General features: G+C 45.6%; 10 protein-coding genes across 12 annotated transcripts; 7 read left to right on the forward strand and 3 right to left on the reverse strand.

Annotated features, from left to right (window-relative positions):
• Nucleotides 1-3,100: 3,100 nt before the first annotated feature.
• ndr2 (nodal-related 2) lies at nucleotides 3,101-6,547 on the forward strand (the record flags this gene model as incomplete). The annotated part of the gene is made up of 4 exons (XM_080021249.1): nucleotides 3,101-3,377; nucleotides 4,806-4,933; nucleotides 5,093-5,716; nucleotides 6,395-6,547. 4 exons carry the CDS (start codon nucleotides 3,101-3,103, stop codon nucleotides 6,545-6,547), a joined length of 1,182 nt encoding a protein of 393 aa, XP_079877375.1.
• Nucleotides 6,548-9,345: 2,798 nt separating this feature from the next.
• lrrc20 (leucine rich repeat containing 20) lies at nucleotides 9,346-12,283 on the forward strand. 2 transcript variants are annotated; one of them, XM_080021537.1, is made up of 5 exons: nucleotides 9,346-9,573; nucleotides 10,206-10,296; nucleotides 10,506-10,655; nucleotides 10,789-10,956; nucleotides 11,517-12,283. In XM_080021537.1, the coding sequence occupies exons 2-5, from the start codon at nucleotides 10,227-10,229 to the stop codon at nucleotides 11,651-11,653; spliced, it is 525 nt and encodes a 174-aa protein (XP_079877663.1). In that variant the 5' UTR covers nucleotides 9,346-9,573; nucleotides 10,206-10,226; the 3' UTR covers nucleotides 11,654-12,283. The 2 variants fall into 2 exon arrangements, with proteins under 2 accessions (XP_079877663.1, XP_079877664.1); XM_080021538.1 differs by lacking the exon at nucleotides 9,346-9,573 and adding an exon at nucleotides 9,723-9,751.
• A 1,218-nt stretch (nucleotides 12,284-13,501) lies between these two features.
• Nucleotides 13,502-17,401, forward strand: ppa1a (inorganic pyrophosphatase 1a; the record flags this gene model as incomplete). Its single annotated transcript, XM_080021250.1, has 11 exons — nucleotides 13,502-13,562; nucleotides 13,788-13,852; nucleotides 14,231-14,284; nucleotides 14,780-14,899; nucleotides 15,607-15,693; nucleotides 15,812-15,938; nucleotides 16,055-16,182; nucleotides 16,313-16,398; nucleotides 16,854-16,923; nucleotides 17,229-17,268; nucleotides 17,373-17,401. The coding sequence occupies 11 exons, from the start codon at nucleotides 13,502-13,504 to the stop codon at nucleotides 17,399-17,401; spliced, it is 867 nt and encodes a 288-aa protein (XP_079877376.1).
• A 1,104-nt stretch (nucleotides 17,402-18,505) lies between these two features.
• Nucleotides 18,506-22,234, forward strand: sar1aa (secretion associated, Ras related GTPase 1Aa; the record flags this gene model as incomplete). Its single annotated transcript, XM_080020966.1, has 6 exons — nucleotides 18,506-18,563; nucleotides 18,674-18,793; nucleotides 18,928-18,993; nucleotides 19,467-19,570; nucleotides 19,666-19,797; nucleotides 19,901-22,234. 6 exons carry the CDS (start codon nucleotides 18,506-18,508, stop codon nucleotides 20,015-20,017), a joined length of 597 nt encoding a protein of 198 aa, XP_079877092.1. The 3' UTR covers nucleotides 20,018-22,234.
• Nucleotides 22,235-26,822: 4,588 nt separating this feature from the next.
• Nucleotides 26,823-57,128, reverse strand: LOC307245607 (testican-2; the record flags this gene model as incomplete). Its single annotated transcript, XM_080021251.1, has 10 exons — nucleotides 26,823-26,971; nucleotides 27,132-27,269; nucleotides 28,136-28,198; nucleotides 29,726-29,944; nucleotides 30,175-30,290; nucleotides 31,127-31,245; nucleotides 32,937-33,051; nucleotides 34,602-34,716; nucleotides 41,742-41,787; nucleotides 56,952-57,128. The coding sequence occupies 10 exons, from the start codon at nucleotides 57,126-57,128 to the stop codon at nucleotides 26,823-26,825; spliced, it is 1,257 nt and encodes a 418-aa protein (XP_079877377.1).
• A 2,400-nt stretch (nucleotides 57,129-59,528) lies between these two features.
• ascc1 (activating signal cointegrator 1 complex subunit 1) lies at nucleotides 59,529-70,789 on the reverse strand. Of its 2 annotated transcripts, XR_013844671.1 has the most exons (11): nucleotides 70,476-70,789; nucleotides 69,875-69,977; nucleotides 69,680-69,777; nucleotides 68,046-68,224; nucleotides 67,826-67,959; nucleotides 67,623-67,742; nucleotides 67,409-67,533; nucleotides 66,579-66,652; nucleotides 65,631-65,775; nucleotides 60,681-60,927; nucleotides 59,529-59,766 (listed from the first exon to the last, which is right to left on the reverse strand). XR_013844671.1 is itself a non-coding variant. In XM_080020976.1 (10 exons), exons 1-9 carry the CDS (start codon nucleotides 70,591-70,593, stop codon nucleotides 65,659-65,661), a joined length of 1,068 nt encoding a protein of 355 aa, XP_079877102.1. In that variant the 5' UTR covers nucleotides 70,594-70,789; the 3' UTR covers nucleotides 59,529-59,766; nucleotides 65,631-65,658. The 2 variants fall into 2 exon arrangements, 1 of the variants encoding a protein (XP_079877102.1); XM_080020976.1 differs by lacking the exon at nucleotides 60,681-60,927.
• A 296-nt stretch (nucleotides 70,790-71,085) lies between these two features.
• Nucleotides 71,086-73,888, forward strand: anapc16 (anaphase promoting complex subunit 16). Its single transcript, XM_080020991.1, has 4 exons — nucleotides 71,086-71,248; nucleotides 71,374-71,523; nucleotides 73,367-73,441; nucleotides 73,530-73,888. The coding sequence occupies exons 2-4, from the start codon at nucleotides 71,382-71,384 to the stop codon at nucleotides 73,637-73,639; spliced, it is 327 nt and encodes a 108-aa protein (XP_079877117.1). The 5' UTR covers nucleotides 71,086-71,248; nucleotides 71,374-71,381; the 3' UTR covers nucleotides 73,640-73,888.
• Nucleotides 73,889-76,036: 2,148 nt separating this feature from the next.
• On the forward strand, nucleotides 76,037-77,891 carry ddit4 (DNA-damage-inducible transcript 4). The gene is made up of 3 exons (XM_080021485.1): nucleotides 76,037-76,111; nucleotides 76,346-76,575; nucleotides 76,723-77,891. The coding sequence occupies exons 2-3, from the start codon at nucleotides 76,407-76,409 to the stop codon at nucleotides 77,220-77,222; spliced, it is 669 nt and encodes a 222-aa protein (XP_079877611.1). The 5' UTR covers nucleotides 76,037-76,111; nucleotides 76,346-76,406; the 3' UTR covers nucleotides 77,223-77,891.
• A 3,470-nt stretch (nucleotides 77,892-81,361) lies between these two features.
• Nucleotides 81,362-89,932, reverse strand: dnajb12b (DnaJ heat shock protein family (Hsp40) member B12b). Its single transcript, XM_080021645.1, has 9 exons — nucleotides 89,702-89,932; nucleotides 86,103-86,280; nucleotides 85,842-85,987; nucleotides 85,222-85,395; nucleotides 85,036-85,106; nucleotides 84,497-84,606; nucleotides 83,499-83,671; nucleotides 81,654-81,775; nucleotides 81,362-81,490 (listed from the first exon to the last, which is right to left on the reverse strand). The coding sequence occupies exons 1-8, from the start codon at nucleotides 89,832-89,834 to the stop codon at nucleotides 81,657-81,659; spliced, it is 1,104 nt and encodes a 367-aa protein (XP_079877771.1). The 5' UTR covers nucleotides 89,835-89,932; the 3' UTR covers nucleotides 81,362-81,490; nucleotides 81,654-81,656.
• A 2,296-nt stretch (nucleotides 89,933-92,228) lies between these two features.
• scd (stearoyl-CoA desaturase (delta-9-desaturase)) lies at nucleotides 92,229-96,799 on the forward strand. The gene is made up of 6 exons (XM_080021020.1): nucleotides 92,229-92,328; nucleotides 92,595-92,886; nucleotides 93,923-94,053; nucleotides 94,164-94,369; nucleotides 95,471-95,703; nucleotides 96,343-96,799. The coding sequence occupies exons 2-6, from the start codon at nucleotides 92,622-92,624 to the stop codon at nucleotides 96,540-96,542; spliced, it is 1,035 nt and encodes a 344-aa protein (XP_079877146.1). The 5' UTR covers nucleotides 92,229-92,328; nucleotides 92,595-92,621; the 3' UTR covers nucleotides 96,543-96,799.
• The last annotated feature ends 11,693 nt before the right edge of the window (nucleotides 96,800-108,492 follow it).

The following is a 108,492-nucleotide window of genomic DNA, read 5'->3' on the forward strand; positions in this document are numbered from 1 at the left end:
TATGAGCACAAGGGTAATATCATCTGTCCAGATCCCGAGCAAGAGCCTTTCCGCGCACGTACACACGCACGCACGCACGCAAACACACACGCAAACACACACACACACACACACACACACACACACACACACACACACACACACACACACACAAAAGACCATTCACAGAAGCTTTTGGAAGTGGACGGGAAAGCAAAACACTGGGGAGAGCCAGGGTTCACATTTGGGAGATTGCAGGTTAAACGACTTCCCTTTACGTGAGCCTTTATTGCCTTTATTTTCGTGGTAATACGGCTTTACACAGATTCCAATTGATACTCTGAGTTTGAGTTAGTTTTTAAGATTGTAAAAATATGCTAGAATTGAAGGGAATTTGTTCTCTAACAAAAGTGGGGGTTTTAATAGAAGCCACAATTTATCATTATGATTGTTGTTGTTATTAATAATATTATTATTATTATTATTATTATTATTAATAATAATAATAATAATAATAATAATAACAACCTTTATTTTTAGCACCTTTCATACCGAAGATGCAACTTAAAGTACTTTTAGAAGTACTACATTAGAAGAAGCCAATCAATATAGTAATAATAATAATAATAATAACAACAATAATAACGATGATAACAATAATAATAAAAATAATAAATAAATAAATAAAATACATAAAATAATAAATAAATAAGAAAATAAAGAAATAAAACGTAAACAAGCAAAATTTTATAAAAAATAAAAAAGCAAATATTATACTGAAATTCAGAACTGGTTAATTAATAAGTGGAGTATGCAATACTGCATGCGACACCTTGTGGTCAGAAATATCCACTGCACTTAGGACACCATGCATCCAGGGAGTTTAAAGACTAAACTTAACTCAACTTAACTCAACTAAACTCTCTAATGCATTTAATCCCACGGCATCTTCATCAGTTTATGATTGGTTTGGGGCGGGGGGTGAATACGTCTCGCTTACTTAATCTCTTCCATGGACCAGTCATTGAAAGGTGTCCATCCTCCCTCAGCCCTTAATCAATTGGGACGTCCAGGGGGAGGGGCGGTGGGGGGGGGGGGGGGTGGGGTTGATCTGCGCTCTTTTGACCCAAAACAACAAAACAAAAAAAAAAACAAGTTTCTATCTTTCCCAGGGATGTTAAAAAAAAAGTTTTTTTAAAAAAAGGTGCGCGTCACGTGAATGCGGGAAACGCGAAGCCAGGTCCCCGAACAAAAGAAAAAGAAACCCCACGTCGAAAAGAGCGACGCGGCGCCTCTCTGCACCATCTCTGCGCCGCCAACTCCCACTGGGCGCAGCGCTCCGCGCATTTAGGCGGAGACCCCGCGGCAACCTTACACGGCGTTGCCGACACGCTCCCGGCTCGCTGCGTGGACCCCAGATGACTTCGTGGGGCCCCGTGGAGCCTGGCACTGCATTGCATTGGGGGTGGGGTGGGGTGGGGTTGGGGGGGGGGGTCGAGCACATGCCTCGACCCTCATGCACGCTCGGAAAAGGAACAAAAAAAAAACCCCAAAAACAATACAAAGACATCGCAAACGCCCCGGTCCTGCAGGCACCGGCCGACACGGCGCACCCGGCGGAGCACCGCGCGGATCCCCACCCGGGACTTTTAGCGCGGGGCTCCATACTCACCATCGCAGCACTCGGGCGGGGGGAGGGAGGGAGGGAGCGCACTTCTCTACCGACTCGTGTCCTTTGGGAGGGATCGCTCCTCCGGGCGACGTGTTTTCGGACCAGTCCCTCCTCCTCGGGGGAAAACACCCATTGATGGTTTTTTCGGGGCCCGCAAAGAAGAGAGAGAGAGAGAGAGAGAGAGAGAGAGAGAGAGAGAGAGAGAGAGAGAGAGAGAGAGACTATCCCGAGAAAGGGCGCATGCGCACTTCACTTTCCGCTGTGCTCTATTATTATTATTATTATTATTATTATTATTATTATTATTATTGTCCACACTAAATGATCACAAACACTCAGGCAAGCCTTGAAAAAGATTTGAGTTGAATTTTTTTGCCCGTTTGTCAGTCATTCTGAAATTCGAAAAGTAAAACGGATAAAAAGACGGATAGAAATTGATCAAATTCATCAGATAAATTGAATTGTTTTGTAAAGGCGCGTTGCAGTGAGATTCAGAGTTAACCTTTTTCTAAAAAAAAAAAAAAAAAAAAAAAAGCTCGTTTCAAAATAATACGCAACAAGTAAGGTAAACCATGCAGATATGTTTTGCTATATAGACAGACAGACAGACAGACAGACAGACAGACTATCTATGTACTACTATCTACTATCAAGACTATCTAAAATATTTCATGCTGCACAGGAGGCTCGAAGAAAGTCATGTTTGCGTGAGATAGATAGATAGATAGATAGATAGATAGATAGACAGATAGATACTTAATTCATCCCCGCAGGTAAATTGCAATGTCCTAGCAGCTCACATCAAAACAACAGGCAATAATAATAAAGAGAATACAAATATTTGAATTAAAAGTGCCAATGTATGAGAAAAAACGTTTTTTTTCCCACTATTTTTTCAAAATAGTGTAAGGTTTACCATGCAGAGATACGTCTAGATGGATGTCTAGATATATGTCTAGAGAGATAGATAAATATATAAATATGAATCACAACAACAATACAAGTAATAAAAGTTAAAAAGAGAAATTTGACAATAAACCTAACAGATGAACAGAAATATTAAATATCCAATAATTAAAACATATATAATTTACAGAATCCTACCTAATAAAAAGTTTTATATATGTTTATATTTTTTTCATTTATTCTTTTTTTTATTTTATTTTATGTTACATTTTACAAATCGGGAAAAGCCTAACAGTTCGGGCCAGATAGGCAGATGAAACAGGGATGGAGAGACGGTGTTAAAAGGTAAAGAAAGACGATGTTCTCCAAACAACCCCCATTAGCAAGTGAATGGCTGATGAGCTGTCATGTCGCAGGTCCCGAAGACGCATGTCTTATTCCCTTTAATGCTCTCAGATACTTGTTACATATGCGTGGGGGGAGCCGCGGGTATATAAAGACCGCCTGGCCACGCAGAGGGGTGCTTGTCATGAGGGAAGAAGCATGCACTCACTGGGAGCGCTGGGTGTGATGCTGCACGCATCCTTCCTCATTCTGCACACTCAGGGGACCCACAGGGCCAGGGATGGAGTTCACACCAGGTCCCTGCAGCGTTTCACCGCCGCCGACGCGCCGGAGCGCCCCGCCGGACACCACCTGCCCACCTACATGGTGCACCTCTACAGGAACTTCAAGTCCAACTTGTCCTCCGGGCCCGCGGATGCCGCGGAGCGCGCCGCGGCCCAGCAGGCGGACACCGTGAAGAGCGTGGTGGCCCAAGGTAAGGCCGTGCGTGTGCGTGACTGATAATGATGATTCGTCACCTGGATGGCTTCCTCTGGTGGTATAGGATGCAATGCACGTTGGATAAAAATGTAAGAGTGTATATAAATCAGAATAACAACAACAACAACAATAACAATAACAATAACAATAATAAAAAGGGGAGGGGTGGGGTGGATCTTTTGCAAAAAAAAAAAACGACGAAAGCAACAACCGTTCTTCCCAACCCCCCCCCCCCCCCCCCCCCCCCCAATGTGCATGGTGACGTGAAGGTGCGCGGGTCCGCGTGGTGTCGGTTGCGGGGCTGTCAGTGCCAGACGGAGCCCGGTGCGCTCCCAATCCACAAGCCTCCCTCAGAGGGATCAACGTGTGAAAAGGCCGGTTCTCCTCTCCTAATTCTCAAAGCAAACCCGCTTCTTCTTCTTCTTCTTCTTCTTCTCCTTTAAACCCGGGGTCTGGGGGGGATGTTGATTAGCTCCCCCGCCAGACATCCCCTACTATACAAATCTCTTGTTAAGTCAAATCAACAACTTCCCTCCCTCAGTTCTTCTCACACTCCGCCTGATTAGATTAGAGCCTCCCTCCCTCCCCCGCTGCAGAATCCAATTGCACGTCGCTAGGTGTCGGACTTCTTACCTATTTTGTTTGAATGAGGATATGCAGAAGCCTGGAAAGCCAAGTATGTGTTAAATGATTGGTTTCGGCTGCTGTTTGCTTTGAGTGGATTAGCGGCCGCGGTCTCCCAGTGGAGATCCCTTAATTGCGGCTTTTAATCAACCCTCGTCCAAATCAATGGATCAGCCCGACGGGACAATGCGGCTGCGAAATATATAAGATGCCTTCATCTTTTTTTTTTTTCTTTTTTTTTTTGATTGAGTATTTTATGCCCCACCTGCTCTTTGAATCACAATTGCCCCTTGTTTACATCTGGGTGGTTAGTGCTTTATTTCTTTAATGGTCTTGACCATTGATGTGGTTAAACCTTTCAAATGAACGTGCTTTTGTATAATTAGAATTATTATGCCCCGTGCAGAGCACTCTGAATTGCCTTTGTGTATGAAATGTGCTGTACAAATAAAGCTTTATAGCAGATAGAGGGACAAATGGATAGATGGATGGATAGATAGATGGTTAGATACATAGATAGATAGATGCTTAGATAAATGGTAAGATAGATAGATGGTAAGATAAATGGATGGTTAGATAGATGGATAGATAGATAAATTGATAGACAGACAGATAGATAGATTGACAGACAGACAGGCAGATAGATAGACAGAAAGATGGATTTAATTGTTTTTCATGAGACTTGCAACTCTTCATTATTTTGTTTCACACAGATTTTATTTCACAACAATCCCAAAACACGACCTATCAATCAAATGAAACATCACCATATGACCCCCCCCCCCCACGCTCCCAACAGACCTGACGTACAGACAGCGGCGCTGGATCGTGACCTTTGACCTCAACACCATGGTGACGGAGACGCAGATCCAGTCGGCTGAGCTGAGGATCAGGCTCCCCCGAGCGACGAGCATCGCCAATGTGGCAGTGGAGATCTACCACCAGCACCAGCACCAGCACCAGCACCACCAGCAGCAGCAGCAGCACCAGCACCACCAGCAGCAGGAGCACCAGCAGCAGGAGGACCAGCAGCAGCAGCGGCAGCAGCAGGAGTGGCCGTGCCCCACCCCGCACACGCGCTGCCAGGAGCCCCAGCTGGTGGCCTCGCTCGCCGCATCGTCCGTGATCACCTCGTCGCAAAGCTGGAAAGTGTTCAACGTGACCGCTCCGCTCCTGAGGTGGCTGCAGGAGAAGCAGGCGTCAACAAGCCGCCACAAAAAAGGCTCCAAAGGGCGGAGGACGAAGAAGGCAAAGAGGGACCCGCCGCTCCCGCTCCAGGACCCGGCCCCGGCGCCCCACGCGGCCGGCTCCAAGAGGGACCAGGCCATCAAGGACCGGGCCCTGCTGGTCGTCTTCTCCAGCACGGACCTGGACCAGAGCTCCAAGGCCAAGGCGAGCCTCCTCCACACGGCGGAGCAGTCCAAGTTCTGGTCTCCGACGGAAACCAAGCAGGTCCAACGGGGGAAGAGGCACCGGAGCAAGCGCGGCCAGAGGGACCACGGCGCCCAAGCCCACAGAGGCCCGCAGGCGTCCGCGGGGGCCAGCGAGAAAACCCTCTGTCGCAGGGTGGACCTGCACGTGGACTTCAACCAGATTGGCTGGGGCTCCTGGATTATCTTCCCCAAAAAATATAACGCGTACCGCTGTGAAGGGGCGTGCCCCAGTCCGCTCGGGGAAGACCTGAATCCGACCAATCACGCTTATATGCAGGTGAGAGTCCCAAGTGTGTGAGCGTGAGAGTGTGTAAGTGTGTGTATGTGTATGTGCATGCGTGTGTCAATATGGTTTAAGGCCAATATCAACCCGAATACCCACCAGCCTTAATAGGACAATGACATCATCAAGACACAATCATTGTCCTCATAATCCAAAACGGCTTTTAAGGCTGTTTTAATCGATATATATATATATATATATTTATTTATTATGATACATTACGATAGATGATAATATTTGATATGCATCTCCTGATTCACTCTCATGATTCAAAACATTTGATTGTGCCATTTAACATCAGCATAATCCCAACTAATCTTGTTTTTAAAGAGTTTTTTTTGAGACGACCCTACAAGATCACCTACACTTGGTGTGGGTGGGCGTGTGCGTGTTAGACTTATTTGAAAAGTAAAACCTATTTCCTTGGATCAAATTCGATCAAATTAACGAATTGCGATTAATCGCGATTAATTATTTTAATCGTTTGACCGTGCTAATTATATAATACTGTTTCAATTTCAAGAGCAAAGAAAAAATAGTATATTGGGAGATCCAAATAGTGGAATTGACCTTCTGCTCGTGTTGTTGCCGGGAAATCTCGTGCGGTTGAATTTTAAACGTTTTTTTGTTGGGGTTTCCCCCCCCCCCCATTTCTTCTCGTGGTTCGTGCAGAGTCTCCTGAAACACTTCCACCCGGAGCGGGTGGCGTCGCCCTGCTGCGCCCCCACCAGGATGAGCCCGCTCAGCATGCTGTACTACGAGAACAGGGAGATGCTGCTCCGGCACCACGAGGACATGATCGTCAACGAGTGCGGCTGCCAGTGACGGTCCCGTCCCTCCGCCCATGGACACGACGCCATGACATTTTGAAAATCGTTTTCAAAACACAATGGCGTAGGAACTTGTCCTTTTTTGGGCGGGAAAGGACAGAAGAAAAAGAACACTTATAGCGCCGGCCCGAATCCAAGCCGGAAGGAAAAAGTTTAAAAAAGCTCTTGATGAACTGTCGCTCCACTGTGCACTCCCAACAAGTTGATCTATGTGCAGAGAAACGTGTTATTTAAAAAAAACAAACAAGAAAAGAGTTATTTGGAAAGTTTGTGAAAGTTATGGGGTTTGTGAGGAGACTACGGGTCGCGTCCAAATTTGAACCCGTCGCGGCCTTCGTTTCGTTTTCAAATCAGTCACTTTTCACATCCGATGTCTTTGTTGATTCCGCTCGGAAATGGATTCCTGCTTCGTTATTCCAGCACTGTTTCTACTGCACAGGATGCATCCATGTGTGTTACTGTACATTTTGTATATTTATTGTAAATATTAAAAAGTGTGTGTATTTATGGACATTTTACAGTTTCCACTAATCACAGTCCTCTTGTTTTGATTGCCAATTATAATTTGTATTTTTTTGTATATACTTCCTATTCGCTCACCTGAATCAGTTGAGCTGCTTGCCGCACACTAGAAAAAAGCACAACATACTCATTTTCCACTGATCAACACTATGGACAATATTGGCATATTTACCTGGAACGACTAGGGTGCTGGGAACAAAACAATTGGCGCCGTCACAAAAGTGCTGGACTATTCGAGTTTTAGAACAACAGATCTCCCTTTTTCTCTATAGTGAGCTGGAGCAAATTCCGCTGATGCAGTCAGACCCAAAATAGAGCTGGAGAAAAGTAATATCCAGCCATTACAATATAATAATATTAATTCATTCTCATCAGAAGCTACCAGAGGGTAAAGTACTCAAAAACTAGCACAAAAACAAAGTACATGTACTTTAAAATATAAAATGGTAATATATCAAGTAATATTTTAATATATATATTTATAATATATTAGTACATTAATATATATCATATTTGAATATATGTAATATAAGTATATTAATAATAGTACATTAATATATTATTATATTTGAATATATGTAATGTTAGTATATTTATAATATATAATAGTATGCTAATATATTATATCATATATATATTTGAATATATGTAATATTAGTATATTTATAATATATAATAGTATGTAAATATATTATATTATATTTGAATAAATATGTAATATTAGTGTATTTATAATATATAATATAATAGTCTCTGTTCACAGTACAAGGTTTCAAAGCATGCTGCTTTAATAAAATGAAAGGGTTCAGTAGTTTCATAGATAACTTTTTAATTAACTTTAACTAACTTAACTCATATCAACGGCCGATGTTGATTTGATCGTTATTGGTTAAAGTTCTGACCCGATGAGGGAAGGGGAAAAAAGATCTGACCAAAATACAGCCAAGAGCATTTCAATATTAAATAAAAGGCAGCATGTCAGACCTGCAGAACACTTCTGAGTAAGGCCATAATAGTACCATGCTAGTAGAGTAATATCTACTCAGAAAAGTAATGTAGTACATGAAACTGGTTAGTACCGGTATAGGATAACCCACTTAGTCTCTGAGACTGCATTCTAGAAAATAGAAACTCAGATAAAAGGCTGCTCGGTGAATATCCCTGGAGTGCAACGCTGCAAATCCCTGGCATCCAAGTTGAACTAGAACGCTCGGCGTGCCCCGGGGCTTGCACACGGCGGGGAGTGGGGAGCGGGGTCGTGGTGTTTCCAGAGGCAGGACCACCCCAGGGGATCGGAGGGGGCAGCATAACAACACACCGGGACTCCAAGGTAAGACTGACACCTGTCGTTTGTCACCTTTTTTTGTTGTAGCAGCTGTATTACTACTGCTTTTACACCCCACATGTGGATTGTTGATAGAGGTTTAATGGTTTATTGATTATTTTTATTATATATTGTAATTAGCATGAATAAAGTATCTATCACCTCTCGTTAACTTACACTATTTGGGTAAATTACCTTTTAATGAGATAGCTTTCCGACCAAGTAAACTTCTACCCCATTTGCGACTGGCCTGTGGCAATAACAAAAAATAAATGCATTACTTTGCGTAATATATTATAGTCTATAAAATTTACACACACACACACACACACACACACACACATACATATATATATAAAATCACAATGTGTTAATGCTATTTGTTAAAGAAAAGTTTCTACAGATGATGCCCTGAAAGGCAAGCAAAAAAATTGGGGCAAACTTGGCATTTTTTATCCATCTATCGATCTGACTATCTGTCTGTCTGTCTATCTCAGACAGACAGACAGTCAGAGACAGATGGATAGATAAATGGATAGATGGAAAGGTAGATGAATAGATATAGATACATTGACAGATCGACAGTCAATCTGTCCGTCCGTCTGTCCGTCGATAGAAGGGATATTCACCACAATCATCATATTAATATACAACATTTAAACGTTACAGACTATGTTCTCTAACATCAAGTCTATAGTGAGTACCTCTGCGTAAAAGCAAAAAACCCCCCCGATGACCACAGGGCGTCGCCACTCCCCGTGTCCGCTCTCTCAGGTCGAGGAGCGAACGCTGCGCTTTCCGCGGCGCAGGAGCGAGCTGCACGAACACGGCCGCTTCGAGCACAGCGTTTACGCAGGAGAACGCCGGAACAAACAACAACAACAACAACAACAACAACAACAACAACAACAAAAAACAAAACCCCAACAAAAACAAACGAACAAACGGGACGCTCGCCGACGCAATGTGACCGAATGTTTCGGTTAAACCCAAAACTCGCTGCAAGACGCTCCACGCGGCGAGCGGCGCCACCGTGGAGCGTCCCGTCCTAAAAATACACCCGAGACCAAATTTGACCCGCGCGCGCGCTCCGTGATTGGGCGGCGGCGCCGGTGGGTTGTTTGGTTTTTTTTTTGGTTTTTTTTTTTTTGTCTTTCCACGGCTGGCACTCGCGGGTGAGTGAGCGTCTCTGTCGCGAAACGGATTTTAATCGGTTCAACTGAATCGGCGCGATTAATCGCCCTCTCGCGGGCTGAGTCGGCGCGCAGCTGCAGTAGTACATCCGGCTTCGGGGCCGCCCGGGCTCGTCGTTTTTGTCGTTGTAACACCGCGATACCGTCAAACGTCCCAGAGGTGCGGTTGCAATAAAGTCAATCTGCATGCTGTACACACATATATTTGTTTGCATGTTTTATTTTGTTTCTGGATTTTGGTCATTCTTTTATGAATAACTATACATTGCATTATAATTGTTTATTACTCTAACTTTCTAATCAATGCATCTACCTGCGCGATCGCAATATCTACATTAATAGTGATTGGTTCTCCAATATTTAATGTGCGTGAACATATTTTGAAAGCACCGATGGCACCAAATGCCCTCATAATTAAATAATCAAGGTATTTGTGGAAAAAAAAAATATATATATATACTGTGGATTTTTGATTTTGTCACCATCGCCCACCCCTACCTCCGGGATGGGAACCCAAATGGGCCCCCTGTTGAATGCGATCGCAACCGCTGACTTGTGTACCAAACCCTGTCGTGACGGAGTGTGTGCCTGTGCCCGTTGCATTGGTCCCGCAGGAGCATCTGCAGGGGGGAAACATGGCCGAGGCGGTTGCACATGTGGCCCGGAGAATCAATGCCACAGTGGAGGAGGGGAAAGACACTTTGGGTAAGACGGCCACTCCTCTCCTTCCCCGCGAAGAGTGGGTACGCAGGGATAAAATGCGACATCTGCCGTAATAATGCGTTTTACATTTTCGCCAATAGATGGTGCCAAGCGCTTTGAATGGCCGTCTGACTTCACGGTTTTAAGTGTTTCACCCCTGCAAACACCATACGATGACTATATTCCCCGGATGCCATTGTACTCTTTTCCAGATCTGTCAAATTGCAAGCTGATTAGTTTCCCAGACGGCGCGTTCAAGGTCCTGAGGAGCGTTTCCGAAAACATTCACGTCGTCACGGTGGCTGACAACGAGATGAAGGCCATTTCCGGCAAATTATTTTCAACCTTTACTCAGCTGAGAGGTAGTATATGTTGAACCTATATGTTCTCAAACCGACGTAGTGTCTCCCACTAAACATTGCGTGACGCTGGAAACCGACGGTGGTACAATTTCCGTTTTTTTGTTTTGTTTTTTTCTTCGTGAAAACGTGGCAGAGTTGGACTTGCAGGGCAACGTCCTCACCAAGCTGCCGGACGCTGTGGGAGATATGGAGCATCTGAAAAGTGTCAATCTGGCCAATAACAAGTTCTCCACGTTCCCCGAGAAGCTCGCCGAAATTCCCACCCTGGAGAGGATCAATCTGGAGGGCAACAGCCTCACGGGTGGTTATAAATATTCAGTTCTACAATGGTTTCTTCCTTCTGTGGCTGAAAGTATGAGACTTTTGAACCGATGCCGAAAAAGAAGGGGCTGACTGGATGTAGAATCGTATTTTATCATTATGTTTTCTGTCCGTCTGTCTGTCTGTCATGTGTAGGGATGATCACAGTCATCATATCAATAACCTATAAAAGGCTAGAAACCCTATATATTTTTTTTATAACCAAATATATTTTGTCAATTTCTATGTTTAAAAAAAAAAAAGCTTGATAACCTGAAGGTGTCGCCCCTTGATGACCACTGTTTCAGTTGAGGAAGTGAATTATGGGGGGGGATAATGTCAATATTTGTTCTGTAAATTATGTTAAGTGGTCATTTTCAATGGTGGGGGGGGGGGGGGGGAATAAAATACGCTAATTGAAATCCACCGAAACCCACATTAAATACATAAAGGGGAAGCCGTTAAGCCGAGTTCATTCTCGGTTAATAATGTTCTCGGAGCTGCTTAGAAGGGCGCAGCCGGATCGTCGGCTCTTGTTCTGATTTCTCCTCTTCCCCACAGAGATCCCGATGGAGAAGCTGTTTGCCATGCCGGCTCTGAAGTGGATAAACATCAAGTCAAATCCTTTGGACAAAGATACGCTCGCCTCCGCACGGAGCCAGCACCAATTTGACGTTCTTTTCACCGCGGACGCTTGACAACGTTCTGTACGGTGTTGCAGGGTTTTGTTTTGTTTTGTTTGTTTTTTTTCCTCGCAGAGACTTTGCGTCGCGTGACGGAGGCCTCCGCTCCGTTTCTGAGGGATTGTTCTCAAATTGTGCCTGAGACACACACATGTGATATCTATAAATATCACACTGCTGCACAGGAGGCTCAAAGAAAGTGATGTTTGCATGATATAGATAGACAGATTGACAGATAAATAGATGGATAGATACTAAATTCATCCCCGCGTGGAAATTGCAATGTCCCAGCAGCGCACATCAAAACAGGCAACAACAAACAAAGGGAATACAAATATGAAAAACTAAAAGTGACAAAATATAAGGAAAAAAGTGAAACATACAACAAACCCTCACAGTTAACTACACACAATAGTAATAGTAACAATAATCATTTCGAGCAGCATAAACATGAACATTTTAAGCAGTACCAATGTTGACAATAAACCTTAAAATCTGAAAATGAACAGTGAACATACACCTGTAGTCTTGGTAAACAATCACTTTCTTTTAAGCAACCCCTTTTCCACACGATTGAAGTCGTTGAAATGACTATGACTTTTGATAGTATTATGGGAGTGTTTTTAGATTAAAACGGGTTTTCGATGGCAATTGCGCTTGTTTTCCTTGCCTAATGGATTTATTGCGTGCTGTGTGTTTTGTCAAAGCGTCTTTCTCACACATTAACACTGAGGTGAATAATACAATTTTGACCCCACTGCACAGAGATGAACTGTGGAGCGTGTTTGCATCAGATGGCTCCGGTCCACGCTTCTCTATTTCCTACTAACCTATTATGGCTACTGCTCAGTCATTTACCAACAGGTAAATTAAGGGTGGAATTTATTATTACTTAAAGAAATGTGTGAGACAGGGTCTCACGTTTTATGCTGGACATACACATGATTTTGAAATCAGCTGATGCAACATACATTTCTGGTGCAGCAGGGGGATAACTGGGGGTTGATTTCATTTTTTTCCCATTAAAATTCTTCCAGGCAACCAAAATGTCCCACAGCTAAATGTACAGTTTGGGGAATTGTGTGGCTATCGGCGCTCTTGTGTTTTCCCACAAATCAAAGCCGTTTCAGTGTACGTACACTTGAGTTTTGGCTTTGGGGCTCAGTATATTGAAGCGCAACATTGCAAGTTTGCCAAGTGTGCCAAATAATACGTTTGGGACAAATTAAAAGCGAAATAATGAGAATATGCGCTTCCTAAAGTGCACTATGAAAGGTTGGCGGTGAAAGCCGCGGGGAGTCAGGAGGCCGTGACTTGGCACACCGCCTCTAATCCGACCTCTTAACTGGCTTACGGCTCGCGCGGGTCAGCCCCATCTGTTGACCGTCTCTGGGTTTGACGCCCAAGGACTCTCCAGACGGACGGCTTACGTGGGCGAAACGGAAAAACACAGTAGTAACCTTCACAACCCCGACCCCCGCACGCTGGGGCAGGAATGCGTGCGGCGGCGACGGAGAGGAAATTGCGGATGAAATGGGACCGGGTCGGTGACCGCGACCACGACGCCCTGTGGGGCACCCGAAAGGCCGTCCCTCACTCTGGGTCGTTCATTCGGCGCCGCCCCCCCTCACCCCCCGTGCACATATTTGATGTGGTCACACGTTGTGTTTTACCCCCCACCGTCAGAGCTTAGAGGTTAAGCTCTGGACTTAAGAGAGAGAGAGAGACACACACACACACACACACACACACACACACCTCCTCTTCCTCGCTGTCAACAGCCCGACTTGGAGGCGGCGGCTGCGGCGGCGGCCGGGCGCTCATCCCCGAGGACCCTGTGCGGCGCGGACGTCGGCGGCAGCCATGAGCTTCACCGTCGAGGAGCGCGGCCGGGCAAACACGCAGGATTACAGGGTGTTTTTCAGTAAGTGGAGCTCCTCGTCAAACTTTGACGGTTGCGTATTTGAGGGTACGGCTCCCTGCTTCCACGGTGCACGCTGCGGCTTGTTGCTTTGACCCGTGGCCGCTTGTCATGTGGCGTCCTCCGATCCTTCAAACAAAAGGCGCCCGTTGGACACGGCGGTGGCTCATGATGTCATCACCCTGGTCCTCGTCTAATAACTCACTTATTCACCCCCTTTTTTCACAGAAAACTCAGAGGGGAAGTACATCTCTCCGTTCCACGATATACCGATCTACGCGGACGAGGCCCAGGCGAGCGTCACACGTCAAGTCGACCTTTACGTTCACATGTGTGCTATGAAGGGTGTTGGGGATGTTTGAACATTGATCCTCTTTCTGCATTCTAGTTCTATCGGGCACTGGATTCCTCTGCTTAGAGATGTCCAGAATACCATTTTTACTGTGTATGTGTGTGTGCGCACGCACACACACACACACACACACACAGTATAGGTCACCAATCCCTGATCCTCAGTAACGTTTAGTTACAGGGCCAGGGTGGTGCTAAAGGCATCGTATTAAAGACCATAATTGCTGAAATTGTATGCAACAGCGAGGTTTCCGAAAACATTATTCAGGTAAGAAAAGAGGATAAAGTCGATGAATAATAAAAGATTTATCATCCTCTAGAACATCTTTCACGCCGTTGTGGAGGTTCCGAGGTGGACCAATGCAAAAATGGAGGTAGGCTTTTTAATGTGAATTACATACATACATCAATTAGAGTTCAGTGGGTCGATCTAATACAATAAACGTTGCTATGTTTCTAATCTCAATCCTACATAAATGAAGGTCAATTAAAACAGCCCTGCCGATGATAGACAGGCAGGGGTTTGTTTCCTGAATTTTGATTTAATGATTAGGAATTCTATGTATTTAAAAAAAAACTAATTAAGAATTAAGCCGACATTTCAACAGTGGTCACTTTTGAACTTTTTAAAGACTATTGCCAATGATTCATTGATAAAATATGATAATGTAGAAATATAACTTGTTTAGCTCTACAAAACCTATAGTATTGTCTTTTGTGTATTTCAATATATTTTGTGACGAACCACAAATCATTTGAAATGGTCCTCAACAATTGGGAAATATACTTAATAAAGACGTAAATACGTGAAGTTCATGCCCTTGCTGAGAGTCTGTTTTTTGTTTTCCTTGTATATTTCTGTTTCTCAGATCGCCACCAAAGACGCTCTGAATCCACTGAAGCAGGATGTGAAGAAAGGAAATCTCCGTTACGTGGCCAACGTGTTTCCACACAAGGGGTACATCTGGAACTACGGAGCCATTCCACAGGTGAGTCCACGTTTGGCCTGTCAGGCCGAAAGGCTTTGTTTGCAATTTGACCGCGGGTTTTGGGGAGTGTTTCCATCGACCGTCTGAAGGCCTCGGGTCGGGACTCTTCCTGAGCCAGATTCCCAACTTGGTTACGGCTCGAGGTTCAGGATCTTCCTGTTTGTTGAAACAGGGCGGTTACACCAAATAACGAATAAGAAAATATTCCAACACCCAAAAATGTAAACCTCATAACTGTATTTTGGTGATATTGCTTCATACCGCCTCTCCAAAGACATGTCTTTTTTAATGACTTTGAGCCACGAGGTATTTCTGATCTAACTGACTTTGCCAATTTTGTTAGAACACGTGTTCACACTTGTCCCTGTGTTTTACATTAATATGCCTATTAATGTATAAGGCATATTAGGCTATTTAAAAATTAGTTGTTTTTTTTGACAGAAAGTGAGCGAGCAAATAGCAGTTGGTTGAGACACCAATGGGTGGGAGTACAGGGAAAACTGCCGACATTTAGTCAGATTTGTGGTTTCTGCTTATTCCTAATTTATATTATTCAGAGGGCCAGTCTTCATCGATGAGCGGTCCACCGGTTGAATAGCTCGAGTTTAGCGTTTAGACGGTCTTACAAAACCATGAATATGAGACCACATATAAATACATCTGGTGGAAGTGGCATTCCCACGTTGTAATCACGCGTTTCACGACAGACGTGGGAGGACCCCGGGCACAAAGACGGCGACACGGGCTGCTGCGGCGACAACGACCCCATCGACATCTGCGACATCGGAAACAAGGTGCTGGTTTACGGCCTCGCAAAGCACGAAAAGCCCGAGGGGGGGGGGGCCCTCTCTTTTTTTTCCCGGCTGCACTTTACACCACGTCCCCTGCGTTTTCCCCCTCCTTTCCCCTCAGGTGTGCTCTCGGGGAGAAGTGATCAGGGTCAAGGTGCTGGGCGCCCTGGCCCTGATCGACGAAGGGGAAACAGACTGGAAGGTGATCGTGATCAATACGGACGACCCAGAAGCCAACGATTTTAACAGTAGGGAGGAAGGGGAAACCTGTGCAAAAATAAGGTTGTGCGTCGCCGTGAAAAGAAAAGAAAAGAAAAGAAAGTTATGGATCCAATTGGCCGTTATTTTTGTTTGTTTTGCGCAGGTATTGATGACGTCAGGAGGCTGAAGCCGGGCTACCTGGAGGCCACGTTCGACTGGTTCCAAAGATACAAAGTCCCGGACGGAAAACCTGAAAACCAGTTTGCATTCGACGGAGAGTTTAAAGACAGGGTAGCGTTTCTTTAAGCTCTACACTATGGGGTGTGGGTTGAAACTCCTATTCATGCAACAGAACCTGCAACCAAAATGTTATTCGTATGCATTCGCACATACAAATAAATATATAAATTTTGCTTTTCAGGACTTTGCCATTGAAACAATCAAAAGTACCCATGAATTCTGGAAGGCCCTGATCGCCAAGAAAACAGATGGCGGAGAATTAAATTGGTGAGGGCCCGTTCCTTCTATTTATTGTGCAACGGCAAATTTTAACACCGAGATGTGCTCTGAGCAGTGGCGGTGTGCCGCTGTTATTCCATTTGGAAAAAAGGAGACAATCATTTGAGAATAGCAAAAAATAATAATAATCCGCCGACTCTCGGCCTGCTGCCGAGATTGTGGAGCGTCCGTGTTCCATTAACGGCTCAATCCTTTTACGTCCAAAAAAAAAAAAAAAAGTGTTAAACAAGTTACCGGGCAAACGGCGCACGTCGTTTGGGATTATCAAATATTTACATCGACCCAAATAGACGAAGGTTGCGGTGGTCATTACTCTTCTCCCCAAACGCTCTCAAAAATAGTTTTCCCAGGCAGGCTTTTGACAGCGCGAACATATAGACGGTATAAATATTGACTTGAATGCTTTTGTTTTTCTTGTTCCGTGCGGTTTTCGGCTGAGTCAGCCTGAGCACCTGCGTCTCAGACAGTCCTTTCCACTGCTCCGACGCGGATGCAGAGGCTGTGGTGGATGCTGTGAGTTATTCCATAATAAAAGTGGAGAAGTGCAAGTGGGGTGCTTTTCTAGTTCACACACAACTTCAGCCGACTGATTGGAAGTTACGTGTAAGGAGGAAACAAACAAACACACACACACACACACACACACACACACTGATGCTGATACCGCAGGCTGCTTACTAATACAACATTAAAATGATTCCATCAAGTTGCAAAAGTCAAATCACATCAGTTAAAGTGATTTTTAATCATGCCTGAGTTGTTGTTGTTTTTTTGTCTCGTAGATGATTGACTCTGAACACGTGCTTTGTCTTGTACAGGCTTGTGCTTTTGGAGCCGAGGATCCCATTCCAAGTTCAGGTGTGTTGGTGCTGCATACGAAGCATCATATGTACTTGAACTAAATCATTTCATTTCATTTGAAATTCTTTCACATTTATTGGTGCCTTACTTCCTTTTTGCAGCTGATAAATGGTTTTACTACGAGAACTAGGCAGATCCGAGGTGAAGACTTGAAGATTCCATCTTAATCCAGTAAATTTGAGTGTTTCCCGAATAAATACATATGTTGTGCCACCCCCCCCCCCCATAGCCTACAAATTGGTGAAATTGCTCTTTATGCAACTATGGCAATGTTGACATATTTGGTGCATTTTGATGTTTATTGTTGTTGAATGATTCTCTCTAAAACTACAATAAACCACTCAATCCCAATGGTTCCATGTCAGTGTGCCTTCACTATTAATATGTTTATTTATAGATGAAAGGACAGTTTCCTATAGAATGATTAAAAAAAAAAAGTAACAGCACACTCGCATCAGTGGCATTGTTATAATTATAATAATAATCATCATCATTTTATTATGGCAGCACTGTACTTACTATTGACGGGCCCGGACGAGCGGGGGCGCTGCTGCGCCTGCGCCGACGTGGGGTCGCCAAGGAAGGAGCGCTCGTTGTCCGTTTCCAAGGATACCGCAGTTAGCTTGTTAGCGGCGCTGCTAGCTGCCGTCGGGTAAGTCGAGGCCGGACAGCTGTAACGACCCGCCGACGAGGCATGCGCTTCACACGTTCCGTTCTAAAGCGAGGCAACGGGGCTACGCGGTTAGTGGTCCCGGGGTCCAAATGGCGTTCCGGTCTAGAAAGCGCCGGGGCTGTAGCTAGCATGCTAACGCTAAGTTCGCCCGATAGCTTACTCACGCCATCGTGCGTTAAGTAAGCCACCGATAAACGTATTTTAATCTCACGCAACACGACGAGCGGATCATCTCTTGGGTTGTCATTAATGATCCCACCCGGCGGAATAACTGGGTGAGGTAAATGTAATTTTTTTGCTGCAGCATACGGGTGGTTTACTTTCCAGGGGAAGGTCGAGCACTCGGCGTTTATTGGCAGAACCATTTTGGAAGCGACGGATGGATTAGGGTCCAACCCTTCGTGGACTTTTGATTAGGACTCAGTTCGTCGCTCAGCTGTGTGGCCCACTGCCCTGGCTTTTAAAGCGGAGTTTTGTGTGACAGCTTGACACGTCAGGTCCCTCACTGACACTAATCAAACCTCCTGGATCCCTTCCGCATTCCAGGCAAAAAACAGCAAAATGTCATTCCTGTTTGACTGGATCTACAAGGGCTTTAGTGGGGTTTTACAGTTTTTAGGTAAGAATGGTTATTATTATTTTTTTTCCCTCCCAACCCTCACCGTTTAACATCCATTCAACTTCCCACCTGTTGAATGGGGAGGTAACTGCAGGTTGTTTTGCCCCCAGGACTGTACCGGAAGAGCGGGAAGCTCGTCTTCCTGGGCCTGGACAACGCTGGGAAAACCACCCTCCTACACATGCTGAAGGACGACCGGCTGGGGCAGCACGTCCCCACCCTGCATCCCAGTGAGGAGCGCTAAGATTCGCGTCACACTTGAGCAAAGTCACCGTGCTAGTTTGAATTACGCTCACAAGTATGTATTGCTGTATTGGTCCCTGAAATCCAGAGGTCGATGGCTTCTCTTTCTTTTCACCCTAAGCTTCTGAAGAGTTAACTATAGCCGGAATGACATTCACCACATTTGATTTGGGAGGACACGTCCAAGGTGAGAGCATTCTGTATATCTGTGTTTATCATTATTGATCTTTAAATATATAGATGTAGTACTTCCTCTAAGTGCTGGACTTGGTGCCTCGCTGTAACCCAATCAATAAAGTTAAATCATTTTTGCCGCATTTTGCGTTACTGAAACAGCAAAACAATCCAGATAAATTGGTTGTCAGAAAATAGTACGAGTTGTTGATTTTCCATTTTATATCAATGTTTCATCACAAACTTAAGTGAAATTATACTAGTGTTGTTGTACTTGTACTTTGTTGTTGGTGAAATTACAGTTTGTTCAGCCTTATCCAAAGTTGGAAGTTTCATTGGCACACTATGTACTTACCTCGTCCTCCATATCGGTGAAAACACCCTAAACTCACACGCCTATTTTTGCAGGCAGCATCATAATTGACTTGCTGTCGCAGTTTTAGCCGTAAATATGGGTGAGCGACAGCTTTCCTTCATGTTTCGCAGCCAGAAGAGTTTGGAAGAACTACCTGCCTGCTGTCAACGGCGTCGTCTTCCTCGTAGACTGTGCGGATCGCGAAAGACTGGCAGAATCCAAGACGGAGCTCGACGTGAGGAATAATAAGCTCGCCGCATTTAAACCGCGAAGAAGGGACGGTTGATTTATTTTTCTTTAAATGAGCGTCCCGTCCCCCCACCCCTCCAGGCTCTGCTCGCAGACGAAACCATCGCCGACGTCCCGGTGCTGGTGCTGGGGAACAAAATCGACCGCCCAGAGGCCGTCAGCGAGGAAGGACTGAGAGTGGCGTTCGCGCTGGACGGCCAGGTCACAGGGAAGGTGAGCACGCCGCGTCGGCCGCGGCCGTTTCACCTCCTCCTCCTTTCTGCCGAATTGCAAAGCAAGCGGAAACCGCCACCCTGGTTGTCTGCCTCCCCCGCAGGGCAGCGTCTCTCTGAAGGAGCTGAACGTCCGGCCGCTGGAGGTCTTCATGTGCAGCGTGTTGAAAAAACAAGGCTACGGGGAAGGCTTCCGGTGGCTGTCGCAGTACATCGACTGACCGCGGGGACGGGAGCAAAGGAGGAGCCAGAGGTTTCCACAGGGTTTGAGCTGTTTTTACCTCCCCCAAAAAACATGCACTTCAGAAAGCATATCCCTTTTTTTGGTATATCACCTTCGGTATTAAGTCAGGTTTTCAAAGGTTTCTATGCAAACTTTTAAGAGGGTTCACGGTGTGACCTCTTCTTGGTGTGTAATTCATATAATACTAGTCAGTGGGGTTGTATAATTTTGTCGAATATTATACAGTATATTCCAACCTCTGGTCAAATTCACTTTCAGTTCATTGGCATCCAGAACTTGATTACAAATTCTCCCCGTCCTTTAGCAAGGACTTATTGCTAAGACAGACAGACAGACAGACAGACAGACAGACAGACAGACAGACAGATAGATAGATAGATAGATAGATAGATAGATAGGTACGTAGATAGATTGGTACGTAGATAGACGTGTGAATGTACGAAGAGCTTCTTGGTTTTGATACGGCCATCCATTTTACTAACTAAAAGATAATAGCGTGAACTCAATATTTGAACTGATGGTTAAAGAATGGTTATTGCCACTTTAGTTGATGCTAAATATATAAGAATAAAATAAAAGTTACAAGGTTGAAAAAATAACAAACCCACCCTATAATGCATCATACGGAATAATACTTGGACAGGACCAAATAGTAACGCTGGAATATCAAGTCAGCGCATAATGACATGTTAAGGACCAATATTGATTTTGATAGACGCCGAAAGTCAAAATCTTGTATCATATTATGGGACAGACTAATTTTCACGTTGATTAATCTGTCCACAGGAATATATAAATTGATACGATGGACAGCCATTGCCTTCAAAGCACTCTGCCAAAGATGTATGCAGCTCCAACAAAAGATATTCTCCATGAGGCCAAAATAATGTGAAACCCCCCAGTAAGTCTGCAAAAAGAGTAAAAAAAAAACAAACAAAAAACCCCCCCCCCAAAATGGAAGGAATCACCCAAACGCAGTTGTGTGAGCAGCTGGTTATCTTTGACTTTGGGGTGTTCCGCATAGATCTCTGTCACCCGTTTAATATTACAATTAATGTCCGCTCGGAGGTAATTATATTCTGAAGGTTGTTATATCGTGCGGCCATTAAAATGCCAGGGAGCAATAAAGTACGAGAGATATTGTACTGGAGATGACCTTACTCATCAAGTGTCGCCGCCATATGCTTTGATCCCTGTTAATTAAAACCTTTAACCTATTTATTCACTTTCAAATTAAGGCTCCCCTGCGAAGCTTTGGGTGGCGGGACGGAGGCCATTTTATCTCCTCGTTTATCATCGACTTTTTGTCATTCTTAACAGGCCAGCGGCTAACTGCAAAGGAGTTTTGCATATGAAATTACTTTTTATTTGGTGTAATAATATATTAATTAAACAACGCCTTTGCTCCAACCTGTTTGCTGCAGTATACAGGTGGTTTAGATTCTAGGGGAAGGTCGAGCACTCTGCATTTAATGCAATAACCATTTAAGAAACCGCAGATGGATTAAGTTTCAACTCTTTTGTGAACTTTTTATTAGAACGCGGCTGGTTGGTCAGCTGTGTGGCCCACTGCCATTTTTATTTTATTTTTTGTGGATTTTGATGAAGTGTTTCATACGTGTGCTATTAATGTGATTTATAATCAACCAGTGCAAAACAAAGCGTCCCGTGTCGGGCTCCCAACGGCTCGATATTCTGCAAGACACGTACTTTTTGATTATCTGGAAAGATATGAGAGTGCACTTGCAACCATGAGTGTGTTGACATGCAAATAAGGTCTTTAGCCATTCCACTTTTGACATTTGTGAATGCCAACAGCATGTATCCTTCATCTGATGAAGTCAGTGTGACAATAATAACAAAATACTGGCACCTGAGCCCCGTGTCGCGTTAATATCTCGTCCTGCGCCATTTCCTCAGTCGTGTGTTTTCAGGGAAGTATTTAGAATCCTCTGTTTTGAGAATCCGTTGTTTACAGTTTTTGTCCTGAATGTGAACCGCAGTGGGAGCGTTGCCTAACAGCCGGGAGACCTGTATGCACGAAACAAACCTGGCTTCTCATTGGTTTCAGTGTTCTGCACTAGCGTTGCCCATCAACTGTAAATAATGTAAAATTGCTGTAAAGTTCATGCTGATGCAGTTGAGCTGGCAGAAAATAGAACTGGAGTAATTTATAAAGAAATATTGTATTGATGTGAGCTAATAAATATTTTGAACAACCACCTGTGGAGCAGTTTTAATACGTCGGATAACGGTCGTCCTGACTTGACTTCTCTGAAATGTTTAAAAAAAAGTGTCTCAGATCTTTTTATCTTCACGCTGGAAAATCGATTTATTTTCTAACGCCGGACTTCTCTCCCTTTGTTATTTTTTTGGTGCTGTTGTTCTCTTCTGAAAGGCAACAAGGGGGTCTTTTCACTCCACCTCACATATTGCAGACACTCAGGATGGCAAGCGGCGTTTTGTGCCTGTTCATTATTTAGGTCCTGGAGGAGTATGCTGTTCTGCTTGTCACGGAGAAGCGACAACCTTTTTGCTCTGCATCTACTGTGTGTTTTGGGCCTGACAGGTGAAATTGAGTGTGAATGACTGCAGATGGAAGTGTCACCCCGAGGCGCTTGCTGCCAGAAGTGCTGTGCTACAGAAACCAATTTCATCTTTCCCTCAGTAAAGTTGCAGATGGAGTTGGTTGCTCAATTCTGAGCTATAATGGCATGGTTTTACCACCTTGTTGTCAAAGTACTGAGTACCAAGGAGAAAATTTTTTATATATATATATATATATATATATATATATATATATATATTAGTATACACACACACTCTAAGTATTTATTGTTACCTCTTATTTTATCATCATACCACTCCTTTTAAGTGTAATTTGATCTTCTGGCATGAGGTGGCAGCTAAGGACCAAAAGAAAAGGAAAAAAATACACATACAAATACACTAAATTGAGATTCTATGACTTATCACATTGCAATAACATAAAACCCATGACCTAATGTGAAAGCAGTAATCAATCAAATTACTACACTGATCAGCCAAAATATTAATTATAAACATATCTCATCAGCTATAAGCTTAGCCTGTCTGGTCTGATACACACGCGCACACACACACGTTCAGGTTTACATCAAAATGGGAATCAGCTTACCTTTATGTACTCTGCAGTGGCTTGCGACCATGATTCTGAAAGCCTGATAGACCTAAGGATCAACCACCACATTAAAACCACTGACAGGTGAAGTGAATAACATCGTTCATCTCGTTCCAATGGCACCTGTCAAGGGGTGGGATATATGAGGCAGCAAGGGAACAGTCAGTTCTTGAAGTTGATGTGTTGGAAGCAGGAAAAATGGTCAAGCGTAAGGATCTGAGCCACTTTGACAAGGACCAAATTGTGATGCTAGACGACTGGGTCAGAGCATCTCCGAAACGACAGGTCTTGTGGGGGGTTCCTGGTATGCAGTGGTTACTACCTACCAAAAGTGGTCCAAGGAAGGATCAGGACAGGGTCATGGGCGCCCAAGTGCCGGAACAACAAGCCCGATCCATGGGGGCCCCACCTCACAACTTCCAGGACTTAAAAGATCTCCTGCTAACGACTTGGTGCCAGATACCACAGGACACCTTCAGAGGTCTTGAGTCCATCCCTCCACGGGTCAGAGCTGGCACAAGGGGGAGCTACACTATATTAGTGGTTATTAGAGGTGGTTTTAATGTTGTGGCTGATTGGTGTAGGTTTGCCATTATGGACGATGCAGAGTGACATTAATAAGCAATCCAAAATACTTCACTAAATGTGTCACATTATGAAATCAAATGTAAAATAAATGATTCAATAAATCATTGATGTATTTATTGTACTTATTGATTTATTTATTGATGAAAATATTTATATAATGATTGAGGGTTTAATAACCACGCAACCTTGGTGTAGTTCTTCTATCGCCTAACGTCAGCTTTTTACTTCTAGCGATTGCATTTACGCTTCAAAAATCAATAAAAGTGGTGTTCATTTGTGAAGATTATCTTGCGAAACAAAACGTGTTAGTATCAAATTTATTTTCTGCGGTAATCCAAAATCCAATGGAAAAAATCCCATTGGTTTATGGTTGAGGGCAGTGTTGCCAGGTCTGTGGTTTTCCCGCGGAATTGGGCTACTTTTGAAGTGTTGCTGCGGGTTGAGTTTTTTTGGTCCGCTGGTTGGGTAGACCTATTTTGCATGCAAATTACATGAATAACATCTATTAATAAAAAAAAATGCATATTTTGAATGAAATCATTTATTTATACCCGAATCCTACCAAACTGACTCCAGATCAGCACGTACACACAGGGACATGGGACACGCGTACGTACACACATATTGGGGGAAAGAGGAACAAACAGAAATCAGTGTGTGTGTGCAGATGAGTCAGACTAGAATATGTCGAAATACAAGCTTCTGTTGGTCAAAAGTACATGCAATAAGTCCCACCTTACATGATTATGATTTTGTGTGGTGGATGTTATTAAGCTTCAGTCTAAGGGGATCGTTGTACAGCAAATGGCCCAGATATTTGCATTTAGACACTTTATCTACCGTTGTCTAACATACTATCAGCTATCTGGGAGTGAAGGCACTCTTTAGTTTTGCTGTAATTAAAAGTGTTGGATATGATTTGCCATGAGGCTGGTTTTGTCATACAGACTTCCGGGGTGGCCTGCCAAAAAAATACCTCATCCCTGCAGCGCTCTAGACCTCAAGGTCTGGCAAGCCACCCACAACCTTCACCTGCGTGAGCGCGGATCCTATCTTACCTGGCGCGTCCCTGACGTCACCGGTTGGTTTCTGAAGAGTGACGTTTTGAAGCCTTGGGCTTGGCTTTATGCTCACCGCCGCCTTGGAAAGATGGAGCCAGGCCTCGCCGTGCTGGGGCGGGCGACTGAAACCACACGCCAGTCGAACTAAGAGGACAATCGCTTCTCCTGGACCAAATTGATTGGAAGCGGTGGCTTTCTTTTTCCATTGACTTCCACTGGATTTCCAGAGCCATCTCGTGGCCGTTAGCCGAACTGCAGTTTAAAGCGCTCGCGTAACGGTCGCTGCTTGGCTTGACTGGACCAGCCCCGTCTCCCGGTTGGGTGCCTCAGGTAGTAATGGTGTGTGGATGATGATATGTAGTAAAAAAAAAAATAAAAATAAAAAGTTGGTTGTCGTTTCTACCAGAAGGTAATTCACCACGAGGGCAGCAGAAACACTCTGTTAGTGCAGGGTGTTCCCAATCCGGAGTCCGGATCGAGGACTCCGGACTTGTTTTACTTTTTTTCCTTTTCGATATTTCACAAGATATTTATACGCCACCTCACAAATGATGGCGATGTTTCCGTTTTTTTAGTTTTTTTTGTTACTGCCGCCTGCCACCACAGCAACCTCCCCCGACGTAACGCTCGGGAAGGTGTTGATGTGTCCCTAATGGCACCCCGGCTCCGGACGCCTCCCTGCCCTTTAAGCAAACGCCGTGCGAAATAACGACAAGAGCGCTTGAGTGCATGGATTTCAAGAGGCAATTATGTGATCCGCCCGCCTCTTTGCGGCGACCAAGAACACTGTGAAGTGCAGCGGTTTCCCCTGCGTCTTCACGCCTGTTCCCATAGCTGCAAAAGCACTTAAAAAAAAAAAAAAAAAGCTTGTCGTAAAATATTTAAAGTTAAAAGTGTGTTAATGTGCGACACTGTGTGTAATGTGTAACACCCCCTCTCCATTCGTTTCTGTTGTTTTCCTTTTTTTTTTTTTGTTTTTGTTTTTTCGTTTTGTCTTTGGTCTTAGTTGGAAGAGATCTGGGAATGATTTCGGTGGTGATGTCATCGTAAGATATAAATCTCATAAAAATACAACAGGGTTTGGCTCCAGTGCCTTTAATAGTAAAGTGCTCAGCCTATAAGTACATTCTTGTTACCTAACATGCAATACTAAAAACAATGTCTGGCCTATCTATAGCATGGAGGAAGGAACGGCAACATTTTTATTTTTTTTTCGATTTGAAAAAAAATAAATAAACAAAAGTAAACAACCTACATTTAAAATTCAAGTATCCACAAAGAACCTCAAGTAACGTTTACACTTTTTCGAACACAAAATTACAGCTTCAAGTAGCGTCCTCCGGAAATAAACATCGGTGTGTCACAATTTTTTTTTTCGAGAGCAAGAATTTGGAAGAGCAAGCGACGTTCTGCAGGTATTCGTTTGGAACAGCAAAGTACATTCTAGAGGTTTCAATAAAAGTATTTTCCTATCTTGCGCCCGTCGTCCACGCGACGCATCGGGGGGGCGTGGGGCTCGGCCGATCGCCGCGCGTCGAAGTCTTCCCGGGGACGGTATTTACATAATCTGTCACGGAAAAAAAAATTACACGCCCGCGTTGCACTCGGAAAGGGTTCTGAGGCGTCGGGTCTGGAGTCGCTCCGGTGGAACGGCGGCTTCTAGGACTCAAGCTCTTGTTACACGATGGAAAATAAATCTGTAAATGCATAGATGGCGGCCGGGACGGTTACCTCCTGCCGAAAACATGAAAGCTCCGTTTGCTCATAAGACATGGAAAGTAATGAAGCACTACACATATTTAAGACAAAAAAAAAAAAATGTATAATAATAAAATAAAAAAAACAGTAATGTCGTCATCACTGGACCCTGCGAGGGGTCGGGGTGGTGTGTGTGGGGGAGGGGTGGGGCCCCAAAACCCAAGCCCGAATCCCAGAATCCTTGTCCCGCGTGTGGTCGGCGGAGCGGAGACCTCCTACCAGATGTATCCCCCGTCGTCCGCCTCGCCCTCCTCCTCCTCCTCCTCCTCCTCCGTCTCCTCCTCGTTCTCCTCCGCCTCCTTCTCCTCCTCGTCCTCCCACCCCACCCCGCTGCCAAAGTCCCCGGAATACCCCACCATCTCATCTGTGGGGGAGGGGAAAAAAGAAACAAAACAAAAAAAAACAAAACAAGACATGACGGGGACTTATCATTTTCTGTTATCCGGGATGTTTTCCTTATGGATTGGTTTTCCTGATACAAGGTGATTTATTGAACTCCTACGGCAACCCCCCAGCGCTCTTACCACAGTCGGGGTTGCCATGGATCCGGGAGCCCATCATCTCCCCGCCATGCTGGTCCACGCACCAACACTCGTCCCGGCTCTGGTCGCACTGCAGCTTTCTGTAGTAGCCGTCCTCGTCGCAGCTGGGGATGTACATGCCTGGGAGGGACGTGCGAGTTCACACACAAATGCGCACGCACGGACGCACGCGGAGCACGCGCACGTTAAATATTTATACCCTCCGCCTCACACTAATGCCGGAGATAAGTGCAGCACGGATGGAAATGCCACGAACGTGCCTCGTGAACCCAGGACGAGCCCGGGGAGTGAGCGGCCGCTGTTCTCCCCCCCCAATATATTAGGATCTGCGGGTGTTGTTGGATCTGTGTTTCCTTGTTCCCGCCGAAAGCAGCGATGGTGGGATGACGGCACCAGCGACAAAGCCGCCTCAAAGAGTCCCCCCCGGGACTTCCACTGTCACCCCAGGCCCCTGGCGAACCCGCGACCCCGCGATTCCCCCTCCCAGCCTCCGCCGAGGAAAACACGCTGAGTAGTTCGAGTGGGTTTCGGCAGACGGGGGTTTTTTGGCGGTCCTATCTCGGGGTGTGTTCGGAAAAAAAAACAAACGCCTTAAAGTTAATATTAGTCGTTGCATAATGTGAATCCGGCACTTCGCCGCTAAAGCCAAGTGGGTGTTTGGAGCCCGGCTCTTTCCAGACGCCAGCGTCTTGGGCCTAATCCCCGCCCTGCGCCTATGATCCGTCTTAATGAGCCTCCTGCAGCCACCCGCCCCGGCTCGCCGAGTCACCCCGCTACGGTCAAAGTTGGCCCCCCCACGGCGACCGAACGCGGGACCCGCCTCGTTAACCCCCTCGGGCGCCGCCAGGCGACACTTCCGTTTCAAAGTGCGCGGACGCCCGAGCCCGACCCCAGCGGCGGGCGGGGACGCCGGTGCGCGCGCGCGCGGGATTGACTGTGATGGTCAACTTCGCCGTGATGTTGTCGGAAACCCGCCCAATATTTACCGGGCTTCTTTTTGGCAACCTCCTGCACTTGGATCCTCTCCAGCTCCGCGAGGCACGGTGGCTCTGTGGGAATGAAGACAGGGGGGGTGATGAAAGGGGATCGTCAAATCTTCTCCCCCTAAACTCGCCTCGATCAATGCTTCCCATAATTACCGCGTATGCCGGGATCGATCGGTTTGAGGAATTAAATATATATATTGTGTTTCCCTCAGATCCTTCATCGATTCTCAAAGAGCTTAGCCGGAGAGTGCACATGCAGTTCAAGAGGGGCGGAGAATCTGCTGCTTTTCGGAGAGGAGTTTCATCAATGATACATCATCGCCTCTTTTAGGCTTAGCGGTGAAGTATGGACATTTATTTTAAGTAAATATCCCCCCGTGCTGAATAATTGAACATTTAGTCAATGTGATCTCGGCCATGGCCCTGGTTGGTTCAAGGCCTGTGCGGTGGACTAGTTGGGAGAGCAAAACAAGGTACAAACCAGGACCTCGGGCGTCCTAAGGAGCTTCAATGGCAGAAACGTCTACATCGCAACGCTGACATTGACTAGTTCTGATGCGTTATCTTAACCTGTTTCTTTTCAGATCCAGAGCAAAGCCCATAACTGCCACCTCTCCCTGTCCCCGTGGAACAGGGGAACCTCCGCTTCTGCGCTTCCAATGAAGGGAACAAGTTTTTTTTTTCGTTTTTTTTAGTGACCGAATAAGAGAAGTTGACGTCTATATGGAAATTAAATCAAACATCCGTTTAAATCAAATCATCTTAACTAGCACCTCTGGAATATTTCATACGCTCCGTTAAAGAGTACAAGAAGAGATTGACATAGTGACCTTAAATACCCTTAAGACCAGTGCCTGAAGTGGGGGGAGTTTGGGTGCATTTAAGGTGGAAGTTCAGAGCTGATCCCTCACGCCCAAGATGACCAAGATAACAGACGTGACGTCACGGCAACATGGCGGCGCACGCTGTAAATGGTAAACAGCGTTCCCTTTGTATAGATTATTATTCATTTAAACACGTTTAACGTTGTTTTGCACTACTCTGTCGATTTTGATGTTATGTTGGGGGCTGGGGGCTGGGGGCATGGACGTGGGGACTGCCGACACAAACCACAGTTTTTTCGAGGTTCCCTTGAACGCAGCGTCACTTCCCGCTGCCCCTCGACCCGGTACAAACTCGGAGAGAGTTTTCTAATCCAGCTGAACCAGAGGGCGCGGGCAGCGGCCTCTAGCAGCGACGGCACCGGACAGATAATGAGTGAAACCAGCTGCTTCGACCAAAACGGTGCGAGATAGAAAGCGCCAACGCGGATGCCCGCAATCGAAGGGAATCCCCCCCGTCCATGTCCCGATATGGTCAATGATGTCATGGCAACCCCAGGCGCACTCCGACAATATAAATTTTACAATATGTTTACTTGATTTGCCCCCTTGAGCGGGGGCAGAACAGAGCGCCATCACCTTGCGAGAAGTGCCGGCGCGCGAGAAAAAGTCACCGCACGCCAACGACTAAAACGCAGAAGTGCCGACAGCGCGTAACGGCGGGTACCGGCCCACTTCCAGCACCGCTTAAGACCCCCTGTGGACTCACTTTCCCTCCAGAAGCAGAAGCACCACTCGGCCGTGGAGACCTTTCCGTCCTTGTAGCTGTCGCAGGAGTTGAAGAAGGGTCGGATGCACACCTCGTACTTGTCCAGGTTGATGGCGGCCAGCTCGGCGTGGTCCAGGTAGAGGTCGCCGTTGGTGTCCAGCTTGGAGAACATCCAGCCGATGGAGTCCTTGCAGCTGGCGACCAGGCTCTTGTCCAGCACTGTGGCGCACACATTGGCAGCGGCATTCAGTGTGAGCGCAGTGGACCCTGACCCCCTGCTGTGTGCCCGAGATGTCCTGCAGGTGTGTGCATTTCAACGTGAAATGGTCGATGTTATCTGTTCTAGACATTCCCCGGCGTTATATTTCGGAGGCGGCAGCGGCGGCGGCGCGTGAAGCGGCTTTGCGATAGGGCGCGCCGCCGTCGTCGTCGCCCCCCCTGGTTCTCACCTGAAGCGGTGCCAGCGCCGGGCTTGCCGGAGTTGTTCTGCTTGGCGTTGCCGTGGAGGAGCTGGAACCAGTCCCTCAGGCGGTCGCCCAAATCCGCCAGGTCCTGGCCGGTGCAGCTCTCTGGAGGAACAAGGAATCCCTGGATTCACACCTTGGCAAACGCTCCGCAGGGTTTTCTGACTTAAGAGGTGCGAGGCGGCCGCGGGGCTCAGCGCTGCTTTGTGTCGGGCCCACCGACGCACAGAGAACAGAAGGAGCATCGCGGCAGGATGAGGCTTTAGCTTTCTGCAGAACTCCGATTCTTAGAGAAAGTGTGTGGTGGATTTTAGTACGATGACTCACATTTCTTAGTTTGGAACAGCATGGAACACTGCTATTACACTATACATACTGCAATAAGCTAGTTAGTAAGTAGTAATAATTCCTATTTCTAATTTATACCCAATTTAATCCTAATTGCATAGGAGTCTGAAAAATCAATTTTATAATTATCAGTTTTCCAATAGACATTGACGTCCAGTTCAAGGCTCGTTTTTATCATATTTTTCAGGTTCCTGAGGAAAAACCGGAGCAGCATTTCATCCGTTCAATCCATTGGCATTTCCACAAGCCCACGAGCCGAAGGAATCAATGGAGTTTGCTCGCAATGATGGTGTTCACTCTAAATAATTAATCACCGTGTGATTCAAAGAGCATTTCAAACCACATGGGAGATATTTAGCTAAACCCAATCTGCGAAACTGGCGACTATTGATCCCCCCCCCCCGCCGTAAACATCCTTTGGCGAGAAAATTGGGAGTTCTTTCCAGCGAGCGGGGAAAAAAACCCCAAAAAAAACATGTGTACTTGTATACGCGTTCTCCACCATTTGCTGCTTTATTCCGTCATATCCCACTTTGTCTGCCATGTGCAAACTGTGCCGGGGACCCCGAGGGGGGAAGAGAGGAAGCACTTGCCGCGTTTGGTCTCAGCGTTAGCGAGGGGCACGGAGGCCGTGGGGCACGGGCAGAGGCCGGAGCACTTCACGCTCAGCTCCTTCCCCGTCAGACACGCCTGCTGCTCCAGCTTACACTGCGAGGGAGAGAGAGCGAGAGAGAGAAGAGAGAGTGTGTGTGTGTGTGTGTGCGTGTGTGTGTGCGTGTGTGTGTGCGTGTGTGTGTGTGTGTGTGAGGGTGATGACTGGATGTAGTGACTTTCAGTAAAAATTGCCGGGGGTGACTGCGGAGAAAGACATTGCTCATTCAGAGGAGACGCCGTAGGGGAGAGGGAGGGCGGGGGGAGGCGGTGAGTTGTCATTCTCCACCTTCGCCGTCTTCTGTCCCAAGGTTAAAATTAAAAACTGAACGCAAATCGATTAAAAAAAAAAAAATAAATAAAAAAAAATTTATAAATAAAAAGGACCAACCTGCAAATGGTCAGTGTGCGACGAGGAGGTTCATTAATCATGTGACTGCGTAATCTTTCTCCCACCACCAGTGATGACAGATTGTCTGTGCGTGTGTGTGTGTGTGTGTGTGTGTGTGTGTGTGTGTGTGTGTGTGTGTGTGAGATGGACCTATTAAAAGGGACCTACGATGCAAAACTCCCTCTTTCAGTGCTTGTGCACATACATTTGGGTCTCTCATGGGTCCACTAACACACAAACTGTGGAGAAAAAAATAAAAATAAAAAAAGACAACGCCCGCCGGTTTTTCGCAAGCCGCCTGTTTCAGAAAAACGTGTCTGAAAACGAGGCGTTCGGCTTTGCAGCCCTCCTACACGTCACCGCGGTAATATACGTCCTCTTCGGTAGAATTAGAACCACCCCCATCTGAGTAACTCCACCCACGCCCGGAGCACGACTGGACCCGCTGGCGTCGAAGCGAAGGGAAGTGCTCCGTTGGCGGCGCAGACCAGCACAAATCTTTTAAATAGAAAGAGGAATTAGGACCAACTGCAGGCGAGGGAAAAAGTATTTGATAAATAATTTTGGCGTGTGTTTCTTTCTGTGTGTGTGTGTGTGTGTGTGTGTGTGTGTGTGTCTGCGGTAGGTTGACTGAACTGAAGGCTGTGGGGCGCGATCCGCTCCGTGTTGCTCCAAGCAAAACCGAAAACAAATAAGCCCCGAGCCCAGCCGTCTCCCGCGGTGCTCCGAACACCGCGGTGAAAGTCGGGATGAACATTTAAATGAGCCCTTGTAGATCTAATATGAGTGAAGACTCGGCAACCGGATTGCTTATTTTTCGCCTCAAATTGGTTCAGAAACACATTTTTGGTGGACTGATAAGGCGCCCTCAGCGAAAGCTGCGCGGTAAATACAACGGAACCCGGAAGCCGCGCTCAAACCCCATTAGTTCAAGTTCAAGTTTAAGTTCACATTAGCTCACAGAAGGGGCCCCGGGAGGGCCGGCCCCCTCCCATTGAAACAGAGCGTCAGGAACAAAATGGATTTTCCAGGCATCTTAGAATGGCTCGAATGCAACATCTGAGTGGTATTTTCAGCAAAACACTTTAAAAGTGTGATTTGGGGACCTCAGAGACCTGAATTGACTCGGTGAAAAGGAGCATAATAGGTCCCCTTTAAGCGCTTACCATTTGCTACCTGGGTTTTTCACGGTGAATGAACAGCGTAATAACACAAAGGAAAGGGAATCAGAGAGGAGATGGTTGAATAAAAAAAAAAAATTTTTTTTTTTAAACCGCAGAGAAGCGGAATTGAGGAGAGACGATGAAAAGGGAGACGCCGGCGCCGACAGAGGTTGGGGCTTTGATTCCCTCGTTACCTCGGAGGCGTAGTTGTGCCCGTCGGTTCCGCACACGGGCACGGCGGCGGCGGCCACGACGGGGCAGGACTTGCAGCTGCTCTCCTGGGCCTCCAGCGGCGCGGGCTGTCGCACTCTGTGGGCGGAGGGAAATCACAATGAACAGTTCTTTTTTTTTTAAATAGATTTCTATTTTTGTCATTGGAGGAGGTAAGGCGCTAATGACAACGGACGGGTTGGCAAGTGATGAATTAGACGATAACAATAACACACTTACGCATTGTAAACAAGTGCGACGGAGTGGTACATTATTATCAGCGACAATGATGATGTGCACAATGTCCTATTTCTTTTGACAGAATGTGAATTATTGATACAGGTTTATTGTCATTTTATTTAGGTTGATTGTGTGTTGCCAGATTGGTCTGTTGTCGCCAAATCTTTAACTTTATGGCACATTGCACAACTTTGAGGTTGATAGTACCTTGAAATTATTTTCTATTTTTATTTGTATTGCCTATTGTTAGAAGCCTATGAATAAAGTATCCATCTATCCATCTATCCATCTATCTATCTATCTATCTATCTATCTATCTATCTATCTATCTATCAATCTATCTATCTATCTATCTATCCATCTATCCAATGTTTATTTCATTGACTTTTTGACTGTTATTGTTTATTGTTGTTTATTGCCCGTCTGTTCATTTTATCATTAATAAATGACAGTGGACAGCGGTTTACTTTGTGGTCGGGTGCTATTCAGACATATGTATAATATAACAAATCAGTAACAGTTATGTAAGCGTATCTCATCATTACACAGTGGCTTACGACACGCCAGGCCGACCTTCCTAACGCACAGTACTAACCACGGGAGAACGCTTGCGACTGGGTGTGAGCTGCCTTCCTCCGCGGCGCTTCCGCACTCCACACTCATCAGCCGCTTAACGCCGCCACGCTGCGATCGTACTTAAACGCCCATTATTCCGCCGCGGCCTCATGTTTCATTCGTTTCTCCTCGATATCGCCCTCTCTCTCGCTCGCACATTCTCTCTCTCTCTCTCTCTCTCTCTCTCTCTCTCGCTCTCCCCTCCTGAGGTGACTCCATAACCGAAGCTCCTCGTTAGGGAAAAGATAAATGCCCATTGCTGAAGATAAACCTCATAGGTAGTAATGATCCACTCCACTAGTTATTTTCAGATTGCACGCCCAGCTCTGTTCTTTCTTCATGGCACGGAAAGACATTTCACTGAAGAAATGAAGACTTGCCGAGGCCCAATACGCTGTTGGCGATTTGCCCATGATTGCTTATTGATGGAAGTTCTTCTTTGTCTTCTTTTCAAAAGGACTAAAGAGTATTATGTATTTTTTTATTTTTTTGGTAATTTTGTATACTTGTAATCTCTCCGGGGGAAATTAGTTCTCTGCATTAACCCATGCTAGAATAACCATGCTAATTGTATATTTCTTTGAGAAAAATATGTCTCCCATCCTCCTACCTGATCATATCTTCTGCTTTTGTCCAAAGCCACACAGCATCAAACTCTGGACTTTCGGTCGGGGCCTGAACCAGCGGAATGGTCTCAAAATGAGGTGCCTGCCACTGGTGTCGGCCATATGTAAAAACTGTACATGCTAGAGGAGACTATGGGATGGGGGACGGCGTTTCATGGAGCTTTGTACCTGTTCTCCAGCTTCTTGCGGTTGACGCACATGGCCCTCTGGTAGCCCTGCGCCACGCACACCTTGTGGCGGCTACACTTCACCTTCTGACACGGGTCCTTGGTGGTGTCCAGGGCTGTGGGACCCACACAAGAAGCATAACAGGTTGTTATTGTCGTCGTCGTTGTTGTTGTTTTGTTGTCATGGCAATGACAATAAATAAAAGAAATATAGTTTTTTTTCCATCGCTTGACAGAGTTTGTTTACAATGGATAGATGATTTACAATAGAGCGATAAACACTAAAAACAATAATAAACATTAAAAATAAAATACAGAATTACCAATACACAATAAAATTTTACTTAACAAGTAACAATAAACAATAAAAATACGAATTACCGATAAACACTAAAAGTTTACCTCACAAATAACAAGAAAGAATACAAATACCTTAAAAACAAACAAACAACTATGAAAATGTATCTAACAATGAACTATAAGTAATACAAATGAACGTAACAGTTGACAATAAACAATAAAAAAAATAAAACCAAAATAAACAAAAATCTATAAAAATGTACCTCATAATTTACAATAAACAATAACAATAAATTTAAAAATAAACAAGAGACACAACAAATGTGGCCATATGCAATAAAGCTAAAGCCAAAAGAAAATGAACAATAGCCTCTGTATCAATAATTCAACATTTTGAAAAAATAGGAAATTGTTTGTATATAAAAATATAAAGTAAAAACTGTACGTATAGTAAAAAAAACAGTGATGTAACAGTATACAGTAGTTATGTGACATGCAACAGTGTGCTGTTAGATGTTGTAACAATGGAGCAGTAATGTAACAGTAATGCAACATGTAACACTAATGTAACAGTAATGTAACATGTAACAGTAATGTAACATGTAACAGTAATGTAACATGCAACAGTCATGTAAATATAACATATATATTATATATACAAATATATCATATAACATGTAACAGTAATGTTACAGCCATATAACAGATAACAGTCATGTAACATGTAACAGTAATGTAACATGCAACAGTCATGTGATGGAAATGTAACAGTCATGTCACAAGTCACAGTAATGTAACATGTAATGTTAATGTAACAGTAATGTAATATGTAAAATTAATGTAACAGCAATCAAACATGCAACAGTCATGTAACATGTAACAGTAATGTAATAGCAATGTACTATCTAACATTGAACTTGAACAGTAATGTAACAGTAATGTCATTTGTAACAGTAATGTAACATGTAACAGTTATGTAACAGTAATGCCACATGTAACAGTGATGTTACAGTAATATAATATGTAACAGTAATATAACATTAATGTAACATGTAACAGTAATGTAAAGGTAATGTAACATGTACCAGTAATGTAACAAGTAACAGTAATGTAATGTGTAACAGTAATATAAGATGTAATGTAACATGTATTATTAATATAACAGTAATGTAACATGTAACAGTAATGTAACATGTTATATTAATGTAACATGTATTATTAATATAACAGTAATGTAACATGTAACAGTAATGTAACATGTTATATTAATGTAACAGTAATGTCACATGTATCAGTAAGGTAACATATAATATTAATGTAACAGCAATGTAACGTGTAACAGTAATGCAACATGTATTATTAATGTAACAGTAATGTAACAGTAATGTAACATGTATTATTAATGTAACAGTAATGTAACATGTAACAGTAATGTAACATGTTATATTAATGTAACAGTAATGTAACATGTATCAGTAAGGTAACATGTAATATTAACGTAACAGTAATGTAACATGCAACAGTCATGTAACAGTTATGTAACAGAAATATAACATATATATTATATATACAAATATATCATATAACATGTAACAGTAATGTTACAGCCATGTAACAGATAACAGTCATGTAACATGTAACAGTTATGTAACATGTAACAGTCATGTAATGGAAATGTAACAGTTATGTAACAAGTAACAGTAATGTTACATGTAATGTTAATGTAACATGTATCAGTAAGGTAACATGTAATATTAATGTAACAGTAATGTAACATGTAACAGTAATGTAACATATATCAGTAAGGTAACATGTAATATAAATGTAACAGTAATGTAACATGTAACAGTAATGTAACATGTATCAGTAAGGTAACATGTAATATAAATGTAACAGTAATGTAACATGTAACAGTAATGTAACATATATCAGTAAGGTAACATGTAATATAAATGTAACAGTAATGTAACATGTAACAGTAATGTAACATATATCAGTAAGGTAACATGTAATATAAATGTAACAGTAATGTAACATATAACAGTAATGTAACATGTATCAGTAAGGTAACATGTAATATTAATGTAACAGTAATGTAACATGTAACAGTAATGTAACATATATCAGTAAGGTAACATGTAATATAAATGTAACAGTAATGTAACATGTTATATTAATGTAACAGTAATGTAACATCTAACAGTACTGTAACTTGTAGCAGTAAACCAAAGGAACTTTGATGTTTATCTCTTCTACATTCTTTCCTTTCCTTCCGCCATTTTGAAACGATTTCCCACTTTCCATAGTGTTGTGGAGATGTGGTTGATATCCCCAAATGAGCTTTGATCGATTTTCGCGGTTGTCATTACGATTGAAAAAAAAAAAATAGAAATCCCCCAAAACAGGAAACCCTGGCCGTCATTAGCGAGGCGGCGGCGGGTCGATGGCGCTGCAGGTGGTCTCCAGCGGCTCCTCGCTCCGACAACCAGAGAGCACGAAAAGATTGATTGAGCATCTCTCTCTCTCTCTCTGCTTGTCACACCTCACTTGGCCTATCGCTCCCTCCCTCCCTCCCTCCCCGCCTCCGCCCTTTTCTCTCCCTCCATCTCTCTCCTCTCTTCCTATCCCGGATACTAAACTCGTTTCCGCTGGATAAGACTTAAATGACGATATCGCCGTTTCCGCCGCTCCTCCGTCTCGGGCAGCCGTGTCAGACTGTCCCAATCCATTTACTGAGAGGCCGCCAAAGCCCCTCCAAAAAAATAAATAAAAACCCCCAGGCTCAGACGAATTTTCGGGGAGGCGATTGACAGGCTGGTGGTGAGCGGCGGTAGCAGAATTTAAGCCGCCGAAACACTGAGTCAGCGCCCGGGCGGCTGCTTGGTCATCCAGCGGCTCCATGGACGGGGTGGCCGGACGCCAGGGCCCCGTAAATCCTGCGGCGGGGCGATACGCTGGTGCTACAAAGGGAGACGGGGGCCTGTGGGAGGTGAGGGCCGCACAGCGCGCACACAGCATCGACCGCTCCTCGTAACTGACGGTGCCGGAAGTACAGTACATGCAAGATTAAATAGAAAGTGGAATAATTTCACGGTTTAAGAAAAAAAACATTATTATTATTTTTTAATCTTATTTCATGGTTTGTTCCGGCTGAAATCCACAGTATGGAACGGTTATTGCTTGTGTATTTTATCAATTTGTTGTTTATGGGGTTTTTTTTGTTTTTTTTTGGGTCATTTTCTGTAACACAGTGTGCACGGAAGGAATCCCATATCTGTAGGAAAGGAGATAAAGAAGAAAAAAAAGCGCCTCCAAAAATAACAATTTTACACGAAGCGGAAAAACCCGGGATCGATTTCGCCGGCGCACAATGGAAGAGGGACACGGACGTTTCTCGGCGAAACCGGAAAACGAGCCAAGCATGCCTCTCGCTCTCTCCCCGCGCCGCTCCTCCGGGCGGATGCGGCGGCTCCCACGACCGGCGCGCGTGGACGTGCCGCGCTCCTCGTCTACGGGGCTCTTATGTTCCCATAGAAACAAAGCCCGGCGGGGTGATGATAATTCTCGGCGGTGATTCGCAAGTCGCTCATTGCTCTGATGTCTTTACGATCTCTCCTTGAAGGAGCCTCTCCTCCGCACGCACGCACGCCCGCCACGCCCGCGCCCGTCTCTGCCGGAGCCGAGCGGATTTAATTTCGCGCAGGGGACGGAGCGGAGGGGGGGTTCGCCCATCTCCCTGTTTTACACCCCGTCGATTCGTCGGGCGGGGGTGGGGGCCCGGCAGCGGAGCCGTTACGGGTTTGAAGATCCCCGCGTCCGACCTCTCGGCGCCGACCGCAGAGCGCCGATATCGAAACGGCGTCCATCCCCCCGACCCCACAGGAGCGCGGTTAAACATGTGACACCGTCAGAACATTTGAAACAAAAAAAAAAAGAAGAAAAATAAGAGAAAGAAAGGGAAAAAAGAAAGGGATTCTGCGGCTGACGGGTGTACGGATCCGGAGACAAAAGAGGGGCCTGGCTTGACGGCTCCAAGTGAATGTGCTTCCCCCGTGGCTTCGGCGTGGGAGCCTTTCCACCTATTAGCGCTAATTGGTTGAGGCTGAGAGAACCTTTCTGTACCTGCGACTCTGCGGGAGCCGTCAATTTATTTGACTAATTAACACGGCGAAGTACCAAACGGTGATATAAATGGGGTACTGTCATAGTACAAAAAAATTAAAAGACATTTTTTCTTGTCCTAAATAAGAAGAACCCAACACGAGCTATTGTTTCTATGAGTGTTTTTTTTTTTTTTTTTTTTTTAAAGCACCAAACAACTGTCAAGGGGACTTGACCGAAAGCCATAACTTAAACCTCGGGCTCTTCTGACACCTTTCACGAAATCGCCGACAACGTACAAATATGCACTGTCACCCAGCTCACTTTACGATGTGAAAAGTAAAAATGGCGACTTGCCCTTACCCACAATGCATTGTGATATACGCTCGCCAGCGTAGTGTCCGGTGTTTGCATCGTACAATATTTCACCCAAGGTACTTTCTGCACACTATGACTACATGTCACCCTGGTACTTTTCGCGTACTATCTGATGCATACTACGCTTTTCTATGCCGTACTAAAAACGCTCGCCTGCTAAATAGTGTGCTCGTATTACTCGTAGTATTATTATTAGTCGTTTTCAAGATTCAAGATTCAAGAGGTTTATTCGTCACATACATATACACATACTTTCATACATATATGCAGTGAAATGTCAATGCAACGCACAATATGTTCTAGACTGAACACAATAGCTATCTAAACATTTCTACTTGACAAACTAACTGAGTCCTAAAACGTAATGCAGGAAGTAAGTCGAATAATATAGAATAAAATAAAATAAGAACTCAAAGGTAATGCAGAGTGGGGGTACAAAATAGAAATAAAGGGAATAGACTTATGTATATGGGATAGGCTATTATGTATGTACAGATATGTGCATTAAAGTGGCATGTGAATAAAATTAGGTAGTGTGTGTGGAGAAATACAGTACAGTGTACAACAGTACGGCACAGCAATACAGTAACACCAAACAGAACAGCAATACAACGCATGCACGTATGCAGTAACCCTCGATAGCAGTACTATCGAGGACAGCGGTCGCGCCTCGCCCGGATTTCCCGCCGCTCCGCATCGTCGAATCCCACAGCGTCGACGAGGAGCCGCCGTCGGGGCGGATCAACGGGATCGACGGAATTCGGAATGAATGTCGGGTCACATTTGGGGACATTGAATACATTGCATTAGCCCGTTCCTCACACTGGAAGAGCGGAGGATTGAGATAATATTGAGAGAGACGGGGACTTCCGTCTCATGTCGCTCCTTTGAGGCAACTCGCGGACGTCTTTTAAGTGGAGCGTGCAGTGGGAGGCGGTGGGAGGCGCGGACCTCCCACTCGCTCACATACATCTCAACACCAACACGCTTGTAATCCCCGGGGCCCGCTAGATTGCCTTCTCCTGTATCTATGAATACTAATTCATTCCGTAGCCTCGCCGCGTTTAGTGATTCACATTCCGTGTCTTTTCATCTCCGCTCTGAAGTTGGCTTCCTAAAAGTCGGAGGGTTTTCCTCCCCGTCGCCCCCTGCAGGAAAGACCCCCATTGAGGCAAATGGAGCCCCGTGGGAGTTTCGGACCCTCAGCCGCAGAAGCAATTATAGCCGGCTCTTAAAGCCCGGCACGGCCATTTACGGTTAGGACCGCAGGCTCAATACCCGTTCCCCCTACACCCCCGACCCCCGACCCCCAACCCCCAGTCCCCTACCCCCAACCCCCCGACAACACAGCGTTCTTCACCCCGTCGGCTCCGATAACCCCGGACCAGCGCACCTATGAATCCTGATGACCTCAGACATGGGCTGCAATTAAAGGGAGCGATCGCTGCAATAATAATGCGACACCCCGCAACCGCCCCGCCCCCTTCCACTCCCCGGTCCCCCCTCCTTCCCCTCCCTCCCCCCCCCCCCTCCTTACCCTCCCTCCCCCTCCACGACGGGAGGAATTTCATAAGCCGGCGCTGCTGATGTACCGAGGCAGTGAGCACTTAGCGCTGATTATTTCCGCCGCCGCCGCCACATGAACAGACAGAAGCCAGATTTTCTTCGGAAGGGCGTCAAAGCGTTTTAAATATTAAAAAGCTTTTGGTTCTATTGACATTGGAGTTAATATTATTTTCAGCGCATATAATACATATTAGATGCCTTTCATGACCACTTCACCTCACCTTAAATTCCATCGCTCATTCCATTTCATACATATTCATGCACACTGACCTAGAGAAGTTAACGCGTTCGTTTTCTGTGAACCATCATGATATCCAGCGCCTGGGAAACTCAAATTGTGCTGCGATTTTGATTTTTAATATTTTAATAATATCTAATATCTTTCGTGTGTTTGGATAAAATATACATTAGTTTTTTCCAATGTTATAACATTTGGAGGATTTGTGGATTTCCGTTTATTTCAGTACAAGCTTTTCGTACAATTTCCTACAGCTGAAGAAAAAAATTATCATCTAAGCCGTAAGGTCAATGAACCTTCATGTGAAATTTTGGGAAATTTTATATGAAATGTATTTAAAAATACATATTTAATTAAATAATCATTTCTTAATCTTCTACTCATTTTCTATATCGGACGTTTGTTCTCTAACTTTTTAGCACTCCCCACAAGGCATGCATTAATTAATAACTAGAATATTTGGAAACTTGTATTGTATATCTCTTGTGTCGTACATTCTTTTCCTTTATAATGGATCAGAGGTAGATTTATTAGGATTGAATAATCTTTTCGACTTACTTTCATCGGATCCAGCGGTGTCGTCCAGTTTTTTGATGTAGTCGTCCTGTAGAGAGACAGTATTTGCATGATTTGAACTGATTTGATATTTTTGAAAGCACAAACACCTTGCAAAACAAACGATAAGACGGAGCGAGGCGTCAGACCTCCCCGGCGAGGACTGACGCAGGCCTCTATTCCCTGAGCAGAATTCGGAATGACGTCGCTTTGAACTCAAACCCACTTTTATCACATTTTATCAATGGCTTGGAAAAGATGAGGAGACGCTCTTTAACTTAAATAATATCTGCTGTGAAACACTGGCGCCTTTTAACCGGAGCCCCTTCTCCGACAGAGAGCGAGAAGATATTTTCATTTGTGATGTTCAAAAGAGCCGCCTGCTTCCGAGGGAATATTTACAAATGTACTCTGCTATTCTCAAGATTCTGTTGAATTAAAATAAAAAATGTAATGTCCCTGACCCCCGCCACCCGCAGGTCTCTGGCTCTGTCTCTACACCAGGGACACATGAGAGGGAGTTGCCGAGCAGAGCAACTTCTCGCCAAAGGCACTTTTACTATTGAAAGCTGAGCCAGGATTTAAGTGGATAAAAGTCTGGCATTTCTTTTTAAGAATTTATCGTTGGGAGGCTTTTCGACGTTTACATTTACACGGACTAGCATACGGGATGAGACATTGGAGGAAAAAGAAAATGTCTGGAACATAGAGAAGATTACAATCATGAAAAAAATTCCCTTGAATATTGATTCCAATAATTATGCTGTACATTGTTGAGCCGTTTATTATTTGTATCATTACTTCATTACATACTATTTTTTACTGTTGCATTGCTTATTGTATATATGCACCGATCAGCCACCCCATTAAAACCACTGACAGGTGAAGTGAATGACATTGCTAATCTCGTTCCAATGGCACCTGTCAAGGGGTGGGATATATAGGCAGCAAGTGAACAGTCAGTTCTTCAAGTTGATGTGTTGGAAGCAGGAAAAATGGGCAAGCGTAAGGATCTGAGCCACTTTGACAAGGACCAAATTGTGATGGTTAGATGACTGGGTCAGAGCATCTCCAAAACGACAGGTCTTGTGGGGTGTTCCTGGTATCCAGTGGTTAGTACTTACCAAAAGTGGTCCAAGGAAGGACAACTGGTGAACCGGCGACAGGGTCATGGGCGCCCAAGGTTCATTGATGCCGTGATCATTGATGGGGAGTGAAGTCTGGCCCGTCTGGTCCTATCCCACAGAAGAGCTACTATAGAACTAAATGCTGAAAAGGTTCATGCTGCGATGATAAAAAGGTGTCAGAACACACAGTGCATCACAGCTTGCTGTGTATGGGGATGCGTAGCTGCAGACCGTTCAGAGTCCATTCTGACCCCTGTCCACCACTGAAAGCATCTACAATGGGCACGTGAGCGTCAGAACTGGAGCATGGGGCAATGGAAGAAACTGGCCTGGTCTGATGAATCATGTTTTCTTCTACATCATGTGGATGGGGTTAGGGTCCGATCCTATCGAGCATCTGTAGGATGTGCTGGAACAACAAGCCTGATCCATGGGGCCCCACCTCGCAACTTCCAGGACTTAAAGGATCTGCTGCTAACGTCTTGGTGCCAGATTCCACAGGACACCTTCAGAGGTCTTGTGGAGTCCATGCCTCCACGGGTCAGAGCTGTTTTGATGGCACAAGGGGGAGCTACACAATATTAGTGGTTATTAGTGGTGGTTTTAATGTTGTAGGTGATTGGTGTATATCGTGATTTGGATGTTCATTCTCCTGCTTTTGTACTCAATGCTTCCCTATTGAGCTGCTGCAATGCCGGAATTTCCACTTTAGCGGATCAATAAAGTACTGTCTTATCTTATATTTATTTTAAGTTATGTGGATAATATGATCAAGCAGGTAGAGGAATTGGGTTCAGAAAGTTTCATTACTTTACTGTAAAGACAACTATATCAAAATATTACGACAAAATCTAGTATCGGTATTACAACAAGTATTACAACTCACCTAGCCCCATTTCTTTTTTTATATCAAAGTTAGAGTGCCTCCTATGTTGGGGCGGTGACTACAGATGTCAAATAAACTATGAAAAGGGAAGGACGAATTCAGAAAACTGTCGCTTACCTCCACTTCCTGTCGCGTTGGAACGGCACCAGGGAGGGGGAGAGACAGAGACAGGAAAAAAAGAAGAAAAACAAAAAACAAAAAAATTAAACAAAACAATGTTTCAGCCTTTCTCCTGTCATCCAGAGCTCCGATGAGCCACCCTGGGATCCGGTTCACCGCAGTTAACGGCAGCAGTTAAACCCGCCGGCCCCCCCCGATGCACACCAGTCCTTCACAGTGGATTATTGGGGCCTATTTACCAGGGATGATCAGCTGGCAGTGCTGCCTGAACACAGCGGCCCGCCCTCGCTTTATGTCTGTTTACACGAGGCCGCTGGAGAGCGCTCGGCTGTCGATCGAAATGGCCGCCGGATACGCGGTGACATACGACTGGGGCCTCGGGAAAAGAGCGCCGCCGCGCAGGTCATGAACGTGATTTAGACGTCCTGAACGTCGCGGCCGACGCAAAGCGCACATCAGCTCGGCGGAGGATCGACAGCGCGTTCAGATTTATCTCCTGCAAAAAAAAAATAAAAAATAAAAATACAACCTTGAGCGGAAACGCGGCGTCGGCTGCTTTCCTTTCATTACGTTTTTGCCGTTTTGGCTTCTGTCCAAAGGCATTATACGTCAATACCCGCTATAGACTCCGCCAGCGCTTTTCATCATCCCAAGCCGCCGTTTGTTTAGGGAGAAATACGGCGCCCGGGGTTTATTCCCGGTAGCGGATCAGTTCAGTAAATGAAAACAAGCACTCACACACACCGCGGGTCCACCTGTCTAGTTAACAATGCCGTGGCGGGGTGTTAGATGTCAGTATCCCGGCACCAACAATTTAAAGTCCGGCCACGGTGAAAAGCCATAAACGGCGGAGAGAATTTTTTATCGCGGATGGCACCGCGGGACTCCGGGTTCCATCTCCGAGAGCGTTTGGCTGAAGTTTTCTGGGTTGCGGTGGAAAAGCCACAGTCCTAGAGAAAACAAATCACCGCTGGGTATCATACAAACAGCCTCCGGATTACACAAACACACAGTCCCCGCCTCGTGAAGGGAAAAAAAGCATAATTAATAACATTAAACTGTAATTGCTATCTTGTTCTCAACGTGCCACATTAAAGGCTTCGGCGCTCATGCTCAACACTTTGGAATTATGCGGTCAGGAAAAATAATAAATGAATAATAAATCTCCCGCAAAACCGAACGACGAATCGTAAGAAGTAGAATGCGGAAGTTCGTTAAAATGCCGCAAAACAACCAACGCTACACATCGACGGGTCATTTGGCCGAAAAGAATGACTTAATTACTTGACATGGCCGTGTTCGGACTGAAGTGTTCTCAAAAGCTTCCGTGTCTCCTCGGGGCTGCGGCCTCAGTCCTTATCTCCACCCAGCAGCAGCGGCGGCGCGGCAGCGAGGACACAAGGCTGAGGCGGTGCTTTAAGTCCTTCCACAAGGTTGAAAGCTAATGCCGTCCCCGCTGTATTGCAGCCAGAGCCTTCGCCACAGTTCAACAGCAAAGCCTCCGGACTGGAGGCAGCGAGGCCACGAGGGGACAGCGAGGGAGAGGAGAGAGTGTGGGGGGTCAGGTGGTGCTGGTAGTGGTGGTATGATATTCATTGTGCCGCTCCCCTGAGTTATGTGATTCATATCACGGAGCCCACCTCTTCTGCCATTTGTCAACATGGCCGTAATGCAGCTGGTGTAAAACAGAGCACGGGGACTAATGGAGCCTGACCATCCAGATGCCGCTGCCTCGCCTCCGGAGCCGCTGGGCGGCATTAGCCTGACAGTGTTTGGCTGCCGGCCTGACTGAGCTCCTCCGACTTAATGTCTATCTCACCTCGCCCAAGACCCACTTGGCGCTGACACACTCAACGCCGCGCATACCTTCGTTCCCCCCCCGGGGCTGGGTCTGCAGCTGCAGGCGCGCCAAAACCAACCTGAACCGGGGGAAGCAAAGCAAACCCAGCCGCATGGCGTATCCCAATCCTTTTATTTGCTGCCAATACCCAAATATTCACCCGCACTTTTATCTCAGTTGTTTCCAAGTCTTTTAACCGTGAAAGGACAGCTGCAGATAATTAACACCTATACAGGGTCTGGGCTAAAATATCTGGATCTTTGCTGTGCACCGCCATACCGTGTACTGTGTATATTTCGAGCCATGTAGGTTCCGTAAAAGCATGACCCTGGATCTCTGACACAAAACCGAAATACTGTGAATAAAGCCCGTCCAGCAGTAGCCTGTGCTCTGGGTGTTTGTGCTGCGAGGCACCGGAGTGTGGCCCCCTCCTCTTTCTACGCCAGAGAGACTCTCACGGAGTAGAAAGAAATGTCACAGCCAGGTTCTGCATCTCCTCGCCGGGCTGCAAAATTCCATCAAGTACATATGCAGCCGGGGTCACGGCGTCACCGCGGTCCATCCGTAACCATAATGTGACGGGGGTCGGTGCAGCCGGGACCACTTAGGACACGCGCACGCCTCACAAAACACAACCCCTGGACCAAACACACACACACACACACACACGAACACACGTACGCGCGCGCACAGACACACACACACACACACACACACACACACTTGTCGTATTCTGACAAATGTGTTGGCACCGGCGGGAATACCTATAAAAAGAAAACCACGTGTCGAGAGTCGTCCCAAGACTTAAATGTACCTACATACGAGGCTGTTTTGATTCCAGAGGCTTTGCATTCAGGGTAAAATAAGTCTCTCGCTGCACCGGCTTCATCCTCGGCGGCGCCGAGAGGTACACAATGCATTGATAGCGTCTTCTGCGGGGACGGGATCACTGTTACAGCCGGATGAGAGATGGAAATGATCATTTGATTTCTTTGCGCTCCGCTTTTATTTGTCATTTATCCGGCAGCTGCTTCCTCTGGCGGTAATTGCATCAACACCGGCTGATAGATGGACCGTGGATCCAGGCCACGTCCTGTGATACGAGGGAGTCTGAGAGAGGGAGAGCGAGTCACTCAGCGCGGCGGCTCGAAGCCAAGTCGTCCTATCTGATCGCTGAGCTCCGTCCCGCCCGCCAACGGACAGGGCACCAGGCGCTCGTCCCATTTGTACAGTAATAAAAGGCTTCGCTTTGACGACTCCGGAGCAAATAACTGGAAATTGAAGCATCTGGTGAAGACAGACGGCAAACAAAATTTATATTTATATAATCGATACAAATTTAATATAATATACATTTATATTATATACGGCATTTGTACTGGAACATATTTCTTCATATATTTTCACTGAATTATTTTGATTTATTTTAGTATATATATATTGGTTGTTTTTTTTAGAACATTTCATTGTATTCACCATTTAAGTATTCTATATATCTATATCTTGGAGGGGATCTCGAGATGTTTTATTTAATTGGAATGCTGCTGTTTGCCGCGGGCTAACATTTCAGTCTTTTGATTTGAATATTGGAATTACTGGAGTCAGGGATTACAGGTATCTTAAAGTAACTGATACTCTATTGATACTACAGGGCCCGATACTAACTTTTTAGAAATGGTTGCAAAGTTGGTAAGCATGTATCCGCTGTTGATTGCCAAGGCTGACAGAACGGTTGCCAAATGTTTATCCTTTTATAATTGAGTGTGACAGGAAGAGTGGTTGACAACGGTGCAACCAGACCGCATGGGATGGTTGACAATATAATAAAAAAAAAACAATACTAGCTTTATTTATGTAGCACCTTTAAAAACACATTTTACAAAGTGCTTTGAGAGATGAAATAAAAGCGGAGTGCTCGGATCATGAAAAGCAAAGGAACATAAATAAACAGGAATTAAATTATTTTATTCACTAAATTGAGAAAGCCGATAAAGAGACGATAAAATAAAATAAAAATAATAATAAATAAAATAAAATAATAAAAAAAATTGAAAATAAAAAAATTAAGAAAGGGGACGACACCACATAAAAGCAGATCTATAATAATGGCTTTTGAGAAGTGATTTAAAGGAAGTCACTGACTCTGCCAGCCGTATCTCCTCAGACAGGCCGTTCCAAAGCCGAGGGGCCCTGATATAAAATGCGCGGTCACCTTTAGTTTTGGGTCTAGACTTTGGAACAGCCAGGAGGGCCCCGCCCGCCTGAGGATCTAAGGCTGCGCACTGGCTCATATGAGGTCAACACATCTGTTATGTAGCTTGGAGTCAGACCCAGACGTGCTTTAAATGTGATCGGTAAAATCTTAAAATCGATTCTGAACCGAACAGGGAGCCAGTGGAGCGAAGCCAGGATTTGGGTGAAGTGATGTGATGTCTTTTCGAACCGGTAAGAAGCCTAGCTGCTACGTTCTGCAGTAGTTGGCCCGAATCTGGTTGCCCGGGGCAACTAGGCAACTGTTATTTTCGGGCCCTGGACTAGTCTGAGAGTACAGCACTTTTTTTTCTCGTACTTGGGTAAACAACTTAAACATTTCTACTTGTAATGAGGCACAAAACGTTCCAGGTAACTGTACTCTAACTAGAGTACAGTGTTTCTAGGAGCACCAGGGATCGCGGAATGTCTCACTCCGTTTCCCTGCGTTAGTCTCCCACCACTTTTGGAAGTGAGACGGACTAGACATAGATGGTGAGAGGGAAAGGGGGTGTGAGATTCAGTTTGAAGCACTTAGAAATGCATTAGAGTGTCTCAAAACAGAGCCCCGTGTCGGCCTGCTTATACCCGCCGACGCTGCAGGGACTTTGCAAAGGTATCCCAATTGAGTTAAACACGGAATAAATGTACAGGCGGTTACAACTCGGTACTGATTTTTCCTACACGGCCGCTACTAGGAGTTTGCTGCGGCCAAATGAGGAAATAATTCACTGGGTTCTCCTCGGTGGAGTGTGACAGCTCCATCAGTACCAGACCGCATTCGGCGAGATATAAGCTGCGATTGTAAAACAGATTGTTTAGGGCTATGGCCGCCTGTGCATACTCAATAAGCGTGAAACAAATGAGATCTCTGACGACGCTCCGCCGATGAAGACAGAAAGAGGCATGCATGGGGAGGGGTAAGCAAGAGGAAGCAGCGCACTACGGGATTAGGATGCAGCGAAGCATCGCGGGGCTGGATCAAATTGATCATCTGAGCTGGAGTGTGCCATGGCCCGCGGGTGGAGGATGCACGTTCTGCGCTAGGTAAGACGTCTGCCTGCAATGCAGCACATCTCTGCAGCCGTCTCCGACTCGCTGAGCTCTTTGTTTCCCCCCCAGGAACAGTGAAACCGGCCGAGATGCTCGCACGGTGTTTACGGCAATTAAGGAATCTGATTTAGGGAGTTCTGCTCCGGCGTTAAAGTGGATACGACTCTGCAAATGACAGGATCTGTCCGGTCCGTCGCTGTCTTTGTTTTGTAAGTGGTTGAAGAGAACAGAGACCACACCCCCCTCCGCGGAGCCCAGTTTGTAGTGGTTTATAAACACAAAAACATCAGAGAAGACATATGAAAGGCGTCGTTTTAACACCACGGGCTGTTTTTAGCCTCAAACACTGACGAGAAGGATAAAAACCATCAGACATAGAAAAAACAAGGAGTGAGTGAGTCCCTATTTCGAGAAATTGCATCATTTCAAAGAACATCTCTCTTGTGTCTTTAACACTCGTTCAGGGGTCCCGGTAGTTTGGCTGCGGCGTTCCCCAATCACCAATGGAGTGACACATCAAACAATAGGCAGGTTGCTCGGTGGCCCCCGGAAGGTGAGAGCTGCGCGGCGCTTTGGGAGCGCCGTGGTAATTGGCGAGGATGCAGGGGATGCAGAGGAATGGATTCGGTCGGGGGCCTCGGTTGCTGCTGAGCCAAGCAGAACCCCCGGGACGGCGCAATCTGCAGCAACTCAGCTCCCCCTCATCCCCCCCCCCCCCCCCTAGATGCAAAGATACTCACAGATAAGGGGGAGGGGGGGGGTCAGGTTGAGCTCCAGTGAACAAGGAGCTTATGAAGGAATGAGCAAAAACCACACGCCCCTATAGAAGAAAAGTTCCTCATGTGTATGTATTTTATTGTATTTATACCCACAACCATACAAGCACTCATACTGTCACTTAGTCCCAGCTGTTGCCTTTTAACTTAACTTATCCTCTTCATGAAATCACTTTTTTTTTTTGTATATTCTGTATATTTTGTATATTTGGCCATTTTTAATAAAGTTTATAATTTGGCTACCGGTATTTTCTTTGGAAATGTGTCCATTTTTGTGCGTGGCTATTATTATTGGCTTATTTTTATTGAATTAATTGTATTTATTTTTTCAGACTGCTCAGCTTTTTATGCCAATTGTCTGTTACAGCAACACACCCGTCCTCACTCCAACAAATTCCTTGTATGAGAAAACAAGATTTTCAGACTCACAGAGACAGATGAGTATTGAAAAAAAAAAAATCTGTTTATTCCACCGAGTACGTTACGTGCTCGGGCGGAATAAACAGATTCCGATTTTTTTTTTTTCCCCAATACTCATAAATAAATGAACCCAGAAAGCATATGTGAAAGTTGGCTGTTCCGCCTGAGATCCTCCTCAATGTTCCGTATAAATCTCGAGAAGTTATGAACAAACTGTGCTGGTTGAATGGAGCGATCAAACACTTCCGAAACAGGCGGTGACCTTGGATGTCGGCATCACCCATATTTCAGGAGAAATTGATCAATGTGTTCAGCGGCCCCACCACACCCACTATGGACACATGAAGGTGAATTCAGATTTATACTTAATTTTCACTCCACCTTCAAGATCTCCAGCCTGGTGACTAACCATATTAACTGAATTAAGGACGCACTACGCCATGTCTCCTCAAACACATTCATTCCCTCACGCGGTCGACCGTCATTCCAGCTCCAACGCCAGCGCGGCGCCGTGGCGAGGTGAATCAAATTTCAATAACCGTCTCCGTCGGAGGCTGCACGCCGTCACGAGAGCGCTCGCGGGGACGGATAAGTTAAATATGCTCGCTGTCTGATTACTGTTAATCCCCCTGTCATGAGAGCAAATTGCATTGTTGTGGCTCCTGATAAAGATAATCTCCCGTAGTGGCACTCGGATATTAGCGGGACGGCGAGCCCACGCCGGGATGTCACGTCGCGACTTTGGGGAGGACTGTATCGGACGTAAATGGGATTCCGCCGCCTTCTTTCAACTGGGAAAGAGGCTATTAGTACTTCAACCCTCTGCCTGATTCTTCCCGTACAGTTTGTTTGATTAAGGTCATTTCAATATGACTTTGTAGCGTGCATCCATTACCCTGCCAACTCGGCAAATTAATAGCCTCCTTCTCTCTCTCTCTCTCTCCCCGCTTTAAATCTTACACACACACACACACACACACACACACACACACACACACTGGAATGCAAAAACACTGTAGTGGCGTCACTGGATCAACTTAAGAAAACTGCTTTAGTTTGCCAAACCTGTATGTTGCACGGGTGTTCTCAAACACACTCACGCACGAAGACAAAGCTCCATGACGGCTTCATTCTCCACGTGTCACACACACACAAACACGCGCACACACACACACGCACGTGCGCACACACATACACACACAGACACACACAGACACACACACACACATACACACACGTGTGTCCTCAACACCTCCGCTTGCTCCGTCAGTTCGTCTGGAGAAAGGGTGTGAAAGCAGAACGCTCCCCCTTCCCGTCGCTCCCTTGCTCCACATATTCGCCCGTCGGGCACAACATCCACGCGAAGCTGCCTTACACAAAGGGAAAGGAAAGGACAATCTTCCCCGGGCAAGAACGTGTCCTATAAATTCCCCGCTGTTCCCCAACACATTAACTGTGAAGTGTTGCAAAAAAAAATCAAATAACAAAGGACATAAAAGGGGGGGGGGGGAGACATAGTATAGTGTTTGTGTTTCCACAGACCAGGTGCGCGCGTGAAACCCGGCCGCAGTCGATCCGATGCCACGGCGGTGACCTTGAAATCCAAGAATGCGGTGTCGTTACACAGATCATTAAAGTTCCACCTGTTCTGATCTGCCTAAAAGGCACCAAAGGCAACGCTTCAAACGAATTTAATGATAACGGGTACGTAGGCAGATTTCTCCGAAGCGTCAGCCGAACAGCCACCGGCCGTGGTTTGCCTCGAAAAACCTCTCTAACAGCCTTGGTAATCTCCGGCGAAATGAGAGATCTCACGATTCTTGCTGATTCCCGAGTGTTTACCCAACGGTGGGTGAAATGAGATTTCCGCCGGCGTGTTTGCATTCGATAACAAAGAAGGTCGTCCCGGATAAACGGGGGGGGGGGCGCCTCGGCGCAACGCCGCTGGAAGGACGGCCGGCACTTTTTCAACCGCTTCCCCGTTGCACAACACGTGTCTTCCCATTTGAATCCGTCGCTTCGGCCGTTAATCCTAAGCCACATTTTCTTTTCTTTAGGAATACATAGGAGCCATCTGAGGGAGGCTTCGGCTCCGGCTCCGAGTCCATCCGTTTCCATTAACAGGTAATGAGGAGCTGCTGATCTAGGTCAGTTTGTTCATTAAAGGGGCGGACTATCGATTGCCACCCGACGCAATGAAGACGGAGCCACAAGCGCACGGGCTGTGGCGGCATCTATCAGTCTGTCTGCAGGAAGTCATGAGGAAGCTTCATGAGCATGGAGACAACTTTCAGCCAGATGTCAATATAAATAATGCATGAACAATGGAGCCAGAAGAAGAACCTTGCGACGGCTAATTATTCAGCTCGACATTTCGAGCGAGTCGAGGCGAAGTGAAGTGACGGGGAAAAATGGGATTTGAAGTCTTGTGACATTCTCGGGGTTTGTCAGTCTAACCTTGTTTGTCCGGCTGGAGCAGGAGCCAGAAAACACCTCTTTTAATAAAGATTTATAACTTCCACCACGATAAAAAAAACCAAAAAACCACAAAGGTCAAATCAACCATGGGGGGTTGGGGGGTGGGAGGAATAAACAGACTATTTGAAAAACAAACAGTTTTCGGGCGGTCAAAGGTGGCTGTTTATAATAAGGTTTCTCTGCGTTCGGACTCAAAAACGCAGCCTTTGAGCTTCAGCCCGATGCTTTCTTAGCTCTCGGCGAAGCATAAATTGCTGTCTCGCAGGCTGAGGTTTTCCAGCAAAGCGGCGGCATGAAACAGCCTCTCCACTCCTGCTGGGGCGCAGGGAACGGCTATAGAGCTATTTACTTCCTTCTGTCGTTTCCCTCCTCCTGAATAATATCTGAGGGGTCAACACACGTAGAGCCAAACCCCCCCTGACATTTACCTCCCGGTACAGGTAGTGCTCTCTGCATAATTAAAAGAAGGCCGTGAACGGTAATGGCCACGGAAGCCGGGGAGCTTCCCCCGGTCCTCCACTTCTCAGAGTTTTGCCATTTTGATCTCATTAGCGCACAATGTGAAGCATTCCACAGATGGTCGGTTTAATAAGCTGTCTCTTGTAGAAAGTAGAGTAAATAGACCACTATCATTTTTTTTTTCTATACTCGCTCCTCCACACGGTCATTCTCTTGTCATCGGAATGGGAATTCCTGTCACATTACGCGCAGGAATAAATAAATAAATAAAATAACAACAACGTGCTCTTCCTTCTTAATTTCTCATGGCGCTAATTACGCCCGGCTGCGAGCGCCGAATCCTATGAGAGGCTAATAAATGGCCGATCCCGATGACAGGAGCAGAAAAACCCACAGCTGGCTGCTTGGCTCCGAGCTGTGTGAGAGAGCTCAGTGTCACTTGCTGTTCTGCAGCATCACGGTCTGGGGGGTGGTGGTGGTGGTTGGGCCTGGCCCTTAAAGTGATTAAGAACCCCTCGCATAATCCCACCGCTCATCCAGGATCAGCAGCCAGGCCACTTTCACGAGAGAACGACAAAAACATGCGCTCTGTGCCCCTGGGGGTCGTTGCTGTACTGACTCTGAGCCCCAGGACTGTAGCACTGGACTGTGGGGGTCTTTGAAGGACTCGCCACGGCCTTGTCTCGGCCTTGACATTATATCGACTTGGACTTGACCGTCCGCGACAGCGTGGACTCCTCCTTATTTCAAGGACCGCCGAGTCCCAAGTCTGCAATTTTATTGTTAATATTTCTGAAAGTAATGTCACGACTAACACGGAACGCGATCATCCAGTCTCCTTCCATAATCGAATCTGGAATCTAATCTAATTTGTTCATGTCCGAGGATAAAGAGTACACCCACCTCCCGAGAAAACCTTTCAGTTCATCTCCCCACAACTAGGGTTGAAGAAAAATAGTGACATCAAGTCCAATTTTGACCCTTGATCGACCGCACACGACGCATAGATGACGTCCGCTTTCGTGCACAGTCTTTGATGTTGAGGGTTATTTACGATGAAGGTTCGACCAGCTGCGCAGTGGGAAATAAGTGGGGCCTCGCTAAATAAGCCACCTCTGTGTTATACCGTTTTAATCTTAACAACCGCCGGAACTGAGGAGCCATTTGCCTGGGAAGGATGTAGCCAATTTTCTCTCATTAAAAATGTAGCCGGCGGTGGCAGGTGCAGAGCAGGGCAGCCCTGTGTGGTTGGCTGAGAGGCCGTGCTGCTCTTTAATGAGCTACCTCTCGCGCCGCTCAAGGGGAAGGGAGAATTTGGCCGTGAATGAACGGCGCAGTGTTTTTTGTCTCAGCGAGGGTCCGGGTCTCTCGCTGCGCGGACCCCACCGCGTCCATTGAAGAAGGCCCGAGAATGCGGCCGGGGAAAACCAGGCCGGGGAGCCACGGCGGAGGTGTTTCTTCGAGAAGGAAAATAAGGTCCGAAAAAGTCTTCTACTCACTCGACTAACGACTGGGGCCTGCTGGCGTTGGGGAAAGTCGCAACAGTCTAATCTCTGGCAGCAAAGGCAAGCTCACTTGGTGGCCTGTTGAGTCCTGTTGGCAAAATGTGTCTGGGAAATATTGGACGTGTGTATGTGTGTGTGTGTGTGTGTGCATGTAGTCCCAAAGTCAATTTCATCAACGTGATAGTTGCCATCTTGACATTTTCACTATGTGGCGCTAACTGCAACAGTAATGCCACTCATAACGAGGTGTGTATATAACAACGTGCAACCTTCTGTGGAAGACTCTGACACCTCCCGCTCCAGCAGCTGTTGCGCTCCTTGTTCCTCCTCGGAGCGTCGCCTCATTATTTTCCCGTGTTCGATAATTGTATCCACCCTCGTCCAATTTAGAAACCCGCTCCGATCAATCGTGCCGTCGAGGCCGCTGCCTATACGGAGCCCGGCGGGGGTGCCTCGTCCGCAAAACTTTCAATTTTCCGGATGCTGCGATTTCATCTCCCGCTCGCAGCTTTTTCGCGCAACCTGTTCGTCACGACCGCCAACGGGTAAACAAAAACAAACTCTAAATATTTCACACGCACCGACAGATTCGCCGCCCCGCGCCTCAGCGTCACCCAGCCAGCTGGTGAGACGGGGCTGCCGAATCTCTCCCTGGACCAGCACGCCATATTTCGTGCTGGTGTCAACAAGCCTCTTGATGCTTTGGTGGGTGCCGGTAGCAATTCAAGCATAGGCAAGGATATACCAGAAGACAAACTGGGATGGTGGGACTTTCCCCCCAGCTGAAAACAAATACAGTGAGCATGAACAAATCTGTGTGTGTCTTCCGCATTCGTTTGTCAAAGGCCACCTGAGTGTAGTTCAGGCAGCTATAATCCCCTGGTGGTTTTTGTTTATCCATCAAGGTATCTGCCGGAGCCTCAAGCACCTCTACCACAGACAGGGCTCCAGTCCACGGGCGTGACAAGTCTACAGTTTAGTTCATTACATCGCCATCGGGCCAAGCAAAACTAATTAGACCATCCGAGTGGTATTTCTTGGCAATGAGATGAAATGACTCCCTCGTCGTCAAGGTGGAGGCTGGGATTACAGCCGTTGCTAACCAACTCCCCCTCAGAGCCGCGCAGCACTTCCTTGCCATGTGGCGTGCTCCGTCCTTGGGAGTCATCTCCGCCGTTCCAGAGCGCCACACCCAACGTCACATCACCCCCCCTACCCCCACCTCCTCCACCACCACCACCACCACCAACCAATCTACACTACGCCTCTCCCCTCCACCTGCACTGTGCTTTGTTATGTTTTTTAGACCAGTGGTTCTCTGTGCGTTCCCGGGGACCCCCAGCGGTCCTTCGAGGGGTTCCAGGGGGTCCCCAGCAAAACAATTCAAAATTAAGTTCACCATTATTCAATTTCCATCCGTAGAATTTAAGACTACATCATATCTAACAACAAAAGTATTCTCAAATCAGGGATCCAGAGACAAAACTGAGGGTCCCTGTCATGCAAAAGGTTGAGGATCACTGGCCAAGAGCACGACAGTAGAGGGTGAACAGAGCTTTTTCACAAGGCGAAAAAGAAAGATGTTTCAAAACAGCCCCAGGCCTGTCTGGATCATAAATCCACATGGGGGGAGTGGAGTTTAGAGAATACAGAATTTGACTTACAGTGAAGGTATCCTGAACCAACACACATTTGTAAAAATAAATTCACGCAAGTGGAAGTGTTCCAGGATCAATTCATATTACGTACATATTGATCAGTGCGTGTGCTGCCTGTTCAGAACCAGGGTATCAAAGTTACCCATGAGGAGCCTAAAGAGCCTTTTGGGACATAAACAAATCCTTACAAATGTCACCACTCTTGGGTGCAATTAGAGTCTGTCTGCAGATCGAGTGGCTGGATTCAATGTATGGATACAATTAATCCAAATAAAATTAATTCATAAATTCATTAATCGATTCATCAAATATCGCTATTAAAATACGATTTTACCAGTTGTAGAGTTGGTATTTTGCACAGGAACAAATTCCATGGTAATCACCTTGTGGTATATACGAAGCAAATAGCGTCAAAAACATATTTTTTCAAAAACTAATATGTGATGCATATAAATCATTTCACAATTCACACCCATTCTTTGATAAAATAATATTATTTCAGGTGACGCAAACATGCATTATCTCATGATACGAAAAAACAACTATGCATGTGCACGGCCTTTCGGAGCGACAGCTTCCCAGAATAACATGACCTTATATGGACAAGAAGATTTGATATCATAATAATATAAGTGACTCACATCTCTGAAGCGGTTCCAGTGTTTGATCTTACGGCTGTACTGAGAGATTGTGGAAAGCCATTGCTCGTCCTCCATGAAATTCCCTGTTTTTTCTCCTTCTTTTCCACTTTTCACCTCCACCTGAGTGGACAAGCCGGCCAGCAAAAGGACGGGCAGGAGATTTGCGAGGAAAGCCATGTTGTGGTGTCGCCAGTACACACCGCGTCCTCTATCCAAGGTTCCAGAAATACAGTGTTACTGCTCAGCCAGCTGCACTGAGAGCAGGCAGGAGGATGAATGAGAATGAGAGAGGGGGGGAGGGAGAGAGAGAGAGAGAGAGAGAGAGAGAGAGAGCGGGTGGGGTTGGGGGGGGCTGGCAGAGAGAGGGGGAGGGTGGGTGGGTGAGAGACGAGAGGATGGAGAGATATAGAGGAGGGGGGTGAGATGGAAGAGCATCCTTATAATGTATTCTTTGCTGTATCATCTGAATATGAATTATATTTTCAGTCAGGCATTTTTTCCCTGTTTAATAAATGTTTTTCAACCTCTTATTTGAAGGAATTGTATCTTTATTTCATTGTTCCCTTTATTTATTACATTTATCATCTGTATTTTATACATTATTTAATTTCATTATTATTATTATTCTGACACTTCTGACACTGGAAATATTGTTCTAGTGACTTTCAGGCCAATAAAGCATTGCGAATTTGAATTTGAGAGAGGGTGAGAGGGTGTGTGTGTGTGTGTGTGTCATAAATGAGCAGGGACACTCCATCTATATGACTGGCCATGTTGAACTAATGTCGGTACATTCAACTCTTATCAGGGCGTACATTTCTCAGCCTTGCGTTGCCCGTCCAGATCAAATTAGATAAGATAGCAACGCTTTAAACATCATCTGCGGACGGATCTGCGTTTTCCGAATCTGCAGAACCAGAAGGATTGGACGGACAAGGGGGAGCGGCGTCCAGCCGCGGCACCCGGCTGTGCACGTCAACATGTGTTGAACGCAATGTGATGTGTTAACTAACACGGGGACGTTAGCGGTTGTCTCACGAATCACGACCGGGAGGACCAATAACGGCGCGGCCCGACAGTCGCGCAGCGGACACTCGGGAGTTGCCCGAATGAACCCGAGCGTATCCCGATCCTTATCCTCGGCAGGAACAAAATGCGGTTCTGTGAGAGTAGAACCTCTGTGTGATGAGCACGGCGATCGGGAAGTGTAAAACACAAGCGCTGATAAGGGGATCAGAGCGGCTCGCCCTCGCCGCCAGATAGCAGGTTTGACAGAGGTATGATGGGCTGAGCGGAATCGGCCTCCCGCCCCGATGGACTCTTGGAGATAACCTTTGCGACTGAAGAAGGCTCTCGTGAGCCGCCCGCCGCTGATCCATCTGTATGTGAAATAACAAGATGGGACAACACCGCATTTTCACCGGCACTCGGTTTTCATCCACGTATCGGCCTTGCTGAGGTCAGTGTCAATCACAAGTGACCTCGGCGATGACCTCAGAAATGACTCCAACGATTCAGTGGCTATTCCATATTTATAATGACAGAATCCCACTCCAGAACTTGATGTTACACTCGCTTCTTTTATTATTTTTTTTACATTGTGCGATGGTCATTTTATTGTTTGTACTGTATTATTGTACAGCATGCCTCGGTAGGACTCCAACCCAATACGATAATGACCAAATTCATCATGTTTTTGTAACGCTCATTAAAACAAGCCACAGAGGATGCATAGGAGGCAGCCAGAAAGAGCCTGTGTAAAGGAAACTAATTGGGGGTTGGTAAAATATAGAAACTCATCTCACACCAAAGATAAGACGGCGTTGCTGTATTAAGCACCGGGGGCAGTTATTATAAACACATTTAAATATACCAGTAGCTGAACTCTATATAATTAATGCAGAATTCTTTATTTCTACTTATCCTGCTTGTAAACATTTTCGCACACACATGGATATCCAACCATGTAGCACGCACACACACACACACACAGACACACACACACACACACACACAATTTCAACCAATCCAACCTTATTGGATGAGACATTTAAGGGGGCTGAATGGAGCTCCCCTAACGACACCCTTCTCATCTCCACCCTGTGAGCCGAGCTGTGGAAGAGGAAACCTTTAATTGTTTCGGGGGATTAACTGATGTCACCCGGCTCCCCTTGCTCCGCTTTGGGCAGAAGTTAAACTTACCTACCGCTGTTCCCTGCATACAGAAAAGGCGATAAGTGCAGGAAAACCTCATTGGAATAATGCAAGACTGACAAGCTGGCACACGGCAGCATTTTCTTTTTCTTTTTCTCCCTTTCATAAATGGGCTGCTTATCTACATTTTTTATATTTGACAAAAATGTAAATACAAAAAACCCCAGTCGTGTCTTATAATTGTTCCACGTTTCTCATAACACACCGAAGGAAAAGTGTGGTTTCTTATCGCTGTTGTGCATATTGTCACATCATGTAACTGTGAGAATTGCCTGAACAAAAAAAAATACGAATAAAAAATAATCAAGAAGCTGAGACAGACAAACATATCATGACATATCATTTTTTTTTTTTTTTATTTGATTTCAACAAAAGATTTCAAACTTTGTGTATCAACCCTTCTTGAAAACCAACAGTGAACCCAACTGCATGGAAACTTCTTCAATCCTTCGCCTCGATGGTGTTGGATGTGACACGGCGCACGGTGTCCCCCTTTCTCCCGCGCTGGTTTATTAAGCGCACCGGCGGGAGGAACAGGACGTTCCCTCAAACGCACGGCCGCACACCAAGTTTCCGTCCCGGCGATAGATTCCGCTTTGATCTGCGAGAGATTTCCCACAAATAGGTGCCGTTATTTGACAGGGTGCCACGACAAAGGCCCGCTGCAGGACCCAGAATATCAGAGTTGGAGTTTACACCGCCATGCTCAGACAAAATGACGTTTGATATTACAGAACGCAGGCAGGCAGGCGCGCTGTAATATCAAACATCATTTTCATTTTCACACAGGCGCGCACGCACGCACGCGCGCACGCACGCACGCACACACACACACACACACCAAAAAAGTTTTGTTCTTGTTATTTACTTCTTCTTTTGGACGTAATTAACAATTGCTTAAAAAAGGGTGAAAAACCTACCACACCAAGCAACAAACAATAAAAAATGCGGAGTACAATAAAATATGGATGGACAAAGAAAGGCCCTAAAATCAATTATGGATTCATCAGGATCCTACTCTCAGTGGTTTGTTTCAATTAAGGCAAATCGAGCTGTACGTGGTCATAAACTAGAGCTTGCTTCGGTTGCCACAGCAACATGGTAAATTAAACATTTGTGGCTCGGAAAGGAGCTTTGGATTGGACGAACCATCCAGATAAGGATGTTTTGATAGCGTGAGCCGGGTGGGAAAGCGTTTAACAAGTCATCTCACGTGACTTACAGCCATAAAGTGGACTTCCTATAAATGTGCGCAGGGTTTTAAATTCAATTGGATCCAAACTGGGTCACTCCGCTATTTCAAGTGAGAGCAGTCTGAGGAGCGTTTTGCTCTGGACTATCAAGTAGCTGCTCTTTCGCTCCGAGGCCCCGGGAAGAGGCTGCGGCGGTATTAAAGCATTTTTTTATTAGACCTGTAAAAAAGCGAAATAATGTCTCAAACTCTCACCCCACTCGGTCTTAATGGATCATTTATTCCAGTAGCTACTTTCAGTCAAATAGGAGAAGCGCTGTCACCTCAACACGAACACGGGGCGATGGGGTTTTTGACCACGCGGGCAAAGTAAACGCGTGCGCGTCCTCCATCTTTTCATCAGCTGTTCTTGAAAGGCGAAGCTGTTCAAACACACGGCGCACGCTCCACTCCTCCCCGCGCCGACGACACAGCGTGCCGCAGACTGACACCGACAGCTGCAGGTAGACGCCAGAACCGGCGCTCTGCATGATAAGGAGCCGCCGCCGCACGGATTACCTGCCGTCCCTGCTGGAAATGCAGATTAGACGTTTCAAGCACCCTCGCCGTGGCTGTCCATCACGGCCCTCCCCGCCGCTTATTAGTGACAGAGTAATTAGCGGGACAAGTCGAGCGAGCGGGCGTCAGAAACATGCGGAAAGAATGCAGATAAAGAAAGAAAGGAAAGGGAAAAAATAACAGGGAGCGGTGTGAAGGCATATGCCACCGGTAATGATATCCAATTTAGAAAGATTTGTTGGATCTGCCTCACGGAGGCGTTCCGTTACAGAACACTTTTAGAGTCTGACAGACAAGATACTGTTAAGCTGTCAAACACCCTTTGAATAAAAAAAACAAAACAAACAGACCCCCACCTTATTAAGGTGGGGGTTTGTTAGTGAGAGAGCTGCTTGTTAGTGAGAGAGCCCCAGCGGAGACGGGATTGGGCGTACAAACCTCAGCTGGGCGTCTGATGTTTCCGTCGTATCAGCCCCTCCTGCTCTAAAACGGCAGGGCACGCAGCCAGAAAAACCCCTTAAAAGTATCTCGGAGCGGAGTGGGATTCATGTGTTCTTTCATCCCTCCCAAGCACGGACATCAACATCCACCGCATCAACATGTCAGTCACACTCAGTCTGTTTCCCCCACTGCTGCCGTAATGGGTGGCTATTATACACAGCCCCGAAAAAATGAATGATATTGTGCGATTTTTCGACAGCAAAAATCCGAGTTGGACGTGGACGGGGGGCCGATTGCGAAGCGGCTTTGTACAAAAAAAGGCGACGATTGAATTAAATATGCAAATTGACCAAAAGGCTGAAGCAATCCATTCGACGAGGAACAAGTGGGAGACGAGCTTTAATTACCGAAGCTTCAGGCGATTGTTTTCAATTCAAGAGCTTCATCTCTTCTGCTTCCATTTTACTAAAACTCTGAATAAAAAAGTTTTTTTTTTTTTTTTTTTTTCCTCTTATCAGTTTATAGAGACATTGGGGCGACACATTTCTGCCTCTCAGCAAAGTTTCTCTATTCCGCTGCTCTGGTAAGCAGGACGTGGAGAATGTCGCCCCGGCCTTCTGTCTGGATCTGGGAACTCTCTCTTTCATTTTCCAGGACTTACGCAAAACAAATATAAATCAGCCTATGAATCATACTCATAGGTCTCCCTCTCCCTCCCTCCCACCCTCCTCAGGAAGACACACACACACACACACACACACACACACACACACACACACACACACACACACACACACACACACACACACACACACACACACACACACACACACACACACACACACACACACACACACTCGTGATTCGCTTTGGAATGCCTGCAGAGATAACTGAACTGTTTAACTTTTCAAATTAATATGCAGCCCCTGCCTCTGGCTGAGCATGAAACAACAACAAAAAAGGGGGTTAAAATGATGAATCCATACAGGAAATAAAAATAAAAATAAAAAAGCATAGATCTCATTTAAGGGGGCTCATCGATAGGGGACGCATGCGTGTTTGTGCAACCTCGAGCGGTCAGGCTGGAGCGTTTCCCCACACTGCAAGAGAAACCGATAATTAGGCTGCGAGATGCAGCGAGGACTGAGGAGGATCTACGTACTGCAGTAACTCAGTGTCTTTCCAAATCTACGACGCTTTGGAAATGTGGAATTAAAAAAAAGGCAAGATGAATTCCCATGAATACAATGCAACAAAATACACACAGGGCCCTGAAATCAAGCCAAAAATGTGACTTTTCCTGAAACTTGATGCCACGTGAAACCTGGCTTTGATATCCCTCTTTACTGTCCCTAGCGCTGACTTTTGCTTTGTCCCATGTTTGGCGTGCATTCATTATTGGGCACCTCCGCCCGACACATCCTCCATCACGTCCTCGCCAAAAGAAACGGCCTCATTGAATTTAATCAACTCGCAAATGACCCTCTCCCGCTCGCTATGTTTATGGGCGGACATATCGCCATTTACCCGAAAGCCCATTTAATATGTTACTTAAACGCGATGTTATACGTGTCGTGGTTTTCGGGGGAGCCAGCTTGCGGCTGATTGGGGCCTTCCGCCACAGCGTGTCTCGGGAGATGAATTCCACGCTCGGCTGCAAGGGCCGTGAGTGGGCGTTTGGCCATTTGTTATTATGATCAATTTAGCATATTCCTGTCCAACGTCCAGAAACGCAGAGAATTCACCTCGCCACAAATAAGTTGTTGGCAGCATCGGGGTTGACAGACAAAGAGCGCCCTGAGCAGGCGGTCCACACACGCCCCGCTGTCCTGCATGCTAAGCAGAGGGTGACACCCGCAGAGGCCGGGGTGGAACAGGGGGCGCAGAGAGGAGCCCAGCCGAGTGGAAGAGCTGTGACAGCAGGAGCAGGAAGGGGCAGGGAGGCCAGTCGGCGCGGACTGCATTCGCTGTCACGCTCGACAGACGGCTGTGGGAACAAGGTCGCAGACTGTGCGGGAAGGGCACGGGTAATAAAGTTACAGGAAATGTAATATATTCGGGACAGTGAAGTGGAGAACACTGACATATTAAAAGTCCCGCCCTCCCTGTTGAGGAGTCCAAGACTAAGGGGCGAATTCACAAAAGGAGTGGTGCAGCTTTTGCGGCCGCTAAACCTGCGCAAACAAGACAAAAAGCAACCGCATAATTCTCAAAGCACCTGCAAAGGGCGAAATGCAGCTCTAACTGCGCTGCCACGCAAATAAACGCCTCGGTGCTCCGGTGCTACTTGCACGTATTTAAATGACCTAATATGAATAGATTTGGCGCAAAATTGGCCCCTTTCTATGCAAATGAGCCTCAATGCAAAAGGGTTCTAATTCACAAATTAACAAGCCACGCCCAGTTAGAGTGAAATCACTAGCGTCTACAGAGAGTTAGTGGTACTGTGACTGAAGCACAAATAAGGGGTGTCCCATTTGTTTGTGTATGTGTATGCACTGTGCTCCCTATCCATTACACGTTTGGGTACGGGGGCACGAGATGTGCCATGGGGGGGACATCGGGGAAAGCCCACATGCGTACTGAAGAAGGAGCGATCGTATTTGGGCAAAAACACTTGGTTTTTATATTAGATTTATTTATTTTCCCCTTGCTTTCTAATTGAACTAAACAAAAAAGCCATGTGCGTCCCGTGCCACGTCCGCAGAGCCATTAACACCCATTTCCTCCGGGCATGTGCTTGGCACAAAGCCACCATTTACACTTTGCCGCATGGATACTTGCAACCTGACATAAATTGCACTCAGCTCCAAAACTTTATGGCCATGCTTGCGCTGCCATATCATTAGCGCAATATCTTCTACGAATCGGACATTGAGACGGGGAAGATAGCGGGTGCAATTGATGCACAATTCATGCTGCCTTTAGTGGCCGCAATCCATTCTTTGTGTATTGGCCCCACAGACTCGAAAATATGAACCTTACGCTGAATTAAACAGCGTGATAACACAATGAGCCCTTCAAAATAATTGTGACAAATTGTTTTCCCCAATAAGTTCTGAAAGTTACAGATATTTTCCAGTCCACAAGATGTCGACTGCATATTTTCCCTGATCAGATAAAGTTTATAAAGTTGAGTTTAATCACATAAGGGCATCCGGTCTTGCGTGGTTGCTTAAGAAGACAGAGGGCGGGGAAGGTCATATGCTCTACATCCATAATCACAACAAATAACAACAGAGTAACAAATCATTCGGGTACTTTGAGGCTGAGTGCTCTGTGCAAGTTAATCCTCTGTCCATTAAAGAACTGACGTTGAGACGGATTGACTTTTTCCCCCCCTCATCACATTTTGTGTTTTTACATTGACTGACCTCTTTATTACATTACTTATTTTTAAAGCTTATTTTCCTTAAACCAATTAAACTTCACGTGGAGCCCGGGAAATCGACCTGTCAAACTCTAACGCGTAAATAATAAATACTACACAATAAATATCAGAGCGAGTGCAGCGGATAGGCATAATGAGCAATAAACATCGGGAAGGGGAAGCACGCCATTCATCCTACATAATTGGTAGGATGTCCTTGTTTCACATGCCACAACAACTGCAGGGACATAATCTATATCTACACAGCAGCTTCCGTTGCCAGTTAATCACTGGTGATGGATTTTATTTTATATGCATCGGCAAAATAGTTTGAAGGATGTGATAGGAGAGAACAGCGACTACACACACACACACACACACACACACACACACACACACACACACACACACACACACACACACACACACACACACACACACACGTTTAATGGTTTGTCCCTCCGAGGAGCCTCTGACGAGCGGCGCAACTGAAAAGTTTTTGCAGAAGTCCTTCAACATAGGGTGGAAGAGTAATTACCTTTTTTTTTTTTTTTTTTTTAATAATATTTTTTTGACTGATAGTACTAATCGGTCCAAATTCCTATTTTCGGTTAAGGGTAAATTATTAACATCCCAGTAGTTATCCTTGTTCAGACGACAGAGCCGATGTGGCGTTCAATGTTTAACTCGCACTGTGTTTGACAGAACCCGGAAAACTGTAATCAAACCTAACACGACTGAACTGCCTGCAGCCGTACAGTATTTCTTGTCTTGTTTTTTGTTCTCCCTGTGGTCAACAAGATTGTGGTTCCGCTCCCACTCCAGTGAATGGCTTACACTGCCCCCTACAGGGCAAAAACAAGCAAAACCGACTGCAGCCGACCATCACTGGAATAGATACTACCTGATTAAATCCTGAGTCCCATGGATCATCATGAGAAGCTGGCGCTGGCGGCGCTCGAGTAGTAGCCGGTGCAATCGGTGGAATATCTCTGGCATAGCTGAACGGCATTCAGGTCAAACTCCCCAAAAGCGTAGGTGCTAAAAATCTGCATAGAGCGTAAAAATATATATATTTTTTAAAGTTGACAGGCTCCAAAATATGTATACAAGATTGAAACGTTTTCACTATGAAAAGACAAAATCTGGACTCACACCATAATATGAGGAAAAAAAACGGAAAAAATAAAAACTGCTTATATCTGAGAAACAGGGACTTAAAAAAAGTAATTTCCCCAATTGCATTTCTCGACATACAAGCAGGTGTACAAACAAGAGAAAGCTTCTCACAGATGCAGTGTTGTTATGGTTGTGCATAAGAAAATAAGGGCTGTATTCGGTTGCTCATACAGAGTTGATGATGTTACCACCAATGTTTGTACAGAACAATTACACTAGCACACCAATGCTAATGAATGAAGGGAACTATTGGACTTTCTGAGGTAGATATTGGTAATGCACATTGAGTATTTTAATTTAAAATGTGGCGCTGCCTTCTGTCCTGTCTCGCTTTTGTGGAGTGTGTGGCCTCTGGAGGGCAGTGTTACACATTAACAGTGACTGAATAGCTGTTCAAGGCTGTTTACCAAGAACTTGTTTTTTGTACTTTTCTTGAAGGCTGGCCGTGCTTGACCATGAGAAAACAGCCGTGTATGAGAACTTGTCTCATGCAGCTGATAGCAAAGACATGAAGCTCAAACTTTGACGTAACAGTTGATGGTCGGTAGAATTGCTTATTGTTTTTTTATTTATTTTTATTTGTAATTTCCCCCTGGGATTATTAAAGTATTTCTGATTCTGATTGTTACGTGTTTCCATTCAAGATTGCAAGGAGCTGTGAATTTCTTCTAACCTTCAAGATGTTCCTGGCGTCAAAAGCCTCTCTGTCTTTAACTGACTGTCGTCCCGGAGCGCCCCGGTCTTCAGCTGGAAAACAGGGACGAAGTGCCATTGCAAACAAGTAAAAATAGCACAAAAAACATGGAGCACTTTAACTCAAGCTGGAAATGTGAGAAGGTGAATTTGGTCAACAGTGACACCTTATCTCCCTGCGAGAGTAAACATGCTGCGTGACTTGTCACGAGTTAGGAAGCCATGGGCCAAGTCAGAGTCAGGATAATTTTGTAAAATCGAGATCGCAATTACTCCTTGAGGTTAAGAGATTCGACGGGGGGGGGGGGGGCTGTTTAAAAAAAAAAAAAAAAAAAGTAGCCGCAGTTTTCTTAGACATAGTTTACATTCCAGTCAACATGGTCAGCGATGAAGTCGCCTCTTATTTGTGCCGTGCCGTCGGGCAGCTCAGTATGAAGCTGTGTTTCAGAACAGCGGCTGGACTTGATCCACAGCCAAAATGAATGAGGCCATTGTCAGAGTGGCTGGAAAACACACTGCCCGGCGCACGTAAACACAAGCCGCGGCCAAATTGGGAGAGGTCGCTGTCTGCTACCTCACTTCTAGAACACCGTGCGAGGGTTTTACGAGTGCCACTGCTGTTCAAAAACAAGGCAAATGTAAACCCCGAGGACGGTTAAAAGTTGGCTCGAGGAGACAAGCTTTTCTTTGAACACGCAGTCCCTTTTGTCAGAGGTCACGAACGCCCCCGTCTGCTCCACAAAATGGTTGGTTGCCCGCGGAGACACCAAATACAGCACGGCGGGTTAGAACAGTGACGCCTTTCTTTACCTGTGGAATCTTTCCTGAACAGGGTGTTCATCACCGTGCCGTGCAGCTTCACTTTGTCCCACTCCCTGAACATCAAAGCGGCCGAGACAAAATGTTCCACCAGCCGGTCGGCGACGACTTGAAGCCTACGCCACAGGGAACAGCGCCAGCGTCAGCGGCATTGTGGTAAACAAGCAAGCAGGGGGGCGAAGAGCATCCGACTCGGGGCACTCACTTGTCAGATCCGTCCCTCACGTTGACCTTGGCGTACAGGACGTCCACCGCCACAGGATCGTCGTTCATGTACTCGATGCCCGTCACCGCCAAGGGGAGGGGTTTTCCTTCCGTGATGTCCCTGCTCGCAATAAACACGTTGATGACCACCTCGGCCGGTCAAATTGGTCGGTTCCTTTTTTCTTTTTTTTTTTGGGCGCCTACCTGATGAAATGTTGACACTCCTTGAGGTGTTCACATGCTTTGGTCACTTCCGCTTCATTTAATAGCACTAGGGTACCAATCGTCAGGTGAAGCTTGGCCACGTTTTGGAAGATGGTTCCATCTACTCCTTGATCCTGTACCACAGATTAGTTGGTGTCAATTCAATGGCTGGTTGTGACTTGAGCATTCATTCTTTACAGTTAATTCTCCTTCCTCATACCTGCGAACACTGCTCTAAGACCTCGTCTTTAAACCTTAGGAATCCCTCTTGAACATGGGGATCGGTGAGAGCAAAGGAGAGAAAGTGGGTGAAGGGCTGCTTCCTCCGGAAACTCTCGATCAGGACCTCGACACGCGTGACCGCAGAGGAGACTGCGCCCTTTTGAGAACCTGTGATAACTGTCAGAGGAAGAATGACAATGAATTTCAATTATCTGCATTTACTCTAATACTGTTTTCACATCAAAATTAACGGGTTGACCCAGGTTTTTTTTTCTTTTTTTTTTTTTTTAAACCTGGGTCCACCTGCTAAAAATAGGTGATTGACACCTTTCCCATTGCCAGGAGAAATACAGTTTTAATCCTGGTGTGCCATGTTCAATGTCACAAACACGCCCGAAAAAGTGTGTGTCATGTTTCCAGTGTGACTGGGATTAAAACAGTAGAGGAGACGGAAACTTAAACAAACAACGACATAAAACTCTAAAACTTGGAAAAAAAGCATTTTGAGCGGTTCAAAAGAACCGGATTGTTCATGAACGACCCAACACTACAGTAGAAGGAGTATGTAGCATCTGCAGCATGGATACTCCATACTACCGGCGCGTGCACCGGTTCTTAGGCGGCTGGGACAGGGGACCACCAGGGAGCTTGGGGTTTCTCCGCTGTGGTCCCCACGGTGCGATCCCCACACTGACAATATTTCATGGTCCCCCATGACGAAAAAAGTCAATAACTTCAGATTTTTGATTCTAAATGGGATGTGAAACAATAGAATGTACACAGATATTCCTGTCTATTTATGCGCCAGCGTCTGGAACTTCAACACGCGTCGCATCGCGCCAGTAAAGAGCGCCCCGGTGTCCTGTTCACATCAGAGCCGATCGGAGGTGGAGCCAATTAAAACTCAGGTCTATTGCAGGGTCATTTGACCTGGATTTTTCCTTTCCCACTGGTCACAAATGCCAATTGTTAGTGGGCGTTACCGGCTTTTTGGTGCAGTGGGAAAGGGGTATAAGCAAAGTCCCCAGCACCAGAAATGGATGGTAAACCAATATCATTGTTCCATCCTCTTTCAAAATGGTAGTGTGCAGTCATGAAAATAAGGCAGTGTCACGTTTGACGCACAATTGTATAGTCAAAATAATATAAATAATAAATAAAATTGGATAATTGTTTTGTGTCAAGTTGAACCGTCTCAAAACTCATGACATTATAATGTGATTATGCCAAACATGGCCAAACAGTATCAGCACAGAGGCTCAGTGGTAAAAAGTTCACTGACAGGGATTGATGGACACTCCAGAAATGACCAGAGAATTGAATCTGAACATCTGTGACCCAGTCTCAACAAAAAAACACAGGTTGCAAGCTTCACAAAGATGGAATTTATGGCAGGGCCGCTGTACTTGCTTCCAAGGGCTTTGCAAAAAGGGTCATAATAAACTGGCGTAAGGAGCCCAAATCGAACCAATATAAATTAAATAATATCACTAAATCCTACATGGGTGATGCATGTAGAGCTGCTATGCAAACGAGAGGTACTGTGGTGTATGATAGCGGGTGAGAAAAGCAAGAGAACAATCTATTATCACTCATTTATGTTATGCCTCTAAAATCATTCTAAAATCTCACCAATCTGCCCCTCGACGCCCTGTTTTGGAATGTTGATCGTTGTCTTTGTGTCAGACTCGATTCGTCTGCGTGTCTCTCCTTTCTTCCCGATGATGTATCTGGAGAACAAACACATAAAAACAGAGTAATAATTATTGAGTGAATGAAGTGGCCTCAACAAGGACCACCCGTTTCTCCATTTAACCACCAACTCACTTGTACAGCACACTCGGGACATCGATGGCGCAGCGAAATCCTTTATCGGTCGGTTCAATGAGGTGGCCTTCAGAGTCTGCATCGGCCGCCAATTCTTCACTTTCTACACAAGGCAAAAGCAAAAGCTGTTTCCGTACCAGTCAAGCCATACTGTGTGTGTGTGTGTGTGTGTGTGTGTGTGTGTGTGTGTGTGTGTGTGTGTGTGTGTGTGTGTGTGTGTGTGTGAGAGACAGAGCGAGAGAGGGAGAGAGAGATGAAGGATACAGGAGGGATTGTATTTTGGGATTTTTCTGCCTGTGACAGCTTGACATCTTGGGTCGCACGATTCATACAAAACGATAGCAAATTAATAATAATAAAATAAAAAAAAGAAAGTAAAATATGAAATTCAATTACAGATTCGGATCATTAATTTCAATCATCAGTCACTTTCAATCAGTATTCCTCTCGAATTATTAGTCTGGATCTACTCCAAGCAATTCTAAAATAATTCCAAAAATAATAAGTAGTAGTCACATTAGTCCAGGGCACTTCCCACAATAGCTCAGGGCCCTTTGCAGTACACGAACACACTAATGTTCTGGTTGATATTTGGAATCACCTGGTGGCTCAGAGTGGGTAAAATCCTCTTCGTCGTCGTCGTAACGTTCTTCCTTCGTCACGTTTCTCCTGTATATTCTTCCATTTATATTTAGAAGCGCTGGCCGCAGAACATCCATCGTGCAGGTCGGACGCGAGAGCGGCGCAGGTCTTCGGCGTCACCGGCTGATCCGTGGGGACCGTGGGGACGGCGCGGATTACGGCAGTGGGGGGGAAGCGTGCTGACGCTGCGTTCAGTTGAACCTCCGAAATCGGAAATTCTGCCACCGTCGGCCCCGCCACTTCCTAACTAGATGCGCCCCATTGCTTCTAATCGGTTAAATATAGACGCCCTCGTCAAATGCGTGTCTCAGTCCCAGCTTGTGAATCATACAAGCTATTTAACATATGTTTACGCGACTTTTAAAACACGGAGGCGATTGGATCGAAGTTAGACGTGTCTGTGTTTTAAAATAGATTAAATTTAAAAAAAAAACGCAAATACGCCTGTTTCAGTAGAAGGGTGTGTGCCGCCGTGTAACTGTGGCGTTCGGTCGTTTATTTCGGAAAAAGCTCGGACCCGATTATTCCGCCTACTTTGCGCCTCCCCGTGTGGGAAGTGGGGCTTCTCCCGAGGCCGCTTCCGAGGGGGAGAGTAGCGTCGAGCCTATAACGTAAAGGGGTGCCAGGGTGTCGCAACTGTCGTAAATAAACAGCAACGTAGATAAACAACCGCCGAGCGGGTGGATCCGGAGCGTTTCCGTATCCAGGTCTCCACGTAACGCAGCGTCCACGGTGGGTCCCGGTCCAACCGAACGGTTTGTGGACGTTGTGTTGGTGCGGATCCCCGCGCCTCTCTCGCCAAACGCGTTCGGCCGTCTTTGATATCTGTCTTGTGTTTGTTCCCCGGGGGCCCCCAGCCGAAGCGATGGCGGCGTCCTCCTCGTCCTCCTCCGCGGGGGGCGTGAGCGCCAGCTCCGTGACCGGGTCCGGGTTCAGCGCCTCGGAGCTGATCCCGCCGCGGAAGGTGCTGTACACCTACCCCAAAGGAGCCGGGGAGATGATGGAGGGTAGGTCGCGCGGCCGCGGGTCTCCTCGCACTGCGAGCGGGGGCGAATGTGACGTGACGCGTGTCCCGGCGGTGTCGCCGAGCAGTGGGTTTCCCGAAGTGGAAGCCATCATGCTCTGAATGGAGGATTTTGAATATTAATCATCCAAGGCAGACTCACCACGAGCTATGGGACTGTGAAACGACGGTATGTGCTCCCGTGGAAGCCACCTTGTTTTCAGAAAAAAAAACACGTTTAATTCGCGATGTCAGGGAGGAGTATTACACTACCCCCAACCCCACAGGTGTAACAGCGACGTCTCTGATTGGCGGAGCTCGCTGTTGCCATGGAAATGCCATGGAAATGTTTACCCCCCCCCCCCCCCACCACACACACGCAACACAAACCACAACATATTACAACACCACGATTAACAATATCAACCCTATGATAACAACAAAGGTTGTATTCAAGGAGAAGCGTGCTAAACGGAGCCCTTCAGAAAGTGAACGGTCACTGTCGTGCTCTACATGTACACAAACCACTGTGTTATGAGGTTTTTAGGATCATGCCAGGTTGCCAGGTTGGTATCCCCCCCCAATATGGTGTAAAGGGTAAAGTTCTCGGTGCAAGGGCCGGATCGGGTTTTGCCTACCAGGCGAGGCGAGACCGTTCAGAATTTAACGCTTCTTATGTGCCCCCGGGCTCAATAAGGCAGCTGCACTCGGGCTCTCACACATATTCATTTGATTTCATTTTGAGTTTTGTGATGCGTGCGCGTGCCATGTTCTTATCGTTCTTCGAGGGGTTTCCTAACTTTCTGATTCGTTTCTTTAGGCGACAATACTTTCTCATATACTTGCATCTCATTTACATCTCTCATACAAACCGTGTCAGTGCATTTTCATGTTTCCCCTTCATTTTGTACTTTCTCCTCAAATCAAGTTTCTATGGTGGCGCATTCTGCCTCAAAACACTTGCGGCTGCTGTCACAATACTTTTGATTTTCGTGCATTTCACACATTCTTTTTCGACTTCCTTCTCACATCTATACGAGTACGTTTTGCATCAGGACACATTGAATTACAGCCCCTTCCCTTTTCATATACAATTCCTCATCAGCGCATTTTATAACTGTCATTTGACATATTCACTTTCTTGTCTCCACGTGGTCAGGTTTTTCTAGAAATGTGATTCAGCAGACGGATTATTTGCCCATCACTGCCCTATATGAACATTCTTTAACTATATCATCAAATGGTGGCTAAATTTGGGTGACCTATTTGTGACTCCCCTTGCTGTCCAGGGTCAATTGTATTAACATAAACATGGGTCTTTCCTCTTTGTCCGTTGAACACACTGCTCTGTGTTACCTCTCCTCCAGAGGATTAGTTTTAAGGAGCAGAAAGTCCATCTGGCTCGATACCCAGTTTTCTGCTGCTTGTCTGCTTCCAAATGCACTAATTAATGTGCTTAGTTTGGATCTGGCACACAAACAATGAGTGTTGCAAGGTCAAATACAAAGTGGCACTAGCTAAGCGGGGCCACGGTGCGGCAGGGGCTCATGCTCTGCTGCTCCTTGTTTTTCTGTGATTGTTTTGTCCTTTACACACGCATTACCTCATTTACATAATGATGGAAGTTGCATAATTTCCCCAAACTGTGCTTCCTGGAATAGATTACTCGTAGATGTACTGGACATTTCGTTTGGTTTTTGGGGGCAGGATTATAAGGTAGTGTTTAGCCTCCGCTGTGTTTTTTTGAAATCTAATAATACATAAATCTAATAATAAAGGTAATTATCAAAATAGTAATCCAGCGGTGTGTGTGTGTGTGTGTGTTTTTTTTTTTTTTTTTTTTTCAGATGGTTCTGATAGATTTCTGTGTGAGTCTGTATTCAGCTATCAAGTGGCGTCGACATTAAAACAGGTGAAGCACGGTAAGTAATGTGGTTTTTTTTTGTTTTTTTTTTACGTGAAAATGATTGGTTGGAAAGGGCACGCTAACTGGGTCATTCCTGTTTCCAGATCAACAGGTATCGCGGATGGAGAAACTCGCAAGTTTGGTTGAAGAGCTGGAAGCGGACGAATGGCGGTATAAGCCAATTGAACAGTTACTGGGATTCACAACGTCATAAATAAGGAATGTCTATTGCCTTTGATTATATTTCATGCACTCGGACAGCTAGTAAGGAGGGCGGGGGGAAACAATCTATATCTGCAAGTGTGAAACTGTTATCTGCAGATGTTCAAATATGAGATGTATTATCGCATCGCCGGTTTTACTATTGTATGGTGGTGGTTTTACCTTTCCCTATAACAAATTATCTTTGACTCTATGAATATACACAAATAAACCTTGGAATATGTACAAATTCGTTACACTGGACAGTTGTAATTCATTCTTTTTTACAGGTTATCTTTGCATTTCCAACCAGCGAGCTTGAAGATTTTCACACAATGGTTTATAAAAAAAGCCTGAGCTCATCTGAAAATACAAAAAATATATTATTTAGTAAGAACAGGCGGTACCATACTGATGCAGCTGTTTAGAGTAAGATTCACAGTGTAATGTGACTTTCCACACCATTACACTGTTCTGTCAGACTGTATTGTGTAGTATTTTGTTACCACAACATAGTATTGCTTGAGTCCAAGTACTCGCTTCTTCAATAAATACTCCACAGCGAGGCGTTCTCTCCCACGAGACTGTACTGCTATGAAAAACATCTGGCCGCTGAGTCTCCTCCCACCTACAGTAGTTCCTCTTAAGTTATTTAGAAGAAATAAAAATAATAAAGATGGTTCCCTCTAAAATAGTGCCTTTATGAGAGCAAACTGGTCTGTTTAAACCTCATTACAGTTTAATGTGACTTAAGTAATTCATCTTATTGTTGGAGGGGTTTAAAATATAAAAACTACTACTTTTCCATGTATGTTTTTGTATACGCTATGTGAGCTCACTAAACACTTTTAAAATCCTGAATCAAGTCAGAAATGCGAGGAAAAGCACAGAACTCCGTGTCTTGAATTGACGAGTTCTTACAAAAATGTGGCTATACACAAGTATGTCCACAATGTGCATGAGCTTATTTTAAACAGTATACTTTGACATCAGATAGAATCCACAGGGTACACTTGAAACAACAGAAAGGGGGAAAAAAAAAAAAGTGCTTCCTTTATTATGCTCTCCAGATAAGAATCCATCACCAGCATGTGGACTCCGGGCTGCATGTACATACATCCTGCAACCACAACATCCCAGTGAGAACATTCTGTGCCTGCATCATGTGTTGTTCTCTCTCGGCTCCGCCTTGCTCCAGTCCACTCCCACTCACGTGTTTTGTTGTGCACAGCGTGTACATTCACTCTCTGGCTCCTTACCAAACCACTGGTATGCCCCCGGCCACACAATAACAACTATATCAACAATGGCTGAGTTTATTAAAACAAAAACAAAGATGAGATTTATATGGAAAGATTTATTTCTGTCGGGGACCGAAAAAAAAGTAAAAAAAAAAAAAAAATCCCCCAAACTATCATAGTCTAAACCTAAACCACTATTATCATATATCTTCTTTAAACTTTTATAATCAAAACAGATGATATAGCAGACGAACTTTTATTATTCATAATCATAATCAATAATAATAAATATGATTCAAGAGATAATTTGTCACATACATATACATACGCTCCCAAGATATAATCAAGCATTATTATTTTTATTTGTATTAATTATTATTATAAATTATTATTATTATTATCGTTAAAACATGGGTTTTTTTAAATCTCTTTCAGGATTTTGGTGCATCCACTGTTCCAATGTGAGTTTTCTAAATCAGGATTCTGACATAATTTACCAGGAGGTGATCGGCACAATGGGTTGCATGGTTTCTGAATATAGACCTTACAAAAAAAAAATAAACCGTCAGGTGCTCCATTGACCGGGTCACGATTGCAAACTATTGTCTTCCCGTGCTTAAAATCAGTATTCTCTATTATTCCTGTTCGGGTTTGTGGGCAGCGCAAAGTTCTGCTGCAAGCTTTGGGAAAAACACATGACGTAATGCGCTGCTGCACCGAAGCAGCTGATCCCATTTTTTTTTTTTTTTTTTTTTTTTAATTTTTTTTTTTAAACATTTCACCACATTCACACGGCTTTGGATTCTGAAGGAGCTTTTTTTTTTTTTTTTTTTTAAATATTTATATATACATACAATTATTTTCTTTGACTTTTTGTGCGCGTTAAACAAAGAAACGAGGCATCACCCTTGCATGTCCGGACAGGTTCTTGTATATTTCCACAGCGACCCCCTCCTCTCCGCTGGCCTGTTACCAGGCAGGATGCGGCCCCGGTGGCGTGCCCCCCCGCTCCGATTGGCCGGGAGACCGGGGGTGGGCGCGGCCTCGCAGGGGCCGTATAAATACATTGTTGCGAGGACGGGAGCTGCAGTTGAGTTGAGAGCAGCTGACCGCAGAGGAGCAGGGCCCAGGGCAGCAGTCTGAGCCAGCAGGGTTCTCCACCCCCCCCACCCCCCTTTCTTTCATGGCATTGACTCCCTCATCTTCCTCATTCTCCACGTCCGAGCGACGCCTTTGAAGCAGCCGTAAGTGCCTTCGAACGATTGATTGGGTTTTTGTAAGTTGAGGTTTTGTTGGATCAACAGGAAAAACAAACAAACAAAAAAAAAAAAAAGAGAGACACTGGCTCGGGAGGTTGTTGTCGTGAACTTTTCCTTGTCAGATCGCCGAGCTCTGTGCGTGACGTACCTCGGTCGTCGTTGACCCAGGTGTTTTTCCCCTGAAAGTAAATCCTTTTGCTTTTTGCCTTCCCCTTGCAGAAAGCACAAAGGAAGCAGCGGATCGAGAGGTTTTCTTTGTCAATCCTGCAAGTGGACGACCATGCCAACCCTATCTGCACCCAGTGCTGGCAGCCCACCCTCCTCTCCAGTGGACGGCTCTCCCAGGAGGCTGTCCTGGGGGAGGCTGGTCCAGAGACTGGCAGGCGGCAACAGCAGCAGCATCGGGTCCGACTCCAACAACGGCAGCAGAAGTGATCTCTCCGACTCGGGTAAACACCATTGTTCCACTGACGGCCTGTCACCAGTCCACCGCGCGTGTTTTTGCACGGACGCGGTCAATGCATTGTCTCTGAGTAGTATCAAAAAGTGCAACCGTGTCTTAAACCCTTTGTCATTTCCCCCTCGTGCGTCTTTAGGGTCCGACGTCTCCGGGGAGTCGTCTCCGTACAACGACGACCTGTTCTACGACCCCATGGAGGAGACCATCCTGAAGGAGGTGGTGGACCTCATCGCCCGGAGCCTGAGGGCGGCCAAAGACTCGGACTGCGCCCTGAGGTGCCACAAGCTCCTCATCCCGGAGAAACTCCTGGAGCACATCGGCCGCGAGCTCCTCCACCTGGCGGCCAGCGAGCCCTGCGGCCTGCGCGGGGCCCTGATCGACCTCTGCGTGGAGCACGGGGCCGCCTGCGAGAGCGTGGAGCAGATCTCCGTGGACCCCTACCTGGTCCCCACGTTTCAGCTGACTCTGGTGCTGAGGCTCGAGTCCAGCGGGCTGTGGCCTAGGATCCAAGGACTGTTCAACACCAAGCCCCCCTCGGCGCCCTCGGTGAGGCACGCCGTCAGGCTCGGCACCGGCTTCAGGGTGATCAAGAAGAAACTGTACAGCTCTGAAGAGTCGCTCATTGAGGAATGTTAAAAAAAATAAAGAAAAAAATGGAGGGGGGGGTCAAGAGGGCAGACGTGCATGGAGAGTCACATCTGACATTCCATTTACACCTTTAAAAATGCCTAAATGAGCTCACGAAAGGGCCTTAATTATATAACATGTTTGCGTTGCCTTTCTCCATGTGAGGGTGGGTTCATGAGGACGTAGCTTTGTTGTTTCTTCTGTAAGGGAGCCCCGATTCATGGTACTTTTCTGGAGCAAAAACGACGCGCAGAATCACCGCTCACTGACAAAATTCTTTGCAAATTGCAAGCCACTAAGTCTGATCGATAGGACATTGTTTTTTATTTCGAGAATTGCTCTAAATGTGTACCTCAGTTTCTGTTGAAACCATCCAATGGCAGCTAGCTCTACCGTCACTTTTGTTGTTTTTGAGACCCTTACCATGAATTGTGTACCAGGAGGTCCGCTCGGGCCTTGATGACGCTTGGATCCATGTGCGAAGGCCTGCCAGTACCTGCTTGATACTGTTCAACGCAAGTCTCATGTAACATTGTTTTTTGTTGTTTTTTGTTGTTGTTGTTGTTTTCAGTAACATGGACCTGTCTTGCGTTCAAATGTATTTATTTGACATTCAAATGTTCACATCATTGCACTGTTGTTTTTGTACTTTCATGACTGCGGAATAAATTATTTTTTAACAAACTGCGTGTTCTTTTCTCGATCCCATGAAGCCCCCTCGCATCCATTCCACGTTCTCCAAAGCCAACGCCGTGACTAGTATCGGGAGTGCGCAGAACCAAGCCCCAAACCCAAATGTATTTAGATCCCAAAGTGTATTATAGATTTTTGAATTATAGTCCTGTAAGTTTTAGAAATTGTGCAAACGTGCCTGAATACAGAGTATCAGAACGATGAATTCATGATTGCTTTTGAAAGTTGCAGATCTACTGTCCTTTCATTTATAGATACCCTAACTATGCATTAATGGTCTTAACCCTGTACAGCTCACTGTGGCAAAATTACATACATCGCTTTGAGCTATCCAAAAAAAAAATATTTTTTTTGTAGGACGACATTTACATAGTCAGTGGGTCCTATTGTTTATCCTCTCAATGCTATTGGATAGTAAATGTGTTTATATAGGTCCGGCCATGAACTCACACAACCTGCAAACCTTCCTTCAAGCTCACCTCTTTGTTTTATTGGACTGGATTAGTCAAGATTCAAGGAAGTAAAATGCCTTAAATACATTTGTTGTGATTATGACTGCCTAGAACGTAGATGTTTGCAGATATGTAGTTATTGTGGAATACATTCATTCAATCTGTTTTGGGATGATGTCAGTGTTGCCATCCTACATACTGTATCTGGGTGAGGTTGATCGTCAGAATAGCATGTGCACCTTACACATTCCAAAAAGCATTTTCCTAGTCCCAATACTGATTTTTTTGATGCCGTTTCCCTCCACGCATCACCAGATTGCTCGCAAAAGTTTGTGTCAGAAGACACGATTCAGGCTCTACAAATAGTAGATTTTTCACAAGAATGGAACACCTATGAACAGCAATACAAATGAAATTGAGAAAGTGTTTGGCACGTACCTGAAGATGGGCCCGTGGTGTGGGGATGGTCTGGTTGAGCAGCCACACCCGACCTGGATCTAGGTGATTGGGATCAGTGTGGCTGCATACCCGTTGCTCCTTGGTTGGTCTAACGAGCAGCAGGTAAGACTCCCATCCCCACACACGCTCAGGAGAGGAGCCCTTGTCAGGACACATCTCCATCTTCTCCTGGGCTAATTCCAACTGGCCAACTCTCGACAATCAACTGGTGTCTACAACCCAGTCTTCTGTGTCTCTGCACCGGAGCTCCCTGAAACGCCGCTTGGGTGGCGGGTGGTAGGTGAAACTGCCACAGGGCCCAATGCAAATGTCTGGAGTCCGTATGTATTGGGAGTCAGACACGCGGTACGACCCGTTTCTGAGGCGATGCCACGCCCACGCAACAGAGTCCGACCTCTGTTGACCTCATTACATCCTGTAAACAATTTGACAGTGTCGGAGACGGAGAGGGAAGACCAGCTCGGAGAGAAACGCCCGCAGGTGGCACCGGAAGAGCACAACTCCGCGGATGAGATGATGATTCCTTTCAAGGGGAAACTGGGCAGCATTAGGCGGTACACGCGAGGCCAGCCACAACCACGTGGGGGTTCAAGGCGTGGGTTAGAACCGGGGTTCTCCGGCATGCTCTGTGACCTCCATGTGCACCCAGGCAGCGTCAACACACCCTCCATTGAAGATGAGAGGCCGTACATCGTGGGTACCGGCAACAGATGCATGGGAGGTGTGGATTTTTCTGACTCATTTGCAGCTGAATACAAAGTTCCCCATGAAATCCGGCCGCTGGGTCGTACATCACCTGTGCACAACATTATCCTGGCTGTGATCAACGCCTGGCTCTTCTCCTCTCAACGCGCATCCTCTCTCAGCCCGGTGAGAATGCACTTTCTCATTTACCGTTTGCAGTATTTTTGACATTTCACCGTTTCTAATATTTTTCACCTGCATCTTAATGTATTTTTGACACGCATTCCTAATCGATCCCGTTGCAGTCCGATTCAGGTGAACCCAGCTCTCAAACACACCAGAGAGAGGCGTGACCATCTTCAGGCAATGGGAGCCCGGTAACACGGACGGCGACGTCGCTCAGAAGAGACCGTCCTCTGGTGATGGGAGTCCACCAAACGGGGTCCCGGGATACGAGGTCATCCGTGCACCCGCCGGTGGATGTACGCAAGGACCCAATCTCACATTTCCCACTCCTCCAACACGCTATGCAGCAAGTGTAATGTTCCTCTTTGCTTTTCAGAAATAAAGGAAGTGTCTTTGGGAATATCATTGCAGATGAACATGACAAAGAGATATGACTGTTGTGTACTGTTATGGAGCTAAATAAGAAATCAACCCTGCAAATGAACCCTTAGTTGTTCCGTATATTTGTTCAGACAATGTGAGTATAAATACAGATATTTTGCTCCCAACTAGGGCCAATGTTGCAATATTAAATAATTGACCCCAAAAAAAAAAAAAAAAAAAAGAAGAAATCGTAAGAAAATTTGCAAACCCTTTAATTTCTGCATCTAAATGATGAAAAAAAATGTTTGCACATTTTTTTTCTATATCCGGGCTTTACGGGGTAAACTTATTGTGAGACTGGTGGACATACTGGTCAAAGATCATCCGTAAGCACCTCGACTGAAACAGGGAGACAGGAAATGCTCATATCAAAGGGAAGGGCATTTATTTTTGTTGAACTTTAAACGATGGTTTCAAATCACGTGGGCGGTGTGACGGCCTGGAAAACCCTCGGCCCCCGGCGGACACGTGCGCCCCCGGGGCCGCGCGGGTTCCCATGTTTCCAGGCACCCGGCGCTCCCAGCCGCCATGCTGACGGAGCACTCCCCCCCCCCCCCAAATCCACCGCTCTCCACTTCACACATTCACAAAGACGACTCGGGTGCCACGCGTTCACTTGGCGGTGTTTATTGCGTTAGATTTGTTTTTGTTTTTTCTGCGTGTGGGTGTAAAAACAAGTTGGTAAGTCTTGCTTGGAGCAAAGTCTTGCTCGTCCGAGCAAGACTTTGGAAAACTACTTCCCCTTTTAACTTGAGAATCCGTTTTGAAAAATAAAATGACACACAACTCAACAATAGCACGTTATAAACTCAGGCGTGGGACAGAAATGGTTTAGTCGGACCGAAAAAAACATCACAGAAAAAAATAAAATAAAAATGTTCCCTCCATCACCGGCATCTGAGCTACGTGGGAACAAATTGGTGGAAACAAAGCGCCGCGGAACAAAATATGAAGTAGTCAGGTGTCAGACAGACGCTGGATTTTGGAGGTCTACACGTTATTCCTGCATAGTTTCTGCATAGAGGGTGCGCGGAAAGGAAGCATCGACTGTGGTTTCTATTCGGCTGCTACATAAAAGGCTGCATCTTATCTCTATTTTAGGTCTCGTACAGTACAATGGCACGTGAACTGGAGCGTTGAGGTTTTGTTCAGCCCTATCTCAGGTGGAACATTTAATTCGACTCCAAAATCTCAAAGTGTAGTTTAAAATACCCCCCCCTCCCTCTGCCCCCCATTCCCCCCAACGTGCGTAATTTTCAAGGAGACGGCGCTGGTTTGATCGCTGTTCTGCATTTCGTCGTCGTCGTCCTCCTCCTCCTCCTCATTGTCCCGAACATTTACAGGCGATACATGATCTCTGTGGGTCGAGTGTCGTAAAACCTGCAGGAAAAGGAAATATTATGCATCTTGAAAAATAATTGTGCGCACGCACGCACGCGCGCACGCACGCACGCACGCACGCACGCACGCACGCACGCACACACGCACACACGCACACACGCACACACGCACACACGCACACACGCACACACACACACCTTACCTGTCAGTGTAGTGAGGCGGTGATCTCAGATAACTTTGCACAACTTGGCGTCCGGGCCTTCTGCGCTCTCTGGTACAAATCGTTGTCTCCAAAATAGCGAGCTCGGTACAGCATGCCCTCTTCTGCGCGACAAAAAATGTAATGTTTTAGCGTAAACCTCGACCAGGGGTCAGAAACCTAGTACTCAAAGAGCCATTTTTGCCCGGAGCCACAAATAAATATTAATCTAGGCTGCTATCTATATTGATAAACAAGCTGTGTCTATTTTCACTTTGTATTTAAGAGGAATCGCTGCAGGTCAATTTTATCGACGTGGACTGTCGGCTATTTCATCAATATCAAGTGCATAGGAAAACAGACCATAAAGAGCTCCCCTTTGCCTGGATATTTCCAAAATGAATAATGGCTACCATTTGTTAATCATCAAGTTGCTTTTTTTTGTCGTTAGAAAACTTGGTGGATCAAAAATACTGGCAAGCCAGCAGCGTTGGCCATGAACGCAAATGATTCTGCCCGAGAATCCATTGAGTTCTCGGTTTTGAGCCAACGGTAACTGTCAGTCTCAGGCGCAAACAGAACGCGACAGGGCGTAGTAGCCTAGCAACCCAGATGCACTTTTTGGTTGATGGAATTTATATTTATTTATATATATATACACATATATATATATACACACATATATATATATACATACATATATATATATATATATATATATATATATATATATATATATATATATATATATATATATATATATATATATATATATATATATATATATATATATATACACACACACACACACACACACACACACACACACACACACACACACACACACATATATATATATATATATACACACTGTGTGTGTGTGTGTACACACACATTTATACACACACACACACACACACACACACACACACACACACACACATACATATATATATATTAATTTAATATATTATTTTTATAATTTATGTATTAAATATATCAATTTTCTTTATTTGGTATGCATTTTTTTATGATTACAAAATAATAAAACAAAATAAAATAAAATACTGATAGCCAGGGAGCCAATGGGGAGGGGTTAAGGAGCTGCATGTGTTGGGTTGCATGGGTTGCAGACCACTGACCTAGATGTTTAAGCCATTAAAAAAACCAAAAAGAACAACGACGTCGAAGCTCACAAAATAGTCAGATGGCCTCTTCAGTGTGTTATACTGAAGAAAAATGGTTGTGAACGACGCATTTTATATACACGCTAATGCGAGAGACTACAAACAGGAAGTCGCACTACTTCCTTTTTTAACCACGGTGGTCAACGTTACGCTCTGGATGTACTGTGGCAATTGCAGAAAGCGGTTTTAACTAAAATGTGATATATTCAAAATACGTTGGAAACAAAAAACAAAAAACAAAAGAGAATTGGAGAATTTTTTTTTACATTTTTTTTTTTTTGGCAGCAGGAGTGGTGGGACCCTGATGTTCATTCAAAATTTCAGGATGTCAAGGGCTGGCATTTGATTCCATTTTTCAGGGGGCGTCCACAAGATTTTTACGGCAAGGCCAAAATCCAGAGGAAGAGCGATTCCATGACTTTCCTGTTTTCCAAAAAGAGAATCAAGGTGTTTTTATTTGTTGTTTTTTTTTTTTTTTTTTTTTTTTTAAGGCTTAAGCGTTTGCCCCACTGGACCGCATTGGAGCACAGTAAGAAGCTGCAGCAGAGTGGTAAGTTTCCCTAACTGACCGCTGAGTCTAATCACTAACAGAATACTATTTTACCCACGACATTTCCTCGCATCCCAAAGTGAGCGTGCGACTACGGGGCGTACAACGTACTTTGCTGCTTCTCCTTCCAGCAGTTGTTGCGTAGATTGGATATGTAGTCGTCCTCCACCGTGCGCTCGATGGCCTTCAGATCGGCTCCACCGAACTCCCTGGAGAACTGGTCCCCCACGTAGTACGGCACCTTCAGGCTCTCCGTCAGCCTCTTCTGCGTGTGACCCGCCGCTCTGCAGGTGGACACAGAAAAAAAAAAAAAATGAAATGGAGGAAAAAAAAATCAAATTTGAAAAATAAAATTCTCTGGTCTCTGCACGACGGGCTCAAGAATGTTCCGAAAACATGGGCCTGGCGTTAAAAGCTGTGACTATCAAGGCTATTGTGAAGATAAATACAGACATGGAGAGAGAAAAAAACCACACTGAACATTCTAGTACATGGAAGGGAACAAAGGTGTTAATTGAAAGAGCTATTGCTTATTTGCATTTTTTTTTGTTTCGTTTTTTTAAATCATTGTCATAGAAACGCAGCCTGGAAAGAAATGGCATCTCTCAGCCATGAATCTGGAAATCATAAAAAGAAGAAGACCCAATTCTGCCACAATACATTGAAAAACTCAGGACCAATGACTCACCAATCATTACTTTATAATAACACTTGAGAAGTAATCAAATTCAAACTCAAGCTGCATTAAGTGAAATTCAAGGAAAGATGGGGTAGACAGACAGACAGACAGACAGACAGACAGACAGACAGACAGACAGACAGACAGACAGACAGACAGACAGACAGACAGACAGACAGACAGACAGATAGACAGATACAGATAGACAGATGCCATGGAAATGGTAGGCAAAATAATTACATTACATTACATTATGTAATTTACCAGACACATTGAATAATAATGAAGCAATACAATAAAAATGTGAAAAAAGAAAATGGCAATATACAAGAAAACAGCAACATAAACCATTATTTTTTTCCCTTCGCTCTTTATTTAAAACCAACGCCGTGAATGTTGTTATTTGATCATCTAAAACAACGGCACTCACGGTCGGAAGCTGAGGCTGTACGGGGGGTTGTGCACCATCATCTGGCTGAGGGCCGACACGATGACCAGGAAGAGGATGGGCATCACCTGCACGAAGAGGGCCAGGCCTCCCTGAAAAAACATTGGTCTGGATTTTAAAAATGGAACACGGCTCAAGGCGACCGATGATCCCGTCGGGGTTTGCAGGAGAAGCTGGAGAAAGGACCAGTGATCACTGACCATGAGGAGGAAATGGAGAGAAGCAGAATGCAGAGAAGGGATGGGAGCGATCGCTACCCATACCGATTTTGAACCCTGTCATCTGCTGCTAAGGTTGGTAAGTTAACACATCACTTTTCATGGAACAGTATAGAACCTTAATTTTATACATACATTAAGCAGAATATCAAAAAGGCTTTTCTGTCATATCTTAAATGCCTGATATGGCTCTTAGTATCAGATACAGATACTACTAATTGATCCTGATATTGCATTGATATCTCATATATCATATCTTAAGCCAGTATCGGTGTCGTCTCCATCGATAATGCACGGGCTTGCCTCTCGCTGTTGCTCTCGTCTCTCCGGTCTCTGTTGACGCATCCTCCCGTTGGTGTAGACGTAAGGGCTGCCTGCAAGAGCAAGCCCCGCAGGGAGTCAGAGGGCGCCGCTCATTCTGACAACAACACACACGCACACACACACACACACACACACACACACACACACGAGCAGCGTCGGACTCACTTGAGGGGAATCCTCCTCCGAAGAACATGTTGAAGAGGTCCTCGGGGGAGATGTCCGCCTGGAAGTTGTCGCTCTCGGAGCCGTGTCTCGACGGATGCCTCCTCTCCTCGCCGCACTGGTCGTACTGCCTCCTCTTGTCGCCGTTGCTGAGAACAGCGTACGCGTTCCCGATGGCTGGTAGGATCGAGAAGGAAATAATATCACAGCACTCGTGTTCGATCCTAAGGGTGATAAACGATGTACGTGAAAATATGAAACGGCGCTGAGGCCTTGGGATCGTAAAACTGAGAAAACCCACATAACAACTTTAAAGTGGCAATCCTGAAGACTATTTGGTCACAATATTCCATATTTTGTACTTTATTTAGCCGGCATGTTATAGGGAACAGCCTTTCAATGTATTTGGGCATGCATGCGCGCCCCTATTTTTGATTGTCTGTGGCGGGGTCCGCCACTCCCGCCATGCAAGGGTCTGCCGATAAGATCGGGATGAAAAAATATGAGGTTACACCACGATGGCGAAAAAGAAAAGTTGCAGTTTCAACCGGAACTCGTGGTGTAACCCGCCCAACACAGACGACCTCACGGATTTCCCACTTTGGGTGAATTTTCTACGTTACCTTTAAACGCTTCCGTGGCACCCGGAGCATGATTCTTGTCGGGGTGGAATTTCAGAGCAAGCTTCCGGTACGACCTCTTCAGCTCCTCCTCTGGAGCGTCTCTCTGCACTCCGAGTATTTCATAGAAGTCTTTGCACTGTTTTATCCTGCGTGGAGGAAAACACAATCCTCAATGTTGTTGGGAGCCGTGCAATTGATTCAGTGATCGATCCGACACACACACACACGCGCGCGCACACACACACACGATATTACGAATACCTCTTTACGGCGTCTAACTGATCCGAGGTGTAGGATTTGGGGGCTTCTGAGCTCTTCTCTTGGGGACTGGGTTCCTCGCCGGGGACTCGGCGGTGTCGAGTCTCCGTGTCCGCACTGAACTCCGACTGGCTTTCTCCTCTGGGACTGAACCCGTTCTTTGCTATTAATTCAAGCAGCGCTGAAAGTTGCATGAAAACAGCGGGACGCATGTTAAATAAAATGTCAAAACAACACACAATAACAATACACAACGACAATAATAATACACAATACTACACAGTATGTGTACAGATTTTTTTACACATGTATGCAAAAGTGCACAATTTCCTATTTTTGACAGAGTGCGAAATGTTTCTAGGTTTATTGTTAACTTTTATATTTATTGTACATATCTGCAATTTCACTCCCGGGATGAAAAAATGATCTATCTATCGATCCTTCCATCCCTCCATTATTGCATACTGCCATTTTTCCAATGCACAGAGATGGTTGAGGTCTCCTTAGAACCGGGACGTTTCAGGCGCATTTTCGCTCGACTTTGATCAATCGATCTACATCTGGAACAGAAATGGGCGAAAAACTGTCGTAATTTTACCAGAGGAAGAACGTCGAGGTGATTTAATTATTTTCATGAGCGGGCCGCTTTGTGACATCATCATCCAAAGTTACGCAAGTCCAAGCTTCGCCTCGCGGGCTGAATTTGTGTAGTCTGATCCCGGCATTACGGAAACTTGGAAAACTGTTACGTACTGTACAGTAACTAAACATGACTAAACCGGACCCTGTGTATTACTGCCTGCAGCTATATTTTTATGTACAGTGTTACCTCGACTTACGACTGCATCTACTAACGACTAATCCAAGATACGGGCAGCGATAGTCGCGAAAATTTGTATCGACTTGCGACCAACTGCTCCAAGATACGACCGTGGGAATTTGCAGTTGCCGCGTCAGCGGCCAGTCAGCAGCCAGTCAGCAGTCAGTCAGCGGGCACGGCATGGTGCGTGCACGTAGTTAGTGGCTTATCGATATTTTTTTCATATTTACCGTGTTTGTGCTGTGTATTTTGTTTATTTTCACCCTTTATTTTCACCCATGATTTCATAACTCATATGGGAAAAATTGCTTTGACATACGACTGTTTTAACATACGACCGTTCTTATAGAACGAATTGCAGTCGTAAGTCAAGGTACCACTGTATTAAATTATTATTATTATTATTGTCTATTGTTTTTATGTGAGCTGCACAACAATTTCCCTTGGGATGAATAAAGAATAATAAATAATAATAATAATAATAATAATAATAATAATAATAATAATAATAATAAATAAACAAATAAACAAAAATTAAAAAATTAAGAAATAAATAATATAGCTGGGGTCCAGGGTAGTTGAGCCTTCGTTAATGTTCAATGGACAAGTGTGCTTTACACTGCAACTAATGGCGGTTATCATTCTGAATTAGGGCTGCATGATTATGGCTAAAATTATAATCATGATTTTAGTCAATATTATGATCACGGTTATTTATCACTATTATTAATCCATTTCGGGGGACAGAATTATTTGATGACACTCAGTAAATCAACAGAAAACTTCCTTCACAACAGTAATGTGTTTTATAAACCAATAAATAACTAAAGAAACTTTGGTAAGGTGAGTGATTTCACCAACTTTAATTGTAGAGGATATATAAAATAAATTGTGTGTAGTGGGCTACACATTTTTGTTGTAATTTAACAAATCTTTGAGGCATCTGGAAGGAAACCCAAAAACACACAAAAAAAAAAAAAAAAAGTCAAAACACATACACCATAAATACATGTTCCTTGTATTATGTAATTGGTTATGGTTAATGTTAACAGTTATTTTAATTCAGGAAATATGTATACATTGATATCTCTGGAATGTCTATAAATTTGGACAGTGATGTTATTGAGTTTTTATTTTGTAGAAACTACTCTGGTGCGTGTTGTCCTCAGAAGCGTCTATATTTATGATGTTTAACACGCTGCACTATGTATAATCCAACTGTCTTCTTGTAATACTTGAACAAAAATTTTTTCTAACATAATAAAGTTTAATAGTGATAAAATAATACCTGTCACTTTGTAACTTTGTATGGTTGCGAGTTTTTAATCTTATATTCCTTTATTTAAAGTCCAATCCGGCTACATCTGTCACGTGATCTGTGTACTCCATCAACTTGCGCTGTGCATGGTGCCATCTTGGTAAGGTTGCGCTTGCTGATCACAAACTCCATCCATAATACTGAACCACCAATCTGGATGAAACTCAAACGACGCCATGTTGGAACTGCCCCGAATAAAAATCGTATTCAGATTGTCTGTGGGTTCATCGGATCCATGCCATCCATAAAGTTCTGACATCAGTTACATCTGCACTTGGAGGGGTTCAAATTGTTGAGAAATCACGAGACTGCGAAGCTATCATGGGACTTGTGCGCGCCGTCATTTGCACAAGTGCGCGTTGCAGCGATTAAAAATACAGTTTTTGACTAAATTATTCCACAATATTGGACGGACCTGAATTAAACTTGGACAACGGCATGCCGGAATTGCCCTGAATACACATTTTATTCATCTTGTCTGTGAGTGTGGTGGATCCATGAGATTCATAGACTACTGACGTCAGTTTTTCATTAACAAAAGCAATTTGTTACAAAAGGCATAACAAAAGCAATATAGCTACAGGCAGCATTACACAGCGTCCAGGTTAGTCATGTGAGATACAAATTAGTTCCCGGTAAAACACACCATCACTTCCTATCGACACCAAATACAAATTTTCGAGCTGCCATGGAACGTAGCATCAGTTCGTGCGGTCGCTCGTCTTTACATCAGCATTGCTACAAAAACGAGTTACAAATTTCCGAGTTTCCTTTGAACATAGCATCGGCTCCTGCTGTCTGTCAGCTTGAATTAACGCAAATCCTGCACAGAGCAACCACTACACACCAATGGAGTCTACAGCGCTTACCTCGCCGGATGCCAATGCCCTCCCAGAAATGCAACCTGCACATAATATAACAAATTGAATGATGTCAAAAAGTTCCCTACTCCGTAAACGAATTGAGGTACGCCAACGCTCTGCGACTTCCGGTAAATTTGCAACCGTTTTTCCCCACAAATATAGATCAATATAGATCAAACTTGAACCACGGGATGTCTCAGACGACCATGTCCGTGGGTTCAGCGATTGGCGTGTTATGGACACGTTTAGCCTGAAAACCGCCAAGGAAAATAATAATAAAACTCCCAGCAATAACTATAGCCAGGCTGGACCCATAATCATAATAATACCCCTAATGATATAATAATTATTTTTATTATTATTAATAATAATAAACATTTATTTGTATGTGTATTTATTCGTGTATTTCTTTGTGTGGGGGTGTTCAGTTGGTGGGCTCATCTGGAAATAAAAGGTACAAAACTAGTTGGGCTGGCCTGTGTCGAGGCCCGGATACGCATGAAGAGCTGCCCCTGCGGGATGCGGATGATGCTGCGGATGATGTCGCAGGTGATGCTGCGTGACTCCCCCGCTCACACCGCCCGGAACCGCGCACTTTTACCTTTGGCTTGACGCGTCGGGAAGAGCCGCTGCGCCTTCTCCAGGAACCGCAGCGCCTTCTCGGCCTGGTTGTTCGCCAGGGCCGCCGCGGCGATGTCGACGCACCGCTCCGCCTCATCCCGGTTCACCTCCATCGCCGCCGGAGCCGAGGTAAATAGGGGCGCCGGGCGATGACGTCACGGGCGGCGCGCCCGCGGTCGCCGGTATTTTGGGGGCGACGACGCGACGCCGCCGGTCGGTTCGGCGTCGTCCCGTGGAACCGCGTTTTCGTTCGAGATGAAGCTGGTGCAGCGCGTCCCCCCGGTCCAAGCTGAACGGGAGGGCTCGCAGTGGTGTCCTGCACGGCCGCCAGATGGCGACAGCTTCCGATCAAATACAAGCGCGTCCGATACGTTGCTAATTATAAAAAATGAATATTATTGTTGGTTATAATAACAACCACCATAATAATAAATATCATTGTCAATAATATAACAATAATACAAATCATTATAAATAACAATACATGTTATAAATATTATTATAAATAAATAATAATAACAATAATAAAAGAAGAAGAAGGTGAAGGTGAAGAAGAGGAAGAAGAAGAAGAAGAACATTCAATGAATATCAATACACCTCTAATAAACGGGGGTCGATTTTGTGTGGAGTACAGCATCAGGCTTCACAAATGTAATGACTTTGTCGACAAACACAACTTTGCTGACAAATGTGCAAATCTAAAGCCCATTAGTGGGGGAGAGTGGAGATAATATCGATTCACACATCATACATTTCGGGTGTCACAGCGGTTGAACAGTACAAGTCAAGAGGGGAGAGGGATGGACCAGCTCAGGAGGTAGAGCTGGTCGTCTAGTGATCTAAACGTTGCTGGTTTGATCCCAGGCTCCTCCTGCTAGCACGCTGTAGTGTCCCTGAGCAAGACACTTAACCCCTAATTGCTCCTGATGGCTGCGTCCGTCGGTGTTTGAATAATTGTAAGTCGCTTTGGATAAAAGCGTCTGCTAAATGTAATGTAATAATGTAAAAAAGTAAAAGAACGAGGAAAAAATGCGATGAAATAAAAATAGCATGCAGTAGGCTTTAAGTACACGTCCGTCAACAAAGGTCAACGGGGAATAGCACTTGTACAGCTGACCAGCTAACTAGTGGGCCTAATAGGGTCTGCAAAGTATTAAGCTGGTACTGTGTTGTCAATATGTGCACATCAATAGTGTGTAAGTAGACCAATATCTATATTGTATACGAATATCCATCTATAGTCTGGCAAAAAAAAAATACATGATATATTACTATTATATGCAATATTAATATCTTTGCTGCAGACCCACTGCAATTCCTTCCCCAACCCCCAGGGGGGTGCGGACCCCAGTTTGGGGAGTGCGTACCACAGACGTCCGGGCGGACGCGCATCTGTGGCGTTCACACGACCAACAAAATAAGTTGCGACGGCGACACGCTGTCGGCCCGGGACTGTCCACGGCCGCACTCACGGTGAAGCCGCGTTCAACGTCACGTAAAGTGAAATATCCACGACGTCGCGTGGAGGCAAATGGCCGTTGGACGTGGTCGTTCGGTGCCACCTCCCTGTCGTTTCCTATTAAGATCTGTGACCGCGTCAGTCTGCAGCTGGAACATTCACCAGGGCCGCTCGGAATGCAGCACGTAGGTGCAGCCGCGGGGTGTTTGTGCTTATTCGCAGAGGATTTCAGGGGGCTCGGTTGGCTGGTTGTGCACGCACACTGCACAATTTCGTGCAAATTGAAGAATTAAAAAAAAAAGAAACGGGTTGAAAAGCTCGGGTGGCGTGATCAAGTCAATGTGTCACAACAACAATAGTTCGCCAGCGCTGGTAAATATACATCTGGCGCTGGATGAATAAGCGTGAACAGCAGATAGCGCAGCAGCCAATGGGAGGCCGGCTCTCAGAGGACATCGGCGAGCGGCTGGCCAATGGGAGGCCGCCTCCCAGGAGGTAACGAAAGGTTCGACTCTTTTTCGAGACGCTGTTCTCGACGAGTCGCCCAGGGGGGGGGGGAGAAGAGTCGTTCCGTTTGCCCACCCGCCGTTCGCTCGGTTCAGGTGGCGAAACGAGCAACGCGAGGGTTCGAGTAGTCTGCGTGGTAAATGCGACGCTTCCAGTGGCCGCTGCTGCTGCCCCCGTCGTATTCACCTGCACGCTTGCGAATGAATTGTCTTTGTCAAAATGGAGGGAGGACGCTTAAGATTTCTCGGTGTTTCCTTTAATTGGAAGACGTCTCGGGAATTATACCAGTAAACATAAAACATATATACTGTCGCCAAGTTGGTTTGGCGCTGCTGTCCGTCATCCCACAGGTGATTCCCCTCGTCCCCGTGTCCTGCGTGGCCCGGGTGGCGTGGGAGTCGCTTGGGCGCTCGCACGTCACAGGGCCCCTTGCGCCGAGTCGTTTCGCGTTTGAGGCGAGCCGTTCGCCGCGACCCGGTCGTTCGCGAGCCTTGCGTCACCCCAGCCGGAGCGAGCCGCGTCTCCCAGATGCGCACCGAGCCGCACCGCGCCAAGTCCGCAGCTGCGTCTCCCTGCTCTCCCGCTTGCGTTCGCCTCCGGATAATTACAGGCGCAGTCGTATTCGGATTTGTCGTCTTTCAGTAAGTATGCGTATAATATTAGTTCTTTTTTTTTTATTTTTTTTATTTTTTTATTTTTTTTAAAATACATATTAACCGCCGCGCAGCTGCAAAGCATGGATGGATCAGCGCGGAAATGGAATGTGCGCGCGGTGTGTTTACCCCTATAATTAAAAAATATTTATATCGCTCTCTCTCTCTCTATATATATATATATATATATATATACATTTCAATAACACCGCGTCATGTCATCCATGTTGTGTATATATTTTTTTCCGCCGCAGCCGGCTCGCCATCAAACCCCGATCACCATGACGGAGGAAGCGGAGCCCCAGTCCCAGTCCCAGACCCGTTCCAGGAACGGGAATAAGAGCCCGCGGGCCCAGCCCCACTCGGATTCCAGCGTCGCCGGCGCCACAGACGACTCGTTCGACCACACGTACCGGGAGAAGGAGGGCCCCAAGCCTCCCACGATCATCGTGTGGAAGAACGTCATCCTGATGACACTGCTGCACGGCGGCGCCGCGTACGGAGCCTTCCTCGTCCCATCAGCATCTCCCTTGACCTTGGCTTGGTGTAAGAACAACACTCCGCTAACACTGTCAGGTGTCTTAAAAAGCCCCAAAGTGACTTCAATTCAAAATATCTTCCACGCATTGCGCTTTGACAGTCATTGAATAGTCGTGCGCTGGAACTGCTGAGGTCCTGAACATGTTTTCAATTCAGTTCTTTTTTTTTTTTTTTTTTTTTTTTTTTTTTTTTTTTTACAAAAATAGGCCCCAAAACTCATCAAACAGGCTAACATTTGAATGTTTGAGGTGTGCTGGTCCTGAAAACGCCTTAAAATGTCTTAAGTTCAGTTAAACAAATACACAGGTCCTGCAAATCTACAGGTCCTGAACATGCCTTCAATTGGGTTTTTACAAATATTAGACCTCAAAGGCCATTCAATAGTCTTACGAATGGATTTCTGAAGTCCACAACAGGTCCTTAAAGAGTCTTGAATTCAGTTTTTACAAATAAAGTCTTACATTCAGTATTACAAGTATAAGCCCTTAAAGGCCATTCAGTAGTCTCAAATTTGAATTTATGAGTTCTGCGGGTCCTTAAAAAACCTCAAACTGAGTTACACACACACACACACACACACACACACACACACACACACACACACACACACACATATATATATATATATATATATATATATATATATATATATATATATATATATATATATTAGGCCTTAAAAGTCATAGCATAGTCTTAAATTAGAATCTGATTTTATTTATAACTATATTTTTGTCAAAAAGAGTCAAAAATCTTCAGCATCAGAGTCAACATCCATGGTGTAATCAAAGCCTCAGGCCACCGCTGTACGTCTTACTTCATCTGTGGTAGTTCTAGTACTTGCCGGTCTGACTGAAGTTCTGTGGTTTGTTGGATTCATCACAGACAGTTACGTGCTATCTGGCATAAAGGAAACTGTAATAGTATGCTATAATAGTCGTTCCTCTAAAAATCATTAAAAAAAAATAATAATAATAAAGCTCTTGTAATGTATGAAGTTGGTAGTGACGGGACATCTCTCTGTCGCCCCACCACCACGCAGCTCTCTTGTGCTTTTTGATAAGTGCTTTGGGGGTGACGGCCGGAGCTCACCGTCTGTGGAGCCACAGGTCCTACAAGGCCTCCTTACCGCTCCGAATCTTCCTGGGTGTCGCCAACTCCATGGCCTTTCAGGTGACACACACACACCTAATTGCAGTTTTGCCAATAGCTAGTAAGTGCCATGTTGCGCTGAGTGTGTGTGTGTGTGTGTGTGTAATCTTTGTCACACGCCGTCCCCGCAGAACGACATCTTCGAGTGGGCTCGGGATCACAGGGTGCACCACAAATACTCTGAGACGGACGCCGACCCCCACAACGCCATGCGCGGCTTCTTCTTCTCCCACATCGGCTGGCTGCTGGTGCGCAAGCACCCCGATGTCATCGAAAAGGGACGCAAACTGGAGCTGAGCGACCTGAAGGCGGACACGGTGGTGATGTTTCAGAGGAAGTGAGTGGCTTTAAAACAAGTCGTGTGTTTTTTTTTTTTTTGTCTTTTTTTTCTAAATGTCCGCAATCTGGAAGAAACAGACAGAATGTGGGAGTTTATTAGTCGCAGATGAATTGTCAAAGAAATAATTGCGAGTCACATTTAAATGGTGTCGACGTTCATTTTATCGGGACTATAGTTTTTCTTTGGGAAAACCACTATGAATATTAGGACATACAAGCTTGGGCAGACGGTTGATGTTCTTCATATTGTGACATCTGTAACGCGGGCACAAATTTCCCACAAAATGTGGACGGAAATGTGATGGAATATGCAGGATCTAGCAATATCAAAAAATAATAAAATCGAAAAGTTTTACAAAATAATTGTGATTATGTAGTACTTGTGAGGGCTCTATTGATGAAACCTACGTCACATTCTACACACCTGCCATGAATGCATTGCATCGTATAAACTTGCCGCGCTAAAGTAAACCGAACAAACCCGTCTAACTTCCACCACTCTCATGAGCTCAGATGTCGGTTTCAACTTGTCAACGTTCTTTAACTGGGTTACGGTTAATAAGGTTTGCCAAAGACCAGTGAGTCCGTTTTTTTTATTAGAATGAAGTGTTTCCCACCATTTGCAACTGGTCATAGCACAACCTCCCTCAACTATGATTGTGCTTGAATGCAGTGCAATGGGGCAAACGTTTTAGCCCTAAAAATAAATGCAAGTCTCTTTTTCAAAACCTAAAATATTGTCAGACAGTCTTTATGTGTTATACTGGGAGATGAGAAATACTGCAAACCGTGCATTTCATCAGGTTTTTCAGGTTTTATTTCTTCTGCACGCGCTCAAATCAGCTTCTCTTGGCTACATCGGCACCAACGTAAGAGAGACTAGAAACCGGAAGTTGCATCGCTTTCTACTGGCAACTCGCTGTCGCCAGCGTCAACGCTTTGGACGAACTGTGGCAATTCCAAAAAAGTGATTTTAAAATAAAATGTGATATTACTGTTATTTAAAATTTGTTCAGAAATACTGTAAGACACAAATGAGTGTAAAGTTTCAAATTTTTGAAATGATTATTTTATTTACGTTTACGATCACCTCCCTCAGGTATTACAGACCATCTGTGGTGGTCATGTGCTTCCTGATCCCCATGCTGGTGCCTTGGTACCTGTGGGGGGAGTCTCTGTGGGTGGGCTACTTCGTGCCGGCCCTACTGAGGTACACCCTGGTCCTGAACGCCACCTGGCTGGTCAACAGCGCCGCCCACATGTGGGGAAACCGGCCCTACGACCACGGAATCAACCCCAGGGAGAACAAGTTCGTCACGTTCAGTGCCATAGGTGAGCAGGGACCCCCCACCGGGTCCCTAGAGGCGCTTCCAGCGCTTTTGTATTTCGCCCCTGGAAATGTTAGCACCAGAATACCCTGGAGAGAGCACCTTTTGTGCTGAAGTGCTTGGGGAGAAAAATAACGAAATAAATAAATACATAAATAAATAAATAAATAAAACGCAGTCATTGAAAGCCTGTTGATATTCTCTCCAGTTTTATTATTCAAGTTGTATTATAGAATGGAAAAAAAATATATATATATATTAGGAGAGGGAGAGAGAGACACTTTTTTGTTTCTTTTTTTTAACTTTTAAGGTTCCTTTATTTTCAGGAAGTCATGTCACAGAAAGTTGATTACGAGGGAACCAAAAAAAAGCAACAAAATTAAGAGACAAAACACATGAAAATCACAGGTCAGTAAGAGTATAGACATTTCTCTTCAGAGATAACTAGGCACAGAGGGATCTGTTGATGTCTTCACCCATTTTGAGACAGCTGTTCACTACAAGGACGGCTCCCTTTGTAGCCCGGACTTCCTCCTTTTGTACAGGGGGAGGGAGAGGGAGAGAGAGGGAGAGAGAGATAGAGAGAGAGACTCATTTTCACCTTTTTTTTTTAATTTTTTTTTTATTTCCACCGGGCGCCCAGGTGAGGGATACCACAATTACCACCACACGTTCCCCTACGACTACGCCACCAGCGAGTTCGGCTGCAAGCTGAACCTCACCACCTGCTTCATTGACCTGATGACCTTTCTGGGCCTGGCGACGAACTGCAAGAGGGTGTCCCGCGAGGTGATCCACGCCCGGATACAGCGCACCGGCGACGGCAGCCACAGAAGTGGTTAAAAAAAAATATGGGCGATGCGAACCCCCGACCCCGCCCCCAAAGAGAAACAGCCTCATTTTGAGGACGCTAACGTTGTTTTGATTGTGTTGTTCATTGGGAGGGGCTCTTTTTTTTTTCTTCTGTGTAGCTACAGCCGCTCTGTACTTTCTAGGTTCCTCGAGGTTGAAAAATCAACTTCGTCGCAGTTTTGTTTTGTTTTTTTTTGGGGGGGGGGGGAGTTGGGTGTTGTAGCTACAACAAAGGAAAGTGAAAATCTGTGTTTTGTGAAGCTCCTTGCACCGTCATCGCTCCTAGTGCTCAGACGGCGCAGTTTGTTGCAGCGATTGCGTTGCCCCCCCCCCCCCCCCCCCCAAAATTATCAAGAACGCTCTGTCTGGGCGTAGGGAAGGTTCTTCCTGATATCCTGCTACACCCTCCTCCGTCATCCGGCACTTTGCCGCGCAGCGTCCCCATGTAGCCAAATCCAGTTTCTACAAAAGGTTAATCGACTATCACGGCGCTGCACCGGGTAAGCGTGCTTGATCTGGATCCTCCGGCCTTTTACTGTAAACGCAGTTCACGCCGGTTTCTCCGCTGACTTCTCCTTTCCTTCGGGTAAAGGAAGTGAGGAGATGCACGCGGCGTACGCCACGCACGGAATTGAACCACAACCCTTTTTTGCGGCGTCGCAGCGTTAACTGTAGAGTGTAAAGGTGTACGCCACAACCATCTCCAGTGAATATCAACTATTTGATGAATTGGCAGAACAATCAAAAACAATGTGATAATCGCCTTTTTTATTTGATCTTTTTTGCACTCAACCCGAACACGGTGCGGATCCTGCGAACGCGTCCGAGTTTGCGGGGATGCCGGCGGCAAAAAAAAAAAGCACTGTTAGACATCCAAAAAAATGTAAAATATTCCTCTCGGCGCTACGCCACGGGGGGGGTCGACGATAGTCTCTTTTTGGTAAACCCCCTCACGCGTCGTAGTGTCCGGAATGTGCCAATCGTCCCCAGCACACTGTAGCTCCGCGTCGCCTCTGCACTCCACACCGACCGCGGGAGGTTTTGTTTGTTTTGGGGTTTTTTTGACAACGCACTGGTATCGGTCACTTGGCTTTTTTTTCTGTCGCACCTTCTCCTTCTCCCCCGTCCCCGAAAGATTGACCCAGGTGTGGCGACCCAGAATGGCAGGCGGGGGGGGAATTGCAGAAAGGGGGTGAATACCCACCGTGAATATGGAGGTGGGTGGGTGGGTGGGGTCGTTTCTTGTAGCAAAACAACTCTGCGAACAGTTCTGGTGTCACAAAGAAGGTGCCATGCATGGACCATGTGTTGTGCCGAGCTTGTCCGTTTTTGGTTTTTTTTAAATAATCCCAAAAACGGCTTCTCCGCATTTTAGTTTTGTACCAAACCGTGAAGTAGCTTTTGGATCACCAGAACTGTTTCGCTGTTGCTTCTTTTGGGTAGCACCCCCCCGCCCCCCCGCCCCACCACCACCACCACCATCATCACCACCACCCCTTTGACGTCCCCGCTGAGTTGATTGTCGCCGAAAAAAAAAAAAAGATTTCAGAAGCGTCGCTTTTTATATTACTCTTAAATAGCTGGTTGTGTGCTGGGCTTGAATTAATATTTATATATTTATTTCCTCTTGTTTATTTGCGTTTAAATGTCTCTCGAGGAATAAATTTGTTGATTTAAGAAGAAAATAAACCATGGAAAAAAAACAAACAAAAAAAAAAACCACAACAACCGCATTTTTCCGCCGTCCCAAATTTGGTTCACGATCTCCCAAAAACAGACTGAATTGAAACAAAGGTTTATTAAGTCAAAAAAAATAAAAAAAATAAATAAAAATAAAATCAGGACACTGCCTAATGCCTTATGACTTATATCCATTCCTGATGTTTCGCCGACATCCTGTCACGAAAGACGAACAAAATATCGCAAAAGAAAACCCGCCCCGAGTTTGGGGTTTCGCGCCGAACCGAGCGTTTTTTTTGACCGTCTCATTCTCAGCGGCCACGCGACCGCGCCCAACCAAGCATTTCAGAGCAGACCGGTCGACGGAGCGAGTACAGCGCTCAAGTCGGTGCGAGCGTAGCATTTCTGAGTCGTCCCGTGTCCGTTCCCGGATAAAAAGGACGCCCGCCGCGGACGTTGGATGGGGTTGTTTTGTAAGACATTGAAACTTTGTAGAGAAAGCCTCCCTGATGTTTTGTGCCAACCGGTTTTTACAACACGAGATTTGTTGCAACAAAAAAAAACAAAAAAAAAAACTATCGGCGCCATTTTTTTTGTTTTTTGTTTTTTGTTTGTTGTTGTAATATTGCTTTTTCCGGGAAATGTTAGAGCATCATAGCACTTACGAAACTCTACAGTTGCCACAAGCCATGTAAACAATTTGCTGTCCAGTGCTCTGACGTAAACAGCTCCTTCATCGTGACGAGGCGGCATCACAAGGGTGTCCTTGTGCCTTGTGAGTGACGTGTAAGATATGAAATATATTCTGAAATAAATTTCACAGGTATTTTCAATACACGTGCAATTGAAAGAAGTTGTCGCTCCTTTATTTGCGCCCACTGACCGAGCGCCGCTGAAGTGGCGACCTGTCAGACCGTCTGTGTCGGGCGGGATGGCGCCCGAATTCCCTTTGTAATGTGTTTATTTTTTGTTCATTGACTTCCTTTTCTCAAAAGATTTCCTCCCAACCGATTTTTCTTTTACTTGTCTCTGAGCGTTTGAGGCGGTGAGGATATTTTTGCGTTCTTGCCGGGAAAGGCGGACCGCGCCACCAACGATGGAGACAGCATATAGAGCAGCACATGCATAACATTAATACATGAAATGGCTATTTCTTAAAATGTGCCGCCTAAATAAATACGGGATGAATATTAAATAATGGATTTTTTAATAAAATAACCTTGCGGATTACAACTTTAACGTTATTGCTGGTAGCCGAGAGGAAGAAGTACTCCTCTGTGGATTTTTATAGTCTTGTGATCCTAAGGCCTGATGTTTTTCTCCTGTTTTAGTGTATCTAACCATAATTCTAGGAAATCTGTCTGTCTGTCTGTCTGTCTGTCTGCCTGTCTACTTTATGTATTTATGTATGTCCATCGATTATCTCAACAACCGTTCATCGGATCTACTTCACATTAGGTGGGTGTATTGTTGGTGGAATTTAGACACGCGTGTATAATAATAATAATAATAAACCTTTTATTTATTTATTTATTTATTATATATATATTTTTTAACCTGTGCTGTCAGCATGCTGGGCAAACAACACAGAGTATTTGTTCCATTGCATCTAGTGGAGTTCAACTTCTCAACCTGCAATGCAACTCTTTATTCATTCTCAAATCATCAAGAACTGCTGCAATAACTCTGTCCTGTGGTACGAGCTGTAGCATGACATGAGCACAGTTTTTTGTTCCACAGAACCTCCACCAATCCCCCTCTTTGGAGAACTATTCTACCATGTTTGGGTCTTTCAAGCAACTAATCAGTACTCCAAGGGGGGGAGAATGACCACCGATGAGAGAATTAAACATAGAACCAAACAACCACATGTACATGGAAAAACATACATCGAATGAATTGAACATGTATTGAATAATTAATTAAGTCCAGGAAAACTGGAACAGCAATTGGTCACGTGACTTCTTCCTGTCATAGTTATGGTAGTAAATGAGGGAGGAAAGGAGAGGCATTTAATCAGGATGGTGCTAGGGTACATTCAAAACAGGTGTGTGTGTGTGTGTGTGTGTGTGTGTGTGTGTTGTGTTCAAGTTCGTGTTCGCACTCCTGCCCCTCAGATCCTGGTCTGGTGGAGTGTTGTTCAGAGTAAGGTTGGTGTGTGAGTGCACGTGTTCTAGGCTAATATGAGTGAGATTAAGATTTCAGGACGGACGAGAAGCACGTCGGGGCAGCAGCGTGACAGGCAAGATGGTAGCCGCCTGCCACATCCCCACCTACATAGCTCGCACCCCACCCATCCCACAAGCCCAAGGCCTATTGTGTGGTGTACAGTATGTACTGAGTATGAGTTCTGACACTCGGAGAGGCAGGCGAAGCGCAAGCAGATCAAGGCCTCGCAGACCCCCCGGACCCGACCGTGCCATAGCACACCCACCTCCCGTACCTGGAGGCACCCGACCTACGGCGACCAGCCGCGGGCGCGGAGCGACCAGCCGCGGGCGCGGAGCGGCCCGCCGCGATCCTCTGCCGTGCCAGGCAGCCCTGTGACCCCAGCAGGCCCCTGGTCAGGCCCCGGCCGCCGAGCATGCGGACCACAGAACAGAGGACAGCAGACTGCCCCGCCCACCTTCAGGTACCGCAGCAGCCAATTGTGACGACAGGAGTCAGCCCCCCCACCGAAGGAGGCCACATGGTGAGCCCTGTGCCGAGCACACCTGGCCAGGTTCAGGCCTCCGGGGCACAGGACCAGACGGAACGGCTAACCAGCCCTGGCACGATGGGCTGGGCCACCCCCCGCCCCCCCCCCCCCCCACGGGATGCAGAACCACCGACCACGGGACCAAGACCCGAACACGCAACAGGCAACCCGCACCCCCTGCCCGCAACCCGAGCCCCAAACCTGCAACCGCGCCTCAAACCAACACATGGACGCCAGCTGCAGGCACTCCCCAGGAGTACCGCCCCCACCCCCGGAGACAGGCCAGCTCAACCCAGGAAAAATAGCGGGCGCCACCACCTGGCTTCCCTAACACCCCTGTGGGGCCCCGGGGCCTCCCCCCCACAACCACAGGACTAAGCGCCACAGACGTCCCCACAGCCGCTGGGCACCCACCCAACCGCAGAGCCCCGACGAGACCGAGAGGACCCCCACATGCCCCAAAACACCAAGACATTGCCCCGACTTAGGAAGACTCAAGTATTAATGGATGGAGTTATGTTAGTTAATATTTCATTACATAAATCAACCTTGTTTTATGGATATTGCCAATAGTTTTTCCATTGAGATGTATTCTATTAATAAATGCAACCATTGGGATGTGGTGAGATTATCTCTGTTTATCCAATTGAGTAATATTTTTTTCTTGGTAATTGTTAAGGCGATAAAAATGGGTTGGTGGTGTTTGAGTGGTGGGTCAACTGAGGTGAGGTCACCAAGGAGACATACAGACGGGGAGACTGGAATGCTGTGACCCAGAAGGGTTGATAGCTTCTTGGTGATGTTGGTCCAGACTGTTTGGATAGGGCGGCAGAGCCAGACGGCACGAAAGTAGTCATCTCTGGTATTAAGGGAACAGTGAGAACAAATGTCTCTATCCACAAAACCCACGTTGAACATTTTGTGTTGGGTGATATGAGCTCTGTGCAGAATCTTATATTGGATGAGTTGCATTTTGGAATTGCGGGTCATAGAAAAGCTTTCACTGGTGCTCACAGCTCTTTCCCATTCCATGGTAGGTATAGACATAGTGTCATTTTAATAAAAGTGTGTATATTCTGGAAAAGGGATTTTGAAAATGACCGTTATATAATAATAAACTTTGAATAAACAGTGAGCCAGCCAGGGGGCCGGGCTTCAGGGTCTTTCACACCGGTGTACGACTATAACCGGCAGTTTTGTCTTCCGTTGTGGAAACTGTGGATTAAAATATCGTAGAAAAAGTCTTTACATTTTGAACGGGCGTGCCCAAGTTTATTATAATCTCAGGACCATTGAATGCACTTTCGATTAACTTTATTAAAAAGTGCCAGCAATATTAAAATGGGATTTTATTTTATTTTTTTAAACAAAATTACTCATGGTTACCACTTTAAAATGCATACACTTTAATATTGTACACTTCAACACAGTACATGTTTTAAACTCCAGCAAAAGTGAAACAACGTAGATTATAGTGAAAATAAATAAAGAACGAGAAATGGATGGAAAATATAACAGTTAATGGATATCAGAGCCCCGGGTATGGTTATAGTTTGCATGCTGTAGGAAAGTATGAAAACAGCAAACATTTTCAGGCGTATACCAGTATCAAAGTCCTCTAGTGTGTGTGACTTGTTGGTGACGCTCCTCCGGTGCGTGGAGTGACGTCACACAGCGGAGGGTACTGTCGGTCAGAGACATAGACGAACCTTCACGCCACGCATCACGCGAGCACCGCGAGCGTCTGATTGAATTCGGCCAATCGCAGGCGTCGGATTGAGCGCGAGCTCCTCGACTTGCGATCCCGGCTCCACCAATCCCCCAAAATCCAGAAAGGCGGAGGTTTTTGATGCAAGATGCCGGTGTCAAATGGCATGTTGGTGCAAGTCTGTTTTTTATAGTCTCTTGGTTTTATTTATTACGCGCGCGCACGCACACACACACACACAGGGATCCATAATGTTTGAATTCATTTATAAACAAATGTTTATTCCATTTAATTAGACCCTATTCTTTTTTTATTCTATGTATTATTATTATTATTATTATTATTATTATTATTATTATAAGGGGTCCAGCCCGTGGGTAAAACTATCTGGAACAGAACAACGTTGGAAGTTACCAACACGGTTGAGGTGTCGTTTGAACCGGGGCGTGGCAAACACCGTGCAGAAATGAGGGAAAGACTGACCAACCCTGACCCAAATTAGCCGGGTCGTCGCAAGTCACCGACACGCGCGACATTCACAAAACGAATGGAACCAGATGAGATTTAGAATAAGATGCCTTACGACTTCATCACACTACTTACTATGAATGTGCAGGGTGTGGTTCAGAATGTATATTGGCGCCGTGTCCAGTGTACGGTGCGGACGCCGTCGCTCTGTAGTGGTTAGAGATTACAAACTGTCTGTTTATTTATGTACCTTCTTACCTGGTAGATGTCTGTGGATCGGTTTGATTGATGTTTTACCTCGTTCGTTACTTTGCCGGATTCATGAAAAAACATGACATAACATGAATCCACAGATTTGATTCGTCACCCCTTCGAGTCGAGTCCACTCGACTGCACGAACGTACCAGGGACGCGTCGGAAAAATGGAACCGCTGAAATTGTAATTGGTCGTAGAAGTACGCCAAAGTTTTTCGTATTTCATGGAAACCAAACCTCAGGAAGAAGTCACTGCTAAAGTTACGTGAATTTAGTTACCTTTGTAAAAGGTGGAGATACACTTAAAAAGACGCAAGAACAAAAGACGTTGGAACCCCCGGAGAACATGTCCCAGAACCCCGTTGGCAGAATACTTTATAAGAACCCAAGAAGAACTCAGTGACGAAAAAAGCGAGAGGAGTTGGGAGTGACTTTGTTTTAAATAAAGATGAAAAAATAAAAAAAATTAAAAATAGTTAAATCAAACTCAATGTAATTTATTGACAGTACCCGTACATCCTCAAATAGTGACCAGGGCTTTTATTCACCTCAACTGTCGTCTGGGCACCGTGCTCCTCAAAATAAATACGTTAAAATAAACTGCCGTTGTTTTTATTGTTCCGAGACACGGGACGCACAGTGGACCAGAGATCACCCCCTCCATGATGCAATACACTGTCCTGATCCAGGGCAGAACATCCCTGAGTTTAAGATGTTGGTATCATGCAAGTAGAAACGAATAAAAACGATAGATCCGAAATAAAAACACAGGAAAACCAGAACACGGGGTGCGCGCGGAATCGAGGCGCAGCGCTGGAGGAGAAGAAACACAGAGTCAGCCTTGTTCACCCGGCTCCGGCTCGTTGACCCGGGAAAAGGAGGAGGTTGAGGTCCGTCCCCTGCCATGACGTAGCTCTCAGAACCCGAGAAAGACCAAAGAGAACGATGGCCTTGCGCGGAGAACACCGCAGGCATCCAGATCGCCGCGTCGATTCGTTCTTATCGTGTTCTGAACATGGATTTATTTCTTTTTGGTCAAAAGGCTGTGCTTCTTCTTAAGTGCACCTTCACCTTAAACCTCCGTAAACACCTCACTTCAAACACGTGACACACACAGCCAATCGTACAGCGGGAGCGCCGCCGCGGCCCTTCCTAAGACGCCAATTTCAACGGGAGACTCGCACTCCTCCCAACCGCGCCCGAGCCCGGCGTGGCCGCCATCCCCGCAAGAGGAGAGCGATTAATAGAGCCGGATCGGCGGAAGGAGAGGACCCCTCGGTCCGCCCCAAACGTCCCCCGCACGTAATAAGAGCGCAGAGCCAGGAACCTCGGAACCTCCAAAACCTGTGATACTAACATGACTAAAGTGGACCCTATTTATTATTATTCGGGGTCCAGTCCGTAGGGGCTGGAGCGCTGATGTTATTGTTCCGGGAAAATTCTCCGAATTTTGAGATGGAAAACTACCTGGAACACCACGTTTCATCCAAATCGGTCCGCATACAGAGGAGAAGTGAGCGAAAAACAGTCCAAATTCCGTATCCGTATCAGACGCGGTCCAATGCATTTCAAGCCGAAATATGTCCAACCCGGCTAAAGGTGTCTGGAACACAACAATGACATAAGCTACGAACACAGTTAAGGACCGGTATGTCACACGCTTCCTGTGGACAATGCCAGGCAAACCTGGTCCCCGTCGTTGCATTTTTGTCTTGAAGCTTTTTATGTTTTTTTGTAAAGCACTTGGAGCTGCCCTGTCGTTGAAATGTGCTTGTACAAATGAACTTGCCTTGCCTCACAGGTTTTAAGTCAAGCACGTGTTACTTCATCATTACTGTGTTGTTGTTGTTGTTGTTGTTGTTGTTTTATTGGCCGGTAGAGAAGAAGCCCCCCACTGGGCCGGCATGCTTATGTCGGCGTCATTAATGGTTTTTGGATTAAATTTTTATTTTTTAGGTAACCCGTTACATCAGGGAACCGGATGGGAGAAGTACTTCCACTTTTGATACTTTCATGACCTTTACTTCTTTACTGTTACCGGAGGAAAGAGGCGGTTACTTTTACCGGAGTAATTGCATATTTGTATATAAAAGGCTCTGAGTACTTCTTCCACTTCACTCTCATCGGACTGACCCGGATTCCCTATTGTACTTCTTTTAGGTCGGCGTGTTTGAACTCATTCTCGCTGTTTTGTAATCTACGACTCTCTCCTTTCTACAGGCTGCAATTAAAAAACAAAAACGGTTGTGATTTAATTAGTTTCAGGAGCGGGACGTTTTGGGACGATCGTCATCCAAAGTTATATAACTCCAAGCTTTTATGAAGTCATTCCCCTCCAGCTACAAGAGGGTGCGACAGCTTGAGTGCTGCGTTTAAGGGAAACTCGGAAAACTGTGGCTGCGTTTTACTGAACATGTGACGCGAAGAGCCAATCGCACAGCGGGAGCGCCGGGGCTTCCTCCGCTCTCTCCCCGGCCTCGGCGCACCTCCGGACGGGCAGCGCGCAGCGGAGATGAGGCCCCCCCGGAGCTGACAAACCCCTTGATTACGGACCCCCGGAACCTCGAAAAACCTGTAATAGATACCTAACGTGACTCAACTGGACCCTGTGAATTGCTGCCTGCAGCAATATTTATTATGATGATGGTGATGGTGATGATGATGATTATTATTATTGTTATCATTGTTGTTATTGTTATTATCATTATTATTGTTGTTGTTATTGTTCCCGTCATCATCATCATCATCATCGTTATCATTATTATTATTATTATTATTATTATTGTCGTTGTTGTTATTATCATCACCATCATCATCATTATTATTATTATTATTATTACTGTCATTTTTATTATTGATTGCTGATTCGATCCCAGGCTCCTCCTGGTAGCGTGCTGATGTGTCCTTGAGCAAGACACTTAAACCCCTAACTGCTCCCCGGGCATCTACATGGCAGCCCACTGTTCCTAGATGAGTCAGATACTAGGATGGGTAAATGCAGAGAAATTGCAAATTTCCCTGTTGTGGGACTGATAATGGTATATAAATAAAAAATGAAAAGATATTCCCACCAGTCGCTTATTACTCAGTTCGGCACATTCATGGACATTGGTCTCAATCGTGGAAATGTGAAACTGCTGATCATGCGTCTCGTGCCACCTTTCCACAGGTCCTCACCTCGCAACCCGCTCATCCGCCGTCACAGTCTACGGTGTCATCACCGTCGACCTCCGCCCGATCACATTTTCCCCTGCTTTGAATTTTCTGAAACGCAACCGTTGGACGTCTCCTCCGAGGACATTCGTCCCATTTCAACCGGACCAACTTTGCTCGATTCATCGCACTCCCCTCTTTTAAAGAATCACCCGTAGAGTTCTGGAATCCGTCTCAGTATGGCCGTCCCAGGTGCAAACGTATCGCGGACACCGCCGCGTGAACGGGAAGTAGGCGCATCTTCCGAATTCTTGGTCCAGTTTTCACAAAACTCGGTTCCCGAGTCCCGTTACCTCTACCGAATCTACTTGCTGCATCCAAAAGCCTGGCCTAAAGGGGGCGCTATGCCAGAAAATTTATGAAGACGGTCACTACTCCGAGACCGTGTGTCCGATTTGAACACAACCTGCGTTAGGACAGGTTCTATTGGCTCAAGAGAGATGAAGTAGATCGTCAAAACAAGATGGTCGCCGCAGGCCAATCAACACTCAGGGGCCTAAAGGCAGGTTCAATTTGTCCAGTCTTCGTGGAATTCGGTGGATGGAAAGTCCGAGGGGTCATGATGAACCAGAATTTTTTTAATTTAATTTTTTTTTACATTTCCCGCTTACAGGGGGCACTATAGTCATCATCTGAATGATGCAACATTGAACTGGCCTACAGGTGTGTGTGTGTGTGTGTGTGTGTGCGGCTCCTCACAGGAAATTGATTTTCTGGGCAAATTATTGACATACGCCTTGACCATTTCCGCCATTTTGAATTGTGTGAAAAACCTACGTTTGGACACTTGCTTCGAGGCCATTTGTCCAATTTCAGCCAAACCAGGTTGGTTGGATTCTTTGGACCTTTATTAGTTCAAAGTTCCCAAAAGAGTTCCCAAAGTCCAAACAAAATGGCCGCCACGGACGGCGACGTTTGGGCAAACGTGCCGCGTGGACAGGAAGTCGGAGTAGCTTGGGAACGCCGGGTCCGACGTGAATGGAACATACTTTTCTTTTTCGTCGCCTTATTTTGCATCAGATGTGTTTAAATCGGTTCACGCCAGTGGCGGCCAGAGGTCATACAATGACGTCTTCCAAGGTCATTTGGATGAGCACTTTTCTATAGGGCTTCTATAACGCTCCTTATAGAATATGACATCACACTTTGAATACACAGTGATGGCCAGATTTCACGGTATACATGACATCACAACCTGTTTCGAATGACATTGCGCTGTGGCTATGAGTCGAAAACGCGTGTGCACGGCTTACGCGCCGCGTGCACCGTTCCCTCCCCGGTGGAATCCCCTCATGGAGGCATCCCCGACCCCTCGCCTCGGCGTCCAAGACGCGCGGATGGTTTCCGTTTTAACGGTGGTGAAACAAACACCGCCTTTCCTTTCCCCGAAAAAGCGAACGACAGTCTGCGCGGGCCCCCCTCCCGAAATGCTCGTCTGCCCAAATGCATCGTTTTCTCCGTTTCTATGTGCACCTCCTGGGCCCCGCCCGGCTCTCGTGATGAGAATGTTAGCGCTTGCACGCGATGTCTTCGATAACGATTCATGCTTTGATATTTCGTGACATGCGGGAATGAAAAATATTCGTCACCGCCACACAAACAGAGCGTTCATATAACCCGTCCAGCAGATATCTGGAGCTTGTAATGTAGTGTCAACTCATTGAATGGGAAACCAAGGACAAATTACGCAACGTTCCCGACTGAACAAAAGTTCTCAGAATCCTGCAATTTTCATGGGAAATGGTCATCAAAGGGGCGGTTGTTTGAGCAATGCAATGCATGAATTACACTTAATGCACCATAAATCTTTTTTTTCCCCCAGTTGCATAGACCTATATTTGTCTTTTTTGAGCATCTTTTGCATGGATGGAGGTCAGGCTCCGGGGGTCATGCTTGGGCTTGACCCCCGCTCATCGCTT

This window comes from Zeus faber, assembly GCF_960531495.2.
Source record: "Zeus faber genome assembly, chromosome: 20".
In the NCBI taxonomy this organism is placed as follows: Eukaryota; Metazoa; Chordata; class Actinopteri; order Zeiformes; family Zeidae; genus Zeus; species Zeus faber.

Excerpts from the sequence above, each read along its gene's own strand:
- ascc1 (XM_080020976.1), bottom strand. The coding sequence starts at position 70,593 with ATGGATGTTCTGCGGCCAGCGCTTCTAAATATAAATGGAAGAATATAC. Across the intron at positions 69,778-69,874 it reads GTCCCGAGTGTGCTGTACAA|ATACATCATCGGGAAGAAAG; the intron begins GTGAGTTGGTGG and ends TTTGTTCTCCAG. Across the intron at positions 65,776-66,578 it reads ACGCCAGGAACATCTTGAAG|ATTTTTAGCACCTACGCTTT; the intron begins GTTAGAAGAAAT and ends CGCTCTATGCAG.
- anapc16 (XM_080020991.1), top strand. The coding sequence starts at position 71,382 with ATGGCGGCGTCCTCCTCGTCCTCCTCCGCGGGGGGCGTGAGCGCCAGC. Across the intron at positions 71,524-73,366 it reads AGCCGGGGAGATGATGGAGG|ATGGTTCTGATAGATTTCTG; the intron begins GTAGGTCGCGCG and ends TTTTTTTTTCAG. Across the intron at positions 73,442-73,529 it reads ATTAAAACAGGTGAAGCACG|ATCAACAGGTATCGCGGATG; the intron begins GTAAGTAATGTG and ends TCCTGTTTCCAG.
- scd (XM_080021020.1), top strand. The coding sequence starts at position 92,622 with ATGACGGAGGAAGCGGAGCCCCAGTCCCAGTCCCAGACCCGTTCCAGG. Across the intron at positions 92,887-93,922 it reads TCCCTTGACCTTGGCTTGGT|CTCTCTTGTGCTTTTTGATA; the intron begins GTAAGAACAACA and ends ACCACCACGCAG. Across the intron at positions 95,704-96,342 it reads CGTCACGTTCAGTGCCATAG|GTGAGGGATACCACAATTAC; the intron begins GTGAGCAGGGAC and ends CCGGGCGCCCAG.
- ddit4 (XM_080021485.1), top strand. The coding sequence starts at position 76,407 with ATGCCAACCCTATCTGCACCCAGTGCTGGCAGCCCACCCTCCTCTCCA. Across the intron at positions 76,576-76,722 it reads AAGTGATCTCTCCGACTCGG|GGTCCGACGTCTCCGGGGAG; the intron begins GTAAACACCATT and ends GTGCGTCTTTAG.
- dnajb12b (XM_080021645.1), bottom strand. The coding sequence starts at position 89,834 with ATGGAGGTGAACCGGGATGAGGCGGAGCGGTGCGTCGACATCGCCGCG. Across the intron at positions 85,988-86,102 it reads CAGTTAGACGCCGTAAAGAG|GATAAAACAGTGCAAAGACT; the intron begins GTATTCGTAATA and ends TCCTCCACGCAG. Across the intron at positions 81,776-83,498 it reads CTGGAAGGAGAAGCAGCAAA|AAGAGGGCATGCTGTACCGA; the intron begins GTACGTTGTACG and ends TTTGTCGCGCAG.
- lrrc20 (XM_080021537.1), top strand. The coding sequence starts at position 10,227 with ATGGCCGAGGCGGTTGCACATGTGGCCCGGAGAATCAATGCCACAGTG. Across the intron at positions 10,297-10,505 it reads GGAGGGGAAAGACACTTTGG|ATCTGTCAAATTGCAAGCTG; the intron begins GTAAGACGGCCA and ends ACTCTTTTCCAG. Across the intron at positions 10,656-10,788 it reads AACCTTTACTCAGCTGAGAG|AGTTGGACTTGCAGGGCAAC; the intron begins GTAGTATATGTT and ends AAAACGTGGCAG.